At 49.9% G+C, this 140739-nt stretch overlaps 4 protein-coding genes and 1 long non-coding RNA gene across 8 annotated transcripts in view; 1 reads left to right on the top strand and 4 right to left on the bottom strand.

Annotated features, from left to right (window-relative positions):
- The window catches only part of PLPP2 (phospholipid phosphatase 2), a 23562-nt gene extending 9387 nt beyond the window's left edge, over positions 1-14175 (bottom strand). The window contains exon 1 of the mRNA XM_081178012.1: positions 14009-14175. Coding sequence (XP_081034138.1) covers positions 14009-14063 — 55 coding nt within the window. The 5' untranslated portion in view covers positions 14064-14175. The remainder of the gene's footprint in view (positions 1-14008) is intronic.
- A 4934-nt stretch (positions 14176-19109) lies between these two features.
- LOC308577493 (interleukin-6 receptor subunit beta-like) lies at positions 19110-47914 on the bottom strand. The gene is made up of 14 exons (XM_081177719.1): positions 47650-47914; positions 40659-40782; positions 39297-39478; positions 38003-38157; positions 35903-36086; positions 33144-33226; positions 32027-32246; positions 30489-30674; positions 30241-30342; positions 29343-29489; positions 26880-27023; positions 24235-24331; positions 22282-22363; positions 19110-21112 (listed from the first exon to the last, which is right to left on the bottom strand). Exons 1-14 carry the CDS (start codon positions 47702-47704, stop codon positions 20576-20578), a joined length of 2298 nt encoding a protein of 765 aa, XP_081033845.1. The 5' UTR covers positions 47705-47914; the 3' UTR covers positions 19110-20575.
- A 13740-nt stretch (positions 47915-61654) lies between these two features.
- MIER2 (MIER family member 2) lies at positions 61655-90928 on the bottom strand. Of its 2 annotated transcripts, XM_081177809.1 has the most exons (13): positions 90852-90928; positions 81762-81849; positions 78696-78856; positions 77337-77462; positions 76125-76248; positions 74151-74257; positions 72107-72176; positions 71197-71348; positions 70219-70300; positions 69375-69469; positions 67973-68076; positions 65773-65909; positions 61655-64739 (listed from the first exon to the last, which is right to left on the bottom strand). In XM_081177809.1, exons 1-13 carry the CDS (start codon positions 90858-90860, stop codon positions 64279-64281), a joined length of 1716 nt encoding a protein of 571 aa, XP_081033935.1. In that variant the 5' UTR covers positions 90861-90928; the 3' UTR covers positions 61655-64278. The 2 variants fall into 2 exon arrangements, with proteins under 2 accessions (XP_081033935.1, XP_081033934.1); XM_081177808.1 differs by lacking the exon at positions 90852-90928 and having other exon boundaries at positions 76125-76242.
- A 3941-nt stretch (positions 90929-94869) lies between these two features.
- Positions 94870-105404, bottom strand: SPMAP2 (sperm microtubule associated protein 2). 3 transcript variants are annotated; one of them, XM_081178106.1, is made up of 8 exons: positions 105337-105404; positions 104387-104477; positions 103241-103375; positions 100691-100749; positions 99952-100018; positions 98208-98334; positions 96331-96415; positions 94870-95114 (listed from the first exon to the last, which is right to left on the bottom strand). In XM_081178106.1, the coding sequence occupies exons 3-8, from the start codon at positions 103321-103323 to the stop codon at positions 94927-94929; spliced, it is 609 nt and encodes a 202-aa protein (XP_081034232.1). In that variant the 5' UTR covers positions 103324-103375; positions 104387-104477; positions 105337-105404; the 3' UTR covers positions 94870-94926. The 3 variants fall into 3 exon arrangements, with proteins under 3 accessions (XP_081034232.1, XP_081034230.1, XP_081034231.1); XM_081178104.1 differs by having other exon boundaries at positions 104398-104477; XM_081178105.1 differs by lacking the exon at positions 105337-105404 and adding an exon at positions 104762-104963 and having other exon boundaries at positions 104398-104477.
- A 26-nt stretch (positions 105405-105430) lies between these two features.
- Positions 105431-107338, top strand: LOC308577807. Its single transcript, XR_014003705.1, has 2 exons — positions 105431-105499; positions 107038-107338. It is a non-coding gene; the product is annotated as an uncharacterized lncRNA (long non-coding RNA).
- Positions 107339-140739: the final 33401 nt, after the last annotated feature.

Here is a 140739-nt window from a genome sequence, read left to right as displayed (position 1 = left end):
CGATTCTATGTTGCCTGACCCCAAAACCGCTGGAGAACTGGCCACAAATGATATTTATATCCTTCCTCGCTCACTCAAAAACTATATGGGGGAATCTAACCCCAGTCGTGGGATGCAGGTGGCGCTGTGGGTTAAACCACAGAGCCTAGGACTTGCTGATCAGAAGGTCGGTGGTTCGAATCCCTGCAATGACGGGGTGAGCTCCTGTTGCTTGGTCCCTGCTCCTGCCAACCTAGCAATTCGAAAGCACGTCAAAGTGCAAGTAGATAACTAGGTACCACTCCGGCGGGAAGGGAAACGGCGTTTCCGTGCACTGCTCTGGTTTGCCAGAAGCGGCTTAGTCATGCTGGCCACATGACCCGGAAACTGTATGCCGGCTCCCTTGGCCAATAAAGCGAGACGAGCGCCGCAACCCCAGAGTCGGTCACGACTGGACCTTTACCTTTACCTTTAACCCCAGTCAGGTGATCTCTAAATGTAAGCTTTTACTCACTTTTGTTTAGAGCAGTGTTTCCCAACCTTTTTTGGGCAAAGGCACACTTGTTTCATGAAAAAAATCTCGAGGCACACCACCATTACAGCCCCGTGACGTCAGCGCGCAGCGTCACGCCGGGAGGGACCCTCCCCCTTGCCTTCCTTCCGTGCCAACCGCCAAAAAGCCAAGAAAAAAGCCAAGACTTTAGGGCAGCAGGTCGACACGGAAGAAGCTCCTACCTAAGGACAGGTGCGACGGCCGTGTCCTCTTCTGCCACACTTGGCAGCCCTGCCTCACGGTCGTGACTCCCACCCTGATTTCTCCCCGCAGGTCGAGCGGCACAGGCAGCCCAATGTGTCCAGCCCAGACACAAGCCCCGCTTCCCCACTCTAGATCCTGAATGCGACCAAGTGCTCTGGACTCCCGAGCAGGGTGGGAAAGAGGACTCGCATCTGGTAGCCTCCGGGCTCCTCGCCTGCTCGAGGGATGGCATTGCAGGCAAGCTGCCGGCCGTCGCCATCGCCGCCCCCTCATGCGAGTGGACCTGCCCGGAGTGGTGGGCCAGGGGAGGCTCGCTCTCTGTGGGGATGTGGCCCGCACGTGCGGCCCCGCTTCCTCCTGCCCAGGGCTGAGCTCCTTACCCGCGACCTCGGTCTCGCGCATGCGGATCCCACTTATTCCGAAGCTCGCGCCACTAGCCGGGGCTCTCACACCGTGCCAGGGCGAGGCGGCGCGGCCCACTGACGTCATCGCGGCTCGCCGCCGCCCTCGACTTCCCTGTTCCCTCCCCTCCCTCGGGTCGCCGTGGTTACCGAGGACTGCAAGCTGCTCGGGCGAGCGTGGGGCATTAAGTGGGAGAAGGAAAATTAAAATTAAAACTCGCCTGAAGGCCGCCTCTCCGGATATGAAGCTATCTTTCGAATTTTTTTATTTTCCCCGCGGCACACCAGGCAACGTCTCGCGGCACACTAGTGTGCCGCGGAACACCGGTTGGGAAACACTGGTTTAGAGATCACCTGACTGGGGTTTTGTTGTTGTTGTTGAGTCGTTTAGTCGTGTCCGCCTCTTCGTGACCCCCTGGACCAGAGCACGCCAGGCCCTCCTGTCTTCCACTGCCTCCCGCAGTTTGGTCAGACTCATGCTGGTAGCTTCGAGAACAGTGTCCCACCATCTCGTCCTCTGTCGTCCCCTTCTCCTTGTGCCCTCCATCTTTCCCAGCATCAGGGTCTTTTCCAGGGAGTCTTCTCTTCTCATGAGGTGGCCAAAGTACTGGAGCCTCAGCTTCAGGATCTGGCCTTCCAGTGAGCACTCAGGGCTGATTTCCTTCAGAATGGAGAGGTTTGATCTTCTTGCAGTCCATGGGACTCTCAAGAGTCTCCTCCAGCACCAGAATTCAAAAGCATCCATTCTTCGGCCATCAGCCTTCCTTATGGTCCAGCTCTCACTTCCATACATCACTACTGGGGAAACCATAGCTTGAACTATACGGACCTTTGTGGGCAAGGTGATGTCTCTGCGTTTATAAGATGCTGTCTAGGTTTGTCATTGCTTTTCTCCCAAGAAGCAGGCGTCTTTTAATTTCGTGGCTGCTGTCACCATCTGCCGTGATCATGGAGCCCAAGAAAGTAAAATCTCTCACTGCCTCCATTTCTTCCCCTTCTATTTGCCAAGAGGTGACTGGGGTTAGATTCCCCTATATAGTTTTTGCGTGAGTGGCTGCCTAAGGAAGCATATATCTATATATGGCTGGAGGAAGCAGGTGCAACGGGAAATCCTAACTTTAGAGGCACGTTTAGACTGTTCTATTCCCAGAGGAAAAATGCAATGGGAAAGAATAAGTCCAAATCGCCACTTGGGCCCTGACGCCAGCGATGCCCACCTGTGGTTAAACCATATTTACGGCTAAGAAGAGCTGCCAAAACTCCAAATTAAACCTTTTGGTGCTTTTCTTAAGAGGCGCTTTATATATCTAAAAAAAAAGATTATGGGGCAGTAGGTAACTATTTTGGGAGAAGTCCTCTTTGCTCTCGCCGGAGCAAGGAGGGTCATCCGATTGTCTCGAGAGAGCTAAAAACAAACACACCTAAAATAAAACCATGTCGGCACGGGAAAGACTTTACGGTGCGATGGGGGAGGTATAATATAAAAATAGGACGTAAATGGGTTAAACGGGGGTGGAGGGGGAGAAGGAGGAAATGGGAAACGGGGGGGAGGAGACTGAAGGTTTAAAATACAGGACGGGTGGTAATTTAAAATTGCAGGGAGGTCATTTCTGCTTCCTTAAAAAGTAGAGAGAGCTTGATTTTGCGAGTGAAAGCTTCTTAATTTGGAGGAAACGGCATAAAAAGCTGGCTTTTTCCGGGTGTGTCTGGATAGCTCTCTTCTTCTTTGGCGATCCCTCGTAGCCGAGTAAGATTGTCTTCCATAAACACGGTTTTAACAGTGAGTCCGTAAGTGGCTGTGGAGGCTAATTCTGGATCCACACGTCCTTCCACGCTGGGGACATAGGTTTCCAGGTGGGAGTTGATCCCGGTGAGGGTTTGCCAAGCGTGCTTTCCTCTTAGCACGTTTCCCCCTTTCTTCCTGAGTTTGAGCATCTTCAAAGTCCATGACACCTTTGGTAAAGGCTGTTCTCCAACTGGAGCGCTCGCAGGCCAGTGTTTTCCAGTTGCTGGTGTTTATACTACATTTCTTAAAAATTTGCCTTGAGACAGTCTTTAAACCTCTTTTGTTGACCACCAGCATTACGCTTTCCGTTTTCAAGTTCGGAATAGAGGAGTTGCTTTGGAAGACGATCATCAGGCATCCGCACAACATAACCGGTCCAACAAAGAATCATCGCTTCCACACTGGTGATCTTTGCTTCTTCCAGTACACTGGCGTTAGTTCGCCTGTCTTCCCAAGTGATGTGTAAAAATTTCCGGAGATGCCGTTGATGGAATCTTTCGAGGAGTTGGATAGCAGTGCAATGTGCCATTCTCCACCATTCTCTGGTCAAGTTTGCCAGCTGAGTATGAAGGAGGTCTTCTTTGATGACAGCACCAGACGTTTGGAGATACACTACTCCTGTACAAGAAGGCTTGTTTGTTTATTTATTATCGCCCCTTCGCCCCCAATGAAGGTTACGGTGATCAAAGCACCACGTTGAAAGCAGGCACGTCCAAAGTCCGTTTCGGGGGTCTAATCTGGCCCGCCGGTCGGTTTAATTCGGCCCTGTGGCAGTTTATTTCTGGGGTAAAATCCTAAAAAAACCTCAACAGCTTTCGTCGGCCCTCACGGCCCTCCACTTCATCAAATCTGGCCCTCTTTGAAAAAAGTTTGGACACCACTGGTAAAGCAACTTAACAGCCCAAAAAATAAAATGGGTCTGAAAAAGTGTCAAAGGTGCGTCTCCATCTTTCCCCGAAAGCTCAAAAATGAAGGTGCCTTGATACACCTCTGCGGGGAGGAAGAACCACAGATTAAGGGCTGCCACCGATAAGACCCTCGTGCACGCACACCCGGCCACCCCCTGAGCATCTGAGGGTGGAGGAACTACCAAGAGGGCCTCACTCTGCCAATCTCAGCACCCAAAGGGGTCTGAATGGAACCAGCCGCTGCATTTGGTACCCAAATTGAGTTTCTGAGTCGTCTTCAAGGGCAGCCCCACAAAGAGCGCATTGCAATAATCCAGCCCGGGGAAACTTTCCTCCTCCCAGCGATGCAGCCATCTGAAAGAGGCCAGCAGATTGGCCTCACTTTCCCCACCTGTAAAATGGGCGTGGACCTCTGCTAAGATATATTAACCAAACCAGGTAAATATAATCAAAGCAAAGACAGCCTCCAAGGGAACCGATCTCATGAAGGTTGGTCGAAACACTGTTGGGGTCGAGACTGGGAGAACTCGGGTTCAAATCCTGAGTAAGCCACGAAACTCTGGCCCCCCAGACCTTGGTTTGCCCACCCATGGCTTTAAGAGTGCGGTGCATGCAAAAAGCAAAAGTGCTTGGGATAGGCTCAAGATAAAACAGACGAAGAGAAAGTTGCTCAATCCAGGTGGATTTTCTGCATTCCGTACCTGCCCAGCCAAAGTTCTCGCCAAAGCCGCAAGCGAGTTTCAAAGGCAGCCCACGCCAAGCCTTCTCAGGCAGAAAACCACACCCTGGTGCAGAGCGAACAAGGATCGGTGGACGGGCAGAGCTCTCTCTCTCTCTCTCTCGAATCCGGATCTTTTAATCCGTTCCAGAGACTCTGAGCCAGCCTCTTAACTCAGGAAGTGCATGCAGGATCAAGCCCAGCTGGCCCAAACTCCTCTTCTTGCAGTGCGGGCGAGAAACCTGAAAGCAGGTTCTGAGTGCAAAAAGCACACACTCCCCTAGGGGCATAGCATAGAGGGCAGGTTGCCAGGCCCCGGGCACATTTTCCATGTGCACATTTGGCTCCTCACGCCGCCCTGCCAGCCACGAGCTGCTTTGCGAGAGATAATCCGAGGGCTGAATTGGCCAGCCGGGCTCACAGTGCGAGGGAGGGCACTTCGGCAGCCAGGCCCGGGCTTATGTAGCGCCATTGCATGCCCCGGGACACAGCAAACCGTGCTACGCCACTGCTCTCCCTCCCTGCAGTTTCCCGCAACCGGTATTCAGAAACGTCTACATCGGTGGAGGCAGAGCACTACAAATTGGTCTAATCCTCTTTTGAAGTTGGCGGGCCTCCTGCAGCAGGGAGTTCCACCGTTCAAACTATCCGCGTCAGAAAGAAGTTTATCTGTCCCGAACCGCCCGACATTCAGCTTCTCTGGGTGCTCACGAGATGCAGGAAAACCCTTCCTCCGTTGATGCGTATACCGTATTTTCTGCTCTATAAAGCTCACTTTTTCCATCCTAAAAAGTAAGGGGAAATGTGTGTGCGTCTTATGGGGCGAATGCAGGCTGCGCAGCTATCCCAGAAGCCAGAACAACAAGAGGGATTGCTGCTTTCACTGCGCAGCGATCCCTCTTGCTGTTCTGGCTTCTGAGATTCAAAATATTTTTTCCCTTGTTTTCCTCCTCCAAAAACTAGGTGCGTCTTGTGGTCTGGTGTGTCCTATACTGTAGACGGAAAAATACGGTAATTTTGCAGCCTTCTATCACGTTGCCTCTCGCTTGACTTTTCTCTAAACGAAAAAGCACCCCCAATCATAGCTGTCAACTTTCCCCTTTTCTTAATCCTATTCGGAATAAGGGAATTTCCCTTAAAAAAAAGGAACACTTGACAGCTATGCCCCCAATTCAGTAGCCTTTCCTCCTTGGATAGTTGCTCCCTCACTGTAGAGCAGGCATGTCCAAAGTCCGTTTCGGGGGCCTAATCCGTCCCGCCGGTCGATTTAATCTGGCCCCTGTGGCAGTATATGTCCTGGGGTAAAGGTAAAGGGACCCGTGACCATTAGGTCCACTCGTGACCGACTCTGGGGTTGCGGTGCTCATCTCGCTTTATTGGCCAAGGGAGCCGGCGTACAGCTTTCGGGTCATGTGGCCAGCATGACTAAGCCGCTTCTGGCGAACCAGAGCAGCGCACGGAAACGCCGTTTACCTTTCCGCTGGAGCGGTACCTATTTATCTACTTGCACTTTGACGTGCTTTCGAACTGCTAGGTTGGCAGGAGCAGGGACCGAGCAACGGGATTCGAACCGTCGACCATCCGATCGGCAAGTCCTAGGCTCTGTGGTTTAACCCACAGCGCCACCCGTGTCCCACTTGTCCTGGGGAAAAATCAATAAAAAAGCTCAACAACGTCTTTGGTTGGCCCTCACGCATGTTCGCTTCAAATTTGTCCCTCTTTGAAAAAGGTTTGGGTACCCTGCCTTAGAGAACCATACAGATTTTGTTAAATCATCAAATGTGCAACGTTTTTATCTATCTGTCTATCCTTCCTCACATTTACAGCATATTTTGCAGAGGCTTAGGAGAAGGGGCAGACATCTTCAAAGATTGTAAGCATGCGTCTCCAACCTTTACGGGTGTTCACACTTAAAAAAAATCGAACAAACACTTTGCCGGCAGAATCCGGAGTATCTTTTAGCCGGCAATTAAAAATACTTCCTTAAAGTGATCGGCTCGTTCCTGTTCCTGTTCGTGGCATTTGCCTCTTCCCGTCTTCCCAGAGATTTTGGTTGCGGAGGCTTTTAGGATGATTCCCCATTTGCATCTTCGTCACAACAACCTAGCAGTTCGAAAGCACGTCAAAGTGCATGTAGATAAATAGGTACCGCTCTGGTGGGAAATGTTTAACATCAAATATTTAAAACTTCCCTAAACAGGGCTGCCGTCAGATGTCTTTTAAATGTCAGGTAGTTGTTTATCTCTTTCACGTCTGATGGGAGGGCGTTCTACAAGGCGGGCGCCACCACCGAGAAGGCCCTCTGCCTGGTTCCCTGTAACCTCACTTCTCGCAGGGAGGGAACTGCCAGAAGGCCCTCGGAACTGGACCTCAGTGTCTGGGCTAGATGATGGCGGTAGAGGTATGCTTCCTTAGACAGCCACCCACGCAAAAACTATATGGAGGAATCTAACCCTGGTCACCTCCTGGCAAATAGAACGGGGAGAAATGGAGGCAGTGAGAGATTTCACTTTCTTGGGCTCCATGATCACTGCAAATGGTGACAGCAGTCACGGAATTAAAATACACCTGCTTCTTGGGAGAAAAGCAATGACAGCATCTTAAAATGCAGAGACATCACCTTGCCAACAAAGGTCCGTCTAGTTCAAGCTATGGTTTTCCCAGTAGTGATGTATGGAAGTGAGAGCTGGACCATAAAGAAGACTGATCGCTGAAGAATGGATGCTTTTGAATTCTGGTGCTGGAGGAGACTCTTGAGAGTCCCATTAAACCTCTCCATTCGGAAGGAAATCAGCCCTGAGTGCTCACTGGAAGGACAGATCCTGAAGCTGAGGCTCCAAGACTTTGGCCACCTCATGAGAAGAGAAGACTCCCTGGAAAAGACCCTGATGTTGGGAAAGATGGAGGGCGCAAGGAGAAGGGGACGACAGAGGACGAGATGGTGGGGCAGTGTTCTCGAAGCTACCAGCATGAGTTTGACCAAACTTTGGGAGGCAGTGGAAGACAGGAGGGCCTGGCGTGCTCTGGTTTAGGGGGTCACGAAGAGGCGGACACAACTAAACGACTTAACAACAACAATTTATATCCCATCTATCTGGCTGGGCTTCCCCAGCCACTCTGGGTGGCTTCCAACAAAATATTAAAATACAGTAATGCATCAAACATTAAAAGCTTCCCTAAACTAGGGGAAAATGCAACTCCCCCTGCAAGGACTTTTTAGTTTAGAGGAAAAGGTGAAGATCAACAGGATAGAAGTGTATTAAATGATAAATGTATTAAATGTATTAAATGGTCGATCATGATCTTCTGGACCATCGCCTTGCAGACGTGGGGATACAGGGCATAGCCCGTAACTGGTTGTGCTCTTTTATCTCTGGTCGGGGACAGAGGGTGGCACTGGGGAGGGAAATGTCGTCACGCCACTCCTTGGTGTGTGGAGTGCCGCAGGGCGCAATTCTCTCCCCAATGCTTTTTAACATCTTTATGCGCCCTCTTGCCCAGATTATCCGGAGCTTTGGGCTGGGCTGTCATCAATATGCTGATGACACTCAGCTCTATCTACTGATGGATGGCCACACCAACTCAGCCCCTTACACACTGACCAGATGCTTGGAAGCTGTGGCTGGATGGTTTCGTGGGAGCCGATTGAAACTAAATCCTTCGAAGACAGAGGTCCTATGGCTGGGTCGGGATGGCATGGGGATGAGGGACCAACTCCCTTCTCTTGCGGGGGCCCAATTAGTGCCATTGCCTTCCGTTAAGAGTTTGGGTGTAATCCTTGACGCCTCCCTTTCCATGGAGGCGCAAGTCACAGCAACAGCCAAGGCGACATTTTTCCACCTTCGCCGCATCAAGCAGTTGGTCCCTTACCTTTCCCGCCCCGACCTGGCCACAGTGATCCATGCGACAGTCATCTCCAGGCTTGACTACTGTAACTCGCTACAGTACAGAATGCTGCAGCGAGGCTCCTCACAGGGTCTCTGCCATGGGAGCATATTCATCCAGTGATTTTCAAGCTGCACTGGCTCCCGGTAGAGTACAGGGTCAGATTTAAGGTGCTGCTTTTGACCTTTAAAGCCCTTCACGGCCTAGGACCCTCGTACCTACGGGACCGCCTCACCTGGTATGCCCCACGGAGAGCCTCAAGGTCCATAAATAACAACACCCTAGTGGTCCCAGGCCCTAAGGAAGTTAGATTGGCTTCAACCAGAGGCAGGGCCTTTTCAACACTGGCCCCAACTTGGTGGAACGCTCTGTCTCATGAGACCAGGGCCCTGCAGGATCTGATCTCTTTCCGCAGGGCCTGTAAGACAGAGTTGTTCCGCCTGGCCTTTGGATTGGAGCCAATTTGATTCCCTCCGCCCCCTTTTTCTTTTTTCTTTTCCTTCTCCTGCAATGAGGCTCCATTTTAATATTTTAATGTTCCATTATTTTAATGTTGTATTTTATTTTTGTTTTTAAGTTGTAATCACTCATCTTGTTTTTATTATTGCTTGTAAGCCGCTCTGAGCCCGGCCTTGGCTGGGGAGGGCGGGGTATAAATAAAAAATTATTATTATTATTATTATTATTAAACGGCACAGAGAGAGAGGAACTCACGACTTGCAGAAATCCAGCAAAGCGGAATGCTGAGAGATTCAACAAGATAAAAAGACAGGACTTTTTCATGCAGGGTGTAGTTGAACTACGGAACTGCCTGCCACAGGAAGCAGCCGCGAATGTAGATGGTTTTTGATAGAGGATTGGGCATATTCGAGGAGAAAGAGAAGGCTACTGACCATGACAGCTTTCCTAGCGGGGCACCGCGATGTATCTGAATGCAAGTTCCTGCAAAACACAGTTTTGGCTCTCTCACATTCGGATCCTGCTAAGCCGGCATCCCACTGGTTGTCGACCGCAAGACTAGACAGACCATTGGGCCTGATCCAGTCACCAGGTTCTTCTCAGCATTCCCTGGTAGGCAGTTACATTTCGTAGGGATATGTATTTAACTGCATGGTTCCTGCTTAGCTAATCCGCTTTGCCTTCCTTTTCCTCCCAAATCTCTTTAATAAAATACAGGCTTGACTCCCCCAAAAAGTTAAGGAACACAAATCTCTCAGTGGGTTGGATGAAAGGATAGAATAACTTGGTTTCTCGGTGTGCCAAGTTTCCCCACGACACACAATTTTTTGGGGGGGAATAAGCAATATTTGGGTGATTTCTGCAGCCAAACATCTTAAGTTGACATTTGATAACCGCCACCTTTAGAGAAGGAGCCTTCGGGTTTGCATTTTATTTTTTTAAAATGGCAATAAACAAGCACAGATTTTCCCCCCCGAGGGCAAAAGTACTCAGGAGCTGATTGTCGTCTTGCCACAGGGCCGAAGGTCGTCTCTCCCCGCTGCAGCCGGTCCCTATCATCATTTCCTTCTCATGGCAAACCGAAGTGGTTGAGGGCCTGTCATTTGGATAGCAAAACAGGGCCTTTGGGGGGAAAATAAGGGAGCAATTTCTGCACGCTTGGGCGAAGAGGGAGGGGGCCTTGTTGTAACCAAAAAGAAAAGGGGAAAAAAGAGGTCTGCAGAAAAGCAGGGGGAGGCGAGGCAGGGGAACTCCCTGCCACTAGAATCGCTCCTCGTTTGTAGGTTTGCAAGGAGTTTTGTGAAGAGTATTATTGGAATTATTGCAAAAATGGATAAGGGGGAGGGTGGTTAGTTAATATAATTAAAGGCAATATGAATTTAAGAAATGCGTAAGAAGTGGTCAGAACGGTGGATCATCAGAAGTCCAAAAAACGAAAAAAGAAAAAGATTACATAAGTGATGAAGTTTTGTGGTATGAATTATAATTTATATGTTAAAATTAATAAAAATTATTATTAAAAAAATCGCTCCTCATCTCCCTCTGTATTCTATAGTATAACGTGCATTAATAATAATAATAATAATAATAATAATAATAATAATAACAACAACAACAACAACTGTTCCAGATTAATTTGAGACTCTTCATCATGGGTCGTGAGTTCGAGTCCCACGTTGGGCAAAAGATTCCTGCCTTGCAGGAGGTTGGACTACAGACTCTCAGGGTACCTTTCCAACTTTATAATTCTAGGATTTTATTACAGTCATACTTCGGGTTGAATGTGCTTCGGGACGAGCACATTCGAGTTGCCCTCCGCGGCAACCCGGAAGTATCGGAGCGCGTTACTTCCGGGTTTCGCCGCTTGCGCATGCGTAGACGCTCAAAGTGCCGTTGCGCGCATGCGCAGAAGCGGCAAAAAGCGACGTGCGCATGCGCAGACGTGCCGTCGCTAGTTACGTTTGCTTCTAGATGCGAACAGGGCTCCAGAACGGATCCCGTTCACATCTAGAGGTACCACTGTATTCTAATGGAGCGGAAAGAGCCCTGCATTCGAATCCTGCTACTGTATGGCTTAGGGCAAGTCTCTCTCTCTCTCCCCTAAGAACCAGTTCATCTGTATATCCGGAATAACACACATTGACAGTCCCTTCTGATTTGTTGTTGAGTCGTTTCGTTGTGTCCGCCTCTTTGTGACCCCCTGGACCAGAGCACGCCAGGCACTCCTGTCTTCCACTGCCTCCCACAGTTTGGTCAAACTCATGCTGGTAGCTTCGAGAACACTGTCCCACCATCTCGTCCTCTGTCGCCCCCTTCTCCTTGTGCCCTCCATCTTTCCCAACATCAGGGTCTTTTCCAGGGAGTCTTCTCTTCTCATGAGTTGGTCAAAGTATTGGAGCCTCAGCTTCACGATCTGTCCTTCCAGTGAGCACTGATTTCCTTCAGAATGATTCACCTGCAAAATTTGGAGTTCCAGACAAACTATCAGAGTCAATTCGCTTCAGTCCTGGGGTTCAAATTCATGAGCCTTGCTGGGAATGGGAGACGTCGCATAGTTCAACTACGGAACTCACCGCCACTGTAGACGACAATGGCTTGGCTTCAAAATAGGATTGGACAAACAGTGGGTAGGAGAGGGCGATCGATGGCGACTAGTCAGGGTGACTATGGTCTGCCTCCAGGGTCAGAGGCAGCAATGCTTCTGAATGCCACTCGCCGGAAATTCCGGGAAGGGAGAGTTGTGTTCAAATCCTGAGTGCGGGTTTCCTAAAGGCATCATGTTGGGTGCTGCGAAACTCTCCTTCCTTGGAGGTTTTTCAGCAGAGATTGGAGGGCCATCTGTCAGGGATGCTTTAGCCGAGATTCCTGTATCGCAAGGGGTTGGATTGGATGACCATCAGGGTCCCATCCAACTCGACAACGATTCTTCTTCCTCTTTGGCGATCCCTTGTAGCCAAGTAAGATTGTCTTCCATAAACACGGTTTTAACAATGAGTCCGTAAGTGACTGTGGAGGCCAGTTCTGGATCCACACGTCCTTCCACAGTGGGGACATTGGTTTCCGGGCAGGAGTTGATCACGGTGTGGATTTGCCAAGCGTGCCTTCCTCTTAGCACGTTTCTCCCTCGCGTCCTGAGTTCGAGTGTCTTCAACGCCCACAACAACTTTGGTAAAGGCTGTTCTCCAACTAGAGCGCTCGCAGGCCAGTGTTTCCCAGTTGTCGGCATTTATACAGTCATACCTTGGGTTACAGGGACACGGGTGGCGCTGTGATTTAAACCACAGAGCCTAGGACTTGCCGATCAGAAGGTTGGGGGTTCAAATCCCCGCAATGACGGGGTGAGCTCCCGTTGCTCGGTCCCTGCTCCTGCCAACCTAGCAGTTCGAAAGCACCTCAAAGTACAAGTAGATAAATAGGTACCACTCCAGCGGGAAGGTAAACGGCGTTTCCGTGCGCTGCTCTGGTTCGCCAGAAGCGGCTAGGTCATGCTGGCCACATGACCCGGAAGCTGTACGCCGGCTCCCTAGGCCAGTAAAGCGAGATGAGCGCCACAACCCCAGAGTCGGCCACGAGTGGACCTGATGGTCAGGGGTCCCTTTACCTTTATCATAACCTGCCCCAAGGACCATTCAGTTGGCAGGAAGGATATTATAATTCCGAGCAAAGAACGGAACAGCCGTGGGTCAAACCGATTTGAATCCAGATCGCCTTCCAGCCACCCATTCCACCATCACCCTCTGCTCCCACCCCCACAAAAAAACAGCAATAGACAACAGCTCCCCGGCCCGCCTTTTAGGGTTGTCGTTACAAATCGCGGAATTAAGACCCTAGGCATTCGACAGACAGCGGGAAGGACATTTCTTGAAACAAGAGACGGATCAAAACCTCAGAATCGCAGAATTGTGGAGTCATTCAGTCTAGGCTGATTTCTACAGCGGCGCTGGGTTCGAATCTTCCCTCCGTTGTGGGTTTTTTTGGGGGGGGGGCGGCAATCCGTCACAGAGGAATCAAAAGGAGGAATTTAGATGAGCTGGCATGCGAACCAAGCCAACGTTTCTTTGCACTGGGGGGGGGGGCAGGGAGTGGTCCTTCACCCCCCCTTCTCCACCCCCCCCCAGATGGTATCAATAAAACCTCAGGGCTATTCCCTCCCCCCCTTTGTGGTAGCAAATGAGAAGATGACTTAGAACTTGCAACAAAAGGAGACCAAATTAGGAAAATATGGGGTGTGTGCCCCCCCCAAGCCAAGAGGTTGACTGTATAATAGATTTCATCATTCCTTGCTGGGGATCTGAACCGAGGGGGGTTAATTATTTTTTTAAAGGCACATGCTTAACTAGAGTAACAGACTGCACACGTATGTTTCTACAGGGTGGGGGTCCCGGGGGAAAAGGAAGTTGCTCAGAGCCCCCCTCCCCATTTAAAACCCAGAGTGTCTCAAGTTAGGCAAATATCCCAGATTTTTTTTTTCGTGGGGGTGGGCGTTCAGCAAAAGCAGTTGGGGGAGAGCGGACTTAGGAGCGATCCCTAGAAGACCTCCCCATAAAGTGTGGGGGTTTTTTGCGGGGGGGGGGGAGGAATTTGCAAAATCCACGCCTGTTATTCACAATTTTTGCGGGTGTCCTGGTTAGTTTAGCTTGGCGAAAATGGGGCGCACCCCTCTTTCCTCGTTGGTGATTATTTTTTTTTTTGGGGGGGGGGGGAGATGGAGGCGACTTGGGCCAGGCTGCTTAGTCTTAGATGGGCAGCTTTGAATGGGGGGGGGTCCCAAGGAGATGCCCCCTTTCCCCATTTCCAGGCGCGTAAAGGGACGGATAAATTTGGGGAGGGGGTTCAAACGCAGACAGAACAGGGGATAGGGAAGTGGGGGGCAGTGGCGTAGCGTGGGGGGTGCAGGGCGGGCCAGGCGCACCGGGCGCAACATCTGGGGGTTAGGGTTAGGGGGCGCAAATCCACGGGTTAGGGGGCACAAATCCACGGGTTAGGGGGCGCAAATCCACGGGTTAGGGGGCGCAAATTACTTGCCTTGCCCCGGGTGCTGACAACCCACGCTACGCCACTGGTGGGGGGGCTAGTAGTGTGCTTTTTTTTGGAGGGGGGGCGAGTTTTCCTTACCAACCACGAGGCACAGGACATCCAGCGCCAGGAACAGCCTCGTTGCGCGCTCCATCGTTCCGCGGCCGCGGGGGATGCGCTCCGGCGCAGGCGGCGGCAGCAGCGACGCCTCTCACATCGCCGGAGAAAGACCCGCGGAAGATCCGCGTCCGCTGGCCGCAACCCTGGGAGTTAAGGAGTCGGGAGGAAGCCAGAAGGCGGAGCCGGGTCTGCCCAGGGGCGGGCGTGAAGCCGAGGGGCCGGGCTGCTGGGACTCAGCCCTCCCTCCGGAGCCCGATCTCCTCCCTTGCCTCCCTCCCGGTTGTCGTGGCTCCGAGCATGTGCAGAGTGCCTCTCCATGCTTCCCGAAAGGGGCAGCCGTCGAATCATCAATGTAAGCGCAACCTGCTTTGGGGCATGTGCAGAGTGCCTTTCCATAAAGCCGCCACATCATCGGTGTGGGTGTAAAGCGCTTTGGGGCATGTGCAGAGTGCCTTGCCATGATTCCGGCAGGGGAAAGCCAACGGATCATCAATGCGGGTGCAATGTGCTTTGAGGCATGTACAAAGCGACTTTCCAGTCCAGCAAGGCAGAGTCGCTGAAACGGACAGTGTGCCTTTGAGCATGGCCAGAGTGCCTTTGAAGATCACTTGGGCGCAGTGGCGTAGCGTGGGGGGTGTAGGGGGGGCCGGCCGCACCGGGCGCAACATCTGGGGGTTAGGGTTAGGGGGCGCAAATCCACGGGTTAGGGGGCGCAAATCCACGGGTTTGGTGGCGCAAATTACTTGCCTTGCCCCGGGTGCTGACAACCCACGCTACGCCACTGCTTGGGCGGTTCACAACATTAAAAATACAACAGGAAAACTCAAGGGACCCTGTGAGTTAGCCAGAACTACAGGCCAGGGCAGATAACCTCTGGCTTGCAGGCCAGTTTTCATAACATTATTGAAGAGAATAGAATCATAAAGGTAAAGGGACCCCTGACCATTAGGTCCAGTCGTGGCCGACACTGGGGTTGCGGTGCTCATCTCTCTTTATTGGCCGAGGGAGCCGGCGTACAGCTTCCGGGTCATGTGGCCAGCAGGACTAAGCCGCTTCTGGCGAACCAGAGCAGCACACGGAAACGCCGTTTACCTTCCCACCGGAGCGGTACCTATTTATCTACTTGCACTTTGACGTGCTTTCGAACTGCTAGGTGGGCAGGAGCAGGGACCGAGCAACGGGAGCTCACTCTGTTGTGGGGATTAAATTTATTTTTTATACCTCCTTAAATTTATTTTTTATATCTTATGCATATTCCAAATTAACTTAATTTACTCATTTGTTCATCTGCTTTAAATATATACACTTATGAAACTGCAGCTTATTACAGTAATCCTACCAATGTTCTTATCTGTTTACAGTTTATTTTGTAAATATTCAATAAACCATTTCCATTATTTTATAGAAAGTTTGTTGTCTTGGATTTCTTATTTTCCTGGTACGTTTTGCCATTTCTGCAACAGTGTTTTGTGTTGTGTAGGCTCTTAGGATGTAAGTCATGGGCCCGGCCTGCTAGCCTGCTCCCTAAAATATCACTGCTTTGCTCCTTTCTATATATAGGGTGCCTACATTCTGCATGGACTGGTTGCATGGCCACATGTGCAAATGGCTTGAGATACCTATGAGGCCCAGGGACGCGGGTGGCGCTGTGGGTTAAACCACAGAGCCTAGGACTTGCCGATCAGAAGGTCGGCGGTTCGAATCCCTGTGATGGGGTGAGCTCCTGTTGCTCGGTCCCTGCTCCTGCCAACCTAGCAGTTCAAAAGCACACCAGCACAAGTAGATAAATAGGTACCGCTCTGGGGGGAAGGTAAACGGCGTTTCCGTGTGCTGCTCTGGTTTGCCAGAAGCGGCTTAGTCCGGCTGGCAACATGACCCGGAAGCTGGACGCCAGCTCCCTCGGCCAATAAAGCGAGATGAGCGCCACAACCCCAGAGTCGGCCACGACTGGACCTAGTGGTCAGGGGTCCCTTTACCTTTACCTATGAGGTCCATCAATGACCATCTAGCATATATTCAACACAAAAAACAGCTGCAATTTGTTGTTGACAAAGGACAGCTGGACATAGAAAGGGCCCCATTACCTTCTGTAGCTGAGGGACTCATCAAACCTACATCCGGCCCTGTCTGTGAGGTAGGTTAGGCTGAGAGGCAGTGATTCAGATTCAGTCTTAAGGATCTGATTCAATCTTAAAGACCTTTCAATGTTTCAGCTCACTACGTGAAACACAAACCTCGTGAGTTGCAGCCAAATTGGACTTCTGCTCAGTGGGAGAGACCCGCTAAAAAACCCAAATAGATCCCGGTGAACCATGCCCAGAATTCCCAATAGGTTTACTCTGAGTAGGAGTAACATCCCATGCAAGCCACTCACTAGATACATGACCTTGCAGCTCTGCATTTCTATCAGCAGTGAGAAGAAAATTGATATAAGTTTGTGAGCTGGTCTTTGACCGTAATAAATTATCTATCTATCTATCTATCTATCTATCTATCTATCTGTCTGTCTATCTCTATCTATCTATCTATCTATCTATCTATCTATCTATCTATCATCTATCTATCTATCTATCTATCTATCTATTGATATAAGTTGGAAAGTTTATATTTCTTAACATGCTGTTTTATTTATTTTTTATTTATAAAAGGGACACGTTGTTTTAAATTGTGTGTGTGTGTGTATGGAGAGAGAGACTTGAACCACATTTTTGTTAAAAAAAACAAAAATCCAGACCAGCTATATGGAACAGCTTTCTGTAACTGGAAGAACAAGGGCGATGGAACGGGGCAAGGGCGCCCCCTAGAGTAAAAAAAGTACAATTGCAACAGCAAAGGGGAAAGCACAGCGTGTAAAGGTTGCAATATTTGCAGACTTCTTAGTTTCTCATAATAACACAGGAAGCGGTGGATCGTGTCCTATGAAGCTGAGTGTTGGGCAGAGCTTGAGACCGGATTAACCAGTCCAGTCTAAAAACCCTTGGCTTCCAAAGCCAATCTAGCTACCTTGGATGTGATTACAGTGGTACCTTGGTTCTCAAATGCCTTGGTTCCTCAACACCAAAAACCTGGAAGTAAGTGTTCCAGTTTTTGAACATTTTCCAGAAGCCGGACGTCCGATGCGGCTGTCTGCTATTGTTTCTGGGGCGTCTGCACTAATCAGAAACCGCGCCTTGGTTTTCGAACATATCAGAAGTCAAACAGACTTCCGGAACGGATTAAGTTTGGCGCTTTGTTTTTGCTATTTATTTTGCGTTTTTGTTTTTGAGGTTTTTCCAGTTCATTTTTTTTGTGTGACAGTGTGGAACCCAGTTCAGCTACTGATTGATTGATTGATTGATTGATTGAGTGACTGCGGAAATGGATAAAAGCCCCCCATCCAAACAAAGACTATCATCAGTGCACGTAAGAAAGAAAAACGTAATATTTATCATCTACAATACTGTCTTATTTATTTTATAGTACAGTACATTGATTTTATGGATCGATGGTCTTGTTAGATAGTAAAACTCATGTTCAGTTGCTGTTTTAGGGGTTGTTTTTAAAAGTCTGGAACGGATTAATCCATTTCGCATTACTTTCTATGGGAAAGCACGCCTTGGTTTTGGAACGCTTTGGTTTTGGAACACACTCCCGGAACGGATTAAGTTAGAGAACCAAAGTACCATTGTACTCAGAAGCAAGCCCTACTGGCTTTGATGGGGATGTTCTCAAACGACGCAGGCAGAGTGTTTTCATCTTTTAGCTTTATTTTCAAAGCACAGCAGACAAGCAAGCGAACCGATCTCCTTCGGGATTCCAGAGTGCAAAACCTCGCACGGACAAATTCTGCAGCTTGCCCCGGTGAGGGCAGGATCCTGCAGTGATCCATTCCTTGTGCCTGATCTTGCAGCCAAACTCTTCTTGAGTTCTCATCTCCCACCTCCCACTCCACAACAAACTTCCCTTTGTGCCCCTTCCTCTTTTTTGCTCTATAGGACGCACCAGACAATAGGACGCACCTAGTTTGGGGGGGAGGAAAGAAGAAAAAATAAATTCTGAATCCCAGAAGCCAGAACAGCAAGAGGGATCTGGCTTCTGGGATAGCCGCTGGGATAGCTGGTCTAGCTTTGCGCGAAGCCTCCGGAGGGCAGCGGGATGAAGGCTTTGCACCACTAACCCCGAAGCTAGAACAGTGAGACGGAGCGCTGTGCAGTGCTCCGTCTCCCTGTTCTGGCTTCTGGGACAGCCTGTGAAGCCTCCGCAGGGCAGTGGGGTGCCTTCATCCCGCTGCCCTGTGGAGGCTTTGCGCAGCTAAGCCAGAAGCTAGAACAGCGAGACAGAGCGTTGCACAGTGCTCCATCTCCCTGTTCTGGCTTCTGGGATAGCTGCGCAGCCTGCATTCGCTCCATAAGACGCACACACATTTTCCCTTACTTTTTAGAAGGGGAAAAGTGTGTCTTATAGAGCAAAAAATACGGTAAGTCTCCCCGCCACCCCAAGGCTCTGATCCATAGCATCTCCCACGACTCTCCTTGGCAGAACAATGGATTTGAATACCCCTTTTTTTCTTGCTTCTCTCCAACTCAGAATCCTACTCTCTTAAGCCTTATTGTCTCCAAAATAATGAGGCAGCGAGACCTTTCAGGATCTGACCCCCTACACACAAGCCAGCCCCTCCGGTTCCATTGGCCTTGCCCTTTTCAATTGCAGGAGCAGTTGCCCATCTCTCAGGAACAGTTAAGTATTTTATTTTCTTCCCCTTCGGCAGCGTGACTCATCCTTTTGTCTATAGATGTTCTCCTTAAGCTCTTCTGCCTGCCTTCGCGCCTCTCGTAAGAAACCTCACTTCCGAGCAAAACTTTCCTCCCCAAAACTTTCCTCCCCGTTCTTCCTTCTCTCCCTCTCTAGACACCAGGAAGAACTTTCTGGCGGTACGAAGTGTGTCGCCGGGCAAACGGACTCTCCTTTGCTGGAGATTTTTCAGAAGAAGTCGGATGGTCTGGGATTGTTTAGCTGGGATTCCTGCATTGCAAAGAATTGTACTAGTTGTATTATTATTATTATTATTATTATTATTATTATTATTATTATTATTATTATTATTATTGTCATTTGAATGTAATATTGGGGTAGACGATTTGGAATTCTGCAAGAAGGAGCAAAGATTTAATCCATAAAGTCCTAAGCTGCACTATACATTTAAAGCCGTCTTTAAACAGTCAAAGAATAATGGGGAATGTAGTTTGTTCCGTGTGCTATTCCCCTCCCGGAACTACAATTCCCAGAGTTCTCAGGGAAGAGGGACTGATTGATAAACCACTCTGGAAAATGTAGTTCTGTGAGGGGACAACTCTGGGCACCCTTAACAAACCACGGTTTCCAGAATTCTTTTGGGGAAGCTGTGGGGCTTTTGTGCAATATCGCACTCCTTTCAATAACGCAGAAGTGCAGGAGGGGTCCTATCGGAAATCCAGAGATCTCTACGGCATCGATGGAGAGCCCAGCCACTCGCACCAGGTCACTGGTTCCACGGTCAAATCTTACTATTTCAAGACGTTTCTTCCATAATGATGTTGTTGTTGTTGTTGAGTCGTTTAGTCGTGTCCGACTCTTCGTGACCCCCTGGACCAGAGCACGCCAGGCCCTCCTGTCTTCCACTGCCTCCCGCTGTTTGGTCAAACTCATGCTGGTAGCTTTGAGAACACTGTCCCACCATCTCGTCCTCTGTCGTCCCCTTCTCCTTGCGCCCTCCATCTTTCCCAACATCAGGGTCTTTTCCAGGGAGTCTTCTCTTCTCCTGAGGTGGCCAAAGTCTAGGAGCCTCAGCTTCAGGATCTGTCCTTCCAGTGAGCACTCAGGGCTGATTTCCTTCAGAATGGAGAGGTTTGATCTTCTTGCAGTTCATGGGACTCTCAAGAGTCTCCTCCAGCACCAGAATTCAAAAGCATCAATTCTTCGGCGATCAGCCTTCTTTATGGTCCAGCTCTCACTTCCATACATCATTACTGGGAAAATCATAGTTTGAACTATACAGACCTTTGTTGGCAAGGTGATGTCTCTGCTTTTTAAGATGCTGTCATTGCTTTTCTCCCAAGAAGCAGGCATCTTTTAATTTCGTGGCTGCTGTCACCATCTGCAGTGATCATGGAGCCCAAGAAAGTAAAATCTCTCACTGCCTCCATTTCTTCCCCTTCTATTTGCCAGGAGGTGATGGGACCAGTGGCCATCATCTTCGTTTTTTTGATGTTGAGCTTCAGGCCATATTTTGCGCTCTCCTCTTTCACCCTCATTAAAAGGTTCTTTAATTCCTCCTCACTTTCTGCCATCAAGGTTGTGTCATCTGCATATCTGAGGTTGTTGATATATTTCTTCCGGCAATCTTAATTCCAGCTAGTGATTCATCCAGCCCAGCCTTTCGCATGATGAATTCTGCATATAAGTTAAATAAGCAGGGAGACAATATACAGCCTTGTCGTACTCCTTTCCAAGCAGGTTAGTTTTACGATAATAAAGCTGAGCAGCGAGAAAGCTCGTATCGGAGGTCTTGCGAGATCCTTGCGAGATAAGCTAGGGTTTCTTCCTCGGAGTCCCTTGCGGGCTTTCAGCCGGGTGGAGAATTCCCTCCACCAGACTCACCAGGAGTGGAAATTCACCCACGGACCCGAACGCCCTGCTGCCTGGCCCAACACCCAGCAGGCCCTCATAGGTGAAATTCTGCAACCAGACCCCTTGGCCAGACTTTGATCCGAGAGCAGAGTTTTCAGTATCCTGGCTCTTGGAGGAGGACTGTGAATGATGAGGACTTCTCTGAGTATCACTTGGACCATGGTTCTTTTGGACCACGATGACTCTGGAGTACTCCACTCGGCTCCAGGCGGACATGTTCCTCTGGGTCTGCCCCCCGCTTTCCCAGGAGGGGCTCCCGTTTCTGGTCATGGGGGCTGACTTCTGCAAAGGCCTGGGAATATCCACCAGCCACTGGCTCCCCAAAAACGCCTTCCTCCCCGTCTCCTCCGACTGGGAGGGGAGAACTCTCAGGAGGTCGTTGATGGTCAAGGTGAGATAATCTTGACTCCATTTCTCAGGGCGACAAGGAGAGAAATCCTAAATAATAAGAATAATAATTTATTATTTGTACCCTGCCCATCTGGCTGGGTTTCCCCAGCCACTCTGGGCAGCTTCCAACAAAGACCAAGACTAAGATGTCACACATTAAAAACTTCCCTGAACAGGGCTGCCTTAAGATGTCTTCTGAATGTCAGGTAGTTGTTTATCGCTTTGACAGCTGATGGGAGGGCGTTCCACAGGGCTGGTGCCACCACCATGAAGGCCCTCTGCCTGGTACCCTGTAGCTTTGCTTCTCGCAATGAGGGAACCGCCAGAAGGCCCTCGGAGCTGGACCTCAGCGTCCGGGTAGAACGATGGGGGTGGAGACGCTCCTTCAGGACAAGAAGGGGCTTTAAGGGGCGTCCTTTAAAAATTCTGACTCTCTGATTGGACTTGCGTAATGCCCATATTGCAGTTTGCTGGGTCCAGCGATGGTTACAGCCTCTGCTCAGTGATTGGTTGAACTGCCCTTATGTCACAGAAGCACCGTGGTAGCCAATGATCCCATTGGCCGAGTCCTTAACACCATCGGTTCCATGTTCTAATTGGGCTGCAATGCTTTTCTAACGCCCCTGCTCAGCGATTGGCTGAACTGCTTCTAGGTCACAGAAGACAGGCTATGTATGAAGGCGCCTTTAACTGCCTGGGGGGGGCGGGGGGGAATCCCTTTTGTGCCAATCCAAGCCACCCACCCAAACAACACTATCCTGGTATGCCCACAAATAGCAACACTTTGGAGGTCCTGAGCCGCAAGGAGGTTAGATTGGTCTCAACTAGGGCCAGGGCCTTTTCAGTACTGGCCCCGACTTGGTGGAACGCTCTGTCACAAGAGACCAGGGCCCTGCGGGATTTGACATCTTTCCGCAGGGCCTGCAAGACAGAGCTGTTCCACCTGGCCTTTATGTTTTTCTCCCCTTATGGCTTTGATTTATGGGTTCCTACTAAAACGAGGCTGCATTTTAAATTGTATTTTAACCCATATTTTAACTAACTGTTTTTTGTTTTTTTCTATTACGTTTTATTGTCATTTTATTGGTGTTAGCCGCCCTGAGTCCGGTTCTGGCCGGGGAGGGTGGGGTATAAATAAATTATTATTATTATTATTATTATTATTATTATTATTATTATTATTATTATTATTATTATTATTGTTATTTATTACTCACCAGACACATTTTTTGCGGTGCCCATGTAGCAAGGTTGCTTTTTGCCGGGTCAGGAATCGGCGGCCACAGGTACTTCCGAAGCCTGAAAAATCCAGAGACTTTAGTTAAAAGAGTGGAGGTGGGAGACAGAAAAGGGAAAAAAAGGACTTCAACTGAAACGAGTTCTGACAATTAAAGAGGAAAGCAAAATCTAGTTTCTGCCTAGGAGGCAGAAGATTTTGGTTCAGTTTCAAAGTGTCTCTTTCGCAGAATGAGACTCGTATAATAATAATAATTTTATACCCCGCCCATCTGGCTCGGCTTCCCCAGCCACTCTGGGCGGCTTCCAACAAAATATTAAAATACATTAATACATCAAACATTAAAAGCTTCTCTAAACAAGCAAGCTGAGGTGTGTGTGTATGGACAGGGCTGCCTTGGTGGTGGCCCCAGGTTTCCGAAATGTGCTTCTGAGGAAGCCCCACTGAGCCCTGGCACGGGGCATGCCAGCCTCTGCCAAACTGGTTCTCTCCATATATTTTTGAACGACAGCACCCACCAGCCCAAGTTGGCACGCTGGCCGGTGGTGATGGGAGTTGTAGTTTGAAACGGCCCTGGTGGCTAGAGGGTGGCGGGAGTTGTAGTTTGAGATGGCTACAACGACTGGAGCCGATGGAAGCCGTAGTCCAGAAGGGAGAGACTTTCCCACAGGCCGGTGTAGAAAGGGGCTCAGGGTCATAGCTGTCAACTTGCAGATTTGAAAATAAGGGACCAGCAGCCTTGAAAATAAGGGATTTTAGTCAACCAGCTGAAATACGAAGTTAAAAGGGACCGGATAATTTGGGAGAGCAGCGCCGGTTTTTAGCCCTTCGTTTCCAGAGGTTGCTGCTCCAGACACCAGCTGATGAAACAGTGCAATTAAATAACTACAAGCAGCAACCACTTTTCGTGCAAAGCGAAGTCCGAGCTATGAAGATGCTGGTGCAGTTCAGTATCTTTTCTCTCGTGCTCCATCTGCAGCTCTCAGTTCCATCAGGCGGGGCGGGAGGAAGGGGGGGGGAAATAGCGCCCGAAGTAAACCCACAGATCAGACCATCTATGCTAGTCTACCACTCCAAATCTATGGGAGAAGCGCTTGCGGTCCTTCCCTTGTAGCAGTGGCGTAGCGTGGGGGGCGCAACATCTGGGAGTTAGGTTTAGGGGGCACAAATCCACGGGTTAGGGGGCGCAAATTACTTGCCTTGCCCCGGGTGCTGACAACCCACGCTACGCCACTGCCTTGTAGCCCTTGAAACACCTGCCCACGCCTCCGCCTCCTCCTCTTTCTCCTCTCTCTGAACTGCTTTCTCTATGGTTGCCCTCGCTCTCCTCTCAGGGCTCCTCAGCAATTCATAGGCCATGCCAGGCTGCCCATCTCATCCGGGTCCTTCGGTGGCGCAGCTGCAGTATGGCCTAGTGGGAGCGGCGGTGACAGGCAGAGGGGAGGCCCCAGGCAGAGATGCTCAGTTTGGCGGCTGCGAGGAGGATGGTGGCGGAAGGGCCCGAGGCTCCCGCCAGTCCCAGCGGGGAGGGGCTCCCGGGGGCCGAGGCTGGTGAGAGGAGGCCGGAGTGGGGCGGACTGGGCAGCCAAGCAACACAGTTGGAGCCTCCCTCCTCCCTGGCCGGCAGGGAGGGAGGGAGGGAGAGGAGCTGCTTCCTTTGAAACCCGAGAAATTTAAGGGACATCCATCAATAAGGAACAGCAGCGGGACATGGCGCTGGGATAAGGGACTTTCCCACCAAATAAGGGACGCTTGACAGCTATGCTCAGGGTGTTTTCTTGAGTCATGCAGTCCCAAGCAGCAAAATGATTCCTTGCAGCCCTCTCTGGAGGATGTTATTTTTAAAAGAGAGAGAGAAGAAAAAGTTGGGAGCCCTAGCAAACGATGGGTTGGGCCTAATGGGATGGGAAGGCAAAGCTTTATGGACACGCACAACCGATGCTTCCATAGACAGGCCAGGGATCCGGCAAGCAGGACGAAGAGGAACCCCACGCAAAGGACGGAAGAGAGAATTTCGGTTTCGCCGTAATCTGCCAAGAAAGCAGAGAGAGAAAGAGGGAGCTTCAGATCTCGGAGGCCAAGGCATTCACCAAAGAGAAACCGGCGCCACCCCCTCCTGCCATCCACAGGAATACAGCCACAACATTGCTTATTTCACAGAATTACAGGGGGTTGGGAACCGCTATGTAAAACCGTACATAAAAGTTTTCTGCTCCACTGCGCCATCTGGTGTTGCATGTTTGTAATGCATTCAAAACACTGTGGTGTGTTTTTAATACTACTACTAATAATAATAATAATTTATTATTTATACCCCGCCCATCTGGCTGGGTCCCCCCAGCCACTCTGGGCGGCTTCCAGCAAAACACTAAAATACAATAACCTATTAAACATTAAAAGCTTCCCTAAACAGGGCTGCCTTCAGATGTCTTCTAAAAGTTTGGTAGTTATTTCTCTCTTTGACATCTGGTGGGAGGGCGTTCCACAGGGCGGGTGCCACCACTGAGAAGGCCCTCTGCCTGGTTCACTGGAACTTGGCTTCTCGCAGGGAGGGAACCGGCAGAAGGCCCTCGGTGCTGGACCTCTGTGTCCGGGCAGAACGATGGAGGTGGAGACGCTCCTTCAGATATACTGGACCGAGGCTGTTTAGGGCTTTAAAAGTCAGCACCAACACTTTGAATTGTGCTCGGAAACGTACTGGGAGCCAATGTAGGTCTTTCAAGACTGGTGATATGTGGTCTTGGCAGCCGCTCCCAGTCACCAATCCAGCTGCCGCATTTTGGTTTAATTATAGTTTCCGGGTCACCTTTAAAGGTAGCCCCATGTAGAGTGCATTGCAGTAGTCCAAGCGGGAGATAACTAGAGCATGCACCACTCTGGCGAGACAGTCCGCAGGCAGGGAGGGTCTCAGCCTGCGTATCAGACGGAGCTGGTAAACAGCTGCCCTGGACACGGATTTAACCTGTGCCTCCATGGATAGCTGTGAGTCCAAAATGACTCCCAGGCTGCGCACCTGGTCCTTCAGGGGCACAGTTACCCCATTCAGGACCAGGGAGTCCCCACACCTGCCCACCTCCTTTTACTAATGTAGCTGAGTCCTTGGAGTGTATTTTTGAATGTAATAGAATATGTAACATGTAACTCTTCCCCCCACCTTAGTTTTTATTACTTTCCGTTTCCCCTTCTGTTGAAATGTATCAGAAACGCAAATAAAACAAAGAAACAAATAAATTGACTGATTCAGTGTAGAGCAACTGTAAAGAGCAAGTAAAAGGTAAAGGTAAAGGGACCCATGACCATTAGGTCCAGTCGTGGCTGACTCTGGGGTTGTGGCGTTCATCTCGCTTTACTGGCCGAGGGAGCCGGCGTACAGCTTCCTGGTCATGTGGCCAGCAGGACTAAGCCGCTTCTGGCGAACCAGAGCAGCGCACAGAAACGCCGTTTACCTTCCCGCTGGAGTGGTACCTATTTATCTACTTGCACTTTGACGTGCTTTCGAACTGCTAGCTTGGCAGGAGCAGGGACCGAGCAATGGGAGCTCACCCTGTCACGGGGATTCGAACCGCCGACCTTCTGATCAGCAAGTCCTAGGCTCTGTGGTTTAATCCACAGAGCCACCCGCGTCCCAATGAGCAAGTAAATGGGGGTAAAACATGGGCTTGTATGAAAATAACCCCACGGCTGCCTCTTTTAGAGGGGGTATCCAGTAAACGAGTCGCTTGGATAGTTTTATGGATCAGTACAAAAAGTTGCTGGATCTTGAGCAGGCCTTCTGCTTCTCCGTATCTTATCTTGCCATATATTAAGTTGTAAGGCTGTCGTCACGCTACTCCAATGGTCTGGCAGCTTCCAGAATGCAGATTCCTACTGCCTGGCAGAAGAGGACCTTATTATCTCCCACTTGGACTCCTGCAATGCGCTCTACGTGGGGCTGCCTTTGAAGGCGACCCGGAAACTGCAATTAATCCAGAATGCGGCAGCTAGACTGGTGACTGGGAGTGGCCGCTGGGACCACATAACACTGGTCCTGAGAGATCTGCATTGGCTCCCAGTACGTCTCCAAGCACAATTCAAAGTGTTGGTGCTGACCTTCAAAGCCCTAAACGGCCTCGGTCCTGTATACTTGAAGGAGCGTCTCCACCCCCATTGTTCTGCCCAGACACTGAGGTCCAGCTCCAAGGGCCTTCTGGTGGTTCCCTCGTTGAGAGAAGTGAGGTTCCAGGGAACCAGGCAGAGGGCCTTCTCGGTGGTGGCACCCGCCCTGTGGAACGCCCTCCTTTCAGATATAAAGAAAATATGTGGCTATCTTCTTTTTAAAATACATCTGAAGGCAGCCCTGTTTAGGGAAGTTTTTAAATATTTAATGCTGTATTGTTTTTAACACTTGATTGGAAGCTGCCCAGAGTGGCTGGGGAAACTCAGCCAGGTGGGCGGGGTATAAATAATAAATCATTATTATTATTATTATTATTATTATTAAAGGCACAAGCACGGGGCTGAATGGGAAAGGTGGCAACACTTCGGACGCAGGGACGGAGCAAAAATGCAACCCCAGGAAACCCCACCATGTTCCCTCACCGGAGTCCTTGGTGTGGATGGTCAGAACGGGTCCGTCTGTGCTCCCTCCATCGTTGGCGACGGCGATGAAGACCGTCACGGTGGAGCTAGGAGCCAGGCCTTCAATGAGGTAGCCGTGTACGGAGCTGTCCAGGACGACCGCCGCTGGAAAACAAGACAGAGGGGCTGTTCCTGAGGCTAGAAGAAGGCTACAAAATGGCTACCAGCTCTGCAGTCAGAGGAGGTTGTGATGCTTTTGCAGACCAGTTGCAAGAAATGGCGTTGTGCTTGGATCCTGCTTCCCATTAGGACATTGGGTTCGCCACCGTGAGTACAGTGGTACAGTGGTGCCTCGCAAGACGAAATTAATTCGTTCCACGAATTTTTTCGTCTAGCGAATTTTTCGTCTTGCGAATCACGAAATCCCATAGGAATGCATTGAAAATCAATTAATGCGTTCCTATGGTCAAAAAAAGTCCAAACAAAGCCAAATTTGGTACAACAAGAGTTTATTAAGTGCTCTTTAAAGTCACACATACTGTAAAGAGCATTTCAAAATTCAAACCCAGATTTTTTTTAAAAAAACAGCAGAGTGGCCCAATGGTCACAGAAAATCATAAAAATGCAGGGGGGGGGGGACCACAAGCTTCCAGATTCTTGCAAACCCCTCCCCAACTGTTCCCCCAGCCACCCAGCACACAGAAATTCAAATCCAGAATTTTTTTTAAAAAAACAGCAGAGTGGCCCAATGGTCACAGAAAATCATAAAAATGCAGAAAAAAACACACAAGCTTCCAGATTCTTGCAAACCCCTCCCCAACACCAAGTCCTTGAATTCCAAACACCCCAACCCAAAATCCAAAACTTAACTTACCAAATGGCTGCAAAAGAAGTTTTGGAAAAGCTTCAAAAATCACAAAAGTCTTTAAAAACCTCAAAAAAGGCTACCACGCCGCGTTCTATGAGTTGCTCCTCGAAGTCAAGTCGCAACTGTATTAACGGTGTTAAGAAAAAGGAAACAAACTTGCAAGACGTTTCCGTCTTGCGAAGCAAGCCCATAGGGGAAATCGTCTTGCGAAGCAGCTCAAAAAACAAAAAAACCCTTTCGTCTAGCGAGTTTTCCGTCTTGCGAGGCATTCGTCTTGCGGGGCACCACTGTACCTTGGTTCTCAAACGCCTTGGTTCCAAATGCCTTGGTTCTCAAACACCTTGGTTCCCAAATACCTTGGTTCTCAAACACCTTGGTTCACAAATGCCTTGGTTCTCAAACACCTTGGTTCCCAAACACCTTGGTTCTCAAACACCTTGGTTCCCAAATGACTTGGTTCTCAAACACCTTGGTTTCCAAACGCCGCAAACCCGGAAGTAGGTGTTCAGGTTTACAAACGTTTTCCGGAAGCCGAGCGTCCGATGCGGCTGTCGGCTATTGTTTCCGGGGCGCCTGCACCAATCAAAAGCCGCGCCTTGGTTTTCGAACGTTTCGGAAGTCAAACTGGAACGGATTAAGTTTGGCGCTTTTGTTTTTGCTATTTATTTTGCGTTTTTGTGGCTTTGTCGGTTCATTGGTTTTTGTGACTGTGTGGAACCCAGTTCAGCTACTGATGGATTGACTGTGCGACTGTGGAAATGGATAAAAGACCCCCATGCAAACAATGACTATCGTCAGTGCAGGTAAGGAGGTCCGTTCTTAACCTGAAACTGTTCTTAACCTGAAGCACCACTTTCGCTAATGGGGCCTCCTGCTGCCACCGCGCTGCCGGAGCACGATTTCTGTTCTCATCCTGAAGCAAAGTTCTTAACCTGAAGCACTATTTCTGGGTTAGCGGAGTCTGTAACCTGAAGCCTCTGTAACCTGAGGTACCACTGTATTTTGAAAAAAAAATATGAATGAATTCCTATGCCCCACAAATAACCCAGGGATGCATTTTAAATAAAAGGACACATTCTACTCATGTAGAAACACACTGATTCCCGGACCGTCCGTGGGCCGGATTGAGAAGGCGATTGGGCCGGATCCGGCCCCCGGGCCTTAGTTTGCCTACCCATGCCTTAAGGTCTAGAAACCGAGGGCCTTCTGGCAGTTCCCTCACTGCGAGAAGCCAAGTTACAGGGAACCAGGCAGAGGGCCTTCTTGGTAGTGGCGCCCGCCCTGTGGAACGCCCTCCCTTCAGATGTCAAGGAAATAAACAACTCTCTGACTTTTAGAAGACATCTGAAGGCAGCCCTGTTTCGGGAAGCTTTTAATGTTTGATGTATTATAGTATTTTAATATTCTTTTGGAAGCCGCCCAGAGTGGCTGGGGAAGCCCAGCCAGATGGGCGGGGTATAAATAATAAATTATTATTATTATTATTATTATTATTATTATTATTATTATTATTATTATTGGTGTGTCTTTTAAAAATATGTTAAAGCAACCACAGCCACATTTTTTGAAATGGGGGTGTGTGTTCCCTGTCAGAACAGAAGGAAGCACACCCTTACTATGCTCATCGTCACCCTCTTTTTTGTAGAAGACGGTGTAGTTTCGTATCACCCCGCCGCGTTCCTCCAAAGGGAGAATCTCCCACTGCAACTCGACCCGGGACTTCCAGACTCGGACGGGATATAGAGTCGGAGCACGGAGTGGAGCTGGAGAAAGAGTGAAGGGGGAAGGAAAGGGGGGAGAGGGAGAAAGATGAGTATCTGTTTATAGACACACAAATCGAACTCTGCATTTACCGTATTTTTCGCTCCATAAGACACACCTAGTTTTTAGAGGAGGAAAACAAGAAAAAAATAATATTCTGGATGAAAGAGTGGATGTATGACTTTTGTGGTTCATGCTGTGGCCACAGACGTGATATGTGATTTGGCGGTGAGTATCTCTCCTCATGTATAGTTCAAGCTATGGTTTTCCCAGTAGTGATGTATGGAAGTGAGAGCTGGACCATCAAGAAGGCTGATGGCCGAAGAATGGATGCTTTTGAATTCTGGTGCTGGAGGAGACTCTTGAGAGTCCCATGGACTGCAAGAAGATCCAACCTCTCCATTCGGAAGGAAATCAGCCCTGAGTGCTCACTGGAAGGACAGATCCTGAAGCTGAGGCTCCAAGACTTTGGCCACCTCATGAGAAGAGAAGACTGCCTGGAAAAGACCCTGATGTTGGGAAAGATGGAGGGCGCAAGGAGAAGGGGACGACGGAGGACGAGATGGTGGGACAGTGTTCTCGAAGCTACCAGCCTGAGTCTGACCAAACTGCGGGAGGCAGTGGAAGACAGGAGGGCCTGGCGTGCTCTGGTCCAGGGGGTCACAAAGAGGCGGACATGACTAAACGACTCAACAGCAACAACAAATAAGTTTCGCTGGGTGGAATAATGGAATACTTTCGGGTCCCACCTACCAATCTGTTTGGAGTAAGCACTGGTCGAACCCGAAGCCCAGATTTTGCCATCTACGAGGGCGAAAAATTTCAGTTCATAGAGCTTTCCTGGCTTGATTGCTTCTGGAAAGGAATAAAAAGATTCCACAAGAGGGAAATTAGCCCCAAACTTTTGGGTTTCCCTGCCCCCGCCCCATCACCGGAATTCTGCTGACGCAGCCAGAAATCACATTAGCTTATTTTGCCGCTGCGTCACACGGTTGACTCACCTGTGATGAGCGCATGGCCAACGCTCGCTGGCTGGTAACGCCAGGACACTTCTCTGCCCTCTTTCGCGGGTAGTTGACCCCATTCGAAAATGTAGACTGTCATTGGGTTGCTTGGGAGGGGCCAGCGTAAGAGGAGGCTGTGGTCTCCTGCAGGAGACACCAGGATGGGCAGCGGGGACAGCAGAGCTAGGAGCAAAAAAAAGAACGTCACGGAATGCTCACCAACACTCCAAAACGCCAGTTTGGTCAGAAAATCTGAAGTTTGGGAGCAACAGCCGAGAAGGCCTTCTCCCTCATTCCCCACCCCCAAGCATGCCGTGGAACAGAGCTTCCCCCCAAAAAGTCTCAGGGCCTGTACAAGAGGATAAGGTTAAGTCCAGTCAAATGCGACTATGGGGTTGCGGCGCTCATCTTGCTTTCGGGCCGAGGGAGCCAGCATTTGTCCGCAGACAGCTTTCCGGGACGTGTGGTCGGCAGGACTTAACCGCTTATGGCGCAACGGGACACCATGATGGAAACCAGAGTGCACGGAAACACCGTTTAGCTTCCCGCCACAGTGGTACCTATTAATCTACTTGCACCGGTGTGCTTTCGAACTGCTAGGTGGGCAGGAGCTGGGATGGAGCAACGGGAGCTCACCCCGTCATGGGAATTTGAACCGTGAACCTTCTGATCAGCAACCCCAAGAGGCTCAGTGGCTTAGACCACAGTGTCTACACTAGCCGGTAGCAGACAGATGAGTCTGAGATGAGTGTAAAGCAAAAGACAAAGGACCCCTGGATGGTTAAGTCCAGTCAAAGGCAACTATGGGGTTGCGGCGCTCATCTCGCTTTCGGGCCGAGGAAGCCAGTGTTTGTCTGCACACAGCTTTCCAGGTCGTGTGGCCAGCAGGACTAAACTGCTTCTGGCGCAACGGGACATGTGACGGAAACCAGAGTGCACGGAAACGCTGTTTAGCTTCCCGCTGCAGTGGTACCTATTTATCTACTTGCACCGGCATGCTTTCGAACTGCTAGGTGGGCAGGAGCAGGGGCTGAGCGACAGGAGGTTACTCCATTGCGGGGATTCGAACCGCCGACCTTCTGAACAGCAAGCCCAGGAGGATGGGTGGTTTAGACCACAGCGCCACCCGCTCCCCTATGGGAGGATGCGGTCCTTCTGATAGCCTGGGCCTAAGGAATGTGTCCTTCAAGTCTTGCTTGCTTGACCAAAGCTCTTGCTGTGCGAATGTGAGTAGAATCCAGCCTATTGAACAAAGATAAAAATGGCATTTCCTGCCAACCTAGCAGTTCGAAAGCACGTCAAAGTGCAAGTAGATAAATAGGTACCACTCAGGCGGGAAGGTAAACGGCGTTTGCGTGCGCTGCTCTGGTTGGCCAGAAGCGGCTTAGTCCTGCTGGCCACATGACCCGGAAACTGTACGCCGGCTCCCTTGGCCAGTAAAGTGAGATGAGCGCCGTAACCCCAGAGTCGGCCACGATTGGACCTAATGGTCAGGGGTCCCTTTACCTTTGCTGTTCCCCACCCTCCTACTTCACCTTCTTGACCGCCAGATGGCGGGATCACGAGTTTGGTTGGAGGAGACATGCCCACAATGTTGGTGGCCACCACAAGGAACGTAAATTCCTCTCCTGCCGGGAGGAGAAGGCTACACTGCAGGTCTGGAGTGAAGCATCGCAGTGTGGCGGGCTCCCCTCTCTTTTGTGAGTGAAGGCTGTATCCCAGAATCTCGCCGTTTGCCTCCTTTGGCATCAGGGGCTGAAAGGAGGAAGCAAAAGGAAAAATTTGCAACTGTTATAAGAAAAAAAGGCTCCTTTTCCCCTTTTGTGGTATCCAAGAAATACCTACATTGGCTCCCAGTACGTTTCCGAGCACAATTCAAAGTGTTACTGCTGACTTTTAAAATAGGGGGTGTCTTATACATTAGGGGCGTCTTATAGATGGAAAAATACAGTAATATTTCCGGGGGTTTGCCATGCACAGATGTGCAGAAGCAGTCCCTCCAGCAGCTGAAACCTCGGGATCTGACCAGTGCTCTGGAACGGATCCTGTCCGCAACCGGGGGTACCACTGTACACCAAACATCATATGCATGTCCCTACATCATATACAGGGATGCGGGTGGTGCTCTGTGTTAAACCACAGAGTCTAGGGCTTGCCGATCAGAAGGTCGGCGGTTCGAATCCCCATGACAGGGTGAGCGCCCGTTGCTCAGTCCCTTCTCCTGCCAACCTAGCAGTTCGAAAGCACATCAAAGTGCAAGTAGATAAATAGGTACCGCTCCGGCGGGAAGGGAAACGGCGTTTCCGTGCGCTGCTCTGGTTTGCCAGAAGCGGCTTAGTCCTGCTGGCCACATGACCCGGAAGCTGTACGCCAGCTCCCTCAGCCAGTAAAGCGAGATGAGCGTCGCAACCCCAGAGTCGGCCACGACTGGACCTAATGGTCAGGGGTCCCTTTACCTTTACTTTACATCATATACACCAAATGCGGCCCCTTGGGACCTCAAGACACTATCTTTGTGCAGCGAATCTTTCACCCACCCAGCAACAGGCTTGCGCTCAGACAATGATGTTGGCACCATGCCGCCTGCGACTCTTGGCACATTACAGAACCCCTTTACTCCACGGTGTTGGTGTATTGGATATCCATCCTTACCTTCCACATGAGGACGACCACTCTGTTTCCATAGCCATCGGAGTGTCCTAATTTCCTCCAAAGTGCTGGCCCTGTCGACGGAACTGCAGTGGAAGCAAAACGTCGAGGTTCAGTACAGGCCTAGGACGCTCGTACCTACGGGACCAGCTCTCCTGGTATGTCCCACCTTATGGTCTTCAAACAAAAACATCTTGGGGGTCCTGGGCCACAGGGAGGTTAGGCTGGCCTCAACCAGAGCCAGGGCCTTTTCGGCTGTGGCTCCGATCTGGTGGAACGCTCTGTCACAAGAGACCAGGGCCCTGCGGGACTTGACATCTTTCCACAGGGCCTGCAAGATGGAGCTGTTCCACCAAGCCTTTGGCCAGGGCACAGCCTGACTCCCTCCTTTGGTAATCCTCACAGAACTCTGGCCCATGGTTGCCATTAATTTGATTTGAGCTGATTTTATAATGAAATTTAGAATGCGGTATTATTTTACTGTTGTTAGCCGCTCTGAGCCCGGCTTCAGCTGGGGAGGGCAGGATATAAATAAAATTTTATTATTATTAGATCAGAGAAAGCAATTGATTCACCCAGCACAAACTACAGAGGGCCTTCTCGGTAGTGGCGCCCACCCTGTGGAACGCCCTCCCTTCAGATGTGAAGGAAATAAGCAGCTATCTTCTCTTTAAAAGACATCTGAAGGCAGCCCTGTTTAGGGAAGTTTTTAATATTGAACGCTGTATTGTTTTTAACACTTGATTGGGAGCCGCCCAGAGTGGCTGGGAAACTCAGCCAGATGGGCGGGGTATAAATAAAAAATTATTATTATTATTATTATTATTATTATTATTATTATTATTATTATTACAGAATTCACTCCACCGCCACCCCTGAGAGGCCATGATGTTGACCACCAAACTGGAATGGCTTTGAAAGAAGATTAGACAAATCCACGGAGGAAAAGGCCAGAGGCTCTGTCTCCCAAGTTGGAGTCGACAATTCTTCCGAATACCAGTCGCTGGGAGCCGCAGGATGGGAGAGCTGTGTTCGAATCCTGCTTGCGGGTTTCCCGGAACAGGATGCTGGACTACAGGGTCCATTGGCCAGATCCTGCAAACTCTTCTCATGTCAAGAGAACGCAGAAGGCAAAAAGAGATACAAGAGATACATGACATTATGAAATTGGGGCAGGCACAGGCAAACTCGGCCCTCCAAATGTTTTGGGACTACAACTCCCAACCTCCCTAGCTAACAGGACCAGTGGTCAGGGATGATGGGAGTGTCAGGAAAAAGCACCAATGCGAGAGCGAGCTGCAAGTTGCTGGAATGCAAAACAGGATGTTGATGTTTGGGACTGTACCACGGGAACAAAGGGGCAGTCTATTCACTGTTCTGAGCACCGGATGTTAGCTCAGAGTGTCATCTGACCTGTACTGGAAGTACAGGGGTGGAGTTTTCTCTCTCTACTGTTGGAGACTGGAGAGTGCAGACGTGTTTCTCTGTACTGCTGCAATGACAGAAATAAAGCGATGTAAATAGATTTCTGTCTGACTCTTTCCCCTCCCTGGGGAGGCAGGGAGGAGAGGGGAGAGTGGTGTGTCCCTCTCACTCTGAGTGGGATCGCCGATAGTGACCTTGCCTGTATCCTGCCGGGAGACGCAGACGGGGAGGTCAACAAGGATCTCAAGCCGAATGCCTGGAGTGTGGCCAGTTACCTCTGACTGCGGCCTGAGAATCCGACAGGGAGTTGTAGTCCCAAAACATCTGGAGGGCCGAGTTTGCCTATTCCTGAACTAGAGGCACAATTGGCCCTCCCATTCTTGCGAGCATCTGAGCGCCTGTGTCGTAGATTCATGGAATTGTAGATGTCAGGGAACTGCCACCGGCTCAGGGGGGAGACGGGAAAAGCCGGCTGGATTACAGAGAACCCCCCAAAGATCGTGGGAAGCAGCACCTCCTCAGCGGAGGAGAGGAACCATGCCTCCAGTGGAGAGGAGATTCAGGGCTCGGAGGAGGCGAGGCAGTGCCAGGACACCTGGCCTGGGCAAAGTGGGCAGGAGAGAGGTCTTCCGTTACCCACGCCCTCCCTGCGCAGTAGGCTATCGCGCCGAGAGGGGAGGCGCAGACTGGGCGTCAAGAAACTACTCTGCTGGGGAAGGTTTAAGGACCGCCCACTCACGGATTCTGCCAGTGAATGAGCCAGCCATGGGAGAGTGGCGCTCTGGACAGATAAAGTTTATTTTGGCATCAAAAGCAAGGCTTCACAGGGAGGCATTAAAGCCCTAAACGGCCCAGTATACCTGAAGGAGCGTCTCCAGCCCCATCATTCAGCCCGGACACTGAGGTCCAGCGCCGAGGGCCTTCTGGCGGTTCCCTCATTGCAAGAAGTGAGGTTACAGGGAACCAGACAGAGGGCCTTCTCGGTGGTGGCGCCCACCCTGTGGAACGCCCTCCCTTCAGATGTGAAGGAAATAAGCAGCTATCTTCTCTTTAAAAGACATCTGAAGGCAGCCCTGTTTAGGGAAGTTTTTAATATTTAATGCTGTATTGTTTTTAACACTTGATTGGGAGCCGCCCAGAGTGGCTGGGGAAACTCAGCCAGATGGGCGGGGTATAAATAATAATTTTTATTATTATTATTATTATATTATTTGCCTGCTTGCTCTCGAGCAACCCCTTGGAACCTTAACAGTAGAGCTGGGAGGGTACCCCAGGGCCATCTAGACCAACCCCCTGTGATCCAGTGTCGCCTCTAAGCATAGCAGAGATCACCTTACCTTCAGGTAGGGTCCTCACAAATCTCTCACCGCTCCAGTCACTCCAGGGAGGGCGCCCGCCGCTGATGGCGAAGGAAACTTCATGGAGGTATTTTGCCCTCACTCGGACAGAGTAGTTGGTGAAGGGGGCGACGTGGCAGATGTTTGCGAAGCCGGGGGCATTTTCAGACAATGTAAGATTGACCTTTGTGGGAGGAGAAATATTGGGGAGTGGGGAGCACGCTTTAGCACTTCGCATGTTTTTAAAGCTGAGCTGCCACTGCAAATTGAGGTGGGTGAAATACTCTTATTCGGTTGGTAAGTAAAGGCAGCTCTACGGTACTCTTATTCGGTTGGTAAGTAAAGGCAGATCTACATAATTTGCCAAATCACAGCCATCCTTTGAAATTGGTACATGTCTGGATTTTGCAACGAGGCCCTCCAACAAAGTAATGCGTACAAAAAAAGCATTTGATAGGGTAAAGTGTGCCCATAAATGCATGCATTATGTGAAATTGCGTAGCCAAAATGTGAATATTAGGGCAAATGGCTTCCAAAGATTTGTCAGGAGAAATTAGCACTACAATACTGATGAGGTTTAATGAGGACTTTAAAAAAAGAAAAAAGACTGGAACCTAAGACTCGGGACCGGTGTTATATGGTCTCGGCGGCCGCTCCCAGTCCCCAGTCTAGCTGCCGCATTCTGGATTAGTTGCAGTTTCCGGGTCACCTTCAAAGGTAGACCCATGGAGAGCACATTGCAGTAGTCCAAGCGGGAGATAACTAGCGCACGCACCCTAACACTCATTTCCTTGCCCTTCTGAAGGCAGCCATATTTAGGGAAGTTTTTAGTATTTCATGTTTTATTCTGTTTTTAATCTTATTGGGAGCTGCCCAGTGTGGCTGGGGAAGCCCAGCTGGATGGGCGGGATATAAATAATAAATTATTATTATTACTATCTTCCTCTGATGTTTCCCAGGCTGCATATACACCGTTGATTTAAAGCACATTCCCTGCCCTAAAGAAGCCTGGGAACAATAGTTTACCTCTCATAGAGCTACGATTCCCAGAATCCTCAATAAACTGCAGTTCTCAGGAGTCTTAGAGGTGCTTTGACGGTGCATGGGACGCAGTCATATTTACGATACGATAATCTTTATTGTCATTGTCCCATACAGAACAACAAAATTGAAAATCTACGTCAGACATTCAGAAACCAACAAGCCTGCTATCCCAGCTGTCCCAGCCTGGTTAGCCCCCTAAAAACTCTGGTACCCCATAATTAAATGCAATATACTCCCATAGAGACTACCTTAAAAAGGTAAAGGGACCCCTGACCATTAGGTCCAGTTGTGGCCGACTGGGGTGCTCATCTCGTTTTATTGGCCGTGGGAGCTGGCGTACAGCTTCCGGGTCATGTGGCCAGCAGGACGAAGCCGCTTCTGGCGAACCAGAGCAGCGCATGGAAACACCATTTACCTTCCCACCGGAGCGGTACCTATTTATCTACTTGTACTTTTTGGGGTGCTTTTGAACTGCTAGGTTCACAGGAACAGGGACCGAGCAACGGGAGCTCACCCCGTCATTGAGGGGATTCGAACCGCTGACCTTCTGATCGGCAAGTCCTAGGCTCTGTGGTTTAACCCACAGCGCCACCCGTGTCCCAGAGACTACCTTACCCTGCGTTTAAAACCAAAATCACATTTGAATAGAAACTGTTTCTCAGGCGGCTAGTCCTAGTCTTTATAACCCTGTACCTTCTTCCAGAAGGCAGAAGCTGAAAGAGATCATTTCCGGGGTGCGCACTATCCTGCGCTATCTCTGCAGCTTTCTTATGACATCTGGAAGCGTAGATTTGATCCAAGGTGGGAAGAGTGCACCCAATTATTCTCTCCACAGTCTTTACAACCCTGGACAGCATTGTTTTTCCCCTGACTGTGCAGCTCCCAAACCACACACACGGACCATAAGTTAATACACTCTCCACAGTACAATTTGCAAGCCCCCTTGGGGCGGGGGCCTGTCTTTCAATCAAACGTCAAGACACAGGGCACTACACAAATATGTTGCAACAGATCTGCGTCACAGAAGCCACCGGGCAAAGGATCCTGTCTGCTCACCTGCACCCAAGACGTCTCTGCCACGTCGCGGAACTGGATTTCATACTCTGTTTCTAACACAGATAGTACCTCATCGCCAGGGATGTTCCATTCCAGATAGAAGCACCGCGACTTGTTTGCTTCGGCGATGCTAACCTCAGGTGCACTCAGTTTCACTAGATGTGGGGTGGGAAGAGAAAGTTGGGAAGTGAAAGTATCCAACGGCGCAGTGTCAAACCCAGAAGGGCAGGGGTCCCATCCTGACACTCGCAGCAACGGCCCCTTCGAAGATTGTACAACCTTCTTGGATTCTACAGTAATCTCATAGTTGTGCAATAATAATAATACAGTGGTACCTTGCTTCCCAAACTTAATCCATTCCGGAAGTCTGTTCCAAAACCAAAGCATTCTAAAACCAAGGCATGCTTTCCCATAGAAAGTAATGCAAAACGGAATAATCCGTTCCAGTCTTTTAAAAGCAACCCCCAAAACAGCAATTGAACATGAATTTTTACTATCTAACAAGACCATTGATCCATAAAATGAAAGCAATGAACAATGTACTTTCCTATAAAATAAATAATACAGTATTGTAGAAGATAAAATTAAAATTATTTTTCTCTCTCTTACGTGCACTGATGATAGTCATTGTTTGGATGGGGGGCTTTTATCCATTTCTGCAGTTACACAATCAATCAATCAATCAATCAATCAATCAATCAATCAGTAGCTGAACTGGGTTCCACACAGTCACAAAAACAAGTCACAGAAACCAAGTGACAAGCCACAGTCACAAAAACAAAGAAGTCACAAGCCACAGTCACAAGTCAGTCCCATAAAATGAAGAACAAGTCACAGTCAAAAAAATGGCAAAGCCACACAAACAAAAACACAAAAAAATAGCGAAAACAAAAGCTCCAAATATCACCTCTGTGTTGTGTGGGTGCTCAGGACTCAACAGCTGACAGACTCAGCAGCTGATTAGCAGCGGGGGACTCAATTTACAAATGGAACACACTCAACAGGACCTTTTATGGTCAAGAGTACCGGAACAGGAATATCTGTTTATGGTCATGGATGTCAACTTGCGTGTATGAGCTTGCGTGTCTGCACTCCTGGGGAAGGGGGGAGAGGGTGCCTGGAGGATATATATACTGCATGGAATCTCTCATTTCTTTGGACTTGCTGTGAACTGACCACGCAAGTGCCTTCTGCTATCCGGAGAGCAGAATAAACTCTTTCTCTGAATCAACCTCTAAGAAGGCAGGGTTCTTGTGTAGAGGGCGAGGAGACTTCCCCGAGTTTCCTTGCTTACCTATGCTCATTCCATGGATGCACATTTCCGGAGCGCTCACTTGGACGCCTCGACTCTCGGCAGTTAGGTTTATTTTGTAGAAAGCAAAGAGGTTCTCCACCGGGACGCCACAGGCACTGCCTCCCTGGGTGGCGGCACAGCTTCTCGTGTGGCCAAAATCCATTTGACAGCGTCCAGCTTCTCTGGAAAAAATAAACAGAAGGGAGGACTCCTTAGCAGCTGCTGGTTCAAGGGGCAGGAGTGGAGAATCGGTGAGCCTCCAAGCCCTCCTTTAGAAATTTCCCAGAATGCCCTATCCGCATTGCTTCAGGGGATTGTGGGAAATTTAAAAATGGCGGCTCCAAGCTGCTCAGTAGGTAGAGTCTAGGGTAAGAAAACTCTTACACCCGGCACAGGGAATCCTGCACCTTGCCAGATGTTTTGCTGGACTACAGAAACAGGAACACCATCCCCTATCGAAGCTGGTTGGAGCTGATGAAAAATGGAGGCCCCAGAACATTTTGTTTTATTAGTTTTGAAAACTGTACAACAGAAAGGATTGATAAAAGTTGTTATCAAAATAAAAATAAACATTCGTTTGTTCCTTGGTTGATACATGTTTTGTACACCATTCTGAAATTCAATTTAACATCACCCCCAATCTTCCCATTGTGTTCCTAGTCCTTAAATATGCACTTAATTTTATTTTCAGTCTGCTTTGGGTGGTATGGTATCTCCCTTCCAACCTTTTGATGAAAATTCTGGTGGCTACATGAAGATGTCCCTAAACTTTTTTGTGATTTCATTACCCATAATTCCTAGCAGGAAGGCTTCGGGGTTTTTTAGGGAAGGAACATTTGAAAATGTTGTTGAATTCATTGTAAATCGTAGTCCAGCCATAGGCAACTATGGGGTTACGGTGCTCATCTTGCTTTCAGGCCAAGGGAGCTGGCCTTCATCCACAGACAGCTTTCTGGGTCATGTGGCCAGCAGGACTAAACCACTTTTGGCGCATAACGGAAACCAGAGCGCACAGAAACGCCGTTTACCTTCCCACTGCAGTGGTATCTATTTATCTACTCACGCCGGTGTGCTTTTGAATTGCTAGGTTGGCAGGAGCTGGGACAGAGCAACGGGAGCTCAGCCCATTGCGGGGATTCGAACCGCCGACCTTCTGATCGGCAAACCCAGGAGGCTTAGTGGTTTAGACCACAGTGCCACTTGCTTGTCTAGCTCAGCATTGAAGGAGCGATCGCTGGTTATGGTGGAACCCAGGTAGACAAAATTGTCAAGCAATGATAAGAATACTATTCCAGCATGCTGGTTGTGCGACACTGTGTGGCTCTATATCTCTGCCATCCCAGAGGCAGGCAGGAGACTTACTCTGTGATGTGGAGCCTGTACGTAGTTTCTGGGCCCATATCCAGCAACGGGTTCCAGTAGCATGTGATGTTTCTAGCCCAGAAGCTGACACAGTATTCAAGCTTCAGGCTCCTTGGAGCCACGCCTGAGAAATACAAGGAGAGAAACGAAACATAGAAACTTTTACTTATACTCTCCCCCCCACACACACCTGGTACCCTCCAAATCATTCAATTCAACGTGTTGGTGCTGACCTTTAAAGCCCTAAATGGCCTCAGTCCAGTATACCTGATGGAGCGTCTCCATCCCCATCGTCCAGCCAGGACACTGAGGTCCAGCTCCGAGGGCCTTCTGGCGGTTCCCTCCCTGCGAGAAGCCAAGCTACAAGGAACCAGGCAGAGGGCCTTCTCGGTGGTGGCACCCATCCTGTGGAACACCCTCCCACCAGATATCAAAGAGAACAACAATTACCAGACTTTTAGAAGACATCTGAAGGCAGCCCTGTTTAGGGAAACTTTTAATGTTTAATAGACTATTGTATTTTAATATTCTGTTGGGAGCTACCCAGAGTGGCTGGGGAAACCCAGCCAGATAGGCAGGGTATAAATAATATTATATAATTATAATTATAATTATAATTAGTTTGTTTCCCACCCTTTTTCTCCCCAGGAGCTCAAGGTGGCCTCTGTGCTTCTTCCATTCATTTACCGTATTTTTCGCTCTATAAGACGCACCAGACCACAAGACGCACCTAGTTTTTGGAGGAGGAAAAAAAGGGGGGGGAAATTCTGAATCTCAGAAGCCAGAACAGCAAGAGGGATCGCTGCGCAGCGAAAGCAGCAATCCCTCTTGCTGTTCTGGCTTCTGGGACAGCTGTGCAGCCTGCATTCGCTCCATAAGATGCACACGCACATTTCCCCTTACTTTTTAGGAGGGGAAAAGTGAGTCTTATAGAGCAAAAAATACAGTAATCCTCACAACGACCCTTTGAAGTAGGGTTGGGCTGAAAGGCAGCGAGTGGCAGGATTCGAACGCTGGTCTCCCAGCTCCTAGTCTGGCGCTCTAACAACGCCATTACCCTAACTCCCATCAGCCCTAGTTAGTACAGGCCATTTGCTGGAGAAAACAGAAGGCTTTGACCCACCTAAGCGTGACTGAGGTATAGGAAGAAGTTCTTTTGGGGGGAGAGGGGAGCTGCAGCCCTCTTGCAAATAAATGCAAATGTCACAAAACGTTGGGGCAGGTCTAGGGAGCTCACCCCGAAAGGAAACCGAGCCTGGGTCAAAGTGCCGGAAGAGACGCTCAAGGGAAGCCTCGGACCCCATCCAAATGGACAGCTCTCCTTTCCTTCAAAGCACCCATCCTGCAAACATTCCATATGTTTTCCCCAAGCAGCCGGAGCTTTCAGGACACAAACACTTGGGGGTCATTTTGGACTCACAGCTGTCCATGGAGGCACAGGTCAGTTCTATGTCCAGGGCAGCTGTCTACCAGTTCCATCTGGCACGCAGGATAAGACCCTCCCTGCCCACAGACTGTCTGGCCAGAGTGGTGCATGCTCTGGTTATCTCCAGCTTGGACTACTGCCATGCGCTCTCCATGGGGCTACCTTTGAAGCTGACCCAGAAACTACAACTAATCCAGAAACTGGCAGCTAGACTGGTGACTGGGAGCGGCCGCCGAGACCACATAACACCGGTCTTGAAAGACCTTGGCTCCCAGTATGTTTCCAGGCACAATTCAAAGTGTTGGTGCTGACCTTTAAAGCCCTAAATGGCCCAGTATCCCTGAAGGAGCGTCTCCACCCCCATCGTTCTACCCGGACACTGAAGTCCAGCACCGAGGGCCTTCTGGCGGCTCCCTCCCTGTGAGAAGTGAGGTTACAGGGAACCAGGCAGAGGGCCTTCTCGGTGGCAGCACCCGTCCTGTGGAAAGCCCTCCCGTCAGATGTCAAGGAAATAAACAACTATATGACTTTCAGAAGACATCTGAAGGCATCCCTGTTGAGGGAAGTTTTTAATGTCTGATGTTTTGTCGCTTTTCTGTTGTTATTATTAATATTCTGTTGGGAGCTACCCAGAGTGGTTGGGGATACCCAGCCAGATGGGCGGGGTATAAATAAATTATCTATTATTATTATTATTATTATTATTATTATACTCCACACAGTCACAGGAGTTCAGCCAATCCATGTCAAAGGCTCTCTGCTGCACAGTTCAGTACAGTGGTACCTCGGGTTAAGTGCTTAATTCGTTCCGGAGGTCCGTTCTTAACCTGAAACTGTTCTTAACTTGAAGCACCACTTTAGCTTATGGGGCCTCCCGCTGCCGCCATGCTGCCGGAGCACGATTTCTGTTCTCATCCTGAAGCAAAGTTCTTAACCCGAGGTACTATTTCTGGGTTAGCGGAGTCTGTAACCTGAAGCATATGTAACCCGATGTACAGTGGTACCTCGCAAGACGAATGCCTCGCAAGACGAAAAACGCGCAAGACTAAAGAGTTTTCCGTTTTTTGAGTCGTTCCGCAAGGCGAATTTCCCTATGGGCTTGCTTCGCAAGACGAAACGTTTTGTGAGTTCTTGCGAGTTTGTTTCCTTTTTCTTAAAGCCGCTAAGCCGTTAATAGCCGCTAAGCCACTAATAGCCTCTAATAGCCGCTAAGCCGCTAATAGCCGTGCTTCGCAAGACGAAAAAACCGCAAGACGAAGAGACTCGCGGAACGGATTAATTTCGTCTTGCGAGGCACCACTGTACCACTGTACTAAATTGCAGGGTGGGTGGGTTAGGTTTCAAAGAAGGGGGAGTACTATGGATAATTCAGAGCACGCCGTTCCTTTTGGCCTCCGTTTCCTTTTGCGGGATAAGCAAATAAATTCCCCCGCCCACAAACAAGCAGGCGATTGGGCTTTGGTTCGACAAATTCTGTGATCCTAGGCATCGCAACTGCCTCGCTCCCTAGCTAGCCATCCAGATTAATGGGATAATGACCGCAAATTAACCTGGGAGTGTTTTTCTTCCAGAAACGGTGCCGTAGCGGAGATTAATAATAAACTGGAGAGGGGTGGGAGGTGATTCTGTGTGGTGTGTCGGCACAGGGAACAGATGGGGGGATTAGCAAGGGGGCGCTGGGGCTGGGGGGATGGAAGTTGGAGCGTCAAAGGCCGCTGCTTCCGGAGGTAAGAGCGTGAGCAACAGGCTGGGAAGCCTGATCGGCTTGCTGCCAAACAATTTCATGCCACAAAGTGTGTGCGTCTGGAGAACGAGCCGTCGCCAGGGCGAAAGCTGGATCTGCGAGTGAGGCCCTTCGCAAAGCACTTTAAAGCGTGTTTGTGTGGGGAGCTCTGATTCTGCTAAAGGCATATAGGTAAAGGTAAAGGGACCCCTGACCGTTAGGTCCAGTCGTGACCGACTCTGGGGTTGCGGCGCTCATCTCGTTCTATAGGCCGAGGGAGCCGGTGTTTGTCCGCATACAGCTTCCGGGTCATGTGGCCAGCAGGACTAAGCCACTTCTGGCGAACCATAGTAACACATAGAAACGCCGTGTACCTTCCCGCCAGAGTGGGACCTATTGATCTACTTGCACTTTGCTGTGCTTTTGAACTGCTAGGTTGGCAGGAGCAGGGACCGAGCAACGGGAGCTCACCCCGTCGCGGGGATTTGAACCTCTGACCTTCTGATCAGCAAGTCCTAGGCTCTGTGAGTACCTTTACCCACAGCGCCACCCGCGTCCCCTAAGGGCATATGCAAGACCACATCCAGTCCAAGCCCCTCCCTGTGTTTCAAAAGCCAAGCCACGGACTCCCTACTTTAGAAAACAATGATATATCTATGATAGTTTTAGTTATGTGAATGGTGCCACAAACCCCCTTGGGGTCCGCGGACCACCAATTGGGAACCACTGTTCTAGATGAGGTTGCCTGAGTTGGCGGAGCTCGTTTGACTGCAGTAAGAAACAGCATTTAGCACCATCGGTCCCTTATAGTGGAACGTTCTGCCAAATTCAGCAGGTGTCCCAACTTTTCAATGCCTGATGAACACTTCTCAGGGGCTGCACTCCCTCTACAGGAGCAAGTGCGTCAAAAAGCAGAGACATCACCTTGCCGACAAAGGCGGCCTGTATAGTTAAAGCTATGGTTTTCCCAGTAGTGATGTATGGAAGTGAGAGCTGGACCATCAAGAAGGCCGATCGCCGAAGAATGGATGCTTTTGAATTCTGGTGCTGGAGGAGACTCTTGAGAGTCCCATGGACTGCAAGAAGATCCAACCTCTCCATTCTGAAGGAAATCAGCCCTGAGTGCTCACTGGAAGGACAGATCCTGAAGCTGAGGCTCCAGTACTTTGGCCACCTCAGGAGAAGAGAAGACTCCCTGGAAAAGACCCTGATGTTGGGAAAGATGGAGGGTGCAAGGAGAAGGGGACGACAGAGGACGAGATGGTGGGACAGTGTTCTCAAAGCTACCAGCTTGAGTTTGACCAAACTGCGGGAGGCAGTGGAAGACTGGAGTGCCTGGCGTGCTCTGGTCCAGGGGGTCACGAAGAGTCGGACACGACTAAACGACTCAACAACATTTATCAATAATAATTACCGGTATACTTCAGAGAAGTGCAGATTTCAAAGGAGAGCTGTGTTTCCGGTTCAGGAACCAGAGGGCCGATTTTGGTCACCTCATGTTAAAAGCTGCAAACCAAACCAAATTCTCCCCTGTACCCGCCCGGGGGGGAGCATTGTACAGACTGAACAAAAGTTTTGATCCAATCTGTTAACTAGGCATTGAATTGCAGGCCTTTCCAACCTCATTGCGGCAGATTTAGCCATGGATTAATCTCCACACACACACACACACACACCTGCTTGCTCCCGGAAAATCACTCAGACAGCCCCTTTCCTCTCTGGAGATGGGGTCTGACGGAGGCCCGTTTTCCCCAAAGATCTGGAGAGATTGCTGGCTGCTCTCCATTAATTTGCAACCATGGACACAATGTTCCCCTGGCTTTCAGGAAGCAAAACAGAGATGTACGCAACACGGAAGGAGCATGCCTTGGACAGGGATGGGGTCTGGAGAGCGGAGGCAGTGGGGGCTGCCCTCCCCACCCCCCAGCAGCCCCACATCTGTGCCTACTGAGCGGGCAAAAGCGTATCGTTTTACACGTCTGGAGCAAAAAATAACCTTTCCAAAGCTGTCAACAAAGGCTGGGGGGGGGAGGAGAGAGGTCTGAGGTGATGCCACAACTGTGAAGGCTCTTTTCTTAGGGACCTGTTTGCGCCTCCCCTGTGGTGCGGGACAGCGGCTTCCGGCTGAAAGCAATTTTCACCCTCCAGGCTCTGTGTGCTACAAAGTTGGGGGGGACGGACACTGGCTTTCTCAGCCATCAGGGCTGCTTTGGGGGGCGGGAGCATAGTCCCAAAGGAAGCAGAGGCGAGATGGATGGCACATGTGGGGGGGGGTTGTAATCACCCAGGGAAAATTCAATCGGAACAAAGCTCAATTTCCCCTCCTCCTGCGGTTTCGCTTGCAAAATGAGCAGGAAGATTTGCAATGCAGACTTTTGGAAGTGAGAGCTGGACCATAAAGAAGGCTGATCACCGAAGAATTGATGCTTTTGAATTCTGGTGCTGGAGGAGACTCTTGAGAGTCCCATGGACTGCAAGAAGATCAAACCTCTCCATTCGGAAGGAAATCAGCCCTGAGTGCTCACTGGAAGGACAGATCCTGAAGCTGAGGCTCCAAGACTTTGGCCAACTCATGAGAAGAGAAGACTCCCTGGAAAAGACCCTGATGTTGGGAAAGATGGAGGGCACAAGGAGAAGGGGACGACGGAGGACGAGATGGTGGGACAGTGTTCTCGAAGCTGCTTACATGAGTTTGACCAAACTGTGGGAGGCAGAGGAAGACAGGAGGGCCTGGTGTGCTCTGGTCCAGGGGGTCACGAAGAGGCGGACACGACTAAATGACTAAAAACAACAGCCTTTGGCAACCTGGCACAACATCACAATGTTGTCGAACTACAACAACGTAGTCCATAGTCCGACAACGACCGGAGGGCACCAGGTTGGCAACAGCTGTGCTGAACGAGAGCGAGAATGCCGGCTTGAAATAATGGGCAGCTGTTAAAAGCACAGGCTGACTTTTAGCCTCTATTTAAATGATGTTAATTTGCATCTTGGCCTGGTAAACAGCGCCACCTGTCAGCAGCTGCACATACTGCAGTGTGATGTCCCGCTTCAGCGGTACCTATTTATCTACTTGCACTGGCGTGCTTTTGAACTGCTAGGTTGGCAGCAGCAGGGACTGAGCAACGGGAGCTCACCCCGTCATTGCGGGGATTCGAACCACCGACCTTCTGATCGGCAAGTCCTAGGCTCTGTGGTTTAACCCTCTGCCTGGTTCCCTGTAGCTTTGCTTCTTGCAATGAGGGAACCGCCAGAAGGCCCTTGGCACTGGACCTCAGTGTCCGGGCAGAACGATGGAGGTGGAGACGCTCCTTCAGGTACACTGGACCGAGGCCGTTTAGGGCTTTCAAGGTCAGCACCAACACTTTGAATTGTGCTCGGAAACATCATGGGAGCCAATGGAGGTCTTTCAGGACCGGTGTTATATGGTCTCAGCAGCCGCTCCCAGTCACCAGTCTGGCTGCCACATTCTGGATTAGTTGCAGTTTCCGAGTCACCTTCCAAGGCAGCCCCACATAGAACGCATTGCAGTAGTCCAAGCAGGAGATAACTAGAGGATGCACCACTCTGGCCAGACAATCTACGGGCAGGGAGGGTCTCTGGATTATTTGTGGGGCATAGCAATTCGTTCATTCCCCCCCCCCCAAAAAATATAGTCCTCCCCCCACAAGGGACAGTGCTGAAAAAGGTTGCTGACCCCTGGACTAGAGCTTCCCGTTCTGCTTTCATTTCCATGGCATTGCCTTGTTTTCACCATGCACAGCTCCCGGCAGTTTTCCTTTTTAAATATCATCCGGTTCATAAATGCTCTAAATTAAAAACCACAAGACAGCTGTTCTTACCTGAGCAGGAGACGGAGGTGAGGACAATCAGTACACATCTCAGAATCAGCTGCATCCTGAATGTCACACCAGCTTTGGAGAGATGGCAATGGAGGCGTTAACAAGGAACGTTTCCCACGCTTTTCTCTTTTTCAAAAAGAGCATCTTGTAGAATCATAGAGAGATGGAAGGGCCCCCCAAAGGTCATTTAGCCCAACCCCCTGAAATGTAGGGACCTATGGGTCTCAGCTTCACTTCTGTTGTTGTTGTCTGTTGGCACAGGCTGAAGTTGCTTCGAAATGGAAAAGTGGAAGCATGGGAGAGGTTTATTATCATCTCCATATAATATTTATTAAATTTTTCTGTTTCGCAATTTATAGTACAGTCATACCTCCAGTTACAGACGCTTCAGGATGCGTTTTTTTCGGGTTACGGACCGCCGAAACCTGGAAGTACCGGAACAGGTTACTTCCGGGTTTTGCCGGCCGTGCATGCGCAGAAATGCTAAATCGGGCTTTGCGCATGCACAGAAGCGCCAAATTGCAACCTGCGCGTGTGCAGGTGCACAGCTGCGGGTTGCGAATGTGCAGCCCTCATGGATCACGTTCGCAACCCGAGTGTCCACTGTACTCATTTCTACATCCTTTAAATACCAATGACTTCCCTTCTCCGTTTTGCATGGTTCATTTTTGCATATCATAAATCCCTGCGTATTTTACAGAAACTATACCATTCAGTATTCCATTATTGCATCCATCAAAGCTCATTTACACTACAGTGGTACCTCGGGTTACATATGCTTCAGGTTACATACGCTTCAAGTTACAGACTCCGTTAACACAGAAATAGTGCTTCAGGTTAAGAACTTTGCTTCAGGATGAGAACAGAAATCGGGCTTCGGCAGCATGGCGGCAGCGGGAGGCCCCATTAGCTAAAGTGGTACTTCAGGTTAAGAACAGTTTCAGGTTAAGAACGGACCTGACCATTAGGTCCAGTCGTGGCCGACTCTGGGGTTGCGTCGCTCATCTCGCTTTATCGGCCGAGGGAGCCGGCGTACAGTTTCCGGGTCATGTGGCCAGCAGGACTAAGCCGCTTCTGGCTCACCAGAGCAGCGCACAGAAACGCCGTTTACCTTCCCGGTGGAGCGGTACCTATTTATATACTTGCAATTGATGTGCTTTCGAACTGCAAGGCTGGCAGGAGCAGGGACCGAGCAACGGGAGCTCACTCTGTTGTGGGGATTCGAACCGCCGACCTTCTGATCAGCAAGTCCTAGGCTCTGTGGTTTAACCCACAGTAGTGGAATACATAGGTAAAGGTAAAGGTAAAGGTACCCCTGCCCGTACGGGCCAGTCTTGACAGACTCTAGGGTTGTGCGCTCATCTCACTCTAGAGGCCGGGAGCCAGCGCTGTCTGCAGACACTTCCGGGTCATGTGGCCAGCGTGACGAAGCTGCTCTGGCGAGCCAGCGCAGCACACGGAAACACCGTTTACCTTCCTGCCGGAGCGGTACCTATTTATCTACTTGCACCCAGGGGTGCTTTCGAACTGCTAGGTTGGCAGGCGCTGGGACTGAGCAATGGGAGCGCACTCCGCCGCGGTGATTCGAACCGCCAACCATGAGATTGGCAAGTCCTAGGCGCCGAGGTTTTACCCACAGCGCCACCCGTGTCCCTTAAGTGGAATACATAAACAACCTTTATTTATGAGAGGTTTATTATTGGAGCCAATCAGCCACGGTCTCCTTTTGGGCGGTTCGATCCATCCCGGCTCCCACCACTGAAAAGGATCAAGGGCTCTTAAAAGACAGCAAGCTTGGTGCGAGTCAACAGTGTGATGCAGCAGCAAAAAAGGCTAATGCTATTCTAGGCTGCATCCATAGAAGTACAGTGTCCCAACCAAGGGAAGTCGCAGTCCTGATCTAATCTACTTTGGGTCAGACCACGCCTGGAATACTGTGTCCAGTTCTGGGCACCCCGATTTAAGAAGGATATTGACAAACTGGAAGGTGTGCAGAACTGGGCTACCAAAATGAGGTTTCTCAGGCGGCTAGTCCTAGTCTTTATAACCCTGGACCTTCTTTCCAGAAGGCAGAAGCTGAAAGAGATCATTTCCGGGGTGCGCACTATCCTGCGCTATCTCTGCAGCTTTCTTATGGCACCTGGAAGCATAGATTTGATCCAAGCCTCCACAAATCGGCCTCATCCTCTTTTAATGCCATCCAATGTGGTGGCCCTGTGGCAGGGAGTTCCGCAGGCTAACCACACGCTGCCTGGAGGACTTCCTCTTAACAACTGCGCTGGAAATCAGGTTCAGAACCGCCGCCCGCCCCAGATAATCGCCACACCTTGCAAAATGACGGATAAGCATCGCTAAGAAACCAACTTTACGCACGGAACAGCTCACCCTTCGTATGCTCTTTGGCACAGCCGCCAATGCGCTCTTGCGCCGTTTTCAACTTCCAGCCTTTTGCGTTGGGCTGTTGGCTCCTCTTTTTCTTCCAAATGACGAGACTTTCCGGGGGGGGGGAGCTGTTACCTGTGAACGGTGAGTCCTGCCGCAGGAGAGATCGCCTTTCCCCCCGAAAAGAAAGAACAGATCGCGCTTACTTCCCGGGTCAAAGGAGGACCCTAAAAACCCTCGGTGCCACGGCAAGAGAGTCTCTCTGCAAAGAATTCAGCGGCCCCGGGGCGGTGGAGATAAATTCTGCACCTGTGACTCCTTTTCTGAGCATCTAAAAGTGGTCCCGGGTTAAACGAAACCCAGCTCCCTCTCTCTCACTGAGCAAGAAAAACAAGGTTTTGCTCCCATTTAGGGTTTGTCGGTGGTTTTCTTTCCTTTTCGCCCCCCTCCCGCAGCATCGCATCCCGGGATGAAGGCGACAGGTGAATGGATCGCATTCAGAAAGGTGCTTTTGTAAGATGCATGCTGAAGGGGCGTGGCCTGCGGCTCCGGGCCAATCAGAGGGGAGGGGGAGGAGGAGCCCCCCCCCCAAGTTCCTCTCTTCCTTACTATGTAAAATCATAGAATCATTTGTTGTTGTTGTTTAGTCGTGTCCGCGTCTTCGTGACCCCCTGGAGCAGAGCACGCCAGGCACTCCTGTCTTCCACTGCCCCCCGCAGTCTGGTCAAACTCAGGCTGGTAGCTTCAAGAACACTGTCCCACCATCTCGTCCTCTGTCGTCCCCTTCTCCTTGCGCCCTCCATCTTTCCCAGCATCAGGGTCTTTTCCAGGGAGTCTTCTCTTCTCAGGAGGTGGCCAAAGTCTTGGAGCCTCAGCTTCAGGATCTGTCCTTCCAGTGAGCACTCAGGGCTGATTTCCTTCAGAATGGTGAGGTTTGATCTTCTTGCAGTCCATGGGACTCTCCAGAGTCTCCTCCAGCACCAGAATTCAAAAGCATCCATTCTCCAGCGATCAGCCTTCTTGATGGTCCAGCTCTCACTTCCATACATCACTACTGGGAAAACCATAGCTTGAACTATACGGACCTTTGTTGGCCAGGTGATGTCTCTGCATAGAATCATAGATGCCTCCTAATAATTAGGGTGATTTCAATTTGCGTGCAAAGTTATTTGGGGAGCGGTTGTCACAAAGCAGAAGAGACCGTGCCTGACTCTCCATCTTCCTACCTCTCTATACAAATACACATTGCTGATTTAATTTGGGGGAGACGCAACCTCTGCTTGTGATATGAATTGCATTCATTTTCCAACATCCTTAAAATATCCATGACTTGAATTTGATATCCCGCTTTATCACTACCTGAAGGAGTCTCAAAGCAGCTAACAATCTCCTTTCCCTTCCTCCCCCACAACAAACACTCTGTGAGGTGAGTGGGGCTGAGAGACTTCAGAGAAGTGTGACTGGCCCAAGGTCACCCAGCAGCTGCATGTGGAGGAGCGGGGAAGCGAACCCAGTTCACCAGATTATGAGTCCACTGCTCTTAACCACTACACCACACTGGCTCCCTTCTCTTTCCAGGGTTCATTTTACATATACAGTGGTGCCTCGCAAGACGAAATTAATTCGTTCCGCAATTCTCTTCGTCTTGCGGGTTTTTCGTCTTGCGATGCACGGTTTCCCATAGGAATGCATTGAAAATCAATTAATGCGTTCCTAGGGAAACCACCTTCAGGCCAGGTCCGGGGACAGTCTGTCCCCGGACCTCTTCTGAAGGCTGGGGGGGGGGACAAGGCCTTTTCTTCCCACCCCCAGCATTTTAAAAAACCCTGGGACAGCGGAGGACTTCTCCGCTGTGCGGGGCTATCTTAAAATGCTGGTGGGCGGCATTTTAAAATCGCCCCGGACAGCGGAGGACTTCTCCGCTGTCGGGGCGATTTAAAAGCCCCTGGGAAGGCAGGCAGGGGGGACAAAGACTTTCGCCCCCTGCCCGCCTTCAGAAGGTGTTCCCACCCTACCGCCCGGCTTCGCAGCAGCGCTACGAAGCCCGGCAGCTGGGGCAGCTGTTCCCGCCCCCCTCCCTCCTTCGGAACATCGTTCCGAAGTGGGGCGGATGGGGCAGCTGTTCCCGCCCCCCCTCCCTCCTTCGGAACATCGTTCCGAAGTGGGGCGGATGGGGCAGCTGTTCCCGCCCCCCCTCCCTCCTTCGGAACATCGTTCCGAAGTGGGGCGGATGGGGCAGCTGTTCCCGCCCCCCGCTTCGGAACAGTGTTTTAAAATGCTGGGGGTCGGCAGCGAACGCTCCCGACCCCCAGCATTTTAAAATCTCCCCGGGACAGAGACTTCTCTGCTGTCCCTTCGAGATTTTAAAATGCTGGGGGTCGGCAGCGAACGCTTCGCTCCTGCCCGCCAGCATTTTAAGATCGCCCGGGGCAGGTGGGGGGAAGGCAGGCGGGGGGGAGCAAAGACTTTTGCCCCCCGCCGGCCTTCAGAAGAGGTCCTCTTCTGAAGGCCGGCTGTGGGTGAAAGTCTTTGCTTCCGACCGCCAGCATTTCCCTATGGGCTTTCGTCTTGCGATGCAAGCCCATAGGGAAATTCGTCTTGCGAAGCGCCTCCAAAACAGAAAACCCTTTCGTCTTGCGGGTTTTCCGTCTTGCGAGGCATTCGTCTTGCGGGGTACCACTGTAATAAATCCCTGCATATTTTACAAAAATCAAACCATCCAGTATTCCATTATTACATCTATCAAAACTTATCCACATTGTTGAACGCTGCCAACGTTTTCAAGTGTACACAATTTCCCCCCATGTATTCAGTAAACATTTCCCAATCTTCTCTAAATGTTATGTTCTTTTTGTTCTCTTATTCTGTAAGTTAAGTCTGCAAGCTGCTGCAAGTTCTTTTAAATTGTTTTTAACAGTGCGTTTTGATGCTATAAAGGGACGTGGGTGGCGCTGGCGGTTAAACCACAGAGCCTAGGACTTGCCAATCAGAAGGTCAGCGGTTCGAATCCTCGTGACGGGATTGCTCGGTCCCTGCTCCTGCCAACCTAGCAGTTCGAAAGCGCGTCAAAGTGCAAGTAGATAAATAGGTACCACTCCGGCGGGAAGGTAAACGGCGTTTCCGTGTGCTGCTCTGGTTCGCCAGAAGCGGCTTAGTCCTGCTGGCCACATGACCCGGAAGCTGGACACCGGCTCCCTCGGCCAATAAAGCGAGATGAGCGCCGCAACCCCAGAGTCGGCCACGACCGGACCTAATGTGTTTCAAGTGAAGAAGGGGAGTGAAGTCTGCTAATTTAAGTGACCTCTGCGAAAGAAGACGGCGGGTTGGAGAAACAGGAATATTTTACGATGAAGATACACCAAAGGCGGGGTATGTTTGACAACGGGACTGAATGGGGGGGGCGGACCTTTTTTTTCTTTTCTTCTGTGTGATTTACCAAGAACCCCTCCTCATTAGAACCGTCGGTTGAACTGACCCAAGCAGGATGATTAAGGTCTGTGTGGAGATAAACTTTAACCAAAAGTATGCTTTATGGAGATCGAGAAGCAATAAGAGCTTTTGGGAATGGCGCAGCAATTAATTCGGAGTCGCCAGCTTGCCAAAGGATTTATAGCCGGGAGACAGAACAGAATTGTTTTCAGACTGCATTCCTGGTGAATCTCCTCAAAGGTTTTGAGAACAGAGGCAGATTGGTGAAGATTAATGAGGCTAAGACTGTTTTGATGTATGGAAGTGATGTTATATGGAAAACGTCTGGATATGGCTACTGGATAAAAAAATAATATCCACGCAGGATTACAAACTGTTCTAACCAGCTTGTGGAGACTATCAGAGGTCACAAAGAGAAAGGAAAAATATATGAAAATAGCAACAAGAGATGTGGAAAAACAGTAAGAAAGGACTGGATAGTACTGTGAACATCATAAGGTTAGATTTGTGGACATTAAAACAGCAGCAAGAAGCAAGATGATTGGATCCCCTTCGAAAATTGAAATATGGGTACCCCCAACAAAAACTTAAAATTCGGCTGTGTAATTTGGAATTTATGTAATTTGGTTTGATTTGATGTGATTGGTCGGTTAATAAAAAAATTATTCTTAAGAAAGCTGTCTGTGGACAAACGCCGGCTCCCTCGACCTGAAAGCGAGATGAGCGCCGCAACCCCATAGTCACCTTTGACTGGACTTAACCGTCCAGGGGTCCTTTACCTTTTTACCTTAAAGTGGCTTGATATGGCTTGAAATGTACAGCTCAGACAGGACCTTTCAGGAATCTGTTCAGGGTACCGAAGAAAGCAGGATATACAGCGGTACCTCGGGTTAAGTAGTTAATTTGTTCCAGAGGTCCGTTCTTAACCTGAAACTGTTCTTAACCTGAGGTACCATTTTAGCTAATGGGGCCTCCCGCTGCCGCCGCGCGATTTCTGTTCTCATCCTGAAGCAAAGTTCTTAACCCGAGGTAATATTTCTGGGTTAGCAGAGTCTGTAACCTGAAGCGTCTGTAACCTGAGGTACCACTGTATTTTCCACTTACTGCTGACTGACTTAAAATAGCCGGAACTTTACCTGAGAGAAGGGTGTTTTTCTTCCCTTCCTGCGCAGATGTTTTTTTGTTCGTGATGCCTTAATTATATCTGCAAATGATTCACTGGCAACGCAGACCTGGATGGACTTATAGTGACTCAAAGTGGAGTCCTACAATGTACTTAACCTTAGCAGCTCCCTCCAACACCGTGCGGGCAGAGATCTCCCTCCTACGTACCTTCCATTGAGAGGCACAAAGACAGCTTAGATCTGAGTGGTTTTAAAAAGTGTTTAGGGATGTGGTTGGTGCTGTGGGTTAAACCACAGAGCCTAGGACTTGCCGATCAGAAGGTCGGTGGTTCGAATCCCCGCAATGACGGGGTGAGCTCCCGTTGCTCGGTCCCTACTCCTGCCAACCTAGCAGTTCGAAAGCACGTCAAAGTGCAAGTAGATAAATAGGTACCACTCCAGCGGGAAGGTAAACGGCGTTTCCGTGCGTTGCTCTGGTTCGCCAGAAGCGGCTTAGTCCTGCTGGCTACATGACCCGGAAGCTGTACACCGGCTCCCTCGGCCACTAAAGCGAGATGAGCTCCGCAACCCCAGAGTCGGTCACGACTGGACCTAATGGTCAGGGGTCCCTTTACCTTTAAAAAGTGTTTAAGCAAGCACTTGCACATTTTGGGGTGGAAGATTCAAGAGGATGGCCCAGATGCCATTAATTTAAAACTCGTGCCAGCTTTACAGACCCTCCAAGTGTTCCTGTCTTCCAGGGGTGTCCCTGATTTAGAGAAGCCGTCCCATTTTCTGATTTGATCCTGGAATGTCCCACTTTTTCTTCGGACCGTGGTTTTTGACCAGTGTGCCATGGCATCCTACGGTGCCTTGAAGGATGGTCAAGGCTGCTGCAGGCAACAGTGGCCCATAGCTGTCAACTTACAGATTTGAAAATAAGGGACCAGCAGCCTCGAAAATAAGGGATCAGCAGCCAAAATAAGGGATTTTCCCAGCACAGGTATGTTCAACTTCTGAGCCCCTCCGAGCCAAAGGCAGAAAGCCCAGCCAGCAGCCAAACGAAGCCTCAAGCGGTGGTTCCCACAGCGCAGCAACCCGGCAAAGGGGATGCAGCAAGGAAAACCACCGTCACCTCTCCGCTGGGAAGCGCTGAGCAAAGGCAAGTCCCCAGGCAAGGCGGCCGATTTGATTCGCACAAGGCATGCAAGCTCCACCCCCCAGCCGTTCTTAGACTCTTTATTGGGTGAGCAATGCAGCCAAGCAACACAGTTGGAGCCTCCCTCCTCCCTGGCCGGCAGGGAGGGAGGGAGAGGAGCTGCTTCCTTTGAAACCTGGGAAATTTAAGGGTCAATAAGGGACAGCAGTGGGAAATGGTGCTGGGATAAGGGAATTTCCCGCCAAATAAGGGACAGCTATGTACTGGCCTCTGTCCCTCTTTCCTTCCCTCCCTCCTCTGATGCCCTCTGGCATCTCTGCCTCCCAAAGGCTTGCACAGCTGTTTGTTGCAGCAGCCCCGGCTGCAAGCTCCCCGTGCGAATGGCGCCTCTGGGACTGGCCAGGGGGCGCTGGGTGCCAGGAGCTGAGGTGGCCTCGGAGCAAGCAAGCAAGCTAGTCTGTGGCGATCATGTTTTTGCCAATTCCGTCTTTGACTGTATAATCGCTGACCGGCTTGCTCCTGTGACATGTGTGTGGGGAGCAGTGGCGTAGCGTGGGGGGTGCAGGGGGGCCGGCCGCACCGGGCGCAACATCTGGAGGTTAGGGGGCGCAAATCCACGGGTTAGGGGGCGCAAATTACTTGCCTTGCCCCGGGTGCTGACAACCCACGCTACGCCACTGGTGGGGAGCAGCTAATGTCTCTGGGTGAAGCAGATCAGCGAGGGTTTCTGAACCCCACCCCCCATGAACGTCTCGCTCAACTTCAGCGTCCCTCACCTGTGGAATATTTGTGAACATTCCTTGTTGGCCTTTTTGACCGGAGTCATTTATGAACCGCTCTGCTGGCCAGTTTGGTAGAATTTTCTCAGAATCTCAAGGGCGGATTTTCTGCTGCTTCAAAAATGGTCTAGGCTGGGGTGGTTGGGCAAAAGGCTATATCTCTGGATGAAGCATAAAATGAGGCAGAGAGGTTTGTACAAGAAGCAACCACATTTTGAGCTCCTCAGAGGGAAGGCGGGATATAACTGTAATAAATACGTACCAGTGGGAAATTTCTCCTGTTTCGTTACTGGGAGATGCCTGGTTTGGCTTATTTATTTTCAGGTAGTCTTGGGGCCTTCTGCAATGTGCTCTACGTGGGGCTACCTTTGAAGGTGACCCGGAAACTACAATTAATCCAGAATGCGGCAGCTAGACTGGTGACTGGGGGCGGCCGCCGAGACCATATAACACCGGTCCTGAAAGACCTCCATTGGCTCCCATGATGTTTCCGAGCACAATTCAAAGTGTTGGTGCTGACCTTGAAAGCCCTAAATGGCCTCGGCCCAGTATACCTGAAGGAGCGTCTCCACCCCCATCATTCAGCCCGGACGCAGAGGTCCTGTGCCAAGGGCCTTCTGGCGGTTCCCTCGCTGCGAGAAGCCAAGTTACAGGGAACCAGGCAGAGGGCCTTCTCAGTAGTGGCGCCTGCCCTGTGGAATGCCCTCCCACCAGATGTCAAAGAGAACAACAACTACCAAACTTTTAGAAGACATCTGAAGGCAGCCCTGTTTAGGGAAGCTTTTAATGTTTGATGTATTACAGTATTTTAATATTTTTTTGGGAAGCCCAGCTTGATGGGCGGGGTATAAATAATAAATTATTATTATTACAGTGGTGCCCCGCAAGACGAATGCCTCGCAAGACGGAAAACTCGCTAGACGAAAGAGTTTTCTGTTTTGGAGGTGCTTCGCAAAACGAATTTCCTATGGGCTTGCTTCGCAAGACGACAATGTCTTGCGAGTTCCTGCTGGTTTTTTTCCCTCCCCCCCTTTTTCTAAGCCGCTTATCAGCTGATCCGATCAGCAGATAAGCCACTAAAAGCCGCTAATAGCGCTAATCCGCTAATCCTTCAATGGGCTTGCTTTGCAAGACGAAAAAACCGCTAGACGAAGAGAATCACAGAACGGATTCTTTTCGTCTTGCGAGGCACCACTGTATTATTAAATACGTACCAGTGGGAAATTTCTCCTGTTTCATTACTGGAAGATGCCTGGTTTGGCTTTTTTATTTTCAGGTGGTCTTGGGGCCTTCTGCTCTACTTCAGGAGCTTCCGAGGGTGTTGGAGGCCCCCCCCCCAGAGCCTAGCGGGATTAGGGTAGAAAGTAATTTAGGGGTGGGGAGAGAGGGGGGAAGACTCGTACGTGTGACAGACTCAGAGATCTCCCTGTTCCCGGTGACGGCAGCGTTCAAATAATGCAACAGAGGAACAGCTTGGAGGGGTTTGCCAGTGTCAAAATACGCACGGAAAATGATGATGCCTCGCTCCCCTCCCCATTTTTCCTTTCAGAGAAACTCCTTACGGCTCCAGAAAGAGGCCTGCTCAGATTGGGTGCCAAAAGGATGCCCACAAGGTCCCCCTCGAGAGTTTGGAGAAGCAGCAAAACATAATTCGATGCAAATGAGGCCTTATTTGCATTTGCATAACTCTACGACCGCCAGGAAGGGACGCGGGTGGCGCTGTGGGTTAAACCACTGAGCCTAGGGCTTGCCAATCAGAAGGTCGGCGGTTCGAATCCCCGTGACGGGGTGAGCTCCTGTTGCTCGGTCCCAGCTCCTGCCAACCTAGCAGTTTGAAAGCACGTCAAAGTGAAAGTAGATAAATAGGTACCACTCCGGCGGGAAGGTAAATGGCGTTTCCGTGCGCTGCTCTGGTTCTCCAGAAGCGGCTTAGTCCTGCTGGCCACATGACCCGGAAGCTGTAAGCCGGCTCCCTCGGCCATAAAGTGAGATGAGCGCCGCAACCCCAGAGTCGGTCACAACTGGACCTAATGGTCAGGGGTCCCTTTACCTTTAAGCACAACTTTGTAACCAAATTAGTGTTTTAAGCCTGCCTGAACAAAGCTGCCTATTGTGTGTTACTCTTCCAACAAGTACTCCGAGTAACCTGTTATTTTCACCTTTCATGAGACGGTTTGTGTGGTGACATTGTGCATGCTCTGGTCATCTCCCGCTTGGGCTACTGCAATGCGCTCTCCGTGGGGCTGCCTTTGAAGGTGACCCAGAAACTACAACTAATCCAGAATGTGGCAGCCAGACTGGGGACTGGGAGCAGCCACTGAGACCACATAACACCCGTCTTCAAAGACCTTGGCTGCCAGTACATTTCCGAGCACAATTCAAAGTGCTGGTGCTGACATTTAAAGCCCTAAACAGCCTCGGACGAGTATCCCTGAAGGAGCATTTCCACCCCCATCGTCCAGCCCGGACACAGAGGTCCAGCTCTGAGGGCCTTCTGCCGGTTCCCTCCTTGCGAGAAGTGAGGTTACAGGGAACCAGGAAGAGGGCCTTCTCGGTGGTGGCGCCCACCCTGTGGAACGCCCTCCCATGAAATATCAAGGAAATAAACAACTATCTGACTTTTAGAAGACATCTGAAAGCAGCCCTGTTTAGGGAAGTCTTTAATGTTTGATCTTTTATTGTGTTTTTAGTGTTCTGTTGGGAGCCAGCCAGAGTGGCTGGGGAAACCCAGCCAGATGGGCAGGGTATAAATAATAAATTGTTGCTGTTGTTTAAAGAGGGAGAAAAAGGGGGAAATATCAGGTGAATTCAGTCTGCCTTAAAGCGTCCTGGATTATTTAAAGCAAAAGTCTTATCCAAGCTTCCCTTTTTAAGCTGCAAAGGAATGGCACTCTGCTGAACTCACAAATGTGAGGAAGGACGATACCTAATAAATAGTTCCTTTCCTAGCATCTTTTCACATTCCTACAATTATGATACAGTGGTACCTCAGGTTAAGTACTTAATTCGTTCCATAGGTCCGTTCTTAACCTGAAACGGTTCTTAACCTGAAGCACCACTTTAGCTAATAGGGCCTCCCGCTGCCGCCGCGCCGCCGGAGCACAATTTCTGTTCTCAGCCTGAAAGTTCTTAACCTGAGGTACTATTTCTGGGTTAGCGGAGTCTGTAACCTGAAGCGTATGTAACCTGAGGTACCACTGTATCAGCAGGTTGGGATGCGACCATTGCCGCTTACTCTTTGGAGTAATGAATAAGTTTGCGGACAGAGCACCATCTTATGTAGTGGGTGCGAAGTTTTTCTGGAGTTGAGGGCCAGATTCACATTCTGGGCAACTTCCTGAGGGCCGAATGCCAATAAACATCCTCTGCAGGTGGCGCTGTGGGTTAAATCACAGAGCCTAGGACTTGCTGATCAGAAGGTCGGCGGTTCGAATCCCCGTGACGGGGTGAGCTCCGTGCTTCCGTGCGCTGCTCTGGTTCGCCAGAAGTGGCTTCGTCATGCTGGCCACATGACCCGGAAGCTGTACGCCGGCTCCCTCAGCCAATAAAGCGAGATGAGCGCCGCAACCCCAGAGTTGGCCACGACTGGACCTAATGGTCAGGGGTCCCCTTTACCTTTACCTTGCCCAGGCAAGGAGGAAGCATGATCAATGTTTGGAGTCACATTTCCAGCGAGACACAAAAAACACTCGAGGAAGGGGCAGGGCAGAGCAGGCAAGGGGTGTGGCCTGTGGAAAGGGGCGTGTCCTGACAAAAGGGGAGTGGCATCAGGAGAGTACCAAGGGCCAGAGAGTTTTGGGAGGGCCACATTCAGCCACTAAGATACCGTAACCCAAGTTTCCACGGTGGTATACTGAAGGATCAAAAGGCTTCCACCTACATTTGGATACATTTTGAATCAAGATGGCAGATGGGAGTGTTTCAAGACTGCACCAAACCTAACCAGATTTTGCCCCATGGTCCCTTCCGCTATCCTGGCCAAACTTTGCATGACAGTTCGTAGGATGGAGGAGCAGGATCTTGCCTGCGATTTGGCCGCCGTTTTTGAACTGAGGGGGATGACCGAACCTCTCAAAACCGCAGTGGTTTTTTGCTGTTAGAATTCCAGAGCGAAAGAAGTTTGGATTTGATATCCCGCTTTATCACTACCCGAAGGAGTCTCAAAGCCGCTCACATTCTCCTTTCCCTTCCTCCCCCACAACAAACACTCTGTGAGGTGAGTGGGGCTGAGAGACTTCAGAGAAGTGTGACTGGCCCAAGGTCACCCAGCAGCTGCAGATGGAGGAGCGGGGAAGCGAACCCGGTTCACCATATTACGAGTCCACCGCTCTTAACCACTACACCACACTGGCTCTCAGCAGAAAGCTGGCATTATCTGCGGGAGGAGAAAAAAAGTAAATAAAAACTCGACTCTTTCGTCTGTTTTTCCCCCCACGTTGTCGTCTCCTCCAACGTAGGCTTTATAATTAAATAAATAAATGAAGGGTAATTCAAGGCAGTTTTCACTTCACAGTGGAGAGACCCTTCGCGCTTCTCACAAGAACGTGTCAGTGGGTCGCCCCGGGGTGCGGTGTATCGGAATCACGTTCACGACATCCCTTCCCCTCCCTGAGAGGCGGAAGGAAGGGAAACAGGAGAGGAAAGCTGTTGGTCTGCCGCTCCCTTTCGTGGAACACCCCGTCGCCGCCCCAAGACACACATAAGTTTCTGCGGCATATATATATATCTATATATATATATATATATCCCGCTTCCCCACAACCTGTAAACAAACATTTTTTCTGCGGGGAGAGGGGTGGGTGGGAAAGAATACATTTATAAATTAGACATATTAAAATATGAAATTGGGGGGGGGGAGAGAGAGAGAAGGGAGAGAAATGAAATAGGAGATAGGTAACAAGATGGCAAGAGAGTCAGTGGAGAGAAAGTCTCCTAAATGTTGCAAGAAAGGATCCCTTAAATAAATAATAAAAAGGGGATATTATGAACAGGTGAGGGTGAATCATGGGCAGCTATGTGGGTCGAATTTCACTTCCCCCCTTTTTTTTACAGAGGCTGCTTGGGCGGATGGGGTAGGGAAACATATCCCTGTGTAAACCCAGAGGCGTTATTTGGGTGCAACGCAGTGGACACACGCAAACCGATTTTCTTGAAAAGTTCCAGGAACCGGAGATCTCTCCGTTGCTGTTTCGTCTGACTACCAGTGTAGTCAATGGAACAGCCATAAGTTCTGGGACTTTTAGAGGCAGCTGGCCGGGGAAAGGATTCGCAGCTCACACCTGGGTGATTTGAGGAAATAGGCCGGGTACCACTGCGTTATTTACTGCAGGGATGGAGACGTGACTGTTTTCCTAAGGTCTCCTCTACGGTCTATACGGGAATGCCAAGAGATTTGAGTGGGGGAGATTTGAGTGCAAAGGAAATTATGCAACCCTACAGCAGCACCTCTGGCTTGTATCCAGAGCACTCATAGAAAGAAAACTGGACCCCTGAGAGCTGGGAACGGGCTTGTCTGGGGGAAGGTCCAGATTGGACGGGCGTGAACTAAAGGAAGCAAAAGTGGGGGTAGGTGGGCAGAGAGAGAGGAGGAAGCAGAAGACTTAAGGCCCGACGGAATGTGTGTCCCTACTTCAGCTGCAAAACGCTACACCAAAGGAAAACTGAAAAGCCATCAGTCCTCATTGACGCCTCATAGTCAAGATGGCCACAGGGGCAGCCGATGGAATAGCGGCGACCCGGGATGACTTGCAAGTGCAAGGGTGGTATTATATACCCATTGCACAACTCACTTATAGGAGTTTTCTGGCAGCTGCGCCTTCGCCAAGTGCTGTGAATCTTCAAAGTGGGCACGGATGCACATTTGAGTCTCACTTGAGCTGGTGCCACAACGCAACGTGCTCTGTTATGCTGGGTCCGTGACCACAAGCCCCACGTTAAATGAGCCTTCTCTAGCCCTCTTAATCTGCCGCCCGACTCCCTGATCAGAGCCGGCACGACACTTGTGCAAAACTCTCCCCTGCCTTTTGCACGGCGGGCGTGAACCGTGCAACAGGAGGCTCGTGCGCTAACCACGATTGCTGCCGCTAGCATCGACGGAGGCCAACGAAGCGATTATTAGAAGCTGCAATCCACGGCTGCCAACTGCCACCTGGAAACTGCAGGGTGGTGTACCAAGGTTTATGCAGGGAGACGGACACAGGAGAGAGGTGCAGGAAGTTGTCTCCACACCTTATCAGCTCCCGCAGTTTGGAAGAAAAGCCCCTAGTTGCATGACCAAGAAAGGAGTGAATGGCCAGGTGGACGACCGATGCTTGAGGGGCGGGTGGAATTAGGTTAAGGGTATGTATGCTGCCACGAACCACCACTGCCCTGCACCACAAAATGAAAATGATGGGGGGGAAAGGGATATACGGTATTACCAGCAACAAGGAAAAAAGCTTCCCCATGGCTGAGGTTGAGAAAAATGGAAGAAGAGGGAGACAAGGAGGTTTGAATGGCACGGAGTCCGTCCTCGTAGTATTTTGCCAGCTGGCCGAACCGGGCAAGGTTGGGGGGACAGGATGGGACACCCGCGTTTCATGCTCTCTCTCACGCACAGAACGCACGTATACCTCCCTCCCCGGAGTCTGTTTGGCACTCCAACCGGCGGCCCTGTGCTCCTGCCGCCACCCGGCTGCCTCTCTTCTGGCAAAAGCAAACGCGAAGATTCTTGCTGGCTTTCGGAAGCCTGGCCTCCAGACCGCCACGGCGGACATCCACCCCTGGAGCGCCCCGCCCCACACCCCGCCTGAGAGCTGTGGAGTTCTGGCAACGGGGCCAGGGAGCCTTCTTCCGTTCTGCCCCTCCACGTCCTCCCCAACCCATCACCATCCCCGGAAGCCGATGCATCTTCGGAAGGCTGCGACGTGCGGATTACCATCTTGGCAATGCAGGGTGCTGTTGGAGGGGGTGAAGTTTCTCCCTCTGCCCAGAAGGCGGGTCCCGATAAGAGGGTGCCTTAAAAAAAAGGCCTGGGGCGGTGTGCTTGCGTAGGGACGAAAGCGGGAGCAGGGTGGCGATTCCACTCACCCTATGGCAAACCAGGATGCGGCCACAAGGTTTGGCAAAAAAGGAACGTCCCCCGCCGCTACTGAAAACGAAACTAAACAGAGGTGCCACCACAACTGAAGGAAAGTGCCCAACTCAGGTTGCTTTGCACCTTCGGAACCAGTTGTGTTCCACGTCTGCTCGCGCCGTGCGTGAAAGCTTTCCGCCCCACCGATACATCTCCTTCTCTAAAAGTGCTCCTGGAACCCCTCTCTATCTCTGCGGCCTCGCACATTGCGCCGGGGGGTTTTTTCTCGGCTGGCAACGCTGGCTATCCAGCTTGCACAGGGCGGGGTTGTGGGGGAGGAAGACTTCGTCTTCCCCCTGCATGGCTTTGCCCCCCATCTACAACGGCCCCATGGGGGTCACAGGTTCCCCTCCATCGGCTCTCTCTCTCTCTCTTTTGCAAAGCTGTGCGAGAGAGTACGACGGAGGCGTTTGGTTTCGCCAGAGGGACGCCGAGCACAGGGGCAGGAAGAGCAGCGGGCGCCCCTTCCGCCCCCCCGCAATTTGGAAAGGCGAGGACCGGACAGCTCTTGACCGGCGCTCGTGGCCCCGGGGGAGTGTGCGGGGGAAGGAAGGGTGACGATAGGCTGACCCGTCTCTGTGCCCCCTCCCCAAAGGGCTATTCTGCCCAGTCCTGCCAGAGTCAGCTTTCGTCCGTCAGCGGACCCCTACGCAGAGGCTGCAGTCACTGAGACAAGGACTCCGAGTGGGCCCTGGGAGCTGGGCAGGCCTGCTGAGTGGCCAGGAAGCTATTTACATCTCCAATGCCAAGGAGGCTGAAATCCGGGACCGATAAGGACACTTGAGAGGGGGCCACCAACGTCTCTGGATCCCTGTCCAGTCCCACGTGGCCGGAAATTAAAGGCAGCCCCTCCGCGACGTTCCCGGGGAGGGTGAAGTCCACGGCGAGGGCGTTCCCCGAGCACCGCAGCGGCTCCTGTTTGCCGGCTGCGGCCACCTGGTAGAAGCCGGCTTCGGGGGGGTTCGGCGGGCGCTGCAGGAAAGCGGGCGCCCGGCTGCCGCCGGCGGCTTCCTCGGCGGGGTCAAAGGAACAGTTTGTTTCCGAAGGGGTGCTGTATTCGTAGCCGTGGCCCGACTCACTCGTGCTGCCCAAACTGCACGCTGCGCTCTCGATGCTCAAAGGTTCTGTGCGGGGGGGGGGGGGGAAGACACACAAAAGCCTGGTTCACACATCACAGGTACTTGATTTCAACTACTGCACACTCTAAAAACGGGAGTCACCAAGGCAAGGCCTTTTCGGTGGCGTTGCCCCAGCTGGGGAATGCCCTCCCCCCCTAGCAAGGTTGCTATTTCGGGAGAAAACCGATTTATATCAATTGAACCAAAATATCTTTTGAATTCCCAAAGTCATGTTAGAACATTTTCGCCCCCCTCATTTGTGGAATCTGAAAGCTGAAAAATCCATCATGTCCTACTGTAGGGTGATGACAGCGTTACAGTTTCATGAAGAAGAAGGAGTTTGGACTTGATATCCCGCCTTTCACTCCCCTTAAGAAGTCTCAAAGCGGCTAACATTCTCCTTTCCCTTCCTCCCCCACAACAGTCTGTGAGGTGAGTGGGGCTGAGATACTTCAGAGAAGTGTGACTAACCCAAGGTCACCCAGCAGCTGCATGTGGAGGAGCGGAGACACAAACCCGGTTCCCCAGATTACAAATCCACCGCTCTTAACCACTACACCACACTCGCAAAGGTAAAGGTAAAGGGACCCCTGGCCATTAGGTCCAGTCGTGGCCGACTCTGGGGTTGCGGCGCTCATCTCGCTTTATTGGCTGAGGGAGCCGGCGTACAGCTTCCGGGTCATGTGGCCAGCATGACTAAGCCACTTCTGGCGAACCAGAGCAGTGCATGGAAATGCCGTTTACCTTCCCGCCAGAGCGGTACCTATTTATCTACTTGCACTTTGACGTGCTTTCGAACTGCTAGGTTGGCAGGAGCAGGGACCGAGCAACGGGAGCTCGCCCCGTCGTGGGGATTCGAACCGCCGACCTTCTGATCGGCAAGTCCTAGGCTCTGTGGTTTAACCCACAGCGCCACCCGCGTCCCTCTTAGACTACTGTAATTAAGCGGCAACGTAAGTTGTAGCAAATGACAAATAAACATGCTTTTCCAGGACTCAGAATTTTGAAAGCTGAGCAAGGGCAATTATGACCAGCCTACCTGTGCTTTCGATTGCCAGGTGATCTGGGTTAAAACGAGAGTCGAGGCATCCAGTGGACGATGGGATGGGTGGGGAACCTCGCGAACGACTGGCACTTTCTACTTCGCCACCATCCAAAAAATTATCCACGTAATCCCTACAGGTTGGAGGCAAGCAAAACAAAACACATTTGTAGATTATGATGTCCCTTCTCTGCATTAACCGATTACGGAGAGGTGGGTGGGGGTGGAGTGGTTATCAAGGGGCATCCATGCCCTACATTTTCAGGCCTAAAGGCAAAGGGACCCCTGACCATTAGGTCCAGTCGTGACCGACTCTGGGGTTGCGGCGCTCATCTCGCTTTATTGGCCAAGGGAGCCGGCGTACAGCTTCCGGGTCATGTGGCCAGCATGACTAAGCCGCTTCTGGCGAAGCAGAGCAGCGCACGGAAACACCGTTTACTTTCCCGCCAGAGCGGTACCTATTTATCTACTTGTACTTTGCTGTGCTTTCGAACTGCTAGGTTGGCAGGAGCAGGGACCGAGCAATGGGAGCTCACCCCGTCACGGGGATTCGAACCGCCGACCTTCTGATTGGCAATCCTAGGCTCTGTGGTTTAACCCACAGCGCCACCAGCGTCCCTATTTTCAGGCCTACACATTTAGAATTACAAGCGGTAACAAACAAACACACTCTGAGAATAGTGCCTGCATGTTTTGCATTCTACATCAGGTTCTACAAATCCTAGTCACTCTTTTCTTTTTTTTAAGAACGGGAATATTGGGCGGGGGGTGGCCTCCTGCAGAGTGGGGAGCAGCCCACGACCGTGCAGTGTGTGTGGCACAGGAAGAAGCAAAGACCCCCCTTCCCCCCTTATCGAGGCAATGATTCTTCAACATCAACTTCGTTGGACTGGGGTCATGTTGTGCAGATGCCTGATTATCGTCTTCCAAAGCAACTACTCTATTCCGAACTCAAAAATGGAAAGCGTAATGCTGGCGGTCAGCAAAAGAGGTTTTAAGACTTTCTCAAGGCAAATCTTTAAAAATGTAGTATAAACACTGACAACTGGGAAACACTGGACTGCGAGTGCTCCAGCTGGAGAACAGCCTTTACCAAAGGTGTCATGGGCTTTGAAGACACTCAAACTCAGGACGAAAGGGAGAAATGTGCTAAGAGGAAGGCACGCTTGGCAAACCCTCACCAGGATCGACTCCAGACTGCACGGAAACACCATTTACCTTCCCGCTGGAGTGGTACCTCTTTATCTTCTTGCACTGGCATACTTTCGAACTGCTAGGTTGGCAGGAGCTGGGACAGAGCAACGGGAGCTCACCCCGTCGCGGGGATTCAAACCGCCGACCTTCTGATCGGCAAGCCCAAGAGGCTCAGTGGTTTAGACCAGTGTTTCCCAACCTTTTTTGGGCAAAGGCACACTTGTTTGATGAAAAAAATCTCGAGGCACACCACCATTACAGCCCCGTGACGTCAGCGCGCAGCGTCACGCCGGGAGGGACGCACGAAAGTGTAAGTTTCAATTTTTTTCCCTCCCCCTTGCCGGGGAACCTCCAAGCTTTGGGGGTGGGGGGGAGGAGGCAGCAAAGCAAGGCAGGAAGGAGAGCGCGGCTTGGCTGGGTGAGCTTTGGCAGGGGCAGGGAATGAGAGCCGCGAGGCAGGCGCTGCGGACGGAGGCGCTGCCCGCCGAGCTCGCAGGCAGCCAGGCAGGCAGACGGCGAGAGCCCCGCGCTGGGCGGCCTCTTCTCGCCGCCGCCGCCCCGCCTCTCGCCGCCCGCCTCGCCCGCCTCCCTCCAGGCAACATCTCGCAGCACACCAGGCAACATCTCGCGGCACACTAGTGTGCCGCGGAACAGTGGTTGGGAAACACTGGTTTAGACCACAGAACCACCTGCGTCCCAGTTGTCCGGGGGGGGGGGGGTGTCGCTCCTCCTGCTAAAGCTTAAATGCTTCCAGATTAAATGTGGGCACCTGCCAGTTTTCCTCTCCTACTTCCTTTCCCTCCCTTCCACTTCCTAGTGTTCCTCTCCCCCTGTCTTCCCCTCTCTTCTGTTTCCTGGCCTTCAGCTCCCTCCTTGCTTCTTTCTTCCAGTTCCTTCTCCAACTCAAGCCCCTGGGCCTGCAATTCACCCGGCGCTGTGGACACAGGCCCCAGCGCTCCACCCAGCTCCCACGATGCTCCAGGGTGGCGGTAGGGGAACATACTTCTTCCTTCCAAACCGCGTCTGCTGGGTGAAGTAATCGTAGCGCTCCGATTTCTTCCACATGTAATAGTACTCCACACATTCGCCCACCGACCGGGTGCGGACCTGCGGGGGAAAAGGGAGGAGAGGGAAAAGGTTAGGACAAGCCACGGCTTCTGGAACACCTCTCAGGAGCGACACTTGTGTAGGGATTGCCATACGTCCGGGATTTCAAAGGCGGAAGTGACGTCCAGGGGCAATTCCCGCAAGGTGGCGGTTTGTCCAAGTAAACAGAGAAATCGCAGATTTTTTTTGGTGGGGGGGAAAAAAAGCTCACCAACTTTGGGGGTGTCGTTTTTTTACTTTTTGAAATAAGGCAACCCCACGCTTGTGTGAACAGAGCACACATCCTAGAATCCTCTGGGAAGCACTAGGCTTACATAACCTTTTTTTTCTGGGGTGGGGGGAAGGAAGGGGCTGGATGCCTGAGAGACAGTGTGCAAAGGGTTCTCTCCAACACAAAAGAATACTACTTCACATTTCTGTAGCACACAGGTTACCAGCCGCTGAGATTTCGGGGCCCAAACTTGAGACCCAAGTTCCTGCTGGGCTGAACCTTGCAAGCTGCACGCAGCCTTCTTAACTGAGCAAAAATGCAAAGGAATAAAGAAATTCCTGCCCGCCTGAAGGAAAACTTCGGGTCAGCCTTGGAGGTCTTGAGACCCCACCCCCTCCCTGAGAGACAGAAATAGAGAAAGCTCATACAGTGGTACCTCGGGTTACATACGCTTCAGGTTACATATGCTTCAGGTTACAGACTCCGCTAACGCAGAAATAGTACCTCGGGTTAAGAACTTTGCTTCAGGATGAGAACAGAAATCGTGCTCCGGCGGCGCGGCGGCAGCGGGAGGCCCCATTAGCTGAAGTGGTGCTTCAGGTTAAGAACAGTTTCAGGTTAAGAACGGACCTCTGGAACGAATTAAGTACTTAACCCAAGGTGCCACTGTACAGTAATACCTTGGATCCCGGATGGATGTTTTGGCTCCCGAACGATTGAACCCAGAACGAGTGTTCCGGTTTGCGAACGTTTTTTGGAACCCAAACGTCCGACGGGTCTTCCACAGCGATTTGGAAGTCGGACGGACTTCCGGAACGGATTCCGTTCGACTTCTGAGGTACGACTGTACATGCATACATGCACACTTTATTTTCCAAGGGATCTGGGTGCGAGACCCAGCGCAATTACTCGGAGCCTTGAAAAGCACATCGAGCTAGAAGCAGAAGTCGCAAACCGTGTCTGTCTCCCAGACCTCCTCCTACAGCTCTATGGGCATTTAAAAGGGTGATTCCTCTTTTCCCGGGCTTCACTCGTGATTGCAGTGAGACCCGCTGTCCCGGGCGACATACACACGACGGCCAATTACCTTGTTTGCTTGGATGAGGTGGAAGTTCTTTCCGTGGACCCGGAACCCGTGTTCGAAATTCCTGCATTCCTCTTCGCTCCAGGCACAGAGCTCATCTGTAGCGGAGGCAACGGGGGGAAATTATTTGTGAGAGACGCCTGCTGAACGTTTGCAGAACTTCTCCAATAGATGTTTCTCTGTGTGACTGAAGAGTTCTCCATAGCTGTCAACCGTCCCTTATTTGGTGGGAAAGTCCCTTATCCCAGCGCCGTGTCCCACTGCTGTCCCTTATTGATGATGTCCCTTAAATTTCCCGGGTTTCAAAGGAAGCAGCTCCTCTCCCTCCCTCCCTGCCGGCCAGGGAGGAGGGAAGCTCCAACCGTGTTGCTTGGCTGCGTTGCTCATCCAATAAGGAGTCTAAGAACGACTGGGGGGTGGAGCTTGCATGCCTTGTCCCAATCAAATCGGCCGCGTTGCCTGGGGACTCGCCTTTGCTCAGCGCTTCCCAGCGGAGAGGTGACGCTGGTTTTCCTTGCTGCATCCCCTTTGCCGGGTTGCTGCGCTGTGGGAACCACCGCTTGAGGCTTCATTTGGCTGCTGGCTGGGCTTTCTGCCTTTGGCTCGGGGGGGCTCAGAAGTTGAACATACCTGTGCTTGGAAAATCCCTTATTTTGGCTGCTGATCCCTTATTTTCGAGGCTGCTGGCCCCTTATTTTCAAATCTGTAAGTTGACAGCTATGGAGTTCTCCCCGCCCCCACCTCCACCAAGCTCCTTGGAGAGAAGGATGTGTTGATGCGGTCTCACTTGGGAAAGCCAGCAGGGCTGGGGAGGGGGAATTCTTCCCTACCCCTAGGAATCTCTCACCTCGAATGACCTTCACGTTGAACCGGAGTCTCCGCAGTGCCTCTTCGGCGTTGAAGTTGCACTTTACCAGTTCGTACAGCGCCTATGGAGCAAAGGGAAGCACGTCTAAGAGAAGCGGGGAACTTCAGCGTCGTCAGTCCGGTCCTGTGGAACCTTCTGTGACAATTTCTAAACGCTTGCCGAAAACGTTTCTGCTCCACCAGGCCTATGCAGGCAATTAAGATTACATCCTTCCAAACAGTTAATAGATAACCTGTTGCTAACTTGTTAATGGTTTTAGGGTTTGTATTGCTATAATTGCTATAAAAGGGACACGGGTGGCGCTGTGGATTAAACCACTAGGACTTGCCAATCAGGTGGTCGGTGGTTCGAATCCCTGCAATGACGGGGTGAGCTCCCGTTGCTCAGTCCCTGCTCCTGCCAACCTAGCAGTTCGAAAGCACGTCAAAGTGCAAGTAGATAAATAGGTACCACTCCGGCGGGAAGGTAAACGGCGTTTCCGTGCGCTGCTCTGGTTCGCCAGAAGCGGCTTAGTCCTGCTGGCCACATGACCCGGAAGCTGTACGCCGGCTCCCTCGGCCAATAAAGAGAGATGCACACCGCAACCCCAGAGTCGGCCACGACTGGACCTAATGGTCAGGGGTCCCTTTACCTTTAATTGCTATAATTAATAAAACCATTATTATTGTTAATTAATTGTCCAACAACAGCTGGGGCCCCAAGTTCGAGAAACGCTGCTTTACAGGATACTTTGGGGAAAGACGTGACTGTTTAAAGTGGCATGAAACGGGTTTAAACATATAGAGTGCAGATGGGGCCTAAGAAGAGGAAAGAATGGAGTAGACTCAGGCAGAGAGGCGGCAGGTAGACTCTTCTGCGACGGTAGGGGCTGGGGCTCACAGGAGCTTTCAAGATGGATTTGTATCTCACGGCACACTGCCATCTCATGCGCTGTTTGGGAATGAACACTGAACTCACTTGCTCATTGTCCTTGACCGTGTCCCCCTCTGCAAGGCTGGCGTTCGAGACTTCGTCCCACCTTCTCTTTATGGCTCGGTAAAGGAACTCTTCCACTTCCCTCTCGGGGAGGATGTTTGGGTCCCAGAGAAGCTGGTCGTCGTTTTCGTAGACTGGGAGAGAGGAAACATCGGAGGGGGGGTCTGAGATCAAGGGCCCCAAGCAAATACTTTGCCTTCCGCTAAACCGGCTGGTGTGGGATGCGGGTGGCGCTGTGGGCTAAACCATAGAGCCTAGGGCTTGGCAATCAGAAGGTCGGCGGTTCGAATCCCTGCGACGGGGTGAGCTCCCGTTGCTCGGTCCCTGCTCCCGCCCACCTAGCAGTTTGAAAGCACGTCAAAGTGCAAGTAGATAAATAGGTACCACTCTGGCAGGAAGGTCAATGGTGTTTCCGTGCGCTGCTCTGGTTTGCCAGAAGCGGCTTAGTCATGCTGGCCACATGACCTGGAAGCTGTACAATAAAGCAAGATGAGCGCTGCAACCCCAGAGTCGGCCACGACTGGACCTAATGGTCAGGGGTCCCTTTACCTAAACCGGCTGGCGGCTGAGTGACACAGACTGTGGGGCGGACACCTTCCCCTCTGAAGCCTCCCCAGAACCAAGTGGGTTGTGGCAACAGGAGGAACGGAAAGGCGCATGCCTCCTTCACCGAGCCCGCTCGCCCGCATGGAATCCCTGCTCGCCTGTGGCGACCAGCCAAGGAATCAAATGCGAAGGATGCTTTTTTAAACATAAAAGCTCCTTCTCTTAGAAAGAGGATGCTGGCTTTTCCCAAGGAGCCAAATTCTACTCTCCCCTGGTTCTCTTGGAACACACGAAGATGCACACACACACACACACAAAACTCTGGCTGGGATGAAGGTTTGCCTACCTTTTTCGCCATGCCTGTTCAGGTGGAGGAGGGGAACAGCCGCCTGGTATTGAGGACCAACCATGATCTCCTGTGAGCGAAATAATAACAAATAACATCAGCAGGATCATTCAATTGGCAGCAGTTGTGTACCAATCTTTCCTCGCCTCTCCTGCTTCTTGGAGGTAAGCTGGGAGGGGAGTACCTCTTCCATATCTATCTATCTATCTATCTATCTATCTATCTATCTATCTATCTATCTAGGTAAAGGTAAAGGGACCCCTGACCATTAGGTCCAGTCGTGGCCGACTCTGGGGTTGCGGCGCTCATCTCGTTTTACTGGCCGAGGGAGCTGGCGCACAGCTTTCGGGTCATGTGACCAGCAGAACTAAGCCGCTTCTGGCGAACCAGAACAGCGCACGGAAACGCTGTTTACCTTTCCGCCGGAGCGGTACCTATTTATCTACTTGCACTTGATGTGCTTTCAAACTGCTAGGTTGGCAGGAGCAGGGACTGAGGAACGGGAGCTCACCCCGTCATTGTGGGGATTCGAACCGCCGACCTTCTGATCAGCAAGTCCTAGGCTCTGTGGTTTAACCCATAGCACCACCTGCGTCCTGTATCTATCTATCTAGATATAGATAACAACAACAACATTTTATTATTTATACCCTGCCCATCTGGCTGGATTTCCCCAGCCACCCTGGGCGTCTCCCAACAGAATATTAAAAACACAAGAAAATATCAAACATTAAAAACTCCCCTAAATGGGGCTGCCTTCTGCTGCCTTCTAAAAGTCAGATACGGTAGTTGTTTATTTACTTGACATCTGATGGGAGGGCGCCACTACCAAGAAGGCCCTCAGCCTGGTTCCCTGTAACCTCACTTCTCGCAGGGAGGTAACCACCAGAAGGCCCTCGGAGCTGGACCTCAAGTGTCTGGGCAAAACAATGGGGGTGGAGACGCTCCTTCAGGGATACTGGGCCATTGAGGGCTTTCAAGGTCAGCACCAACACTTTGAATTGTGCTCGGAAACGACCTGGGAGCCAGTGTAGGTCTTTTGGGACCAGTGTTATGTGGTCTCGGCGGCCACTCCCAGTCACCAGTCTAGCTGCTGCATTCTGGATTAGTTGTAGTTTCCAAGTCACCTTCAAAGGTAGCCCCACGTAGAGGACAATAGGGGAGAAAACTCTTCTGTTCCTTGCTCGGAACAGGGGTGATCCCCCAACCATTTTCCTGACTGCTTATTTATCCCTTCCTGAAGGAACGGAAGAAAACGGTGAATGCTACAAGAGAGGTCCCACCACAAACCTTGGGAAAACCAAGATGGGCAAGGTTTCTAGGAAGTGTTTTAAGTACGATTGTAAGCCAGCAAGGGATCAAAAACCTGCCCTGAAAAACCTAGTCCTACTGAGATCAACTAGATCCTTTCGGCCTCCGAGCTGCCTGGTGGAAAAGTCGGCTGAAGATGGGAGAAGGGGCAGCCCCCATATCGATTAAGATTCAGCAGATCTGCAAAACGTAACAGAGCTGCAAAAACGTCTGCCCAAAAAACAGACAGAACCTAATAATCATTTGGCTAACAGCACTCCTGAATGTTGCAGTACTGGCCAAATACAGTGGTGCCCCGCAAGACGAATGCCTCGCAAGACGGAAAACTCGCTAGACGAAAGAGTTTTCCGTTTTGGAGGTGCTTCGCAAAACGAATTTTCTATGGGCTTGATTCGCAAGACGACAATGTCTTGCGAGTTCCTGCTGGTTTTTTCCCTCCCCCCCCTTTTTCTAAGCCGCTAAGCCGCTTATCAGCTGATCCGATCAGCAGATAAGCCGCTAAAAGCCGCTAATAGCACTAATCCGCTAATCCTTCAATGGGCTTCGCAAGACAAAAAAACCGCTAGACGAAGAGAACCGCAGAACGGATTCTTTTCGTCTTGCGAGGCACCACTGTACTGTAATAGGTGAAAGAAGCTTCTCTCAGAATTCCTCTTAGCCAGGCCCCCCTTCCTGTTTCCCACCTGTCCCGGTGGTGGACGGCGAGCCCCCGCCCCCGGACGAAAAGGCCTACCTTCTTGCATTCGTTGGCGGGGATGGCGTCTTCTTCCGAGTCCTCGGCCGAGAAGGAAGCACACGGGGAAGAGCAGCGGCCTTTGCCTCCATCAGCTAGGAAGTTTGCTTTTTTTCCGGAAAAAAGGTGAAGAGACAACCTCAATGCCTGGAAGGCGTAAGGAGCGCGAGAGAGGGGCCCTGTGTCCAGAGAAGGCCCGTCAATTCCACTGTCCTCTTTGCTATAGGCCACTACTAGAAGCCCACAGACAGCTGGCGTCCGGAGAGCTGGGCCTGAGAGAGACTAGGGTTCAAATCCACCGCACTCAGACACATGAAGCTCACTGGATGACCCGTGTGTGTGTGTGTGTGTGTGTGTGTGTGTGTGTGTGTAGCCACTGGCTCTCTCAGCCTAGTCCGCCTTGCAGAGTCGTTGTGGGGATTAAACAGAGAAGAGTACCTGGGAGAGGTAAAGGTAAAGGGACCCCTGACCATTAGGTCCAGTCGTGACCGACTCTGGGGTTGCGGCGCTCATCTCGCTTCATTGGCCGAGGGAGCCGGCGTACAGCTTCCGGGTCATGTGGCCAGCAGGACTAAGCCGCTTCTGGCGAACCAGAGCAGCGCACGGAAACGCCGTTTACCTTCCTGCCGGAGCGGTACCTATTTATCTACTTGCGCTGGTGTGCTTTCAAACTGCCAGGTTGGCAGGAGCAGGGACCGAGCAACGGGAGCTCACCCCGTCATTGCGGGGATTCGAACCGCCGACCTTCTGATCGGCAAGTCCTAGGCTCTGTGGTTTAACCCACAGCGCCACCCACGACCTGGGAGAGACAGGGGCTCAAATCCCCTCACAGCCACGTGAAGCTCACTGGGTGAGCGACGATGGGCTGGTCCCTGCCTCTCAGCCTACCTTACAGGGCTGTTGTGGGGATTAAGTGAGGAAGGGGAGAACCACGTCTGCCCCCTTCAGTTCCTTGGGAGGTAAAAAGGTAGGAAAGAACTATAACAAACGGATAAAGGAATGAACGAATTTGGGTGCAGACTGCCCCAAATGTGGTATTTCCACTCAGCTTGATGGCTAGCAAGAAGAAGAAGAAGAAGAAGAGTTTGGATTTTATATCCCGCCTTTCACTCCCCTTCAGGAGTCTCAAAGCGGCTAACATTCTCCGTTCCCTTCCTCCCCCACAACAAACACTCTGTGAGGTGAGTGGGGCTGAGAGACTTCACAGAAGTGTGACTGGCCCAAGGTCACCCAGCAGCTGCATGTGGAAGAGTGGAGACACGAACTCGGTTTCCCAGATTACGTGACTACCGCTCTTAACCACTACACCACACTGGCTCTCACTAGCTGCCACTCTTGTTGCTGCTGCTGTCATTTCATGTGTTTATATGCTGCTTTATATTATTATTATTATTATTATTATTATTATTATTATTATTACTTCTCGTGTTTATATCCTGCCTTTCTCCCAAGTTAGCATTTGAGGCGGCTCCCCCAGAGTTTCAAAGCGTTGTTGTAAAATACAAGGAAATAGAAACAAATCCCGTTAGGAAAGAGCAATTAAATTAATAATAATAATAATAATAATAATAATAATTTATTTATACCCTGCCCATCTGGCTGGGTTTCCCCAGCCACTCTAGGCAGCTTCCAACTGAATATTAAAAACAATAGAGCATCAAACATTAAAAACTTCCTTAAACAGTTATCTTTAAAAAGTGAAATAGTTGTTTATTTCCTTGACATCTGATGGGAGGGCGTTCCACAGGGAGGGCGCCACCACCGAGAAGGCCCTCTGCCTGGTTCCCTGTAACCTCACTTCTCGCAGGGAGGGAACCACCAGAAGGCCCTCGGAGCTGGACCTCAGCATCCGACAGAGAGAAACAAAAGCAGGGGAAGGTTCCCGGCTGGCCTTTCCTTTGCGTGTCTGTTAAATACGACTAGGCCTTTGTTCCCTTTTTCTCGAGGCATCTACACACTTCAGAGAAAACTTACATCCCATCTGGTTGGGGAAAAGGTCCGAGGCGTCGTGGGAGGTGACGGAAGGGGTCAGGTCGTCGGCCGAAGACTGAGTCTCCTCTTCTTCTTCGCCGGAAAGCAGGTCCTTTGCTATCTGCTCCTGACCAGAAAGAAGGAAGGGTGTTGTTTTTTAAAAAAAATATTTTCTTTTATTTTGACAAAGTAATATTCATAAAAGAATAAAAATGTGCACCCCATCTCCGAGACCATTCCATTGTAACTATCCAACCTCCCAAAATGTCAACACCTCTTCCAGTGGTTTGACCCTTTTCCGTTTTAAAAGTACAAATTCTACATACACCTTCCACATCTCCTCCAAATCATTTCTCCTGCGTATTCCCCGCCTTACCTTAATGGCACATGTTAAGGTAAAGGGACCCCTGACCATTAGGTCCAGTCGTGACCAACTCTGGGGTTGCGGCGCTCATCTCGCTTTATTGGCCGAGGGAGCCGGCGTACAGCTTCCGGGTCATGCGGCCAGCAGGACTAAGCCGCTTCTGGCGAACCAGAGCAGCGCACGGAAATGCCGTTTACCTTCTTGCCAGAGTGGTACCTATTTATCTACTTGCACTTTGATGTGCTTTTGAACTGCTAGGTTGGCAGGAGCAGGGGCCGAGCAACGGGAGCTCACCCCGTCGTGGGGATTCGAACCGCCGACCTTCTGATCGGCAAGCCCTAGGCTCTGTGGTTTAACCCACAGCACCACCCACGTCCCAATGGCACATGTTAATTTATCATTAAGAGCTATAACCCACACCTCTTCATACCATTCCTCCATTTTATATTCGCTTGCCCCTTCCTCTTCCAGCTATCATAAATTGTGCAGCTGTCAAGAAAATTTGTGAGCAAGGCCTTCATAACCTGCGAACCTTCCACCCCGTCATAAATTGATAAGAATGCTACCTCTGGACTTTCGGTCAGCTTTAACCCAGTTTTTTTTAATGCACACACAAACACACCATTATGATATGATGGAAGCCTTGCTTTAATATTCGCCTTCAAGCCCCTAAATGGCTTTAGAAATCAGAATTCTTGTTATTAAAAAAGTGCACCTTGTTGCGCCCACAACCTAGGTTTAAGGTGCCATTATCATATCTCGGTTTCTGTCGCTGTGCTTCTCCCCTTAAAGGTGACCCTCATGAGGACTAGGAGCAGGGAAAGGCGGCTGGCAGGGAAAACGGGACTTACCTTATCCAGGGTCATGTCTGGAAGGTTGGGCGAGGCATCGTTGCTCTCGCTGTCCTGCTCGGAGATGGGGTCAGAGGCCTCGTAGCCGTAGAGCGCAAGCAATTCCTCAAACGGCATTTCAGAGTTCTGAACGGCAGGAGAACTTCGTCAGGAAGGGAAGGGGCTCCCTACCCCATCCCCGGAGCTACGCCGGCCAGGCAGAGGATCAAGGGGGCAGACTTGGCAGCTGAAACAGCCTGCATGTCATGGTAAACTATAGGGCGATAGGAAGCTGCCTTGACGCAGTCAGGCCGCTGGAGCCACCAGCTGTGTCATATACAGTGGTACCTCGGGTTAAGTACTTACCGTATTTTTTGCTCTATAAGACTCACGTTTTCCCTCCTAAAAAGTAAGAGGAAATGTGTGTGCGTCTTATGGAGCGAATGCAGGTTGCGCAGCTATCCCAGAAGCCAGAACAACAAGAGGGATTGCTGCTTTCACTGCGCAGCGATCCCTCTTGCTGTTCTGGCTTCTGAGATTCAGAATATTTTTTTTCTTGTTTTCCGCCTCCAAAAACTAGATGCGCCTTGTGGTCTGGTGCGTCTTATAGAGCGAAAAATACAGTAATTCGTTCCGGAGGTCTGTTCTTAAGCTGAAACTGTTCTTAACCTGAAGCACCACTTTAGCTAATGGGGCCTCCCGCTGCCGCCGCCCGATTTCTGTACTTATCCTGAAGCAAAGTTCTTAACCCAAAGCACTATTTCTGGGTTAGCGGAGAATGTAACCTGAAGCGTATGTAACCCGAGGTACCACTGTAAAATTTTTCTTAAATTTACATCCTTAAGATATCAATGACTTCCCTTCTTCTCTTCCCATGGTTCATTTTACATACAGTGGTGCCCCCGCAAGCCGAATGCCTCGCAAGACGGAAAACTCGCTAGACGAAAGAGTTTTCCGTTTTGGAGGTGCTTCGCAAAACGAATCTCCTATGGGCTTGCTTCGCAAGACGACAATGTCTTGCGAGTTCCTGCGGGGTTCCCCCCTCTTTTCTAAGCCACTAAGCTGCTTATCAGCTGATCCGATAAGCCGCTAAAAGCCGCTAATAGCGCTAATCCGTCAATGGGCTTGCTTCGCAAGACGAAAAAACCGCTAGACGAAGAGAATCACAGAACGGATTCTTTTCGTCTTGCGAGGCACCACTGTATCATAAAAGGTAAAGGGACCCCTGACCATTAGGTCCAGCCATGAACGACTCTGGGGGTGTGGCGTTCATCTCGCTTTATCCTGTTCACAACCAGAGGTACCACTGTGTTTCTTTTTCCAAACTTTAATAAAATCTATTCAAAAGGGAGAGAGAGAGAAAACCACAAAGTGCCTTACCTGGGAGGCATTGAAGCTCTTCTCTAGCTCCTCCAAAGGCTTCGCTTTCCCCTGTGTGTGTTCCTGCCGCTGATCTTCCTCAGTCTCTCCACGCACCCCGTAGTTCTGAGAAAGGATCTCAGCCAGGTTGAAGCGGTGGTCACCTGAGCCCATAGACACCACTGCATGGAACGACATTTGGAACAATTAAGCAGGTTCATTTCGAAGAACGCTCCTCACACGAGCAGCGACATAGCACCAGGGCTGGGAGGAAATCTCCTGCCTGTCTGTTTCAGTGATTAAAAAGGGGGGTGTTGCTTTTGCAAAACGGCCCTTCGGGGTCTGCCGCCATGGCAAGGGAAATTTGCAGCAAAATACAGTCGTGCCCTAGATCTCAAACGCCTTGGGTCGTGAACAAATCGGCTCCCCAACGAACGAAACCCGGAAGTGAGTGTTCCGGTTTTCAGAAGCTGAATGTTTGGTGTGGCTTCCAATTGGCTGCAGGAGCAGCCAATCAGAAGCCGTGCTTTGGTTTCCGAATGTTTGAGAAGTTGGATCGACTTCCGGAATGGATTCCATTCGACTTCCAAGGTGCGACTGTATAGCAATGGTTGAAATATGCAGCAAAATATAGCAAAGGTTGAAAAAAAATATATTAAAAGGAGGGAGTTAGTCGAGTCAATCTAAACATAGATCAAAACAACAGTCTGGTGTTGGGCACCTTTCTTAGGGGAGGTGATTCTGCAAGGCGTGGAGCCACCACAGAAAAGGCTCACCCCCGCTAGGGTACCAATCCATCTCTTACCAAAGGGCTGTGTTAGAAACTCAGATAATATAAGCTAATTGTCAAATGCCACCTTGAACTTTTATGTTTGCCACAATGAAATGTCTAGGCGTCTCCCCCCGAAAATGAAATCTCCTCTTCTTCATTTCATTTATATGAAATGAAGGCTTTTTATTTAGGGGGGGGGGAATCCTTAAAGCAGCTTGCAAGACAACTTTAAATAAAACCCAAAATAAAACAAATTCAATCTTCAAGGAAGATATTTCAGATCCTTCTCTAAGCGACATTTTGCTTTCCTCATACTGGTTCACCTACTTACCGTATTTTTCGCTCTATAGGACGCACTTTTCCCTCTCCAAAAATGAAGGGGAAATGTGTGTGCGTCCTTTGGAGCGAATGCAGGCTCCTTGGCTTCAGCGATAGCAACGCGAAGCCTCCGAAGCGCAGAGGGAGCGCTCCCTCCGTGCTCCGGAGGCTTCGCGTTGCTTTTGCTGAAGCCTGGAGAACGAGAGGGGTCAGTGCGCACCGACCCCTCTCACTCTCCAGGCTTCAGGGATAGCCGCCTGAAGCCTTTGGAGTGCAGTGGGAGAGCAAGACTCTCCTGGCTTCAGCAAAAGGAACTTGAAGCCTCCGGAGCGCAGCGGGAACTTGCCCTGCGCTGCGAAGGCTTCAGGGATAGCCACTGCACTCCGGAGGCTTCGGGTTCCTTTTGCTGAAGCTGGGAGAGCAAGACTCTACTGGCTTCAGCAGAGAGGGAGAGCTGAGCAGCGCCTCTTCAGCGAGGCGGGAGGAGAAATGGAAGGGGCTCCGTTTCTCCTGCCGCTTCGCTGAAGGGGCGCTGACCAGAGAGGGGGAGAATTTCTTTTCCTTGTTTTCTCCCTCTAAAACAAGGTGCGTCCTATGGTCGGGTGCGTCCTATAGAGCAAAAAATACGGTGATTTATAGACGTGCCCCCTAGCAGAAGGACTCTAGGAAGCCTGTGGAGTATGGTGGTTAGAGTGTCAGACTAGTACCTGGGAGATCTGGGTTCAAATCTGCCCTCCATCATGGAGCTCACTGGGTGACCCTGGAGTCAGTTCACAGCCTCCTAACCTACCTCACAGGGTCGTTGTACAGATTAACTGAGGAGGGGGGAGTGAGCCATCTACTCCTTGGAGAAAAGGGTGGGAGATAAATGCAATAAAAAAGTTCTTCTGGTGATCTGCTAAAAAACGCTGGAGGGGCCAGCCAGACGGAGACGTCAGTTGCTAACCCGGCAACCAGAGATCTCCACGTGTTTTCAGTTGTGTCAGCCGCAGAACGCACCTGGCGCATGTCTAACACAGTCCCTAATCTAAGAGGAGGAATTCCCCCTGTCTCGGGAGGAATTGTAAACGGGCTACCTTTGAAGGTGACCCGGAAATGACAACTAATCCAGAATGCGGCAGCTAGACTGGTGACTGGGAGTGGCCGCCGAGACCACATAACACCGGTCCCAAAAGACCTATATTGGCTCCCAGTACGTTTCCGAGCACAATTCAAAGTGTTGGTGCTGACCTTGAAAGCCCTAAACGGCCTCGGTCCAGTATACCTGAAGGAGCGTCTCCACCCCTATCGTCCAGCCCGGACACTGAGGTCCAGCACCGAGGGCCTTCTGGCGGTTCCCTCGCTGCGAGAAGCCAAGTTACAGGGAACCAGACAGAGGGCCTTCTAGGTGGTGGCGCCCGCCCTGTGGAATGCCCTCCCATCAGATGTCAAAGAGAAAAACAACTACCAAACTTTTAGAAGACACCTGAAGGCAGCCCTGTTTAGGGAAGCTTTTAATGTTTAATAGGTTATTGTATTTTAATGTTTTGTTGGAAGCCGCCCAGAGTGGCTGGGGAGGCCCAGCCAGATGGGCGGGGTATAAATAATAAATTATTATTATTATAAGAGAGATTCTTCCATCTCTTGCATTCCTCCATTTCAGGAAAGGGGAATGCCTTTTCTGAACAGATAGGGAGTCGGGAGCCCGACACCCTGGTTCAGAGCCTCACCCTGGTTCAGAGCCTCACCCTGGTTCAGAGCCTCACCCTGGTTCAGAGCCTCACCCTGGTTCAGAGCCTCACCCTGGTTCAGAGCCTCACCCTGGTTCAGAGCCTCACCCTGGTTCAGAGCCTCACCCTGGTTCAGAGCCAATGGAAACCAGGGACAAGGTGGATGAATACAGGGCAGATGCTCAGCGACCCACCTTCCCGCAGAGGTGAGAGCCAGGTGACGGAGGAGGGGGGGGAAGGCAGAAGTCCTGCCGTACCTGGCACTAGGTAGATTCAAGATCTCCGTACCTGCCGTGGTGTGAAGGCTGGGTCTCCCAGGACATAAGTTCCGCGCAGGGTAGGACACAACCCTTGGACTCTGTCTCCCAACTGAGGCCTTTAAAAAAGAAAAGCAGGACACATGGTTAGTATTTATCTATGCCTTTCTAGGGACGCGGGTGGCGCTGTGGGTTAAACCACAGAGCCTAGGACTTGCCGATCTGAAGGTCGGCGGTTCGAATCCCCGCAATGACAGGGTGAGCTCCCGTTGCTCGGTCCCTGCTCCTGCCAACCTAGCAGTTCGAAAGCACATAAAAGTGCAAGTAGATAAATAGGTACCACTCCGGCGGGAAGGTAAACGGCGTTTCCGTGCGTTGCTCTGGTTCGCCAGAAGCGGCTTAGTCCTGCTGGCCACGTGACCCGGAAGCTGTACACCGGCTCAATCGGCCAATAAAGTGAGATGAGCACCGCAACCCCAGAGTCGGCCACGACTGGACCTAATGGACAGGGGTCCTTTTACCTTTACCTTCTAGGATTCAAGACCCTGCTTCTTCTATGAAACCAGGAGTAGGGAACTATTCTAAGTTCAAGGACAGCGTTCCCTCCTCGCAAACTTTCTGTGGGGGTGTGTGCCTCATGCTCCTATCGACTGTTGTGTTTTCAGCTGTTTCAATTTATGCCATGAACTGCCCAGGGTCCCGTACTGGGAGAAAAAGCTGTATATAAATAAATTAAATTGACGGGATGAAATTAAAGACTTTTAACACCACATGCCCTTTCGTGGTAAGGAAGGCAACAGGAAAACAAACTGGAAAAAGGTGGGACGGCAACTTTCAATTCCCATTGGCTGACACTGAGAGGTGCTCGCTGTGTCCGTGCCATAAGAAAAAAGCTGTCAGGGTTGTGACCCTTCCTCATTTTCTCCTTCCTTTTGCCCCCCTCCCTCCAACCATCCGGTTCTCCGCCACCTTCCCTAGTAAAGGTAAAGGGACCCCTGACCATTAGGTCCAGTCGTGACCAACTCTGGGGTTGCACGCTCATCTCGCTCTATAGGCCGAGGGAGCCAGCGTTTGTCCACAAACAGTTTTTCCGGGTCATGTGGCCAGCATGACTAAGCCGCTTCTGGCGAACCAGAGCAGCACACGGAAACGCCGTTTACCTTCCTGCCGGAGCAGTACCTATTTATCTACTTGCACTTTGACGTGCTTTCGAACTGCTAGGTTGGCAGCAGTTGGCAGCCACCTTCCCTGCCCCAGTCTTCATTCTCCACCGTTCCTTCACAATACAGTGGTACCTCGGGGTTAAGTACTTGATTCGTTCCGGAGGTCCGTTCTTAACCTGAAACTGTTCTTAACCCTGAAGCACCACTTTAGCTAATGGGGCCTCCTGCTGCCGCCGCCGCACAATTTCTGTTCTCATCCTGAAGCAAAGTTCTTAACCCGAGGTACTATTTCTGGGCTAGCAGAGTCTGTAACCTGAAGCGTATGTAACCCGAAGTACCACTGTAGTCAATGGGCCCGAGCGGTTTTAAGAAGCACACAAAGGAAACAGTCACCTTGCTGCAGAAGGGCATCGACATTGAAAGCTGCCCAGCCCAGAGTGAGAATGTCGCAGGGCGCACCTTGCTCTCTTAAAAAGAGAGAGCTTCTAAAGGAAGCCTAAAGGAAGAAGACAAGACCTTATATTTACAGTGGTGCCTCGCAAGACGAAATTAATTCGTTCCGCGAGTTTTTTCGTCTAGCGAATTTTTCGTCTTGCGAAGCACGGTGTCGGAGAAGTTTTGGAAAAGCTTCAAAAATCACCAAAAACCTCAAAAAAGGCTACCACACCGCGCTCTATGAGTTGCTCCTCGAAGTCAAGTCGCAACTGTATTAACGGTGTTAAGAAAAAGGAAACAAACTTGCAAAAAACGCAAGACGTTTTCGTCTTGCAAAGCAAGCCCATAGGGAAATTCGTCTTGCGAAGCAGCTCAAAAACCGCAAAACCCTTTCGTCTAGCGAGTTTTTCGTCTTGCGAGGCATTCGTCTTGCGGGGCACCACTGTATACGCAACAGTAGCCGAAAGGCTATTGATTGCGAAAAACTGGAAAAGTGGTATTGTACCGACAAAAATAGAGTGGCTTGCCAAATCAGTGGAGTACTACAATATATCCAAAACAATGGGAGAAATTGGAAGGATCTCAAAAGAAAAGATAGATAGGGACTGGAAGGTGTTTAAAAGATACTTGCAAAACCATATCGAAAAATCAGAACTCCTATTAGAATAAACAAGTTCCGTTTCAAACACTGAAATACTGAATAAGATGGATAACGATGTGTAATAGAAAAAGAAGTGTGAAATTAGGCTAAAGGCGTGTGAAAGCAAGTAATAGAAGTGAAAAGAAATTGCAATTGAGTAGATTGGAAGTCTAACACAAAGGTGGGGTGAGGGGGTGGTGGGTGGTAATGGGAAAAGGAATTATTTGTGGGATTGAGTGTAAGTATGTTTGAACACTTTTAAGGACTGTATGAAATGTATGTTTGTATGCTTGTATATGTGTATTAATAATGAACTATTTTAACAATAAACAATTTCTTGAATAAATAAATAAAAGAAATAAATAAGAGAGAGCTTCTGCAGAGACGGTTCGCCGGATTTTACAAGGCAACCGTAGGAATAAGAGCTCCCTGCCTACCAGGAAAACTTTGCAAAGGAGGCTGCCTCCCAACTTAAAGGCAGGCACTCAACGTGTGCTGCAATGCGCTAGTCCCTGGTGTCTCATTAGTGGCCGGCGGTGTATTCTCACCAGAGACCACCCTGTCTGCTTGCGGAAAGAATCCAATGGATGCCAGGAATGGGAGTCGGAACAAGAGTTTCGACCTGAGAGTTTCCACGGCAGGCTGTCCTCCTCCTCTCAGAGCAGGGGCTGGGGTTTCTTTGAAGGTATTTATTGACGTTATCTCCCCCCCCCACTTTTATTTCGAAAGTGCTGGTGGCGGCTCCAAACTAGACGTGCACCAAATCTGAATAGTGGAATTCCTGTAAAAACTCTTCCTTGCATAAAGGTTTCCTCCAACGTGCAATATTTTCCTCCCCCCCCCAATTTTTTTATTAGTTTTCGCAATATTATAAACAAACAAACACATAAAACAGACAAACATAAATCATAGCCTTATTGAAAATTACAGCTATTAACTTTGTTAAGTGACTTCCTCGCTTCCCCTTGGTTGAATTTCATTGCATGTCTTTCTAACGGTTTTCCAAATCCCAATTTTTATGAAATTTAACTTAAACATTAACATCCTTAGATCTTCACCTTATGGAATTAAACATATTACCGTATTTTTTTGCTCTATAAGACGCACCAGACCACAAGACGCACCTAGTTTTTGGAGGAGGAAAACAAGAAAAAAAATATTCTGAATCTCAGAAGCCAGAACAGCAAGAGGGATCGCTGCGCAGCGAAAGCAGCAATCCCTCTTGCTGTTCTGGCTTCTGGGATAGCTGCGCAGCCTGCACTCGCTCCATAAGACGCACACACATTTCCCCTTAATTTTTAGGAGGGAAAAAGTGAGCCTTATAGAGCAAAAAATACGGTAATTCATCACTTAACATAAATAAAATCCTTAGCCCATTAAGTATCTGCAAGCTAACGTGCGATAATTTCCAATGATCCGTTACTAATATATCCCTGCTTTCTTTTTTTTTCAACAGAAGTCGAGATTCCAGGGGTTCCATTGCAGAATCAGCACCTAGGGGGAAGATCCCACCAAAATGCGACCAGTTACACCCCATCTTCCTTTCTTCGTAAATTTATAAGGGGGGGGGAGTGACTAATAATTAATCCCCTGGGCTCTGGACACTTTGCACGCACATTTTTTTTAGGACACATCTGATTTCTGTAACTTCCGAGTTGCTGGAGCAGTTCTTAATATTGCGCTTTCAATACTAACATTGTGTTTAAATGGCTGTAACCCACCCTGGGAACTTAAGATTTTAAACTGTGATTAAAAATAACGAGCCATGATTCAGACAACCAAAACGATGAGAAGGTTCTGGGGACAAACTCTAACTTGGTGATCATTCAGTGCTCGTCAGCGGTGGTGGCAGATTTCAGAGGAGTCTTGGGTCAGATACCCTGAGCGGAGGCTCCCTTCCCGGGTGAGCCGAACTTCACGGTTAAAGGCAGTGTTAAAGGTAAAGGTAAAGGTACCCCTGCCCGTACGGGCCAGTCGTGACTGACTCTGGGGTTGCGTGCTCATCTCGCTTAAGAGGCCGGGAGCCAGAGCTGTCCGGAGACACTTCCGGGTCGCGTGGCGAGCGTGACGAAACTGCTCTGGCGAGCCAGCGCAGCGCACGGAAACGAAAGGCAGTGTTAGAAACTCATATATATGCTAGGCGCCAAATGGCTCCCTAAACCAGAGTTAAAGGTAAAGGGACCCTTGACCATTAGGTCCAGTCGTGACCGACTCTGGGGTTGCAGAGCTCATCTCGCTTTATTGGCCGAGGGACCAGCGTACAGCTTCCGGGTCATGTGGCCAGCAGGACTAAGCCGCTTCTGGCGAACCAGAGCAGCGCACGGAAACGCCGTTTACCTTCCCGCCAGAATGGTACCTATTTATCTACTTGCACTTTGACATGCTTTCGAACTGCTAGGTGGGCAGGAGCAGGGACCGAGCAACGGGAGCTCACCCCATCGCAGGGATTTGAACTGCCGACCTTCTGATCGGCAAGTCCTAGGCTCTGTGGTTTAACCCACAGCGCCACCTGCGTCCCTTAAACCAGGGATGCCTGGTTGCCATTTGTGGGGCTGGGCAAAAGTTGTATTTTTCCATTTTGCTCCCGAAATCCATTCTGATCATGCGGGTGAAATATAATGGACAGAAATTCTACAGGGTGGGGTACGACTGTGTGGAAACAGTCCAGATCTAAGGATCCGCCAGGCACGCACCTCCAGGTGGTGGAGACGTCAGGCTGCCAGCCATCTTGGCACCTGGGCATCTTCACCTGGTCGCAAGTGGCCAATAGCCAAGTGCAAAACCACAGAAGGGAGGAACGTTGCATTTGGGTCCTGTAGACATGGCCCTTGTGAGGAATCATAGAATCATAGAGTTGGAAGAGACCACAAGGGCCATCGAGTCCAAACCCCTGCCAAGCAGGAAACACCATCAGAGCACTCCTGACATATGGTTGTCAAGCCTCTGCTTAAAGACCTCCAAAGTAGGAGACTCCACCACACTCCTTGGCAGCAAATTCCACTGTCGAACAGCTCTTACTGTCAGGAAGTTCTTCCTAATGTTTAGGTGGAATCTTCTCTCTTGTAGTTTGGATCCATTGCTCCGTGTCTGCTTCTCTGGAGCAGCAGAAAACAACCTTTCTCCCTCCTCTATGTGACATCCTTTTATATATTGGAACATGGCTATCATATCCCCCCTTAACCTCCTCTTCTCCAGGCTAAACATGCCCAGCTCCCTTAGCCGTTCCTCATAAGGCATTGTTTCCAGGCCTTTGACCATTTTGGTTGCCCTCCTCTGGACACGTTCCAGTTTGTCAGTGTCCTTCTTGAATTGTGGTGCCCAGAACTGGACACAGTACTCCAGGTGAGGTCTGACCAGAGGAGAAAGGATGCTGGAGCAAATGGACCACTACCCTGATCCAGTAGACTCTTCTTATGTTCTTATGAGAGCACAAAGCAAGCGGGGCGTATTAAACTGTCTCCTCACTCTTGCATTTGATTGCTTCCATGTTCCAAACCGTTGGCTCGCCTGAATGCAGCCCCTGTGGGTCTGTCTTCATTTGAAAACAACAAAGCGATTTCCACTACTGATCTGGTAGGGAACCTCCAGATGCTGTGGGACTCCGATTCCCATCAGCCCCGGTCAGCATGGCTAACAGTCAGGGATGATGGGAGTTGCAGTCCAGCAACATCTGGAGAGAATGAACCCAGTTATATTCCAGCAAAATCCCAGTAAGCGATCGAGCCCTGAGCGTTGAGTGTGATCTTAAGGCTCCAATCTGTTCTTGGGCGGGCAAGGAGCAGCTCTCGCTCAAAGAACGTGTTTTATCATTTCCACCATGGTTCCATCCCGATTCCCGCGAACCTCTTGAAGCATTTTTACAGCTACATCCAGCAAGGGACAAAGAGGATAATGATGGGCCCTTGATGTCAGCATTCTCATGGACATCGAAGTTCCACCAGAGATGATCTCCAAAACCTACAAAGTTGGCCAAACCTCAGCCACAACACCCTCTCCCTGGAAATCACTGTCCCACTTCAGGAGACCTTACAGCAGGGGTGTCAATGTGGTGCCTTCCAATTTTATTTTATTTTTTGGGACTACAACTCCCATCATCCCTGTCCACTGCTGCACTAACAGAGGACGATGAGATCTGTAGTCCCCACAACTTCTGGAAAGTATTGCATTGGCTGCCCCTGCCTCAGAGGACCAAACATTTGTGTTTCTGTGTTTCCCAGGGGAAGCCCATGGCACTAGTGGTGTGATTCGGCACCCAAATCGGAAGCATGTACAGAGCCCATTTTCAAGAACCGACACGACACCTTTGTTTACATCTGCATTCTGCACAAACCCCAAAAAACTTATCAGAGAAAGCAAACGTATAGGGCACGGAAGCCAACGAAGGCAACCTTTAAGTCAGACACTCACAATCCAACGTGATTGTACGACATAATAATAATAATAATAATAATAATAATAATAATAATAATAATAATAATAATAATAATATTTACATGCTGCCCATCTGACTTCCTCCATTATCACCAATTTTCTGTTTCTGGTGAGACCCTTACCAAACATAAAAAGGAATTCCTCTACCATTTTCTAATCATCGCTTCTCAGTCATTCCCATACGATCTCGGCCTCCACCTGTAACCCCCCAAACCCCTGCAACCCTCAAGGCAGGCTCCCAAACATGGCCCACCAGCAGCAGCCTCCACCAAGGGGTCCCAAAGAAATTTGGCTTGACCCTTCGAAAGCACCGGCAGTTTAACACCACCCTTAATTCTTCGCAGACGTAGTTGCATTAGGGTTCAGCCCCCAAGCGTCACCAACCATCACAACATTTGTTTCTTGCACCTTGCTAAATAAGTCACTTTGGGGTGTTTTGGGGGTGTTTTGGCTGGGAAGTGCACATTTAACGGGCCTTAAATCACTCTTGAGGGACGCGGGTGGCGCTGTGGGTTAAACCACAGAGCCTAGGACTTGCCGATCAGAAGGTCGGCGGTTCGAATCTCTGCAATGGGGTGAGCTCCCGTTGCTCGGTCCCTGCTCCTGCCCACCTAGCAGTTTGAAAGCACGTCAAAGTGCAAGTAGATTAATAGGTACCGCTCCGGCGGGAAGGTAAACGGCGTTTCCATGCGCTGCTCTGGTTCGCCAGAAGCGGCTTAGTCCTGCTGGCCACATGACCCAGAAGCTGTACGCCGGCTCCCTCGGCCAGTAAAGCGAGATGAGCGCCGCAACCCGAGTCGGCCACGACTGGACCTAATGGTCAGGGGTCCCTTTACCTTTAAAATCACTCTTGGGATGTTGCCTGCTGCCTCCTTAGCCTCAGGTATGCCTCTACCACTTCCCGCACCAATGGCTTTCTGCACCCCCAAATTCCAGCCTCTGTTGCACCACCCTCCAGCCCCCAAAGCAGCAAAATATTCTCCACCACCGACACTCCTAAATTTGCCCTTTTCTATAAAAAGTCAATCATGCCTCTTCCAGAATCCGCTGCAAGATAGACTTAATTGCACCCCTCCCCTGTACGGCTTTTTTCAGGGTCGTTCCCATTAGTTCCTCATTCCCCCCCCCCAAAAAAGCATGGCAATTCGAACTCTCAACCTCGGTCCAGCCACACCCCTTGAAACTCCTCTCAAGTCGCAAGAACTTCGCTCCGCCAGCTTGAACCCACAAGTGATGCAGTGCGACCCTCGAAGTCTCAGCTGGCCCCGAAAGACCCCAAATTTGTTCCCTCCAGAGCTCCAGCTGTTTTCGTTGCTCTCCTGCGCAACCCCAAACGCTTGCTCTACGCAACCCCCCAAAATTGCACCGTCTCCACCAGCAGCTTCCCCTGTGGCCTAGCACACTGCCCCCCCAAAAAAACCCTCTGCAAAACCAAGTCCTTACAGGCATAAGCTACATGCACCCCACAAAATTCCAGCTGCTGCACAGCCACTACTTAACACTCCCCCCCAAAAAATCCAATGCAAAGTTCCGCAGGCACCACTCATAAAAACACACTTCTCTGAACCCCCAAATCTTTGCTAGGCTTCTTGAGAGACCCAGAATTGTCTGCCCCCTAAGCCATCGCTGCCCCCCATAAAATACCCCCGGCCCAACAGCACCCCAAAACCGAACCCCCACAAAAAAGTCCAGCCACTTCACAACTAGCAGAACCCCGAAGTTTTTGTTGCCCCCCAAGAAAAGCCCCCCATTCCTGCACCCCAAAGTTTTTACGGAGACCCCCCCAAAAAAACCACATTCCTTATTCTTCGTAGCCGGGGGCTGCACCCCCAAATCGACCCCCACAAAAAAGTCCAGCCACTTCACAACTAGCAGAACCCCGAAGTTTTTGTTGCCCCCCAAGAAAAGCCCCCCATTCCTGCACCCCAAAGTTTTTACTGAGCTCCCCCCCAAAAAAATACATTCCTGATTCTTCGTAGCACCCCCAAATCGTTGCAGCGCCCCAGGGACACCCCCTGGGAGCCCCAAACTTGTCACGTCGACACTCCTGGGCCCCCTAAGTGTGGGTTGGGCCCCCTAAAAGTCTGGGTTGACCCCCCACCCCCCCAAAAAAAAACTCCAGCTGCCAAATCCTTGGCCAGCCCCAGAAAAGTCACAACTGCTCCATCCTCGCCCCCCTGCACCCCATTAAGCCCTGTGATGACCCCCCCCCAAAAAAGTCAACCCCCCCCAAAATAAGAGGCACGGCTTCACCTGCCTACCTGGAAGACCCCCCCCCCAAAAAAAAACACACACACACCCCACCACTTCTCCCCCCCCCAAAACAAACGCAAGCCCCACCCCCCACCTCGGTGCCCCCCTCTCCCTTTTGGGGGTGGGGAGGGGGGGTGGAGGGGAGACCCGACTTTTCTCTCCCCCCCCCCCGCGCTTGACACTCAAACTACACACTCACCTCCGCCATAGCCGAGAGTGCGAACGGCCGGGCGCGGGGGGGGGGGAGAGAGCCCCGGATGTGGAGCCGCCCGCTGATTGGCTCCTACGCGCAGGAGAGGGAAGGGGGAGGGGGGAGGAGGCAAGAGGGGAGGGAGGAGGGGGGTGGATTCCGGGGTGGGGGGGGGAGAGAGAGGGGGGGGCGGGAGGGGAAGGTGCGAGGCAGGGGAGGGGGAAGGAGAGGGGGGTGGGAGGAGAGGCGGAGGGGTGGATGTGGGGGGACCGAGGTAAAACGTGGGGGGAGCGGGGGGAAGTGGGGAGGCTGAGGTGAAATGCGAGGTGGGGTGGAAGGAGAAGTGAAGGGGTAAATATGGGGAGAAGTGAGGTAAAATGGGAGGGAACGGGGGGGGGGAATGTGAAGGAAAAGTGGGGAGGCTGAGGTGAAATGCGAGGTGGGGTGAAAGGGGAAGTGAAGGGGTAAATATGGGGAGAAGTGAGGTAAAATGGGAGGGAACGGGGGGGAATGTGAAGGAAAAGTGGGGAGGCTGAGGTGAAATGCGAGGTGGGGTGAAAGGGGAAGTGAAGGGGTAAATATGGGGAGAAGTGAGGTAAAATGGGAGGGAACGGGGGGGGAATGTGAAGGAAAAGTGGGGAGGCTGAGGTGAAATGCGAGGTGGGGTGAAAGGGGAAGTGAAGGGGTAAATATGGGGAGAAGTGAGGTAAAATGGGAGGGAACGGGGGGGGAATGTGAAGGAAAAGTGGGGAGGCTGAGGTGAAATGCGAGGTGGGGTGAAAGGGGAAGTGAAGGGGTAAATATGGGGAGAAGTGAGGTAAAATGGGAGGGAACGGGGGGGGAATGTGAAGGAAAAGTGGGGAGGCTGAGGTGAAATGCGAGGTGGGGTGAAAGGGGAAGTGAAGGGGTAAATATGGGGAGAACTGAGGTAAAATGTGGGGGGGAGCGGGGCAGAAGTGGGGAGTCTGAGGTGAAATGCGAGGTGGGGTGAAAGGGGAAATGTTGCTGCTTTAAATGTTTTTAAATGCTTTACCTTTACTTTAGTCCTATGCAGAGCAGACCTTTTGAAATGGATGGATAACCTGGAATAGAACCCATTATGATGAAAAGCTAGAATTCTAAGAGATGAGGGGAAAGTAAAAGGTGAGAGGCGAAGCCAAATAATGTGGAAATAGAAATAAGAGAGGTGTCCGGGGCAGTGATAGGCAGTTCTCATTTCATTAAAACAAAAGACGGGAGTTCAGACCTCTTCTGTCTAATCCAAGTCATTTGGAAACCGATACGGTCGTTTTTGTGAGTGAGAAGTTGGTACTTTACACATGCTCAGAAGCACTTCATATCTGTACCTTGTCTGCAAGACACCCTTGCCTTTGGCATTGAGCCCCCATCATTCAGGAAGCATATTGACAGCTTGGAAAGAAAAAAAGGTAAAGGGACCCCTGACCATTAGGTCCAGTTGTGGCCGACTCTGGGGTTGTGGCGCTCATCTCGCTTTACTGGCCGAGGGAGCCGGCGTACAGCTTCCAGGTCATGTGGCCAGCAGGACTAAGCCGCTTCTGGCGAACCAGAGCAGCACACGGAAACGCCGTTTACCTTCCCGCCGGACCTATTTATCTACTTGCACTTTGCCGTGCTTTCGAACTGCTAGGTTGGCAGGAGCAGGGAGCTCACTCTGTCGCAGGGATTCGAACCGCCAACCTTCTGATCGGCAAGTCCTAGACACTTTGGTTTAACCCACAGCGCCACCCGCATCCCCTCGGAAAGAAACACGCACGTAAAATCCAGTGACGACTTTTGTACGTCAAATGTGAACCATCAAAAACCAGATGCTGGAAACAAGGTTATAGCATGTGTTGGCCCCATTCTGAGTAGACCCATTAGAAATAATAAGCATCACTAACTTAGGTCCGTTAATTTCTTTTTAAAATTAGATCACAACATCTACCAACATCCTACACACATAAAGTATCCCACCCTAACCCAGAAGATGGGAGTTTAGACAACACGTCCAGAATAACATCCCCAAACCACAGAAAGTTTATGCAGTTTGTATTAATCAAAAAGCTTTATACTGTGTGGGTAGCCCTCTCTTCACTTTTAGCCATGCCCATAACAAAGCTGTACCAGACAGTTGCAAAAGCGTCTTTAAGCTTCAAACTTTTTGCTGATTTAATTTGTTAATTCAATTCCCCCCCCCCCACAAGTGCTATTTTGTGAACAAAATTTTCTCGTACTGGTTTGCCAAAGAAAAACACCTTCCAAATTCACCCACTACCTTTGGTTATTATGAGCCTGGCCACTACTAAAAGAGAAATTGTTAGAGGTTTGAACTGTAAGTTAGTATTAAGGTAGAGGTAAAGGGACCCCTGACCATTAGGTCCAGTCGTGACCGACTCTGGGGTTGTGGCGCTCATCTTGCTTTACTGGCTGAGGGAGCCGGCGTACAGCTTCCGGGTCATGTGGCCAGCAGGACTAAGGCGCTTCTGGCGAACCAGAGCAGCGCATGGAAAAGCTGTTTACCTTCCCGCCAGAGCAGTACCTATTTATCTACTTGCACTTTGATGTGCTTTCGAACTGCTAGGTTGGCAGGAGCAGGGGCCGAACAACAGGAGCTCACCCCGTCATTGCGGGTATTCGAACCGCCAACCTTCTGATCGGCAAGTCCTAGGCTCTGTGGTTTAACCCACAGTGCCACCCACGTCCCACAAGTTAGTATTATCTCCCACTAAAAGATTGCATTATTTTCAGTGAGTTTACCCCGCGCATAACTCAGTTGGATACAACCCAAAGCAAACAGAATAAATAATAAGTAAACATAGATGTGTATCACTTCTCAACACCTCGAGCACGGTGCTTAGCAGTGGAATCTATTTGGCTGTGACTCAAGCAAGAGGCGGCTCTCAAGAGGAGAGAGGACAGCAGCAAAACATCTGTATGAAGTAAACCGTAGCAAGGGGAGTTCCTTAAAGAACCAGATACATTTAGCCTAGAGAAAACGAGGCTCAAGGAGAAATGGGTGAATCAGATTTCCAAATTCTGAAAAATACATCTTATAGGACGGGGATGGGGTGGAAACTGTTTGCTTGATTCACTTTGGGCAGGACGAGAATCAATCGGTAATGCAACATGCAAGCATTTAGATTCCAAGGTCCAGTGGCCACTTTTGAAACAGGTTCTGGGCCCGACTTCAGATTTTTCTCAGTTGCCCACGTATACTTGCCCATGTTCTTATGACATGGAGGCAGATCTAGGGAGATGCACAGATCAAAGCCAGGATCTGATCTGACGAGGTCATTATATAAGGAAAAGGTAAAGGACCCTGGACAGTTAAATCCAGTTAAAGGCAACTATGGGGTTGCGGCACTCATCGCTTTCAGGCCAAGGGAGCTGGCATTTGTCCACAGACGGCTTTCTGGGTCATGTTGGCAGCAGGACACCGTGACGAAAACCAGAGTGCATGGAAATGCCATTTAGCTTCCCTCTGTAGCAGTACCTCTTTATCTACTTGCACTGGTGTGCTTTCGAACTGCTAGGTTGGCAGGAGCTGGGACAGAGCAACAGGAGCTCACCCCGTCACGGGGATTCAAACCACTGACCTGATCAGCAAGCCCAAGAGGCTCAGTGTACTTAAATGATGGAACTGTGGTGGAGCCTAGAAGGGCTGTACTGCTTCTTGCTCCCCAATGACCTTGACCACAAGGTGTACACATGTGCAGGTGAGGAGGGCTTTGTCCTGAATCCCACTGCCTGGTCCCAACAGACGTGCCAGACACCAACAGACGTGCCAAATGACAAGAGGAGTATGGAAACCTGGGGCAAGCGAGGCAAAATGATACGCCACTATAAAATCTCACAGCTGGTATTGGAAGGCAAGTGGGGCAGCTCTCCTGTCACAAGATGCATTAATTCAGAGCCACAACAGCTCATCCTTTGATGAAACCTGTTCCCTCAGGCCAGAGATGCAGCAGGCCACAACCAAATAAACGAAAAGTCCCACAACCAAATAAACGAAATACATCATGGCTTCTTTTCAGTTCTGAGAGGTCTGGGATCCTTTAATTTGAAATCAAGGAATTTATATAACTCAAGCCACTTTGCCTTTTATCCTCACCGGGCGGCTAATTTCGAGAATGCGAGGAGAAGGAACGTATTGGAGAGCCGCCTTGGAAACCTGGAGTGGATCGCGTTTGTCAAAGGTGTAGATTTTGGGTTTGGAGAGCTCGTCATACTTTGCCGCTCCAGCAGGATGGTGGATTAGTTTTCTATGTGGCTCTGTAGGAGTGAACCAAAGGAGAAGCAACATTGGCAAAATTCGACACAAGCAGCCCTTTCCCCAAAAGGTTTGAAGGTCTAAAACCTAGAGGCGATGCAAAATCGCTCACAACCATTGAATTTGGGAGCATTCTTCTGTCTTGGGGAATTCACATTATAGGGCGAAACTAGCCGACAAGTCTCACGTCAGGTTACCTCAGAAATTGTTGGCATATCAATGATATCCTTGGAAGATAAAGGTGGCATATAAATGCAATTAATATGGAAAGGAAGAAACTTGTGAATGCTAGGTGACAGAATGAGTGTGTGGAAGCAATGGCGCCTTGTTCATGGATGGTTGGGGAAACACTTCCATCACTGGGCAATCAAATTTTTCAGATTTCCCCCCAAGTTTGTCGAAAACGTGTTTGAGCGCATAAAAGATATGCACCATGAAAGTTCTCAGACCACCTTTGGGTCTGTTAAAATCACTTGTCTTGCCCCCCAGCCTGATGCACATCTGTTCAGCAGCCAGGTGTTGACAGGTGTTGCTTTTATTCCTGGCCCAGAGGCAAAGAAGGCAGTTGAACCCCCAGCAAAATAACAGAAGGCAGTACAGTGGTACCTCAGGTTCTAACCCAGAAATAGTGCTTCAGGTTAAGAACTTTGCTTCAGGATGAGAACAGAAATTGTGCTCCGGCGACACAGCAGCAGCAGGAGGCCCCATTAGCTAAAGTGGTGCTTCAGGTTAAGAACAGTTTCAGGTTAAGAACGGACCTCCGGAACGAATTAAGTACTTAACCCGAGGTACCACTGTACTCAGGTGTGTGCCTTACAGCTGAGGGTGAGATGCAAGGCAAGTAGTTTGAAAAGTTAGGTGGGAGGTGCCCCCCCCCTCAAGCAGAAACAAAAGTCTTCCAAGTTGGCATCTGCAATCCGACTGCCGACGGCTTTTCTCTCAGGGCAGGGGGTGTGCAGGTAGCCGTTCCCGCACCGCTCGGCTGTCAGAAGGGGGATCTCGGAAGCCGGTGGGAGCCCTGCTACCAATGCACTTAGGCACCTGTGTTTGTACAGCACTATTCCCATGTTCCTCATCTTCTAAAAATGGGAAGGTTTATTGTTTAAGTGAGCGGCAGGGTGGCACAGCCTCCCCACCCGCTTACGTATCCCAGAGGAGCCACAGCTAGAGAGCAAGCTATCGTCGTCGTTAGCAAGAAGGTGGAAACGTATCTCTTACTCTTTGGAATGGAGGGCACGGTCCGTGGTATGGCTAGAGCAATTATCCTTTGCGTGGGAACAGCGGCCAGTGCTCCTTTGCTCACCTGAAGACAAGAGACAAAGGAGAAAGGAAGAGCTGGCTGGATCAGGCCAATGACCCATCAATTCCAGCGTCCTGTTATCACTGTGTCCAGCCTGCGGTTTCTAGCAACTGGTATTCCAACTTGTGGAGGCAGAGCCAACTCAGCTCCATAAACTTGCCAAATCCCCATTTAAAGCCACCTACCATAAATAGGTACCGCTCCGGCGGGAAGGTAAACGGCGTTTCCGTGCGCTGCTCTGGTTCGCCAGAAGCGGCTTCGTCATGCTGGCCACATGACCCAGAAGCTGTACGCTGACTCCCTCAGCCAGTAAAGCGAGATGAGCGCCACAACCCCAGAGTCGGCCATGACTGGACCTACTGGTCAGGGGCCCCTTTACCTTACTTTACCATATTTTTGGGGATGCGGGTGGCGCTGTGGGTTAAACCACAGAGCCTAGGGCTTGCTGATCAGAAGGTCAGTAGTTCAAATCCCCACGATGGGGTGAGCTCCCGTTGCTCGGTCCCTGCTGCTGCCCACCTAGCAGTTCGAAAGCACGTCAAAGTGCAAGTAGATCAAAGGTACTGCTCCGGCAGGAAGGTAAACGGCGTTTCCGTGCGCTGCTCTGGTTCGCCAGAAGTGGCTTAATCCTGCTGGCCACATGACCCAGAAGCTGTACGCCGGCTCCCTCGGCCAATGAAGCGAGATGAGCGCCGCAACCCCAGAATCGGCCACAACTGGACCTAATGGTCAGGGGTGCCTTTACCTTTACCGTACCATATTTTTCCGTGTATAAGACGCCCTCCATGTACAAGACAACCCCTATTTGTTTTGAACCCAAAATAAAGAACCCAACCTTTTAGACCTCAAACAGAACGGCTTTGATATAGCAACCCCCCAAGATTGCCCCAAGTCAGGCATAGGCAAACTCGGCCGAGTTTTCTAGAGGGCCGAGTTTGCCTATGCCTGCCCCAAATTGTTGAGCTCTTTTTTGGAGATTCACCTCATATATTAAAGCATCAGCAGTGGTCACCCTGTAATGTTTGGCAGAACTCTGTGCTCTGGTTGATAAGTGGATTGACGGTTCTGGCAGCTTCTTCATGGCAGCCGCAGGAAGGTAGCAACCCCTGACGGCACCTGAGATCACCCAAAGATATTGGGAATTCACCCTATACCAAGAATTATTTACCAAAAGTTTTATTCTTTTTGTAAACCACTCTTGAGGGGTGTTTATTTTTAAATGTATGAAGTGGGGAGCTGCCACTGAAAAGGACTGTTCTTGATGCCACCTTCCATGGTGAGGGCACACGAAGAAGGTCTTCAGATGACAATTTATGGTATAAGTTATACCATATGGGGGACGCGGGTGGCGCTGTGGGTTAAACCACAGAGCCTAGGGCTTGCCGATCAGAAGGTCGGCGATTCGAATCCCCGCGACGGGGTGAGCTGTTGCTCGGTCCCTGCTCCTGCCTAATGGTCAGGGGTCCCTTTACCTTTACTTTTATACCACATGGAGGAAAGGAGAATTCATTATACAACAGCGCCAAGACTAGGTTGGTAGGGGCTTTAATAAATGGTCTCCTGAGAGGCCTCCCCAATTTTCAAGTGGTTTGTCCAAATAAAAGCTTCGGTACCACTGAGCCAAAGCATATGACCTCCCAACCACGGGCAAGTATGCCAGAAGCAGCTTCCCCATGGCCAGGAATAATAGAATTGTAGAGTTGGAAAGGGACCCAAAGGAGCATCTAGTCCAACCCACTCCCCTGCAATGCTAGAATCTGAGTTAAGGTAGCAGGCCGGCCAAGGGTATACATACCAGCGGATATAGGGGACGGTTTATTTCCCAGGCAGACCGGTATGGCCGGGGCTGTGCCAGTTCTATCAGCCTTGACGACGCCTTCACCTTTAGGGCTGCAGCTTTTACCGGCCACGCAGCAGTGGGTCTGGATTAGGGGGAGAATATATTAGGAATTTAGCAATATAGTAAGAAGAAGAAGAAAAGCCCACCCACACCTGCAAAAGGCAAGAAGCATAAGGCAAATTAAAGCAGTCTTCGTGGCTCTTTGTGGCAAATCCCCAACTACGGACTAGTTTACCTTGCCCTATGTATTCAGAGGGACGCGGGTGGCGCTGTGGGTTAAACCACAGAGCCTAGGACTTGCCGATCAGAAAGTCGGCGGTTTGAATCCCCGCGACGACGGGGTGAGCGCCCATTGCTCGGTCCCTGCTCCTGCCAACCTAGCAGTTTGAAAGCACGTCAAAAGTGCAAGTAGATAAATAGGTACCGCTCCGGCGGGAAGGTAAACGGCGTTTCCGTGCGCTCCTCTGGTTCACCAGAAGCGGCTTAGTCCTGCTGGCCACTTGACCCGGAAGCTGTACGCCGGCTCCCTCGGCTAATAAAGTGAGATGAGTGCCGCAGAGTTGGCCATGACTGGACCTAATGGTCAGGGGTCCCTTTACCTATGTATTCAGAACTGGTCATGTTACAGGTACCACATAATACCCATCCTGCATCAGTTATCTTGCAAACTGCCCTCTTTGGATGAAGGGAAGTCTATACATTTAATAAATAAAAAGAAAGAAAGAAGCCACTCTTTTGGTGTGACACCTTTGGAACTCCCTGCCTATTGACATCAGCCAGATGCCTTCATTGCACTCTTTTTCAGCACCTTTTGCTTGGACAAGCGTACCAGCTGCGGATGATGGGAGTTGTAGTCCCAAAACATCTGGAGGGCCCAGTTTGCCTATGCATGATCTAACCAGGGTTTCTCAGCTCTGCATCAGAATAATCAGCATTTTACATTTGTAATGCTAGTATTTTCTAATGTTTATTCATTTGTATTACTTTCTGTAATGCTTAAGTTCTGCTAAGCAAAGTAAACGTATTTGCTATGTTCCTGAATACTCGTCCTTGACCACTAGATTTTTTGTGTGGAGATATGAAGAGGATTTGCCCCCTCAATGTGGCTGTTGTTCCAGAGGAAATTAAGGCGAAAAACCTAACTGTCCGACTGATTCTGCTACACAGAAACCAGTCTTAAATTTGTCCCCTGAACAGAACAAAGTTGTCACACCCAAAACCTGGTGACCTGCAGGTTTTTCTTGGTGGTGGCCCCCTGATTATGCAATACCCTCCCCATATAGGCTTGCCTGATGCCGACTCCATAATCTTTTAGGCAGATGTTTCCTTCTCCCGGGCTTTTTAAAATTACACTGGGAATATTTTTCAGTTGCTCCTTGATTCTTCCACCAACCTCTACAAATGCAGTTTAGCTACTGTGTCTATGCTGGGTTTGAGGGTTACTTAACTCTATTACCGTTTATCCTTTTTATTAATTATAATTGATTTCATTGTCCAAAACATTGGCATGAATTTTAACGGGCCTGTAAATCACCCAGAGGTAAATGAGATGGAATGGGCCAAAAAAAAAGTTTCAGCCAAAATACATTTTCTGTTTACAGCTGTTATTCTCCCCCCCCCCAATAAAAACCCCACTCACCCAGTATGTGTTTTTTTTGGGGGGGGGTGATTTTTTGGTCCGGTTACATTCTCTCCCTACCTGTCCCCGCTGTAGTCTGAATTGACCTTTTTGGATTGAGACAGGACTTCCTGACGGGGAGTTAAGACTGCAAAAGAACAGGTGGAGGAAGAAAGGTAAATAGATGTGAACATTGATATAGCCCTGCCAGAATGTGATCAGATTAGCCCATCTGCGCCAAGAACATCATATTCTCCCCTAGCTTGACATTAGGGGGGTGGGAGAGAAATTTGATTCCATTTTCATTTAAGGGTAAGCCTACCTAATTCACCCCTTTTCCAAAACAACACGCAAACACAGCCCTCCTTCCAAAATTTGCACTTTTGCGAATTTTGCAAAGCAGTTCTCCAACCAAGAAAAGCATACAGAAAAATTCATGTGCTAGAACCGGAAATAGCTTGCAGATACTTAATGGGCTTAGGATTTTATTTATGTTAAGTGATGAATTAATATGTTTAATTATATAAGGTGAAGATTTAAGGATGTTAATGTTTAAGTTAAATTTCATAAAAATTGGGATTTGGAAAACCGTTAAAAGGACATGCAATGAAATTCAACCAAGGGGAAGCGAGGAACTCACTTAACAAAGTTAATAACTGTAATTTTCAATAAGGCTATTATTTATGTTTGTTTGTTTATGATATTGTGAAAACCAATAAAAAAATTTTGGGGAAAAAGAAAAATCCATGTGCTAGGATAAAGCATGCGCAAGACCACATGTTAAAGAAAACAGTTCAATTCTTTTATTTTCTTAACTTGCCTGGAACTGTTGTTCTAGGCTGCGCCTTAGGTATCTTATCTACCCAGTATACAGAAGGCCTGCAGAAAGAGAAAGGAGGGAGAGATGGTTAGAGATGAGTTGGCAGAATATCTCCCTCTCCTGCAATTGTGACACCTATCCTACTGCTCCCTTCGTGTCAAGAACAGGCCAGTTCACTTCCGCTCAGCCTCTGTCCTGGTGTTTATCTGTGTCCCCCCCCCTTTTAGTATTAATATTAATTTACAAAGCCCTGATCAACTTAGGCCCGGGGGCACCTCAGGGTAGGGTTGCCACCCATCCCTAGAAAAGCAAGCATCCTTTTTCTTTTCACATATTCAAGCTGCTCCTCCTGCAAATTGCGCAAGGAGGGTGAGTCCGGTGGGGAGATTACAGAGATCACCTGCGGTAGCATCAATGGTCATTCCCTGAATTGGCAAGGCTCATTCAACAGCAACTAGCAACCCAGTCCTGTGGAACTTCCTTTTCAACCTTATAAACACCTGCTGGAAACTTTCCTGTTCTGCCAGGCTTGTGCAGACAGTGAAGAACGCATCGTTCCATCTGATTTTAACATTTCTGCGTGGTTTTTGCTGTCTAATGTGCAATTGTTGTAAACTGCTCTGATGAAGCAAGTGTTGGTAAGGAAGGGATGGGCAGACCTCCTCCCTCCAGCCCATAGATCTCGCCTGGCAATGCCATTTCATCAAAACTGTGGGCACCTCCCATCATACATGCTGTCAGGTGCTGGGGAGTTAGAGGTTCAGCAGCCAATGAATGATCAGGAACCTTAAGGTGTGCCCCATATCAGTGCCAGATTTACCTATAGGCTAAACAAGCTATAGGTGGCGCTGTGGGTTAAACCACAGAGCCTAGGACTTGCCGATCAGTAGGTTGGTGGTTCAAGTCCCCATGATGGGGTGAGCTCCCGTTGCTCGGTCCCTGCTCCTGCCAACCTAGCAGTTCAAAAGCACGTTGAAGTGCAAGTAGTTAAATAGGTACCACTCCAGCAGGAAGGTAAACGGCGTTTCCATGCGCTGCTCTGGTTCGCCAGAAGCGGCTTAGTCCTGCTGGCCACATGACCCGGAAGCTGTACGCCGGCTCCCTCGGCCAATAAAGCGAGATGAGCGCCGCAACCCCAAAGTCTAATGGTCAGGGGTCCCTTTACCTTTACCTAAACAAGCTATAGCTGAGGGTCCCACTCTTGGCCCGCCCCCCCAAAAAAAAAATAAAGGGGGAAAAACCCCAGGATGTACATTTCCAAAATAAAAGATACAAAACACATAAAATAAAACCTAGATACAGCAACAGTATTTTGTGTTGTGTAGGCTCCTATGATGTAAGTCATGGGCCCCGCCTGCTAGCCTGCTCCCTAAAATATCACTGCTTTGCTCCTTTCTATATATAGGGTGCCAACATTCTGCATGGACTGGTTGCATGGCAACATGCGCAAGTGGCTTGAGATACCTATGAGGTCCATAAATGACCATATAGCATATATTCAACACAAAAAAAGCAGCGGAAATTTGTGGTTGACAAAGGGCAGCTGGACATAGAAAGGGCCCCATTACCTTCAGTAGCTTAGGGCCTCGTCAAACCTAAATCTGGCCCTGCCCGATTCTGCCTTGGGTAGGGAAGTTTGCATGACAAACCCTTGATCCTCGGAGTGGTCTAACCTTCAGTCTCTCTTCCCAGGGAACACTGGGAATTGCAGCTGTACGAGGAGAGTTGTCTCCTGACAACTTTCAGCACTCGTAAGAACTATACAGCTCCAAGGTTTCGCCGAAAGGGAGCCATGGTTCTCCAGAGTGGAAGACCTTCATGCAACGCATAGTTCAACTATGGACCTCACTCCTACAGATGGCAGGGATGGCTACCAACAGGGTGGCTTTGAAAGAAGATTGGACCAAGTCAGGGGGGCACAAGGCTATCACAATGGCTCCGCTCTGCCTCCACAAGTCAGAGGCATTAATGCTTCAGAACACTATTTGCCAGAAGCTACAGGAGGCGAGAGGGACGCGGGTGGCGCTGTGGGTTAAACCACAGAGCCTAGGACTTGTCGATCAGAAGGTCGGCGGTTCGAATCCCCGCAATGAGGGGTGAGCTCCCATTGCTCGGTCCCTGCTCCTGCCAACATAGCCGTTCAAAAACACGTCAAAGTGCAAGTAGATAAATAGGTACCACTCCAGCGGGAAGGTAAACGGTGTTTCCATGCGCTGCTCTGGTTCGCCAGAAGCATTTTAGTCCTGCTGGCCACACGACCCGGAAGCTGTACGCCGGCTCCCTCGGCCAATAAAGCGAGATGAGCGCCGCAACCCCAGAGTCGGTCACGACTGGACCTAATGGTCAGGGGTCCCTTTACCTGTACCTTACAGGAGGTGAAGAGTGCTCTTGTTGGTGCCGATCCAGCAGGACTCTTAACGTTCTCTAAACGCACAGTGCAGATAAGGCCACACTGCAGTTTAGCTGGATGCAGTCCTGGAAATGCTATGCTAAAACTCAAACGGCGGTTGCTCCTGCTGGGGTTGAGAGGTCTAGCAACCAGGTTCTTACCTGCAGAAGACGGTTTGGTGGATAATTTTCGGCTGGGCAAGGATGCTGGTGCGGTCTTGCTTCTGAATCCATTCCGGAGGCATGAGTTGACAGGGCACCCGGCTCTGGAGACCTCCAGATCACCCAACAGGCAGACTAAGCATGTGGTTTAGAGTGCCAGCAAAAACAAGAGATAATTTTTTTTGAGATACAGTAGTACCTCGGGTTGCATATGCTTCAGGTTACAGACTCCGCTAACCCAGAAATAGTGCTTCAGGTTTAGAACTTTGTTTCAGGATAAGAACAGAAATCGGGCTCCGGCGGCAGCAGCAGGAGGCCCCATTAGCTAAAGTGGTGCTTCAGGTTAAGAACAGTTTCAGGTTAAGAACAGACCTCCGGAACGAATTAAGTACTTAACCCGAGGCACCATTGTGTGTGTGTGTGTGTGTGTGTGTGTGTGTGTGTGTATGTAAGTTGATTAATTGATTTCCCCAGACAACCAAAAAATACATAGTAGTAAAGAAAACCTACAGAGCAAATCTTGACTGTGAGTTTAGTCCCAATACTACTCACTGACATCAGAGACAGCAATGTGGAAAGCCAAAGGAAACAATTTATAATGGTTTAAGCTAGTGACCAAGTGTTACATTTGTTATCTGGGACGGGAGTGGGGGGGTGGCGGCATTGATGAGTAAGAATGAGCGCATACGTCAATTTTTTGGTTTCTCATTTCCCCAAACTTCACTTCGACATTTCTGCAGCAATTTGCAAATTAATAAGAAAAACTCCTAAAAATTCACCGACGTTTTAGAGCAAATTCCCCCAAATTTTGCAGGTTTTACAGGGTGTTTTATAGCTTCAGCAATTCTGGGGAGGCGGGAGGTGAATCACAAATCTAGCAAGCCCACCAATGCCATTTTATAAGTCTACCTAGAAACTGTCATAGGTATAAACCTTATATTAATCATATATATTTGAAACTATATACTGTACTGTGTATTATTTGAAAATATTGATACCGACCATCACCACTAGGGGGCAGCCCTGGCCAAAATATCCACACTGTGTTTTATTTGCAAAGGTGAATCTGTTCTGCCATGACCACAGTGCGGGAATTAGGCCTGATCTATAGATAGGAATTATTTGTGCAACGGGAGGTGAACTGACCTGATACTTACCTCCTGGGCAAATGTGCTGATCAGAAGGTATGTCTACCAGATCTCACACTTCTGAAATAGTCATCCGACACAGTCCTTAGCTAAAGAAAGAAAGAGGGGAGAGAGGAAAAAAAAGATTAAAACCAAATTTTCATTTTATACATTTTGAGAGAGAAATAGAATTTTCATGTGCCGCTCCACAGATTAAATATAATAATAATAATAATTTATTATTTGTAGCCCGCCGATCTGGCTGGGTTTCCCCAGCCACTCTGGGCGGCTTCCACAAAGACCAAAAATACGCTAAGATGTCACACATTAAAAACTTCCCTGAACAGGGCCGTCTTAAGATGTCTTCAGATTAATGTGAAATAGATTCACCTACCCTGAGAAATAAAGAGTCACGTCTTTCCTAACTCTGCATAGGGACGTAGCAATCAGCCTTTTCCCCCAAGGCAGAGATCATTGGGCCCGTCAAGCTCTGTACTGTCTGCACTGTGTGGCAGCAGCTCTCCAGGGCTTCAGGCAAGGGGACATTTCCAGCCCCACCTGAAGATGCCATGGGGGGGGGACAACATTTGTTAAGGGTGCAGAGAGTTGCTGAGAGACCCTGGTTCCTCTCATACAAACCCCAGGGGTTGGTTGTTAAACCACGCTGGCAACTCTAGATATGGATAGGAGAAGCCGCTGGGGGAAACCGAGACCACTAAGGATGCTGAGAGTTTTCGGGGGTGGTTAAAAACTTGGGAACTATGGGAATTGCAGCTTGGGGGGGCGGCTGAGGTCTCTGAACGTCTCTCAGCACCCACAACAAACGATGCACTTCCCAGGATTATTTGGGCGGGGGGGGGGGAATCTATGGCTGCTTAAAGTCCTTTAAAAATATAGTGCCCCCCTTTTCTTTCCAGCCTTGGTTCCCCTCCCCACATATCCCCCCCTTTCCCCCTTCAAGATACTAGCCTGTCCCGAGTCTATCCATGGCTCAACAGAGTGCATCAGTGCTAGCATCTGTTGCCATGGAGATGGTGACAGCGTCTTCCGTTGCCAGGGAAACCCCTTTGGACCAAATACCTAGGTGGCAACGGGAACATTAGAAGGATGCCTTGCTGGATCAGACAAAACGGTCTGTCCGGCCCAACCTTTCCCAACCTGGTGCCCTCATGATGTTTAGGACTGGGACTCCCTGCCCGGCACAACCTAACCGGACCCAGGGTCGCCTTCCTCTGCATACTTGCCAGCTTGTCAAGGTCCTCCTTAAATTGTGGCGTCCAGAATTAGACACAGGACTCCAGGTGTGGTCTGACCAGGGCAGAAGTGAGCCGTGAAAGCTCACTGGGTGACTTTGGGCCAGTCACCATCTCTTAGCCTAACTGCCATGGTCCAGTCTACGGGCAATCGAAGTCCCGGCTGAGGACGTCAGGATCGGGGACAAGATGGCGGGGTGGGAGCAGGAACGAGAGTCCAGAAGCCAGGGGTATGAGCGTCGGGAAGCAAAGAGTCACAAAGTCAAGGGTCCGAGGGTTGAGAAGCAAGGAGTCCCGAAGTCAAGGGTCTGAGGTTTGAGAAGCAAGGAGTCACAAAGTCAAGGGCCCGAGGGTTGAGAAGCAAGGAGTCACGAAGTCAAGGGTCCAAGGGTTGAGAAGCAAGGAGTCTCGAAGTCAGGGGTCCGAGGGTTGAGAAGCAAGGAGTCTCGAAGTCAAGGGTCTGAGGTTTGAGAAGCAAGGAGTCTCGAAGTCAGGGGTCCGAGGGTTGAGAAGCAAGGAGTCTCGATGTCAGGGGTCCGAGGGTTGAGAAGCAAGGAGTCACAAAGTCAAGGGCCCGAGGGTTGAGAAGCAAGGAGTCCCGAAGTCAAGGGTCTGAGGTTTGAGAAGCAAGGAGTCACAAAGTCAAGGGCCCGAGGGTTGAGAAGCAAGGAGTCACGAAGTCAAGGGTCCAAGGGTTGAGAAGCAAGGAGTCTCGAAGTCAGGGGTCCGAGGGTTGAGAAGCAAGGAGTCTCGAAGTCAGGGGTCCGAGGGTTGAGAAGCAAGGAGTCTCGAAGTCAGGGGTCCGAGGGTTGAGAAGCAAGGAGTCTCGAAGTCAAGGGTCCGAGGGTTGAGAAGCAAGGAGTCAAGGGTCCGAGGGTCGAGGAGCAAGGAGTCACGAAGTCAAGGGTCTGAGGGTCAAGAAGCAAGGAGTCAAGAAGCCGAGGCCCGAGGATCAGGAAGCAAGAAGCCAAACACAGCAAGGCAGGAAACATGTTGCTGTGGCAAAGAGCCGAAGGGAAATGCTGACCTTATATCCCTCCCCGGCTCTTGCCACCAGGTGCAATGTGTTACCAATCGGCCTCACCTGTGCGGCTGCACCTTGCCTCTCCAGAACAAACTTAGGAAGGCCCCAGTCCTGCGAAGCCCTACTGGTCACAGGGCCTGGCTCCTGCACGCACTCCTGACACTAACCTACCTCACAAGGTGGTTGCGAGGAGGGGAATCATGTACACTGCCTTGAGATCTGTGGAATAAAAAGGTCTAAAAATGATATAATAAGAGTGTGGCAGTACCCATACTTGGGAATTCCCTGCCCTTTGACATCACAGCCCTCATTCCTCCCCCCATTTCTATTTTATCTATCTATCTATCTATCTATCTATCTATCTATCTATCTATCTATCTATCTATATTACAGCTGTGTTGCATACTCAAACAAAACCAAAGAAAGACAACTCCCTTCTCTGGAGACAATCTACAGGGCACAATGTAGGAATCAGGGCCTTCAGTGTGGTGGCACCTGCCCTGGTTTCCTTTGCCACCTACCAAAGACCTTCCTCTTCCATCAAGCCATTCGAGTGAAGCTCTCTCCCTTCATCTGCACTGGAATTGTTTGAAAGACTTCTGCATCATTTTATTGCTTGCCGCTTGCCCCCTTAGGCTCCTTCAGGGTGGGGGTGTAAAGGCAGGATATCCATTTAATAAAATTAATAACATGACACTTTTATGTGTGCGTTATTTTCACGAAGACGGTGTTTCCGAACACGAGGGTTGACCGGGACACTGGCGGTCCGCAGAGTCGGCCCAAGAGGTTCATATCCTTTTCCCCTACTTTCAAATAAGAATGAGAATTCCCTCCCATTGTTCCAATGGAAGGAAATGAACGGAACTTCGCACCAGCTTTTGGCATGGCAAGTGGCACGGAGGGTGTTGCAGCGGAGGAAACAGGAAATCCAGCATCAGATCTTCCTGAGATTTGAGCTCTCCTTTGAGGGTCCCGGGACGCCAGGGCCCATAATTTCATTTGCCCTTTGGTTAAGCTTTGGACTACAGTGGTGAGAGGGATGCGGGTGGCGCTGTGGTCTAAACCACAGAGCCTAGGGCTTGCCGGACAGAAAGTCGGTGGTTTGAATCCCAGTGATGTGGTGAGCTCCCATTGCTCGGTCCCTGCTCCTGTCAACCTAGCAGTTCGAAAACACATAAAAGTGCAAGTAGATAAATAGGTACCACTCCAGCGGGAAGGTAAACGGCGTTTCCATGCGCTGCTCTGGTTCGCCAGAAGCGGCTTAGTCCTGCTGGCCACATGACCCGGAAGCTGTATGCCGGCTCCCTCGGCCAGTAAAGCGAGATGAGCGCCGCAACCCCAGAGTCGGCCACGACCGGACCTAATGGTCAGGGGTCCCTTTACCTTTATTAACGTTCATGCCATGAATTTGTCTAAATTCCTTTCAGAGCCATCCAAGTTGGTGCCTTTGCAGCCTCTTGTAGGAGAAGCTCCATAGCTTTAACTATGTGTTGCATGAAAATAAAATCCTTTTTTAAAAATCTGTCCCAGATCTGTTGAGCTGAGGTGCCCAGAACGGTACCCAGAATTCCAAACAGCCTAGATTTTTATAGCAGCCTTGATGACATTGGCAGTTTTCTTTTCAAAATCCCTTCCCTAACAATCCCCAGCATGTAATTTGCTGCATAGCCAATCGACATCTTAATCAAGCAATGAACCCGGCTCAGTCACCGCCAGTTCACACTCCAGGAGCATATATGTGAAATTATGATTTATTTATTTTTTAAACCCAATTTAAAACCCAATATAAGGGACACGGGTGGCGCTGTGGGTTAAACCACAGAGCCTAGGACTTGCTGATCAGAAGGTCGGCGGTTCGAATCCCCGCGACGGGGTGAGCTCCCGTTGTTCGGTCCCTGCTCCTGCCAACCTAGCAGTTCGAAAGCACGTCAAAGTGCAAGTAGATAAATAGGTACTGCTCCAGCGGGAAGGTAAACGGCGTTTCCATGCGCTGCTCTGGTTCGCCAGAAGCGGCTTAGTCCTACTGGCCACATGACCCGGAAGCTGGACGCCGGCTCCCTCGGCCAATAAAGCGAGATGAGCGCCGCAACCCCAGAGTCGGTCACGACTGGACCTAATGGTCAGGGGTCCCTTTACCTTTATTAACGTTCATGCCATGAATTTGTCTAAATTCCTTTCAGAGCCATCCAAGTTGGTGCCTTTGCAGCCTCTTGTAGGAGAAGCTCCATAGCTTTAACTATGTGTTGCATGAAAATAAAATCCTTTTTTAAAAATCTGTCCCAGATCTGTTGAGCTGAGGTGCCCAGAACGGTACCCAGAATTCCAAACAGCCTAGATTTTTATAGCAGCCTTGATGACATTGGCAGTTTTCTTTTCAAAATCCCTTCCCTAACAATCCCCAGCATGTAATTTGCTGCATAGCCAATCGACATCTTAATCAAGCAATGAACCCGGCTCAGTCACCGCCAGTTCACACTCCAGGAGCATATATGTGAAATTATGATTTATTTATTTTTTAAACCCAATTTAAAACCCAATATAAGGGACACGGGTGGCGCTGTGGGTTAAACCACAGAGCCTAGGACTTGCTGATCAGAAGGTCGGTGGTTCGGATCCCCATGACGGGGTGAGCTCCCATTGCTCGGTCCCTGCTCCTGCCAACCTAGCAGTTCGAAAGCACGTCAAAGTGCAAGTAGATAAATAGGTACTGCTCCAGCGGGAAGGTAAACGGCGTTTCCATGCGCTGCTCTGGTTCACCAGAAGCGGCTCAGTCCTGCTGGCCACATGACCCAGAAGCTGTACGCCGGCTCCCTCGGCCAATAAAACGAGATGAGCGCCGCAACCCCAGAGTCGGTCACGACTGGACCTAATGGTCAGGGGTCCCTTTACCTTTACCTTTAAACCCAATTCACATAACACTTGTTCACAACAAATTGCATTTGCCATTTTATTCCCCATTTGCCGAGCTTGTAAAGGTCCTATCTAGGACGTCTAGGACTTCGGCTTAAAGAGAGCTGTGCTTGCAAATGATCTGGGTGCTGCTACTAAGCTCGGATTCAAGTTGCAAGGAAGGCAATTACGACTGAAAATCAGGAATAACATCCTGACAGTGAGAGCTGCTCAAGAGTGTAATGGATTCCCTCAGAAGCTGGACTCCCCTTCCTTGGAGGATTTTAAGCAGAGGTTGGATGTGCCTGAATTTTAATGTAAGCAGCACAGCCAAATCTTTAGGTTGTTAACAGCGCTTGGGTAGAATCCTGTCTCCATTAGAGGAGGCCTAATAAGTCTAGCATCAGGGGTGGGAGCAAAGAGAGAGAGAGAGAGAGATCCCTCTTATTATCTTTCGGAGCAAAGGAAAAAAAAAGCTTTCCGTGGCCATTCTGAATATTCATTGCATCACGATGAATATTCAGGTAATGGATTTGGCAGCGCAAAGATCTCCAATAGGGAATTCATTAGGCCAAGGAGGCTCTGTGCTGGAGCTGATTATTATGGCCTGGGGAGGCAGCATCTCACAACCAGCTTATGACGCGGCATGAATATGACATCCGATGCACTTCTGGTGTGCATTTTCACAGAATCGTGGAGTTGCAAGGTTCCCTCAGGGGTCATCTAATCCACCCCCCTTGATCTATTTCCAGGTGTGCGCTCTGTGGAGCAGTTGTAGCAACAGGCGGCCACGCTCCAGGTCCACCAGTTTACGTACCTTTCCCCGACGGACTCTGCGCATGCAGCCGGAGACTATGCCTGCATGGCAACTGCCTTTGCTCACCCCTTTTCAGACCCTTCGTAGTTCTGGGAGGCAGTGGTGCAGGAAAATGTTGGGAAAGCCCTGGCCCTTCACCTGCCTGGCCTGCTTCTTCCTCGTCTTCTGAACCTCCCCCTGCCTCCGACTGTTGTCTCCTGGTCCCCACAAACCACAGTCCCCTTTCTTCCCGAGTCAGACTCCAGCCCCACACTCATCAGTGTCCCTGACAATAAGATGCATAAATATTAAGGAGGTAAAGGTAAAGGGACCCCTGACCATTAGGTCCAGTCATGGCCGACTCTGGGGTTGCGGCGCTCATCTCGTTTTACTGGCCGAGGGAGCCGGCGTCCAGCTTCCAGGTCATGTGGCCAGCAGGACTAAGCCATTTCGGGCGAACCAGAGCAGCGCACGGAAACGCCGTTTGTCTTCCCGCCGAAGTGGTACCTATTGATCTACTTGCACTTTGATGTGGCAGGAACTGGGACCGAGCAATGGGAGCTCACCCCGTCGCGGGGATTCGAACCGCCGACCTTCTGATCGGCAAGTCCTAGGCTCTGTGGTTTAACCCACAGTGCCACCCGTATCCCTAATATTAAGGAGAATTGCATATAAAAATGTGTGTATTAGGAGAAGTTCTCACTGACAAATCTTAGTGAGTTGGTTTTTTTTAATAGATGATATAAAAATAAATCACAGATTACTGAGGAAACGTGGAGAAGGGGGGTGGAATGGGAAACAGAGAGAAACCCTTTATCTACCGCTGAGTTCTGAGCTGCTTCCTCTAGGAGGCTTCTATTCAACCAAGCAGCTAGTCCTTTTGTCTTCACTTCTTCTGGAAGAGCCGACCAGGATCTGTGCAATAGCAGGTCCTTTGCTGGGCCGCCAGGGGGCAGCACAACTTCACCCTTAAAATGGCAATTCCAAGCGATGTCGCTGTCGCAAGGGCGACCCGAGACGAAACCAATGGCGGTTTGCCCCACAGACAATTTGGGCACTGCCAAAACCTCCTTATCCTTCCCTGTGTTCCCTGTGATGACGTTTGCCTGCTTGCTTGCCTTGCTTCTCGCGCTCGCTTCATCGGTACGTTCATGATGTCATGGCCAACCTGGTTGCGTAGCTTGTGACATCATCTTTTCTAGCCAATCGGTGGATTCGCCTGCGTGGCAAATCGGAGTGCCGGCTAGACTCGCCCTCTGCCATAACTGCACGGCCCTACAGTGGTACCTTGGGTTACATACGCTTCAGGTTACAGACTCTGCTAACCCAGAAATAGTACCTCAGGTTAAGAACTTTACTTCAGGATGAGAACAGAAATCGTGCTCTGGCGGCGTGGCAGCAGCAGGAGGCCCCATTAGCTAAAGTGGTGCTTCAGGTTAAGAACAGTTTCAGGTTAAGAACAGTTTCAGGTTAAGAACAGACCTCCGGAACGAATTAAATACGTAACCAGAGGTACCACTGTATTCAACTTTGCATTTAGCACCGCAACATTAAACCCATTCGCTGTGTGTTTTCCTGCTGGCTTTGGTTCGTAGATATGACTATTGATTGCGGAAATGGTTTTGGTCTTTTTTTTAAAATTGACTTAAGAATATTATACAGACAGCAAAACAAAGAAGTCTAAGTTAACATTGCCTTCTACCGATAAGAAATAACAATATTACAATAATGTAAATACTAAAAATTTACTTCCCCTTTTGAACTTCTATTCTGGTTACAATATATTACGATTCTATAAGAATCTATTATAACCTTTGCTTTCCCATATATTATTTTATTTCCCAAATTCAACCTAACCCTCCCCTCCTCCCCAGTGCTTCCCTTCACCTGTGTGAGATCTTCCCAACATAGTATTTTTTTTTCTAGTAGCTTTAACAAAATAAAATAACATGAAAACTGGGCAGCTCCCAACACACAATAAAACATCAAACTTCCCTAAACAGGGTTGCTTTCAGATGTCTTCTAAAAGTCAGATAGTTGTTTATTTCCTTGGCATCTGATGGGAGGGCATTCCACAGGGAGGGCGCCACCACCGAGAAGGCCCTCTGCCTGGTTCCCTGCAACCTCACTTCTCTCAGGGAGGGAACCGCCAGAAGGCCCTCAGTGCTGGACCACAGTGTCTGCCAGTGTCAGTGGCTGAGCAATGGGAATGGAGACACTCCTTCAGGTATACTGGACCGAGGCCTTTTAGGGGTTTAAAGGTGAGCACCAACACTTTGAATTGTGCTCGGAAATGTACTGGAAGCCAATGTAGGTCTTTCAGGACCGGTGTTATGTGGTCTCAGGGGCCACTCCCAGTCCCCAGTCTAGTTGCCGCATTCTGGGTTAGTTGTGGTTTCCGGGTCACCTTCAAAGGTAGCCCCACATAGAGCGCATAGCAGTAGTCCAAGCCGGAGATAACCAGAGCATGCACCACTCTGGCCAGACAGTCTGCGGGCAGGGAGGGTCTCATCCTGCGTACAAGATGGAACTGGTAGACAGCCGCCCTGGACACAGAACTGACCTGCGCCTCCATGGACAGCTGTGAGTCCAGAATGACTCCCAGGCTGCGCACCTGGTCCTTCAGGGACACAGTTACCCCATTCAGGACCAGGGAGTCCCCCATCCCCGCCCACCCCCTGTCCCCCAGAGACAGTTCTTCTGCCTTGTCAGGATTCAACCTCAATCCCTCAATCACATAGCTGCCATCCATCTCCATCCCTGACAGAGGCAGGTAAAAGGAGGAGGAAGAAGGATACATTTTTGTGGGAGGAGTTTAGAATAATAGAATTGGAAGGGACCCCAGGGGTCATCCAGTCCAACCCCTGTGATCTGAGAACCCGGTGGGCAGATATTGGCACAGCTGCTGCCTGATGGTTTGTGCCAAGCGAAAGAATTGGGCCTCGGGTCGGTCTTACGGCCTTTGCCCTTGCCTACGTGTTTCCTCTAGACAAACCTAGACAGCATCTTAAAAAGCAGAGACATCACCTTGCCAACAAAGGTCCGTATAGTAAAAGCTATGGTTTTCCCAGTAGTGATGTATGGAAGTGAGAGCAGGACCATAAAGAAGGCTGATCGCCAAAGAATGGATGCTTTTGAATTCTGGAGCTGGAGGAGACTCTTGAGAGTCCCATGGACTGCAAGAAGATCAAACCTCTCCCTTCTGAAGGAAACCAGCCCTGAGTGCTCACTGGAAGGACAGATCCTGAAGCTGAGGCTCCAAGACTTTGGCCACCTCATGAGAAGAGAAGACTCCCTGGAAAAGACCCTGATGTTGAAAAAGATGGAGGGCGCAAGGAGAAGGGGACAGCAGAGGACGAGATGGTTGGACAGTGTTCTCAAAGAGACCAGCATGAGTTTGACCAAACTGCGGGAGGCAGTGGAAGACAGGAGGGCCTGGCGTGCTCCGGTCCAGGGGGTCACCAAGAGTCGGACACGACTAAATGACTAAGCAACAACAACAATGTGTTTCCTCGAAGCGAGGTGAGGAGGAATAAAAACAGGTCCACTCTTTCTGCCAGCTCCATTCCTGTGCATCTTTCAAGATTAAAACTAATTAGTTCTCCTACACACACACAGACAGGAGCAACCCCAGAGGAAATTTGATAACCACACAAGCACACAAAGCCCGAGTCACTGCTATCAGCGGCAAGAGAAAGGCAGTTGATAGAGATCTTAATGGGTTCTTTGTGAAGTCTTAACTGTCATCCTGAAGGAGAGAGATTTTGATTTTAGAGCCAGTCCTGATTTCCTTTGGCTGCGGGGGGGGGGGGGGGGAGAAAGACAGGGGTCACCTGTTTTTGCAATTGAGCGTTGGATCTCACTATTTCAGCAGCAAACCGCTGTCATAAGACAATAAGGTCTCAAATATATAAATGAAATGTTCACAAATTTACAAGTCAAACACATACATACTTGTTGTTGTTGAGTCGTTTAGTCGTGTCCGCCTCTTGGTGACCCCCTGGACCAGAGCACGCCAGGCCCTCCTGTCTTCCACTGCCTCCCGCAGTTTGGTCAAACTCATGTTCGCAGCTTCCAGAACACTGTCCCACCATCTCGTCCTCTGTTGTCCCCTTCTCCTTGTGCCCTCCATCTTTCCCAACATCAGGGTCTTTTCCAGGGAGTCTTCTCTTCTCATGAGGTGGCCAAAGTCTTGGAGCCTCAGCTTCAGGATCTGTCCTTCCAGTGAGCACTCAGGGCTGATTTCCTTCAGAATGGAGAGGTTTGATCTTCTTGCAGTCCATGGGACTTTCAAGAGTCTCCTCCAGCACCAGAATTCAAAAGCATCCATTCTTCGGCGATCAGCCTTCTTTATGGTCCAGCTCTCACTTCCATACATCACTACTGGGAAAACCATAGCTTTAAATATACGGACACATACATACAGTAAGTATATAAACCACGTGTCTGAAATAGTACAGGAGAGCCATTTTGACTCTCCCAGTGACGTCAAATATTCCTCTGCACTAAGGGAGGCAAATGGGGAAAGCCTTCCCATTGTCTTTTCGCTTACAAATCCAGTATTAAGGGCGTATTTGTGTATGAATAGGGTCAGCCTGTGACCTGGACTCAGGAACTAAAAGTATTTACCATCACAAAAGAATGCCCAGGCTGCCCAGGTAATGCAATCAGTGACCATTATCAGGTATCCCGGCAGACAGGATTTCTGCCGCAGACCGCCTCCTTCTGTGATGTATGTGTGATATTTTAGGGGGTGGTCTTGGGCTACAGGGTGGGCAATTTCAAAAGGGCTTGTGCACCACTGTTCTGGTTTCCTCTCCTCCCTCCGGCGTGTGGTGAGCGAGGACCCTGTTGCAACAGTTTAATAAAGATCAGGCTTACTAGCTGCTTTGCTTCTCAATAGTCTCTGGTTGGCCTCTGCTATTTTCTCTTACCAATAGGGAACCGACTTAAGGACTCTATGCGGGCTCTTGGGTACCCCATAAGGGATAAAGGGGCAGGTTTTTCTTATAACACCACCGATATTTACAATTTGAAACTCAAAGTATTTTTTTTATGCATATCTCTCTCAGGTGAAGGTCCTGTGTGAGTGTCTGGAGGTGGTTGGAGGATGGATGGCGGCTAACAGGTTGAGGTTGAATCCTGACAAGACAGAAGTACAGTTTTGGGGGGACAGGAGGTGGGCAGGTGTGGAAGACTCCCTGGTCCTGAATGGGGTCACTGTGCCCCTGAAGGACCAGGTGCGCAGCCTGGGAGTCATTCTGGACTCACAGCTGTCCATGGAGGCACAGGTCAATTCTGTGTCCAGGGCAGATGTTTATCAGCTCCATGTGGTACGCAGGATTAGACCCTACCTGCCTGCAGACTGCCTCATACAAATATTCTAATCAGTAAGTTTTCTAAATCTTTCATAAATCTATTCTAAACACAACCAATAGGTAAAGGTAAAGGGACTCCTGACTATTAGGTCCAGTCGTGGCCGACTCTGGGGTTGCAGCGCTCAACTCGCTTTATTGGCCGAGGGAGCCAGCGTACAGCTTCCAGGTCATGTGGCCAGCAGGACTAAGCCGCTTCTGGCGAACCAGAGCAGCGCACGGAAATGCCGTTTACCTTCCCGCCGGAGCGGTACCTATTTATCTACTTGCACTTCATGCTTTCAAACTGTTAGGTTGGCAGGAGCAGGGACCAAGCAACGGGAGCTCACCCCGTTGCGGGGATTCGAACCGCCGACCTTCTGATCGGCAAGTCCTAGGCTCTGTGGTTTATCCCACAGCGCCACCCACGTCCCTTAAACACAACCAATGCCTTACACTTAATCTTTGTCTACATAAATAACCGTTAAACATTTCCATTGTTTCTGGGTTATATTTTTGTCTTATTAAATCAGTCAGCTTTGTTGTTAAACGAGGAGCAGCTCCTTGGAGGAACCTGGTGAGATAAAAATGCAAAAATAAATGCAAACTAGCCAGCCGGAAGCAAAGCACATCTAGATCTGGTTGTTTTCATTCCAGTGCGGGCCCCGTGCTGCAGGATGACTTTAAGGCAAGTGTGAAGAAGCCGCCGCCGCTATCAAATGGCGATTTCGAGCAAGAGGCCTTTGAAGCCAGCAAGCGAAGGAGATACCCTTACCCTCAGTCGCCGGTTTGAACTTCTCAGTGTGGAAGTAAATGACTTGTTTCCATGGGAACTGGGAACAGGAAGAAACTTTTCTTATCATCTCTCTCTCTGCGTGTGTGGCTTTGCCTCTGCTTTGTATTCCTATTCCGGCGGGGAAATGGCAAAAAACAGAGGCAGGTGGATGACAAAACAGAAAGGTTAACAGGTACTTCAGGTGCTCATCTCCAAGTTTCCTCTCTCGTCTCGGTTTGTTTGTACGTTTCGGGGGGTTTTTTAGGGGGCTGGGGAAAGCAAGGAGGATTGTTCTGACCCTTGCCAACAAAAGAACCGCTAGCAAGCCTTTGGTATTTCCTGAAGCCCATCTCTGAAAGAAAAGGAGCTATAGGAATAATAGCAATAATCCCAGAGTAGCAGCTCGAGACCTGATCATCGCTGCAAAATCCGGCACCGAAGAGGGGAAGGGGAGGGAGAGGGAGGGGGGTCACCTATTTTTGCAATTGAGCGTTGGAGCTCACTATTTCGGCAGCAAACCGCTGTCATAAGACTTTAAGGTCTCAAATATATCAATGGAATGTTCTCAAATTTACAAGTCAAACACATACAAACAGTAAGTATATAAACCACGTGTCTGAAATAGTACAGGAGAGCCAGTTTGACTCTCCCAGTGACCTCAAATATTCCTCTGCACTAAGGGAGGCAAATGGGGAAAGCCTTCCCATTGTCTTTTTGCCAGTGGCGTAGCGTGGGTTGTCAGCACCCGGGGCAAGGCAAGTAATTTGCGCCCCCTAACCCGTGGATTTTAGTAGGGGCAGAGAGCTGCGAGTGCCAGCGCGCCCCCCAGATGTTGCACCCGGTGTGGCTGGCCCCCCCTGCACCCCCCACGCTACGCCACTGCTTTTTGCTTACAAATCCTGCCTTAAGGGCATTTTTTTAATGAATAGGGTGAGCCTGTGACCTGGACTCAGGAACTAAAAGTATTTACCATCACAAAAGAATGCCCAGGTAATGCAATCAGTGACCATTATCAGGTATCCTGGCAGACAGGATTTCTGCCGCAGACCGCCTCCTTCTGTGATGTATGCATGATGCTTTAGGGGGTGGTCTTGGGCTACAGGGGCAGGCAATTTCAAAAGGGCTTGCGCACCACTGTTCTGGGTTCCTCTCCTCCCCCCGGCGTGGGGTGAGCGAGGACCCTTTTGCAACAGTTTAATAAAGATCAGGCTTAATAGCTGCTTTGCTTCTCAATATTCTCTCTGGTTGGCCTCTGTGCAGGGCGTAAAGGTTTGGGCTATGGCTGGAGGCCAGGAGAAAATTAAAAACGAGGAGACCCAATGGGGATTTGAAGCCCCATTGTATCTCTGACCCATTAGCGGTTCAGTCTCTCCTGCAGAGGCAGCCTGATGGAATATGGAGGGATCCTAAACCTCCACTGTCTTGCGGGATGTCCTCAGAAGAAGAAGAGAAGGAGAGTTTGGATTTGATATCCCACTTTATCACTACCCTAAGGAGTCTCAAAGCAGCTAACGTTCTCCTTTCCCTTCCTCCCCCACAACAAACACTCTGTGAGGTGAGTGGGGCTGAGAGACTGCAGAGAAGTGTGACTGGCCCAGGGTCACCCAGCAGCTGCATGTGGAGGAGCAGGGAAGCGAACCGTGTTCACCAGTTAGTTATGAGACTAACGCTCTTAACCTCTACACCACACTGGCTCGGGAGTAAAGACTACACAAATCCAGAGTGGAGTCCCAAAGGCAACTGGAAGACATCTTCTGTAAGCCTCGTTTTATGCAACTCCTGCAGCTAAGCTGGTGCCCAACTATGAAGTTGGGGCTACCTTTGAAGGTGACCCGGAAATTACAGCTAATCCAGAATGCAGCAGCTAGACAGGTGACCGGGAGTGGCCACTGAGACCAGGTGCGCAGCCTGGGAGTCATTTTGGACTCACCGCTGTCCATGGAGGCACAGGTCAGTTCTGTGTCCAGGGCAGCTCCATCTGGTACGCAAGATGAGACCCTCCCTGTCCGCAGACTGTCTCACCAGCATGGTGCATGCTCTAGTTATCTCCCACTTGGACTACTGTCATGTGCTCTACGTGGGGCTGCCTTTGCAGGTGACCCGGAAACTACAACTAATCCAGAATGCGGCAGCTAGACTGGTGACCGGGAACGGCTGCCAAGACCACATAATACCAGTCTTGAAAGACCTACACTGGCTTCCAGTACGTTTCCGAGCACAATTCAAAGTGTCAGTACTGGCCTTGAAAGCCCTAAACGGCCCAGTATACCTGAAAGAGCATTTCCACCCCCATCATCCAGCCCAGTCACTGAGGTCCAGCTCCAAGGGCCTTCTGGCGATTCCCTCCCTGTGAGAAGCGAGGTTACAGGGAACCAGGCAGAGGGCCTTCTTAGTGGTGGCACCCGCCCTATGGAATGCCCTCCCGTCAGATATCAAGGAAATAAACAACTGTCTGACTTTTAGAAGACATCTGAAGGCAGCCCGGTTTAGGGAAGTTTTTAATGTTTGATGTTTTATTTTATTTTTTAAATATTCTGTTGGGAGCTGCCCAGAGTGGCTGGGGAGGCCCAGCCAGATGGGTGGGGTATAAGTAATAAATAATAATAATAATAATAATAATAATAATAATAATAATAATAATAATTATTATTATTATTATTATTATTATTATTATTATTATTATTGCCTGGACTCATTGAAAGATGGGAGGAGGGCTACAATGGGCAGAGCCTGTTAGAATCTGGGGTCTCCTGGGGCAGAATTCACTGTTGTTTAGTGGTCATTCAGTTACAGGGAAAGGGCCGACTGGGGGCAGGGTCATGCCCCCCCCCACTTCAACCTTCATATACAGTGGTACCTCGGGTTACATATGCTTCAGGTTACAGACTCCGCTAACCCAGAAATAGTGCTTCAGGTTAAGAACTTTGCTTCAGGATGAGAACAGAAATCGTGCTCCGGCGGCACAGCAGCAGCAGGAGGCCCATTAGCCAAAGTGGTGCTTCAGGTTAAGAACAGTTTCAGGTTAAGAACGGACCTCCGGAACGAATTAAGTACTTAACCCGAGGTACCACTGTACTGCGAAGGACAGAGGTGAGTTTCGTTTTCCTGCTCCACAGAGCAGGACCTCCGGAACGAATTACCGGTAAGTACTTAACCCGAGATACCACTGTATGGAGATTTGTATTGAGGATAACCTTCCAACCTTCTGAATTTAACTTCTTGGCCTTCTCATTATTATTATTTTTTTGATGACTTTGATTTTTATTTTATTTTTTGCTCCCCCCAAATTGCTGGAGGCTTTCATCAAACCCGCCCCCCCCATCCGTTCAGTTTTAATTACCCTGCAAAGCGCCTTTGCGGCACCCAATTAACTGCGATGCTATTTGGCTGGTGATCGGCTGAGACGGGATAATTAGCGGACGCCGGGCGACTGCGTGCGGGTCGGGGGTCGGCAGAGGTTGCAAGAGGGAGAGGAGGGCGCAATTAATGGAAATTTTATAAAGGTCAGCAGCTGGGGGCATCTCCTTCCACCCTGCACAATTGTTGCAAAGGTCGGGAACAGAGCGAGATGAGGGTTAATTCCGCCTCCCCCGTTTAGCCCAGCAGCGCCCCCTGATGGTAGAGCCGGTAACTGCTTCCTGCCCTTGCGAGAGAGGGAGGAGAGACCTTCCGAGGGTCCAGGGCAGCTTTACTGGATCGTAACTGTTGCAGGAAACCGCCCCCCCCAAAAAAATCATTCAGTTTGTACAAACACGACACGCACTCACACACGACATAGGCGACGTTTCTGTTATAAATTCATAGTAAATCAGCCGTACATCGGATTTACACCGGTCCACTTTTATTTTGTTGTCTTTGTCCATGGAGTTTTCTTGGCAGGGATGCTGAAGTGGCTTGCTGGTTCCAGTGAAAGCTGGACCATAAAGATGGCTGATTGCCGAAGAATGGATGCTTTTTGAATTCTGGTGCTGGAGGAGACTCTTGAGAGTCCCATGGACTGCAAGAAGATCAAACCTCTCCATTCGGAAGGAAATCAGCCCTGAGTGCTCACTGGAAGGACAGATCCTGAAGCTGAGGCTCCAAGACTTTGGCCACCTCATGAGAAGAGAAGACTCCCTGGAAAAGACCCTGATGTTGGGAAAGATGGAGGGCACAAGGAGAAGGGGACAAGAGAGGACGAGATGGTGGGACAATGTTCTTGAAGCTACCAGGATGAGTTTGACCAAACTGCGGGAGGCCGGGGGAAGACAGGAGGGCCTCCATCTTCCCCAACATCAGGGTCTTTTCCAGGGAGTTTTCTCTTCTCATGAGGTGGCCAAAGTCTTGGAGCCTCAGCTTCAGGATCTGTCCTTCCAGTGAGCACTCAGGGCTGAATTCCTTCAGAATGGAGAGGTTGGATCTTCTTGCAGTCCATGGGACTCTCAAGAGTCTCCTCCAGCACCAGAATTCAAAAGCATCCATTCTTCGGCGATCAGCCTTCTGCCCAGATGAGCGCGCAGGTGCACATACCCAAATCTTACAGGCAGTCCCCTTTTCTGGGCTCAGAACCCAGCACCCACAAAGCCTACAGATGGAAGGAATAAGCTTGTTTTCTCCTGGTCTGGAGAGTAAGACCTGTACTGATGGCTTCAATTTACAAGAAAGGATATTCTGATTAAACACCGAGAAGAACTTTCTGGCAGTAGGAGCTGTTCAACAGTGCAACAGACCCCTTCAAAAGGCAGCGGACTCTCCTTCCTTGCAGGTTTTTAAATGAATTTGGGTCGGATATTTTAGCTGTGATTCTTGGGATAGATGCCTTTGGGTTCCCTTCCAAGTCTATGTTTCTCTTATTTTCCCAACGTAGACATTTCCGTATGCATTCCTGCTTAATATACAGGTTTTCCCCAAAGCCCGTTTCCTTACCATAACACATTCTTGCATTATTATTACCGTATTTTTTCCTCTAGAAGCCTCACTTTTTCCCTCCTAAAAAGTAAGGGGAAATGTGTGTGCGTCTTATGGAGCGAATGCAGGCTGCGCAGCTATCCCAGAAGCCAGAACAGCAAGAGGGATTGCTGCTTTCACTGCGCAGTGATCCCTCTTGCTGTTCTGGCTTCTGAGATTCAGAATATATTTTTCCTTGTTTTCCTCCTCCAAAAACTAGGTGCGTCTTGTGGTCTGGTGCGTCTTATGGAGCGAAAAATACGGTATTTTTTACTAATATCTGCATTTCACTGAAGCCTTCGCCGTAGCTCTATGCAATTTTGCACTGGAGGACCTCAGGGAATGGTGAATTTCAAAGGACGGCTGCCGTTTTGATTCACACATTGCTTCGGAGAGCGCGAATTGCCTACGTCTGCCTTTCAGTCCAAACAGAATCACATTTCTTCTCCTTCCGTCGCCATTGCCCTTGACTCTTAAAATAGAAAGTGGGTGTGGGGGTGTTTGAAGCTGGACTGGGGGGGGGGAGGGAGGCCATAATGGACTGAGAGGTTGGACACAGGAGAGAGCGCGGAGTTAGCACTTTCGAATTCAAGTCTCGGGGATTGTGCAAAGTGCTTTAATGACCCCTGAAGCATGAGTCACTGAGAAGTCTTGATTGTGTCCTTTCTATCAATCTCCAGGTTGCATCTACAGGGACAATTCAGGCCCATTTAAAAGCATGGCCAGGGCGGGCGGGTGCGAATTGCGACTTTTGCACGGCAGGCGGAAAGGAAAGGAAAATAAAAAGAGGACTCGGTGCACAGAAACGGTTAGAAGATTTGGGACCGGGAAAATAAAATGCTTTCACGTGGTGCATCGTTGAACTGTGGAACTCCTTCCGGCAGGAGTCAGGGACTGTTACCAACTTGCAAGGCTTTGAAAGGGGACTGGGCACATTCAAAGAGGAGCTTTCAGCAGCTACCAACCACAATGACTATCCTCTGCCTCCACAGTCCCATGTGCCAGGGAGTTCCATGGACTACTGCAATGCGCTCTATGTGGGGCTACCTTTGAAGGTGACCCGGAAACTACAACTAATCCAGAATGCGGCAGCTAGACTGGGGACTGGGAGCGGCCACCGAGACCATATAACACTGGTCTTGAAAGATCGGCTTGGTCTTTATTGAAGACGGTCGTGACAGGACTCCCACCTGCCACAAGGTGGAACAAGATGGAAGCCCAGAACAAAAGAAGACCCCAACTTTTATTAGTTACTAATCCCCCAAGCTACACCCCCAGAACTACATCACAACTACATCACGACTACATCATTGACACATCACAAAAAGGAGGGGTTGAGGGAGGAGTTGTGAAGGTAACCTGAGTATCTTGTTACCTGGCTGGTTCCTCCTTTCCCCCTCCTCATGAGTCATTTCCAGAGGACAAAGGGGAGCTGGCAGTTTCCTGCCCCCAGAGGGAAGATCTGATCATTGTCCTTTGTTCCAGTCCGTGTTGAATCCACTCCCATATGCAAGTCCTTGATGGTCTTCTGTCTGGGACCATCAAGGTTGTCATGCCAACTGGGTAGGGCTCCTGAGTACGTGTTGCTACGCTTAAGGGATTATGGCCGTCCTGTATCAAACCGTCCCCCTTTGATAGTCCTTCCTTCATGGAACAAAATAAGTGTTGTTGTTGTTGAGTCATTTTGTCGTGTCCGCCTCTTCGTGACCCCCTGGACCAGAGCACGCCAGGCACTCCTGTCTTCCACTGCCTCCCGCAGTTTGGTCAAACTCATCCTGGTAGCTTCAAGAACACTGTCCCACCATCTCATCCTCTGTCGTCCCCTTCTCCTTGCGCCCTCCATCTTTCCCAACATCAGGGTCTTTCCCAGGGAGTCTTCTCTTCTCATGAGGTGGCCAAAGTCTTGGAGCCTCAGCTTCACGATCTGTCCTTCCAGTGAGCACTCAGGGCTGATTTCCTTCAGAATGGATAGGTTGGATCTTCTTGCAGTCCACGGGACTCTCAAGAGTCTCCTCCAGCACCAGAATTCAAAAAGCATCCGGCAGGAAGGTAAACGGCGTTTCCGTGCGCTGCTCTGGTTCGCCAGAAGCGGCTTCGTCATGCTGGCCACAGGACCCGGAAGCTGTACGCCGGCTCCCTCGGCCAATAAAGCAAGATGAGCGCCGCAACGCCAGAGTCGGTCACGACTGGACCTAATGGTCAGGGGTCCCTTTACCTTATGACTGTAACTCAAGGGATGCGGGTTAAACCACAGAGCCTAGGACTTGCCGATCAGAAGGTAGGCGGGGGGGGGCATCAGCAGTTTATAGATGCTTGGGTGGGGCATGACCCCCAAAAAAGGTTGGGAACCACTGGTCAAGAGTCATGGGTGAGTTAATAATAATAATAATAATAATAATAATAATAATAATAATAATAATAATAATAATTTGTTTGTACCTTGCCCTCCCCGGCTAGGCATTGTGTCCTGGTGAGCTGTGAGCAGCGCAACTATTTCCACTTTTCAAGCAGCTCCGAAGCCCACTTCTGGGCAAAGCATTTGCCGCCTGCTTGTCAGATCCTTTCTTTAAGTCTGGAAATAGATTGCGACTCCTGCGAAGACTTGCTATTTCACAGCTTTGCTAAGTGACGCTGCCGCTCCTGACCTCTTGTTGGTACACTGCTGTGGCAAATGCTCCTCTCTCACACACACACGCATACACAGCCCATTTTTCAACCTCCGCTTCTGCTAAAGTGCCCAGTTTTATTCGGGGAAGTTTGGAGAATTTGCCGGCTGCGTCGACTCCAACCAAGGGAGGCGTCCTGGTGTGGATTGAGATTTCACCGCAGGGTCAAGCCGGACTTGTATCTCCCCCAAACTCATGGCACACAGCCGCCCGCAGCAAAAGAGCCTGCTGTAGCACTCTGACAGACGAGCTCTTCCCCGGACTCAACTCTCGGGCCGCGGACTCTCGTCCTGGCGCCCCTGCGAGCCCAGCACCCAGGTGCCCAGCACTCCTAGCGCCTATAATAATAATAATTTTTTATTTATACCCCGCCGTCCCCAGCCAAGGCCGGGCTCAGGGCGGCTAACCAGCAATAATAAAAACAAGTTGAATGATTACAACTTAAAACAAAATTAAAATATAACATTAAAATATTAAAATGCCTCATCGCAGGAGGAGAAGGAAAAGGAAAAAGAAAGAGAGGGAGGGAATGAAATTGGCTCCAAGCCAAAGGCCAGGCGGAACAACTCTGTCTTACAGGCCCTGCGGAAAGAGATCAGATCCTGCAGGTCCCTGGTCTCAGGAGACAGAGCGTTCCACCAGGTCGGAGCCATCACTGAGAAGGCCCTGGCTCTGGTTGAGGCTAATCTAACTTCCTTAGGGCCCGGGACCTCTAGGGTGTTGCTATTTATGGACCTTAAGGTCCTCCGTGGCATATACCAGGAGAGGCGATCCCATAGGTACAAGGGTCCTAGGTCACATAGAGCTTTAAAGGTCAAAACCAGCACCTTAAACCTGACCCTGTACTCCACCGGGAGCCAGTGCAGCTGGAAAAGCACTGGGTGAATATTGTCCGATGGCAGAGACCCCGTGAGGAGCCTCGCTGCAGCATTCTGCACCCGCTGGAGTTTCTGGGACAGCTTCAAGGGCAGCCCCGCATAGAGCGAATTACAGTAGTCAAGCCTGGAGGTGACCGTCGCATGGATCACTATGGAGGCAGGGATGCCAACCAACTTTAAAAGAGGACTGGACAAATTCAGGGTTTGGGTGGGTGAGGGCTTTCAATGGCTACCAGCCACAATGGCAAGACTCTGCTTCCATGGTCAGAAGCAGCACTGCTTTTGAGTCCCAATCACTGGGTTTGACAGGACGGGAGACCTTTCTTGTACCTATTGATCTACTTGCACTTTGACATGCTTTCGAACTGCTAGGTTGGCAGGAGCAGGGACCGAGCAACAGGAGCTCACCCCGTCACGGGGATTCGAACCGCCGACCTTCAGATCGGCAAGTCCTAGGCTCTGTGGTTTAACCCACAGCGCCACTCGCATTACCTTTATGACTGTAACTCATTCTCGAATTGCCCCCCCCCCGCAAAAATCAAATCCCCCCCCCATTGGGAACCACAGCTCTAGACGGACCTGTGCAAATTCCAGATCCTGAATCTGGAGCAACCGCTTTCTGCCCAACTGCCCCTACTCCATTCTCCGCCCGCCCCCCAGGCCTTCAACTCTCTGAGCACTTGGCTCCGACGCCCTCCCACCCAAAACAAAAAAGCAGATAGCAACCAACCGGCGCCAGAACCGATTTCTGAGAGGAAGCATCGGAAGGGCACACACCAAAGCGCACGTAATTCCAGAGGCCCACATTTGCAGGAACATCCCCGCTTGGGTGACCTTTGTCTTTCCACGTCAACCGTAAGTCCCGCCAGGTGGGTGTTGACACCTGTTCTGTGATCTGGGGCCCATCGGTTCGCTTGTGGGCAAAGAAGCGTGTCGCAGCATGGAAGGGGGTGGCGGCGGTGTGTGTGTGTGTGTGTGGCGGAAGCGGCACACGCCGGAGCGGGTATCAAAGAGACATCTGCCAAGCGGGCGACTAGGGGCTGCTGGCGAAGATTGTCTTTGGCTGATTCTCCTGGGAAACCACTGTCTCCCTTGCGCTGGCTTGAAGCACGATGGAGGAGAGAGAAATAAGCGAGTCTCTCTCTCTCTCTCTCTCTCTCTCTCTCTCTCTCTCTCTCTCTCTCCATATGCTAAAGAAAGATCCCACTAGTTAGAGGCGGATCTCGCCGATCTGCTAATAGGAATGACAGCTACAAGGACTGGCTCCTCATTATTTTGGCACGACGAGCGGGGCTGCCAGTTCAAAGGAATAACACTGCCAACACCCTTCCCTCCAGTCCTGCAATACAGGGGTACCTCAGTTCTCAAACTGAATCCGTCCCAGACGTCCGTTCCAAAACCAAAGCGTTCCAAAACCGAGGCGCGCTTTCCCATAGAAAGCAATGCAAAACGGATTAATCCGTTCCAGACTTTTCAAAACATCCCCTAAAACAGCAGCGTGACGTGCATTTTACTATCTAGCGAGACCGCCGATCCATAAAACGGAATCAATAAACGACGTACTGCAGTCACACAATCAATCAGTAGCTGAACTGGGTTCCACGCAGTCACAGAAGCGAAACAAAAAAGAGCCGCAAAAATGCAAAATAAATAGCACAAACAGACCTCCGTGTGGCACTCAAATCGGAAGCGTAACACTCAAAACGGAGCACGTTCAGCTTCCAAAAAAAGTTCACAAACTGGAACACTTACTTCCGGGTCTGCAGTGTTTGGGTTCCAAGTTGTTGGAGTACCAAGGCGTTTGAGGACCAAGGTACCACTGTACTTTGCAAAAGTTCCTGCTTTTGAAACCATTAAGAGCTAAGAACCCCGGAAGAGGCTGCAGGATCAGGCCTGTCCGTCACCCTATCCCCCAGAGTGGCCGACTGCGCCATCCATAGCCTTCACCCAAACCTCTTCCAAAGCTGTCCAGGTTGTGTCCTGTGGCAGTGAGTTCCACAGTTTATCTCTGCTGCGCGAAGGAGGACTTGGCTTTCTCTGTCCTGAATCTTCCAACATTTCGCGAGTTCCGAGTATTACGAGAGAGGGAGAAAAAACTTCCCTGCGTCCACACTGTCCCCGCCATGCATAAATGATTAAGCTTTTAATTTGTTTTGGGTTTTTTTGTAAATCACACTTGTTGCTCCACCTGTCTTTGCCTCTGGCTATGCTAACCAACAAAGCTTGCTCAGTGTGGAATGTGGACCTCCAGTTCAGAAATGTCCTCCGCCTCATATTTACGGAAACAGAGCAAAAAGAAAGAAAAAAGAACTGAAGATCCCCAGTGATATATGAGTAAATAATATTTGGAATGTGACTCTATCAGAATGCCTTACTCACCGTGTTGTTGTTGCTGTTGAGTCGTTTAGTCATGTCCGACTCTTGGTGACCTCCTGGACCAGAGCACGCCAGGCCCTCCTGTCTTCCACTGCCTCCCGCAGTTTGGTCAAACTCAAGCTGGCAGCTTCGAGAACACTGTCCCACCATCTCGTCCTCCGTCGTCCCCTTCTCCTTGCGCCCTCCATCTTCCCCAACATCAGGGTCTTTTCCAGGGAGCCTTCTCTTCTCATGATGCGGCCAAAGTCTTGGAGCCTCAGCTTCAGGATCTGTCCTTCCAGTGAGCACTCAGGGCTGATTTCCTTCAGAATGGAGAGGTTGGATCTTCTTGCAGTCCATGGGACTCTCAAGAGTCTCCTCCAGCACCAGAATTCAAAAGCATCCGTTCTTCGGCGATCGGCCTTCTTGATGGTCCAGCTCTCACTTCCATACATCACTACTGGGGAAACCAGAGCTTGAACTATACGGACCTTTGTCGGCAAGGTGATGTCTCTGCTTTTGAAGATGCTGTCTAGGTTTGTCATTGCTTTAAGGCACTTGAAAGATAGGCAATTCTGGTGGGACTTGGATTCCGGTTTTTCCCCTTTATAAATGAGACAGAATATGCTTTTATTCCACAACACATGAATCTCTGTGGAGAGGATACTTGAATTGACAACGCATACATAAACGTATTGCTTGCGTACTGTGTACCGCATATGAAACGTAATAAGAATGTACGAGTGGACAAGTGGCTGTAGTCATATGTTGGCCTTTGTATTTACATGAAAGCCAATAAAAATTACCGTATTTTTTGTTCTATAAGACTCACTTTTCCCCTCCTAAAAAGTAAGGGGAAATTTGTGTGCGTCTTATGGAGCGAATGCAGGCTGCACAGCTATCCCAGAAGCCAGAACAGCAAGAGGGATTGCTGCTTTCGCTGCGCAGCGATCCCTCTTGCTGTTCTGGCTTCTGAGATTCAGAATAATTTTTTTCTTGTTTTCCTCCTCCAAAAACTAGGTGCGTCTTGTGGTCTGGTGCGTCTTATAGAGCGAAAAATTCGGTATTTGGATTTTTAAAAAGAAAAGGAGTACAAGAGAGGACGCAAGAAGCAGGAAGGTTAGAGTCATTTTTAGTTAATAGCCTCAGCTTGGAAAGCTGATACCAGGCTCTGCAAGAGGTGTTTGTCTTTAAAACAGAAACAAACAAGCAAACAAGCCCCAGCACCCACTTAAAACAGCCTCCCTGTGCCATCCTTGCGTTTGTGCGTTGGCACAGGGGTCAAAGGGCACAGCTGGTCATGAGTTCTCTGCCAAGGCTCCCTGCTTGCGGAAATCGCCTCATTCGCTGCCCTCTGTGGAGCAGGAAAACGAAACCCACTTCTGTCCTTCGCAGTACAGTGGCACCTCGGGTTAAGTACTTAATTCGTTCCGGAGGTCCGTTCTTAACCTGAAACTGTTCTTAACCTGAAGCACCACTTTAGCTAATGGGGCTTCCTGCTGCCGCCGCGCCGCCAGAGCACGATTTCTGTTCTCATCCTGAAGCAAAGTTCTTAACCTGAAGCACTATTTCTGGGTTAGCGGAGTGTGTAACCCGAAGCATATGTAACCCAAGGTACCACTGTAGTTGTTTATTTCCTTGACATCTGATGGGAAGGCATTCCACAGGGCAGGCGTCACCACCGAGAAGGCCCTCTGCCTGGTTCCCTGTAACCTCACTTCTCACAGGGAGGGAACCACCAGAAGGCCCTCGGAGCTGGACCTCAGTGTCTGGGCTGATTGATGGGAATGGAGATCAAATGAAAGGAGCATTCAGACCATATAACACCGGTCCTGAAAGACCACATTGGCTCCCAGTAATTTTCTGAGCACAATTCAAAGGGCTGGTGCTGACCTTTCAAGCCCTAAATGGCCAGTGTCCAGTATCCCTGAAGGAGCATCTCCACCTCCATCGTCCAGCCCAGACACTGAGGTCCAGCACTGAGGGCCTTCTGGCAGTTCCCTCCCTACGAGAAGCAAAGTTACAGGGAACCAGGCAGAGGGCCTTCTCGGTGGTGGCGCCCTCCCTGTGGAACACCCTCCCTCAGATGTCAAGGAGATAAAGAACTTTCTGATTTTTAGAAGACATCTGAAGGCAGCCCTGTTTAGGGAGGTTTTTAATGTTTGATGTTTTATCATGTTTTTAATATTCTGTTGGGAGCCGCCCAGAGTGGCTGGGGAAACCCAGCCAGATGGGTGGGGTATAAATATATTGCTATTGCTATTGCTCCTGGTATGCCCCACGGAGGACCTTAAGGTCCACAAATGACAACATTTTGGAGGTCCCATGTCGCAAGGTGGTTAGATTGGTCTCAACTAGGGCCAGGGCCTTTTCAGTACTGGCCCCGACTTGGTGGAACGCTCTGTCACAAGAGACTAGGGCCGTGCGGGACTTGACATCTGTCCGCAAGGCCTGCAAGACAGAGCTGTTCCGCCTGGCCTTTGGTTTGGACTCAGTCTGACCCTTATGTTTCCCTCCCCTTATGGTTTTGATCCATGAGCTATTTTTAAAATGAGGCTGCATTTTAAATTGGGTTTTTTTCTTTTTCCCCTATAGTGTTTTTTACTGTGATTTTATTGGTGTTAGCCACCCTGAGCCCGGCTCTGGCCGGGGAGGGTGGGGTGTAAATAAAATTTATTATTATTATTATTATTATTATTATTATTATTATTATTATTATTATTATTATTATTGATATTGTTATAAAAGGCTCAGTACCAATAAAAGGAAGGCTCAAGGCAGATTTGCCGCTGGTAGCTTTCTGCTCCTCTTCCTCCAATGATAACGCTCTTCGTGTTTTTGTTCAAATCATGCCTTCCTCTCTCCCGATTACAATTTCGAAGCAGCCCTAATAAAATTATAATAATACCAAATGCTGCTTCCTCCATCCTCCACCTCGACGCTGGAGCCATGGAAACCAGATCACATAACACCTGTGCTTTGGACTGAACCGTTGCGCAGTCTCTGGGTCTGTGGAGCAGCCGTAATTAAATATACATATAAACAGAGCACCGGGGGAAAGCTGGGTTTGGTGGGAGGTGGCATAGATTGAGGCTGGAGAGAAGCCAAAAAAAAACGGGGAGGGGGGAGGAGCAGGCAAGTCTCGCTCAAGCCCCTGTTCTGGCGTTATGTGCTTTGCAGAGCATCAGCAATGGAGTAAGGAGAAGAAACCCCCACTCACATCTGCAGCAAAAACATCTGTAGGGAAGAGGAAATAGGCATCTATAGACAAGGATGTTCCCTTCCAGATGAACCATCATTCCCAGTTTTCTTGCTTTATACATAAAAACGTAAGGTTGTCGTCACGTAGGATTTGTAGTGTTGCAAGAGAATCCTAGAATTGCATGAAGTCGGGACTCAGGGGGAAGCTGTAGGTCAGGGGTCAGCAAACTTTTTCAGCCGTGGGCCGGTCCACTGTCCTTCAGACCTTGTGGGGGGCCGGACTATATATATTTTGGGGGGGGGGGAATGAACGAATTCCTATGCCCCACAAATAACCCAGAGATGCATTTTAAATAATAGGACACATTCTACTCATGTAAAAACATGCTGATTCCTGGACCGTCCGCAAGCCGGATTCAGAAGGCGATTGGGCCGGATCTGGCCCACGGGCCTTAGTTTGCCTACCCATGCTGTAGGTGGTTAATGTGGGGCTTGATTTGCAGAGTTTGCAGCGCCACAGGCCCATGTCATCTTTTCTAAAAAGAATGGGTGGCATTTGGGAATGTGTGATACAAGGCAAACTGCGCAGGCACTGATTTCGTGTGTGCATGGAGCTCATCGGTTTCACACTTACGGCGTTTTACTGTCGTCGTTCCCTGACCAGATTCTCATGGGCACCCACAAAAGGCGGCTTACATGCCAAGGGTCATAAGAACTGACCCAATTTGCACTTCCAGAAACAATACACGAACGGTAAACATTTTGTTGGACCTTTGCCAACAAAGGTCCATATAGTAAAAGCTATGGTTTCCCCAGTAGTGATGTATGGAATAGTGAGAGCTGGACCATAAAGAAGGCTGATCGCCGGAGAATGGATGCTTTTGAATCATGGTGCTGGAGGAGACTCTTGAGAGTCCCATGGACTGCGAGAAGATCCAACCTCTCCATTCTGAAGGAAATCAGCCCTGAGTGCTCACTGGAAGGACAGATCCTGAAGCTGAGGCTCCAAGACTTTGGCCTCCTCATGAGAAGAGAAGACTCCCTGGAAAAGACCCTGATGTTGGGAAAGATGGAGGGCGCAAGGAGAAGGGGACGACAGAGGACGAGATGGTGGGACAGTGTTCTCGAAGCTACCAGCATGAGTTTGACCAAACTGTGGGAGGCAGTGGAAGACAGAAGTGCCTGGCGTGTTCTGGTCCAGGGGGTCACGAAGAGGCAGACACGACTAAACGACTAAACAACAACAACAAAAAACACAGCTGCATTTTCAAAGCCCACTCTTCCCTTTGCTCTGAAATGCCCTTCTCCCCACCAAAAATGCACTCACAAAACTGGGGGGGGGGGGGAACCATGACTAAAATTGCATATAGATGAGTGAATGTAATATGCAAAAATGCCTTCTAGTAGTACAGTGGTACCTCGGGTTACATACGCTTCAGGTTAGAGACTCTGCTAACCCAGAAATAGTACCTCAGGTTAAGCACTTTGCTTCAGGATGAGAACAGAAATTGTGTGGTGGCAGCAGGAGGCCCCATTAGCTAAAGTGGTGCTTCAGGTTAAGAACAGTTTCAGGTTAAGAACGGACCTCCAGAACGAATTAAGTACTTAACCTGAGGTACCACTGAACGGGATAGAACAGGATTCTGTACTCAATGGGCCTCATCCAGCAGCGTCTTCTGTTATGTTCATCCTCAAGAATGACAGCAATACACATATTAACTTGTTCCTCTTTGTGATGCTGCCCACAAATGTTCTTTATTCTCTTCTTCCTACGGGCTAATTTGTCCCCCGCTCAGATCCCAGCCTCGGTTGGCAAAACTCACAGTGCCGGGCCTCAAAAGGCGAGTGACCGCGCCGCGGAGAGTTCCCCCGCTTTTCTTCCTTCGTGAATGGACTTTAATTTCCATTGATGAGGGCTTGCTGATGTTTTCGTGGCCCAGACGCCGCTTTAAACGTATCATTAGCTCCCGCGGCCAGACGGATGCTGCGCTTTTGTTGGGTCTTAATGGAGGCCGCCTAACGAAAGAGAGAGAATTCGAAGCAGGGTGGAGACCAGAGACGGAGGCGAGAATGAAGAGAACGTCTGGACCAACGACGCATCAAGAGAGGCCAACGCCACCCCATTCTCCCTCCGGTCCTCTGACGGGCAGATCACGAGAGGCAGCAAAGTTAGAAGAACCTCAAAGTTTGACCAAGTAATAGGTAGATGTTGTTGTTGTTTAGTCGTTTAGTTGTGTCTGACTCTTGGTGACCCCCTGGACCAGAGCACGCCAGGCACTCCTGTCTTCCACTGCCTCCCGCAGTTTGGTCAAACTCATGCTGGTAGCTTCAAGAACACTGTCCCACCATCTCGTCCTCCGTCGTCCCCTTCTCCTTGTGCCCTCCATCTTTCCCAACATCAGGGTCTTTTCCGGGGAGTCTTCTCTTCTCCTGAGGTGGCCAAAGTCTTGGAGCCTCAGCTTCAGGATCTGTCCTTCCAGTGAGCACTCAGGGCTGATTTCCTTCAGAATGGAGAGGTTTGATCTTCTTGCAGTCCATGGGACTCTCAAGAGTCTCCTCCAGCACCAGAATTCAAAAGCATCCATTCTTCGGTGATCAGCCTTCTTTATGGAATAGGTAGATACAGTCCACCAACTCTAATGGGGTTCTCCTTCACTGCTGAACAGCTCTTATTGTCAGAAAGTTGTTCCGGATGTTTCATCAGAATCTCCTTTCTTGCAGCTTGAAGCCCTGGGTTCAAGTCCTGCCCTCCAGAGCAGGAGAAAACAAGCATGCACTTTCTTCCATGTGACAGCCCTTAAGATATTTGAAGGTGGCTCTCCTCTCTCCTCTTAGTAGTCCCATATGAGCCCATCGAGCCCAACCAGGCAGAGGGCCTTCTCGGTGGTGGCACCTGCCCTGTGGAACGCCCTCCCATCAGATGTCAAGGAAATAAACAACTATCTGACTTTTAGAAGACATCTGAAGGCAGCCCTACTTAGGGAAGTTTTTAATGTTCAGTGTTTAATCGCTTTTAAAATTATTATTAATACTCTGTTGGGAGACGCCCAGAGTGGCTGGGGAAACCCAGCCAGGTGGGCGGGGTGTAAATAAATTATTATTATTATTATTATTATTATTATTATTATTATTATTATTATTATATTGGGATGATCCACAGTCCTCAACCTCATCCCAGGGATTTCGCCTGTCTCTCATTTCCGCTAGCTTAGGGTTCATTTTCCCATTTATTTGTTCATTAAGTTTGCATGCCTGCCCTTCATCTGCAGATATCAGGGCGCTTCACAACATAAAACGGCAATATAAAAACCACAAAACACTAGATAGCTCAGTTGGTTAGAGCATGGTGCCGACAACACACCAGGTTGCAGGTTCAATACCCGTATGGGACCGCTGCAATACCCCCGCATTGCAGGGGCTGAGACTAGATGACCCATAGGATCCCTTTAAATTCCATGATTCTGTGAAAATAAATAGTAAAAATAACATCAACGTGACACATTTAAAAGGGCACCAGATGTCCATCAGCCCAAGGCCTGACTAAAGAGGAACATTTTCAACTGGTGCTTAAAAATATATAATGATGGCGCCAGGTGAACTTCCCTGGGGAGAGCATTCCACAGACGGGGAGCCACTGCAGAGAAGGCCCCGTTCTCGTGTTGCCACCCACCAGACCTCTTGAGGAGGAGGCACATGAAGAAGGGCCGCAGAGGATGGTCTCAGGGTCTGGGTAGGTTCATATATATAAAAGGATGTTCAAATATATAAAAGGATGTCACATAGAGGAGGGAGAAAGGTTGTTTTCTGCTGCTCCAGAGAAGCGGACACGGAGCAATGGATCCAAACTACAAGAAAGAAGATTCCACCTAAACATTAGGAAGAACTTCCTGACAGTAAGAGCTGTTCGACAGTGGAATTTGCTGCCAAGGAGTGTGGTGGAGTCTCCTCCTTTGGAGGTCTTTAAGCAGAGGCTTGAGAACCATATGTCAGGAGTGCTCTGATGGTGTTTCCTGCTTGGCAGGGGGTTGGACTCGATGGCCCTTGGGGTCTCTTCCAACTCTATGATTCTATGATATGGGGTTTTGCAGTCCTGAGCCGTTTAAGGCTTTATGAGTCAAAACCAGCACTTTGTATTGGGTCTGGAAACTAATTGGCAGCCAGTGCAGCAAGGCCAGGATTGGTGCGATATGCTCAAACGGTCCTGCATAATTCTACATAACTTTGCAAAATAAAATTTGAAAAAAGAAAGCGCTCTGGAAAGCACACCAGCATTTCAGAATGAATTTATCCCAAAGGAGCCCATTATGGCAACCAATCTTACCATATCTAACGCTGTCTCTCTTTTTTTGGTATGTCCTTTTTGCCAATCTAGGTATTTTTGTGTGCTCTCAACCCCCCCCCCCCCATACGCGCAAGGCTAGGCTGACGAACCTCGTTGCAAAATTCGGAAAAAAAGTGCAAATTCTGGCTGGCTGGGCTTCGATTCTCCGATTGTTTCAGGGAGCGACGAGCTGGGAGTTTTGCATTCAAAAGCTGAACTGAATTCCTCTCCCAACCTCTGTAGAAGGGCAAAATTGACACCCCCAACCCCCCCAAGTAACGACATTGCAGATCCCAGTCCTGTTGCTGCCAACTGGTTTGAAGACGAACCTGGCAGCGATGGGGCCCCCATAACTCCCCAAGACCAGAAAGCAAATCTTTTTTTTCCCTCTTGGCCAGGAGCCCAAGCAGCCATCTGTTCGTTTGGTACGCAGCGACAGAATGCCAGCCGCCATCCACTCAGCTCTCTGTAATTGGGGGCGGCTTTTTTCTGCTGGTATACCTGTAAGCACCTGAGTAGGGGGAACAGATGAGAAACCTGTTATTATTCCACAGATGCCTTGCCAGTTCCCACCTTCTATCTGTACACCTCCCCCTGCCACAATTTGTGCAGGTTGAAAGGGATGGGGGGGGGTGAGTACCAGCCATATGGTTCGATGTTTCTGCAATGCACCTTCGCTCTTTTTAAACTTTTTTTTTACTTTTAAAAATCATCCCTCCATCTGATCGACGTGGCCTGTTCTGTGTGGAAAAAAAGGGGGTCTTGCTTTGCCTCTTCTCTGCAAGGAATTCTGAAGGCTTATTTATTCAGCCGTCTTAGATTGTGTGCCTCTGAGCACGTGCAGAGAGCGAACGTTTTGGTCTAGAGGACAGGAGAGGAAGAGGTGAGCTGACTGGGGTTTCTCAAATCGTACGCGGGTGTCAGGCATCAGGGAATCCTAGCCCTCTCATGGTGTGATGCCAAGAAGCCTCAGGTCCAGTATACCTGAAGGAGCGTCTCCACCTCCATTGTTCTGCCCAGACACTGAGGTCCAGCTCCGAGGGCCTTCTGGCAGCTCCCTCCCTGCGGGAAGTGAGGTTACAGGGAACCAGGCAGAGGGCCTTCTCGGTGGTGGCGCCCGCCCTGTAGAACGCCCTCCCACCAGATGTCAAAGAGAAAAATAACTACCAAACTTTTAGAAGACATCTGAAGGCAGCCCTGTTTAGGGAAGCTTTTAATGTTTAATAGGTTATTGTATTTTAGTGTTTTGTTGGAAGCCGCCCGGAGTGGCTGGGGAAACCCAGCCAGATGGGCGGGGTATAAATAAATTATTATTATTATTATTATTATTATTATTATTATTATTATTAGCAGACGCAGAAACTCCAGCGGGTGCAGAATGCCGCAGCCAGGCTCCTTACGGGGTCCTCACCACGGGATCACATTCACCCAGTGCTTTACCAACTGAACTGGCTCCCGGTGGAGTAAAGGGTCAGGTTTAAGGTGCTGGTTTTGACCTTTAAAGCTCTATGCGGCCTAGGACCCACGTACCTATGGGACCGCCTCTCCTGATATATCCCACGGAGGACCTTAAGGTCCACAAATAACAACACTTTGGAGATCCCAGGTTGCAAGGTGGTTAGATTGGTCTCAACTAGGGCCAGGGCCTTTTCAGTGCTGGCCCCGACTTGGTGGAATGCTCTGTCACAAGAGACTAGGGCCCTGTGGGACTTAGAATAATAGAATCATAGAATCATAGAGTTGGAAGAGACCACAAGGGCCACCGAGTCCAACCCCCTGCCAAGCAGGAAACACCATCAGAGCACTCCTGACATATGGTTGTCAAGCCTCTGCTTAAAGACCTCCAAAGGAGGAGACTCCACCACACTCCTTGGCAGCAAATTCCACTGTCGAACAGCTCTTACTGTCAGGAAGTTCTTCCTAATGTTTAGGTGGAATCTTCTTTCTTGTAGTTTGGATCCATTGCTCCGTGTCCGCTTCTCTGGAGCAGCAGAAAACAACCTTTCTCCCTCCTCTATTTGGCATTCTTTTATATCTTTGAACATGGCTATCATATCACCCCTTAACCTCCTCTTCTCCAGGCTAAACATGCCCAGCTCCCTTAGCCGTTCCTCATAAGGCATCGTTTCCAGGCCTTTGACCATTTTGGTTGCCCTCCTCTGGACACGTTCCAGTTTGTCAGTGTCCTTCTTGAACTGTGGTGACTTGACATCTTGCGTGTTTCTTGTCTCTGCGGTCATTCCTCTCGTGATCCTTTCTAACCGGCTTAACCTTTTCTGCGGTTGCCAAGGGGGAAGCCATGATGAAGTGACCAGTGTCCCCTCCTGATTCACAGCAGGGGTGAGCAATGATGTCCGGCCTCTTTGCAACGTCTTTTACAAACACACGGGCTACCAAGATTTCTCTCTCTGTCTCTCTTTTAGTAGAATGTGTGTTTTGATTTAAAATGCATCTCTGGGTTATTTGTGGGGCATAGGAATTCATTCATTCCCCCCCCAAAAAAAATATAGTCCGGCCCCCCACAAGGTCTGAGGGACGGTGGACCGGCCCCCTGCTGAAAAAGTTTGCTGACCCCTGGTGTAGACCATCCTGAGCTAGATAGACCTGGGAGAACTCAGTCGGTTGAGCGTGAGACTCTTAAACTCCGGGTTGCAAGTTTGGGCCCCATCGTCAGATTTCTGCGTGGCCGGGGGTTGGACTAGATAACTTTAGTGGTCCCTTCCAACTCTATCACTCTATGGCCAAACATTTTATCAATATACAAGGAAGCCGGCTATGCTTTTACTGTACAGTGGTACCTCAGGTTAAGTACTTAATTCGTTCTGGAGGTCCGTTCTTAACCTGAAACTGTTCTTAACCTAAAGCACCACTTTAGCTAATGGGGCCTCCTGCTGCCGCCGCGCCACCGGAGCACGATTTCTGTTCTCATCCTGAAGCAAAGTGCTTAACCTGGAGAACTATTTCTGGGTTAGCGGAGTCTGTAACCTGAAGCGTAAGCAACCTGAAGCATATGTAACCCAAGGTACCACTGTACTGTACTCATGGTATTCAAATGAGCGCCGGAACGCGTAAAAAGAGGGGGTCCACGCCAAAGTCTGTGCTCAAATGTGTTGATGGGATGTGGGTCTGTTCGCTCCCTCACCCCCCCCCCCCAGCCTGGCACAGATTTATTGCATTCCTCTCAGAAGTCTCTCCGTTCAAAAGACTTCTGCGGCGAGAGTCAAACGAAGGAGACTCTGAAAAGAAAAAGAAAAACGAATAGCAAAAAGCAATCGGGGTTCTTGATCGTTCAAATGCCTTTTTGTTGTTGTTGTGCGGTTCGGAAGACGATAAAACACAGCACAACTTGAGCAGGGGAGCAGAGGCTAGTAGGATAATGAGTTTTCATTTGCAAATAGTAAAAAAAAAAAAAAGGGAAGGGAAAAAAAGAACAAACCACCCAAACTCGTCGGGTCAGCCCTGGGGAAGGAAGAAAAGCTCTCTGAGGACAGCGTCGGTTGTTGTGGTACCCGGTTGCCATGACAACCTGCAGGCCCTGGATATGGTCTAGAGCATCAGCTTCCGGTTGCTATGGCAGCAAGCCCGGACCATTCTAGAACTGGTGGCTGGTTGCTGATACCCCCATCCAGGGGAGATGCAGCCACAAGTCGTCCGCCCCCCCCCCCGTGCCTTTTTTAGAAAAGCATAATTTTAGGAGCCACGCGCCAGTTTTTTTCGACGCTGCGCCTCTGTTTGAGTGGGCTGTTTTGTTTTGTTTTGTTGCTTTAAACAAAAGGTTATCTCTTTTAAAAGAAAAAATATTAAGCATACCTTTTAAAACGATAATTATAGGTAGCTGATGCAGACATCAAAGGTAAAGCTTTAGTTACCCAGATCATGAAAAAGCAAAGCGTGTCGGAATTAAATATAAAAAAGGCACAAATAACCGAAAAGGTGTCTTAAATCATTAAAGTTCTCCCAAGCACAGAGACACAGGAGAATGGAGGGAAAACGGTGTTTTTTATTTTTAAAGGAAATAAAGAGGAATTTTAAAGATGAGGATTTGTCCCTAAAACTAAATGCAGACGCTCTCGCATATCCGATCATCCCAGTTCTCCTCTATATTTTGGGAAATGGTTCGTCCGTTTTCTCTCTATGGGATGGGATGCCTCTTGAGATTGTGGCGAGACGTCTTCAGTTATGACATCCCTGTTCTGATAGGCTTTCCCAGCTGGATAAACGGCTCTTGCCACAAGTGTCTATTGGTGTGGTTTGAGAATCATAGAGTTGCAAGGGACACCCGAAGGTCATCCAGCGCAACTCTCTGCAATGCAGGAACCCTGCTTGCAGCCAACCCTGGATGGGCTAGAACCACCAACAGCTTGACACGCTAACCTATTCCACCATGGAAGCCTATTTTGTGTTAATTGGATTGGTTGTTTTCTCACTTTTTTTGGAGAGGAAGATTTTATAAAGGTGGTTGTGCAAAAGATAATAAACTGAAGATGATGATGAGTAATGATAATGATAATAAGTGCTATTTTTTTAAAAAAAAACTCTCCCCAATCACTAACTGCGTCTCACAAATTTTACTGTTAGCACAGTGTTTAACAGTCCAGAGGTCCTTTACCTTTGTTGTTGTTTAGTCGTTTAGTCGTGCCCGACTCTTCGTGACCCCATGGACCAGAGCATGCCAGGCACTTCTGTCTTCCACTGCCTCCCGCAGTTTGGTCAGGCTCATGTTTGTAGCTTCGAGAACACTGTCCCACCATCTCGTCCTCCGTCGTCCCCTTCTCCTTGTGCCCTCCATCTTTCCCAGCATCAGGGTCTTTTCCAGGGAGTCTTCTCTTCTCCTGAGGTGGCCAAAGTCTTGGAGCCTCAGCTTCAGGATCTGTCCTTCCAGTGAGCACTCAGGGCTGATTTCCTTCCGAATGGACAGGTTTGATCTTCTTGCAGTCCATGGGACTCTCAAGAGTCTCCTCCAGCACCAGAATTCAAAAGCATCCATTCTTCAGCGATCAGCCTTCTTTATGGAATAGGTAGATACAGTCCACCAACTCTAATGGGGGTCTCCTTCACTGCCAAACAGCTCTTATTGTCGGAAAGTTGTTCCGAATGTTTCGTCGGAATCTCCTTTCTTGCAGCTTGAAGCCCTGGGTTCGAGTCCTGCCCTCCAGAGCAGGAGAAAACAAGCACGCTCCTTCTTTACAGAGATATGTCAAACATAAATAATAAAAACAAGATTTGTGGGTCCTGTTATTAAGCATTTCCTCCCGCATCTTTTATGACAGTTCAAATCTTTTACATCTCCATTGTGTCCAGAATTCACCCTTAAACTACAAGCGATATTCCTTAAACTACAAGTGATTTTAACTGTTTACAATGGTCTTTAAGTTATAAATTTTTCCTATTCCTTATTAAAATTTTGGTCTTCCTGATTTCTGATTCTTCCAGTCATTTTAGCCATTTCTGCATAATCCATCAACTTCATCTGCTATTATTTTCTTGTAGGGACCTTGTCTTCTTTCCATCTCTGGGCCAATAACATCCACGCAGCCATGGTCGTGTACATAAATACCGTATTTTTCACTCTATAAGACACACCAGACCACAAGACGCACCTAGTTTTTGGAGGAGGAAAACAAGAAAAAAAAATATTCTAATCTCAGAAGCCAGAACAGCAAGAGGGATCGCTGCGCAGCGAAAGCAGCAATCCCTCTTGCTGTTCTGGCTTCTGGGATAGCTGCGCAGCCTGCATTCGCTCCATAAGGCGCACACACAATTCCCCTTACTTTTTAGGAGGGAAAAAGTGAGTCTTAGACAGCAAAAAATACGGTATTTTCATTTCTGATCCCTTGGGATTTCGGCATCTGATTTTGAACTGTTTCAGTTCAGCCTTAGGCAGAGAGACTAAAAGATCGCCTCAGCCCTTAAATGCTCACACCAAACCACCCA

The sequence above is a fragment of the Podarcis bocagei genome, assembly GCF_964188305.1.
Source record: "Podarcis bocagei genome assembly, chromosome: 18".
Classification (NCBI taxonomy): Eukaryota; Metazoa; Chordata; class Lepidosauria; order Squamata; family Lacertidae; genus Podarcis; species Podarcis bocagei.
Note: the sequence above shows the minus strand (reverse complement) of the source record. Positions and strands in the feature narration are given on the sequence as shown.

What these genes read in the sequence shown, in the direction of transcription:
- LOC308577493 (XM_081177719.1), bottom strand. Translation starts at nt 47,704, where the DNA reads ATGCAGCTGATTCTGAGATGTGTACTGATTGTCCTCACCTCCGTCTCC. An exon ending in CAGAGACGTCTTGGGTGCAG is followed by an intron (nt 36,087 to 38,002) that starts GTGAGCAGACAG and finishes CCTCCCACAAAG; the next exon opens with GTCAATCTTACATTGTCTGA. An exon ending in TGTGAGGACCCTACCTGAAG is followed by an intron (nt 33,227 to 35,902) that starts GTAAGGTGATCT and finishes CTTCCACTGCAG; the next exon opens with TTCCGTCGACAGGGCCAGCA.
- MIER2 (XM_081177809.1), bottom strand. An exon ending in CAGCCTTCACACCACGGCAG is followed by an intron (nt 78,857 to 81,761) that starts GTACGGAGATCT and finishes CGTTCCATGCAG; the next exon opens with TGGTGTCTATGGGCTCAGGT. An exon ending in CCGCCAACGAATGCAAGAAG is followed by an intron (nt 72,177 to 74,150) that starts GTAGGCCTTTTC and finishes TTTCGCTCACAG; the next exon opens with GAGATCATGGTTGGTCCTCA.
- SPMAP2 (XM_081178106.1), bottom strand. Translation starts at nt 103,323, where the DNA reads ATGCCTCCGGAATGGATTCAGAAGCAAGACCGCACCAGCATCCTTGCC. An exon ending in CACCAAACCGTCTTCTGCAG is followed by an intron (nt 100,750 to 103,240) that starts GTAAGAACCTGG and finishes CTCTTTCTGCAG; the next exon opens with GCCTTCTGTATACTGGGTAG. An exon ending in TCAGACTACAGCGGGGACAG is followed by an intron (nt 98,335 to 99,951) that starts GTAGGGAGAGAA and finishes CCCCTAATCCAG; the next exon opens with ACCCACTGCTGCGTGGCCGG.